Source organism: Lepisma saccharinum, chromosome 14 (assembly GCF_977018435.1).
Source record: "Lepisma saccharinum chromosome 14, izLepSacc3.1, whole genome shotgun sequence".
Taxonomy (NCBI): domain Eukaryota; kingdom Metazoa; phylum Arthropoda; class Insecta; order Zygentoma; family Lepismatidae; genus Lepisma; species Lepisma saccharinum.
Window position 1 is genome coordinate 44,440,599 of NC_139242.1, and position 144,179 is coordinate 44,584,777.

General features: G+C 38.2%; 4 protein-coding genes across 10 annotated transcripts in view; 1 reads left to right on the forward strand and 3 right to left on the reverse strand.

Moving 5' to 3' along the window:
- LOC145998510 (juvenile hormone epoxide hydrolase 1-like) overlaps positions 1 to 5,476 on the reverse strand; it is a 10,000-nt gene extending 4,524 nt beyond the window's left edge. Inside the window, exons 1-2 of one of the 3 annotated variants that reach the window (XM_083134933.1) lie at positions 5,363 to 5,476; positions 482 to 678 (exon numbers count right to left, since the gene is read on the reverse strand). In XM_083134933.1, coding sequence (XP_082991059.1) covers positions 482 to 661 — 180 coding nt within the window. In that variant the 5' untranslated portion in view covers positions 662 to 678; positions 5,363 to 5,476. Of the gene's footprint in view, positions 1 to 481; positions 696 to 3,493; positions 3,618 to 5,362 lie in introns of those variants that run through there. The other 2 variants (XM_083134934.1, XM_083134935.1) reach the window with 2 other exon arrangements.
- Positions 5,477 to 7,545: 2,069 nt separating this feature from the next.
- LOC145998832 (juvenile hormone epoxide hydrolase 1-like) lies at positions 7,546 to 41,121 on the reverse strand. 3 transcript variants are annotated; one of them, XM_083135494.1, is made up of 7 exons: positions 40,957 to 41,121; positions 40,298 to 40,331; positions 39,114 to 39,293; positions 15,235 to 15,785; positions 13,176 to 13,375; positions 11,402 to 11,636; positions 7,546 to 8,025 (listed from the first exon to the last, which is right to left on the reverse strand). In XM_083135494.1, the coding sequence occupies exons 2-7, from the start codon at positions 40,319 to 40,321 to the stop codon at positions 7,671 to 7,673; spliced, it is 1,545 nt and encodes a 514-aa protein (XP_082991620.1). In that variant the 5' UTR covers positions 40,322 to 40,331; positions 40,957 to 41,121; the 3' UTR covers positions 7,546 to 7,670. The 3 variants fall into 3 exon arrangements, with proteins under 3 accessions (XP_082991620.1, XP_082991619.1, XP_082991618.1); XM_083135493.1 differs by having other exon boundaries at positions 40,881 to 41,121; XM_083135492.1 differs by having other exon boundaries at positions 40,877 to 41,121.
- Positions 41,122 to 44,311: 3,190 nt separating this feature from the next.
- Positions 44,312 to 86,549, forward strand: LOC145998831 (structure-specific endonuclease subunit EME1-like). 3 transcript variants are annotated; one of them, XM_083135490.1, is made up of 11 exons: positions 44,312 to 44,374; positions 55,120 to 55,426; positions 56,703 to 56,925; positions 61,421 to 61,585; positions 62,593 to 62,763; positions 66,894 to 67,069; positions 68,081 to 68,194; positions 69,014 to 69,145; positions 74,058 to 74,247; positions 77,359 to 77,415; positions 85,790 to 86,549. In XM_083135490.1, exons 2-11 carry the CDS (start codon positions 55,125 to 55,127, stop codon positions 85,901 to 85,903), a joined length of 1,644 nt encoding a protein of 547 aa, XP_082991616.1. In that variant the 5' UTR covers positions 44,312 to 44,374; positions 55,120 to 55,124; the 3' UTR covers positions 85,904 to 86,549. The 3 variants fall into 3 exon arrangements, with proteins under 3 accessions (XP_082991616.1, XP_082991615.1, XP_082991617.1); XM_083135489.1 differs by lacking the exon at positions 44,312 to 44,374 and adding an exon at positions 44,401 to 44,602; XM_083135491.1 differs by lacking the exon at positions 44,312 to 44,374 and adding an exon at positions 44,597 to 44,619.
- An 18,285-nt stretch (positions 86,550 to 104,834) lies between these two features.
- On the reverse strand, positions 104,835 to 119,145 carry LOC145998348 (acid-sensing ion channel 3-like). Its single transcript, XM_083134755.1, has 4 exons — positions 119,031 to 119,145; positions 108,894 to 109,085; positions 106,188 to 106,336; positions 104,835 to 105,296 (listed from the first exon to the last, which is right to left on the reverse strand). Exons 2-4 carry the CDS (start codon positions 109,009 to 109,011, stop codon positions 104,835 to 104,837), a joined length of 729 nt encoding a protein of 242 aa, XP_082990881.1. The 5' UTR covers positions 109,012 to 109,085; positions 119,031 to 119,145.
- Positions 119,146 to 144,179: the final 25,034 nt, after the last annotated feature.

Below are 144,179 nucleotides of genomic sequence, written 5' to 3' on the forward strand. Positions count from 1 at the left end.
GATATTGGACTCTAAATGAAACTGTAAGAAACAAAGCAAAGTGTGCTGCTTTCTTAAAAGGTGATCAATTTAAAATATTCACATTGGAATCTAATATATGAGCAGGATGTGAAAGAGAACTTCAGCGTCGATGACAAATATAGGAAATTGTTGAATCAATTTTTCGACTATTCACTTAACATCCCTCCATCTTTCCCTCCTCCCTTTCCCCCCCCCCCTCTAAAGAAATAAATCACTTTATGATTTTCAAGTCGGCCGCGGACTGATCACAAATATATATATTATATATTACTTGTCCACAGTTTTGTGACTTAAAGTTGTCGTTCAACCGTTTGATGGTGCTACTCCACATCAACTTGGAGATAGGCCGGGGTTGCTAACTGAAGGATATCATAAGATATCCAAAGACAAGGAAGTGTAAATCCACATATTGCTGAAACAAAATATTTGGCACCCTTATTCTAGCAAAAATTCAGGTTACCTTATTTGGAACGTTAATCTTGAAGGGTCTAATCGACTCGTCCTGTTTCTTAGGCTCTCCTGGTCCCCACCACGTATCCTTCAGATCCGGAACAGGGGGAGTTTGGAGGAATGGGTTTAGCACAATCCATCCCAGAGACGTCACAAAACCAAGGATGAAGATAATCTTAATCAAACCCATGCTGAGACTTCCTCAAACTGCAATATGAAAAAGGCTATATATTCTTATGAGTACTAGTTCAAATGACAAACATTTCACAATCTAAAATGTATGCTCCAAACTTTTAAACATACTAACACCTCAATTAGGAGGGGGTAAAGACTTAACGTTTTTGAAAGACATTCACTCCAAACTCACTTCCTCGTGCAGCCTGGAAATTGTTAAAAGGACCTAAGTTAGTGTCATTATTTGGAAGTAACGAATTAATTATAATGCAGCTAAAAGCAAAAGTTACTTCTTCGCAAGTTTTTGTAACTGTAACTAGTTAATCTTTGAAATGAGTAAGTCAAAGTCAGTTCTTTTTCAGGTAATGAGAACATTTATTCTTGCAATTGCTTTGTTCTGTTTCAACTGCAATGAAAAGAAAACATAATATTCTAAAAATAATTACAAATAGAATTCTAATCTTTACATGTGCACCATATTTGTTACTAGCAAATATCTTGCGTTACATCAATTATTCAAGTTTTCTTTAAAATTTCTAATCTCTGTATTTTCGTATTTAAACATGCAAGGTTTATTATTATTGAAAATTATTGTAAGTTTTACATTGTCCGACAAACAACAACAACCCATTTGCAGTCATGCATGCAACGTGCCTTCAACGAGTTGTGGCTTTTCTAGACTGAAGTAATTGCAATTCCTTTTTTAAATTAGCTGAATTAGAGCGGAGTTATATTTCAAAAAGAGTAAATGTAACCTAGTTACTTGTGAGCTGAGAAACTGTGACTCAGTTACTTTTAAAAAGTAAAGTTTGAAAGAATGGTTACTGTATTGGAAGAAACCTATTCAATATTTTGTTTTTGTAAGTGGTGTGTCTTTATACTATTAGGCAGTGGACGCAAATAGATTCAGACTGCTGACATGTTCATAATTCTGAAAACAATCAATCAACACAATTAGGACAGTATTCTTGAATAAGAGGGATTCCCAATTTGATTTATTGATTGATTTGCTTGTACTTCGCTTTATGTGCCACTTTTGGCTAATTTGCGAAGATGAGTGATGACATGATGAAACTGATGAATGCACACTCACAAATATCCATGCCCAGGCCAGGATTCGAAACCGGGACCCATATCGCGCGATATGCTAACCACTCCACTCCGCCACGGGAGCCGGGGATTCCCAATCTGATTATGCAATAATAATAATAATAATCATTATAATTATCTTTCCCCTCTATAAAAATATAGATTTAGTAAGTCTATTAGATTAAAGTTCCAAGGTATACACGTTTCGCATTACTCAAACGTCAACTATAGAACATAAACGTGATGTACGTACATAGGCGCCGACTCCATGGGGCTTGGGGGGACTCGAGCCCCCCCCCCCCCAATGTTAACGATGTGAGGGCAGAGCCCCCCAAATCATTTGCTTAAGAGGATCTAATGTTTTACTTTGCTTCTCTTGTAAAAATTACTCTGAATTGTGTCACATGAACTTAACTTTAAATACACATTTGAAATGTTCTAGACCATCAACGCTGGGGGGCGGAGACCGCTAAACCATAAACTTTGGGGGGGGGGGTATGACCAGAGACAGCAAAACACACGACTTATTACTATATACTAACGCAAGTCTATAATTATGAGTATTGTTAACATTTTTTTCTAAAGAGTTTCAAAAGACGATGTGCATGAACTAGGGTAGTGGATGGGACGTTCGAGCTACAAATGACTCTCCCATGACATTCAGAACGAGATCGTTGATATATTAGGGAGATCTGTTTTGCGCTCCGTGGTAGCAGATATTAAAAGTCGGGAATGTGAACAATTGACATTCTGCATTCGAACTGTGAATGAAAATGTTGATACTTTTGAGGAATTCATGGGCTTTTACGAGATTCCGAACACTGAGGCCAAAACTTAAAAAAAGGGAGGGAGGGAGTCATTCATTAATTTATTTCAGTGATCAGAGCCCCCCTCCAATAATTTTGACAAGTCGGCGCCCCTGTGTACGTACATCGAGTATATTTGCACTTAGTATATTTGAACAGAATATAAAGGTACTATTGTTCGTAGTTCATTAGTTCTTACGCCCTGCCATCACTTAAAATATATTTGATTGTTTTACGTCATTTTCTACATAGCCTACATATACAATTTCACTTAAAACTATTGGTTAGGGTGACCGTAATATTTTGAATCAAAAATGGAACATCCAAAGAAGGTCAGTTCACCAATCTCTTGAAAAGTCGGTTAGACCTAATTATAAAATTATTGTTATTATTATTTATTAAAGCATGGTTTACATAAATGATACATTATAATGCAATATGATCTCCCTCCCGTTGTCAAAAGCTATTAATTATTATAATCTCGGTATGACTTACATAGTGTTTCTTGTCCTTTCTGATCAACCTTTGAAGCTTGTCCTACGCTGAAGATGAGGAATGCGAGAAGTATTTATCAGAAGAAACACTATTCACCAACTGTTGATAAAATTTCCCCTAAAGCATGCACCCACACCCCATATATGTGACATACAAGGCGACATTTGTCTTTTGAGTTTGTGTGAAGACTCATGTTGCAGGTCCGTACTGAAAGGACATTTATACCTAGGTACGATTCTTCGCCATGCTTATTCACTGCTCTACAAGTAACTGATTTTCAAACAGTTATGTCTCAGATAAACAATGTCACAAATGTTGTAGTTTATAAGTTGACAGGTTGTAATATTTGTATTTTTTATTATGCGTCGCTTTTTTACCACTTTTGGCTAATCGCGAAGATGGATAAATGATGAAATGAAGTTAGTAAAAGATACAGTCACAAACACTAATGTACGCACCACAAAACCTCATAGAGAATTATGCAGGCTTGAGTCCAGGCGCCAGAGCCTCGTTAACTTAAAATGATGCCGTTTTCAGAGAGTGCTACGTGGAAGAGAAGTTGAGTTCTGAGTGTATTTCCAGAAGGTTACACCATTTACATTCCCATATTTATAGGCCAAGCTGTGGGGTTACAAAGAAACGTTGCATATACATATACATGGGGAAATATAGCATTTCTAAGCTAAAAATAATGTAGTAAACTCTTCCCGGCTGTGATTGATGCAGTGCTCAAAATGGCAATTCCTAGCTGGCGGGTTATGTATACTTTATTTTGTTAGTAGTCAACCCCATTTTGTCATACTTTCCTGCCATTGACGTTCTTTTTTTTACGAGAATACTTGGCCAAAGAGGGGTTATGACCCCCAGTAACCCCTTCCTCCCTTGGGCACGCCACTGGGAAGGGAGATAGCTCACGATTTTCCCCACACATTTTCCAGTGTTCAAATGGAACCATTTTATGCATAGCAACGGGCGAAAGAAGATGTATTTATTCATGCATCGTATGACGCTCCGTAATATACTGCTGGACAAAAAAAACCGGACACTTGCATTTTTTGTGATAACGCAATGGGTCGATAAAAGCTCTGGTACAAGGGCTAACTAAATGTTGCAGAAACTGAATTAAGTACGAATGCATAAACAAAGTCCGACCCTATGAATGGTGCATATGGTATACTACATGATCTGCCGAACATTCTGTAATATACCTGCGAGCTGTTATTGCAATTCAAATGTCAAATATTAAAGTGTCCGGTTTTCATTGTCCAGCAGTATATTTTGCACTCCCAAAAATCCCACGCCCTGTATTGTTTAATATGTCAATGATACAAGCGTTAACATAACATTAGGAAAGGAGTGAAGAGAGAGCAGGGAAGATCAGGGATGTATCAAGGTGGCCCCTTTTTCGATTCCTGGCATGACGCATATAGGCTTACCATATTTTTTTGGGTCCAACCCAGGACATATTCGCGATCAACTCGTTACTGCTGAATTTTAGTTTTTTTTTACAAAAATAAATTGAAATTACTTAAAGGCCTTAACATTTTATTGAAACATTAAACTATAAATTGTACAAGAAAAAATATTAACATTATTTTCTAAAATCTCTTATGTTTGTTCTGTTTTCACGTGGTCTTCAATATCACCTCTTCCTTTATGTGCAAGAGATACTCCATTACAGAGTGTACATTGCACACGTTCACTGTCACTGTTGTTACACAGTTTCAAGAATTTGTATTTCTGCTGCAGGCTAACGTTAAATACACAGTTTCATTTGCCCATTGACAAATGCAAAGCCCTTGTAAATAGTTATAATTATCAAAAACGTGTAGACGAGTTACTTCACACGCTTGCAAGACAACCAAGACGCTCACGGAAGTACGGAAACGGAACCGTTCGGAAGTCGATTTCTCGAAGAAAGAAAAGAATCGATCCTTGCCGGTCATAAATTCTGGTCGTCAATATTCAATACCGGTAGCTATTTTCATATTCAGATTCTCAAATCCCGGACATTTTGCAATCCCGGACAGCACTAAAAAACCAGGACTGTCCGGGCTAATCTCGGACGTATGGTAAGCCTACATATAGCACATTAGTTTGGGTCTCACTTTAATCTGTAAGTCTACTATCAACTAGTCTATCTGAACATAAAGTGGACTCATGTGAGTCAGTTTTATATTTGTTAAAAAATGAAATCTGCTTAATTTTTGGCCTGCCTATAACTTAATCATTCCAGCACATTTAAATTGAAGGGTTTCGCTATTGTTACAATAAGACACTACATACCGTACATCCATAAAAGCCTCGTAGGTGTATTATATATTTACCTCGTCTTAAGTCAGCAGTGATGCACCATGTGACGTCTGCCCCCTGTTATCAGCGACCGAAGACTGAGACCAGCTGATAAAATGGAAGAACACTCGGCACCTTGACCTCCAGACGTGACGCTGCCAGTTTCATAACCACACTTAGCCACACGTCCCTCGTCTGCTAAATTTGAATGTCTTATCCCCATTGACTCATCACAGATAAAAGAAAATCGAATTTATAATTACCGGAAACAAGAAACTGCATCTCGTTTCACTTTAATTCCAATTTGATGTTTGGTAGACGGACTTACGTAAGCAAAGTATGAACCAGTAGAAGCTGTGTTTACTGCACCAGGCATTTAACGATAAACTGAATGGGCAGAAGAACGGTTAATGCAATGGAAAACCAATCCAACGGTCTGTCTGTGCAACTCAACTGTCGAGATATGTAGGCGCCTTGTTTTCAAGTGGTACAACGTTCGATTCCTGGAGGAGGCACCTTGCACAGCAGTCCGAGTTTTATATTGAATTGTAGATTCAGTCTCCATTAGCCCTGAGAGTAAAGTGGACTTACATTTTTTTTATATTGCATATACATTATGGTTTACCTGCCTGATGATCACATCGCCAGAGCACTTTATGAACGAGATATTATTAGGTGAGATTTCCAAAATATTTTGTAACCTAGCCAAGGTGCTAAAACGTTCATTAGCCTTATTTGGCTATTTACTATGTATGAATGCGCATGCACCTGTATGCATTGGCGTCGACAATTTTTTTTGTAATGGTCAGGTCATTGATAATACTTGAATATTGGGGGGGGGATAACAATAATTATTATTAGTATCATGGTTATGATTTTTCAAATAATAACTATCTACTGTAATCTAAAAAAATCAACATTATTACAAAATTATTATTGTTATACTTATTATTATTATTACTATTACATTCTCGGGGAGACTTTTCTCCCGATCCACCAAATAAGGGAATATCCAGCACAATTGTTCTTCATTATCTTTTACATTTCATCCAGTTCTGCATAGTTATTCTATTTTGTTATTAACTTTTAGATACCTCGTTCAAGAAAAAGCTTTAAAAGTTAGGGTGATATTTTTGTTTATGTTTGTTATTTTTTTTTTTAATTTTGAAAACGGTGAAACCATTTATTCTTTGGACTAATTGGTAGTATATAAACAACATAACCTGGATCCTGTATTTCACACTCATTTTTTCCCCTTTCTAGCATAATTTATGTTATTCTGCTTTTTTTGTAACTTGAAATGAATAATTCCAATTTCCAGCAGAAGTTGCCGGACAGGTTCAATCTCCCCCAGCTTTTGACGCCCATTCTGTATGAAACAATTTCGTGACACGGTTAATCTATTTTATATTACACACATAAAGATGGTAAATAGGCAAATATTCAGGAGGATTCGCCTGAACGTTGGGAGAAATTCTATATAAATCCAATATTTTTAGTGTACGGTGACATGCACAAGTATTGCTCGGCAAATTGTCCATGACTGTTTTCACTTTCTTTTGCGTCCTATGAGTTTTTAAGAAATAGATTTTTTTAAGTGTGTTGGTGCAAAGGTTATCAGCAGTTCGTCTGATATTTTGCTTCAATTCTTGAAGCTCTCACTACGTAAAACATATAGGGGAAGGAAGGGTAAAGTAACGTGTACATTTCTAAACAACAAGAATTAAAAAAAAATAAAATAGAAATTGGAAGTAAAGTTATTATACTTACTATTGGTCTATGTTTTTATAACTTTGCTGATTAAAAAGGTATGATAAGAATTAATCAAACCTTAGAGTGGCCACTTTACCCTTCCTTCCCCTATAATTAACCAGGCCCTTAACCAGGATTTTATTTCGGGAGGTGGGGGGCTCATTCCTTATCAGCAGTAGCCATCTAAAGCGAAAAAGTTGGGAAGGTAGAAGGCCAGGAGATGAATTTCTCAGTATATTACAACTTATTATACAATATGTTTAATCCTGCTAAGGAAGACAAATTAATTGCCACTATACACTATTTAAATTAGATATTTGTAGAATTGGGGGGGAGCCTTCAGCCCCCTTAGCCCTCCCCCTGGCTATGTGCATGGAATAAACATAGTGATGGACAATTTGCTTAGTAATACTTATGCGTCCCACTGTACACACACATACACAAGAGGAACAAATACTCCAGCTAATGATTTGCTCGTTTACAACAAACAGGCTTTATTTTAAATATCCTGTACAATGACAATCATTCGTGAAACAATTAGGTGTACGCCAAATTAACAAATTCTTCCAAAAAAAAAAAAAAGACAAGAAATCACAAAATCCCAATTTCCTTTCTGGGTTTACAGCGAGGGTGCTTCCTCGTGATGACATCCGATTCCCTTCGCAGGATCTGTATCTTTAAGGTACGCTCACCGCATTCGTACGGCGACAGCTGCTGCGAGCAGTCATCGCATTCTTCCGTACACGTCGCGTTCCTCACGAGGGCCACGAACTCCCAGATGTCCTTGGCCAAAAGCCTCGGTTCCTCGAACGCTGCGAAGTGGCCTCCCCTTGGCATGTTGGAGTACTGAATGAGGTTTATGTAACGTCCGCGTAGATACAGACGCGGCATCTGCAATGCATCGTTGGGAAACACTGCACATGCGGTTGGTACCTTTATTGGGAATCTGCAAGAATATGTGGAAATCACTGAGACAGGCGTTTATTCGGAATTTGCAATCTGATCATGGGAAGGGGAGGTAAGTAAGATTTTTTAGGAGGGTGTAAATGCAGCACCAACATGACACTAGCGAAACAAAACTTAAGCTTATCGCCCACTGAGACGGGGGAAACACGGCAACATAACTTCTGTTGTCTGCTTATATTGAATGTAAATGCTGTAATGTCCACTACAGTTAAACACCCGGAACTGATTGCCATGCCAGAAAACCTATATCTAATCTGTGTCTACAGGTTTCTAGGGTGGAAAATTTTCCATTCGCTGCATCTCCAAATGCCCTCTCGTGTAATTCCGCGTCTCCTCGTTAATCTCCGGCAAGCGTCATGCTCGGGCTCCTCTGTAGCCGAGCATGGAAAATGTTCCGCGCGGCGCCGTGGTTCGGAGCGTGGCGGCGGGGTACATGGGCAGACTACCCTCAAAAAGTCACGTGGAATTTTCCACTCGGAAGTTTGGGTAAGTTTGGGTGGCACGTTTCCGGCGTCTCGGTGGGCGATAAGCTTTAGGGGGTCTTACACAGGGCTTGAAATGGAAATTTTCACGAAACGGAATGCTTTACTTTCGTTAACATGGAGTTATCTTTTATTGTCTAATTAGTGAAGCGATGAGATTAACGACTAACGATTTGATTTCAGTTGGATAAAGGATGCCCAGCCCACTTTAACCAAGAAAAATAAAAATGACGAAAGTATGGACTATAGAGGGGCCATAATGAGAGAGCCCGAATTTGTGTAAATATCTTGTGTAGGAGAATCCCTCCGAATCCGCAAGACATGATAAGTAATAATAATTAAGAAGTAAAGAATTAAAAACGAGAACCACAAGACACAAAAAGATGAAGGTAAAGTAGACGTCATCATACTCTACTAAATCCCCTCGCGGCAACAACACACGTAGCTATATGAATGCTAAAATACGTATTGAAAAGTATTAACAATTTAGCTCACACTGAAAGTGAAACATGTAAAACATTAAACGAACCGGTACGGCCTGTTGCCATTTCTGACTCGTGTCTTCCCGTTTCGCCGAATGGCCCAGAGGCGCATTATATGAGATTTCAAATCTAACTACGTAAAATTTTCGGCGATAGGGGAATTTCCGTTTTGCCGAATCCTCTTTCGCCGAAATATTTTGAATGAAGGAAATTTTCCATCCACAGGGAAGTTTCAGATTTTTTAGGCCAAAGCACACCTGTTTAACTTGTGTAATCGGCATTTACAGCCTCGGATTTTATCAGTGGCGTAGTGACTTTGGTTTCTTATTGTTTTCCACAGGTATTATAATTTTATAGTAAGATATCGAAATTTCACATTCAAATTACACCAGCAACAGAAAATATTTTTCAAATTAATTTAGACTTTGAATTATTTCCAATTACACGAGATGATAACAATTTACGATACAAAAGTAACATGAATTAGCAGAATTACACTTAGGTTACTGTTAATTTTACATGTAACAGTAATTTCATTTGTTAACATTACTCCTAACTAGTTGAGTGGTAAATATATTCAAATAGGATGTTATTTACAATTAAGTTCTGATTATTACTTAACCCTTTGCTTCAGAGCATCAGGAATAGCCTACTTAGCTTTTCATAATCTTCAAATTTATCCAATTGACTGTTTAAAAACATTTTAGTGTTATTATTATTACATTGAAACCTTGGTTAGGGTTTTACCTGGGTTAAGAAATCTAGAGTTCAAGGGGAACCTCGGGTTACCTAATTATTACAAATGATAATGGTGTAATGTAAAATGTAAAACGTTAGGATTTGTTTTTACTCACAGTTAAGATCATCTGCATATGCTAAATTTCTATGTTTAATTTTAATCAGCCACTAGTTTGTCCTTCCTTCCAAAGAGCATATTGTAAGGAGAAATTATAAAGCAAGGGGTGAAATGCATTTTACTGCTTTAATCCATCATTTATTGCAAATATATGTGATATATGCTTAATAGTAAGCATTTATTTTGTGCTTAATTGCCTTCATAAAATTTCAGTAAAATGTAAAATTTATAATTTTCTATTAGAATTTATTTAATTAGGGGGGGCCTCCTGCATGGCGTAGTGGTAACGTCGAGCCTTGTAATCAAGGGGTCCCGGGTTCGATACCCGGGGGAGGCACATGGCACAGTGGTTCGGATCCCACTTTAAACTGTAGGTCAAGTCCCGATTAGCCTACTTGTCCATAAAGTGGACTTAAAACAACAAATCAACCAATCAATATATAATCTAATTAGGATGTCTTCTTTGATTCTGCGCTTTGAAATATAACCATTAAAATGAAATTTGTAAAATTATATATTGGATGCCTCTTGTTTTTAGAAATATATATTATGGTATCTGGTTGATGAGTTCATTGAGAACTCAGGAAATTTCAAGCAATGGGAACAATTTCCGTTTTAATATTTAAATGTCGCTCCACGTTTTTTATTCATAAGTTCCAAGGAAGATGGTAGGTTTTTCTTGGTCGAGGCCTACACCGCTAATTAATTAAATTAGCAGATAGATTCTTTGCTGATATTCTTCTCAGAAAAGAGTAAGAGTTGGAAAGGAAAAAAAGTTATGTTTATGAATTAATTCATCACATGAAATCTAGTGTCGCTACCCTTTAAAAACAATAAAATAAAACATTCTTTGCATTTACAACCAGTTTCTCATATCCGATTATTTAAACCTAGCATGCGTTCACTTTCATCTTCAATACATTTTTGTCTTGCTTGAATTCCCCCCCCCCCCCCTTTCACTTACTGAAATTTTCCAGAAGAGGTAAAATTCTCTCCTCGCCTCAGAATATTCGGCGAAAGGGGATCCGGCAAAACGGGAATTCCCATTTCGCCGAAAACTTTGCTTAGGTGGAATATTTGCCTCGGGGGCATTCGGCGAAACAGGAGGTAATCTTCTGACTAGACGAGACGAGAAGGTTCCAGATATTCACGAACCGGAGTGCCGTTCCAGCCCATTTTGAATCCTGGGTCTTAGGAAAACTTAATGGGGTGTTCGATGAACAAAAAGGTTGAATTATAGAAACAATAGGAATTTGACAGCGACTGAAGACTTTTGAGAAGTGAAATATGGACGAGGAAGTTAAGTATACTCACGCGCGATTGAGAAAATGTGAAGAATCGTTGTGAAAAGTGAAGATTGAGTGATTGGTTGATTGACCGTGAACGACACTGTACATGTCCTTACGTTGTATTCTCTCCTCTCTTCCCCATGTCAGTTTGTCTGTCTGTCTGTCACTGCAATAATCTATCGTAAATGTTATTTTATAAAGACACACACCACACACACACACACATAAATTGCCTGAAAGTACTCACCTGCCAAAGTCGTATTCAAAGTACTTCTTGTTGAAGGTTTCGCTGTAGAGCCTCATAGAGGTAGTGATGGAGGAGGTGACCCAGTAGAACATTATGTTGTCGAGCAGCGAGTCCAAGTTGTACTTGATGGAGAGGCCTCCGTCCGATCGGTTCGTGAAGGTGGGGTCCGTCCATGTGGAGAACTTCTCCAGGATGTAAGCGGCGAGTCCCGCAGGGGAGTCGCTCAGCGCAACACCTGAAAAGGGACGATTGGGCGAGTGGTCAGAATGATGGATACGCATTCGGGAGAGCACGGGTTCAAAGTTTCGAAACTGTCGGTTCTGGCATCAAATTGCGGTTTTCCATTGAATATCTTCACTCAGTCCAAGCAAATGCTGCGATGGCACAATTCCTTGTCGCTTCTTTGGTTCTTCCTGTCACTCTGTCTGCCATTGTTACCCTAATAATATTAGTAATTGTTGTAAAATTAATAACCAAACAGCAGAAGGAGTCGTGCGGTTCTGGTATGATGCCTCCCTTGATAGTGTAGTGGTAATGTCGTAGCCTTGTAATCAAGGGGGCCCGGGTTCGATACCCGGTGAAGTCCCATAGTGGTTCGGTCCCGATTAGCCTATCTGTTTGTATTTTGCATTGTTACTATTTTACGTCGCTTTACTCCACTTAAAGGTGATGATGATGATGATAAACATGCATGGTGATTATATGGGCTTGATGAAGGGTTACACACAAAGAAATATCCGTGCTCAGGCCAGAACTCGAATTCTAAGCCTTCGGTGACGAAGTGGTGAATCGACCAATTTAAAGCACTCTGCCATCGGAGTGGCGATTCTCATCTGCACACAGAACTCGAAGCATGTCAATTGACACACATACGCGTATGTTGACTCCAATTACACATTAACGTGCATAAACTGTAAATGATACACTTTTTGGTGTGTCAAAATACAGACAGAAATGCATAAAGGCAAAGGGGTACTTTTATTAGATTCTGTTCCGTGTGATGCACTAAAATGCATTAATTGGTAAGATCAGACACGATCTTACAAAGATAAGATAAAGATAACAAAATTACACGTGTCAATTGATGCATTAAAAATGCATCCATCTTGATTTGATGCATATTGAGTTCTGACTGTGTTTGGATGGTATAGAGATCAGTCGAGATAGAATAATATCGTCACAGTCTCCTTGGCGGAGCGGTCAGCGTATAGCTGAACGAATCCAGAGGTCCCAAGTTCGAACCCTGGTGTGCCATGGGTATATAATTTTGGTTCTCTCATCTTCATTTTATCCGTTCATTATTCATCATAATCGTCGCGAGTACCCAAAGAGGTAGAAAAGTGACGTAAAGATAGCAAACGGAGAGAAAGAGTGTCGTCTTATTGAAGAAGTCCGTTTTCTTCTCTGCCTCGTCTCAAGTGCGTGTTGTTCTCGGTTTCGTCTCGAATTGTGAGTGCTTGTCTCGATTTCGATCCATTCTCGAAAGAAAAATCTTGATCTCGCCTTAGTCCGTCTCGAAATAGGTACAAAATGTGCAAAAAAATAACTTACTAGTTTGTGCACAATAGGCAACATTATATCCTATATATATATAACCAAGAAATCACCCTTATAGTTTGCGTGAATGGGTCTCGAACAGGACCACACTCTCGGACAGTAGCGGTAGGTCTCGTTCTCGGTATCATCTCGATAAGTATCGAAAGGCCCAGTCTCGTTCTTCGAACTGTACTACTACCCCTACTCATATGAAGATCTCCTCGGTCGAGTTGCTTACCAATGGTGTCGGGTTTCGTTGCTTGAATGTGAAAGTAGCCACTCTCCTCCAGCAGGAAGCCGTAGGTGCGAGAGAGAGGATAGAACGTCCTGAGGTGAAGGTCCGTGAAGAACATGGAAGGCCAAAGGCTTAGGAGCATTCTGGAGAATGTGGAATCAATTGTCGGTGCTGTGCACATGTTGGAGTGGAGTCCACGGACGCTGTTGGGAAACCAAGCAACATATGAATTTGTAAAAGGTTAAATGATCCATCCAGATTTATGATTAAAATGATAGTCAAAGCAGATATGAAATGCGTACATTAAACAACATGCCCCATGTGCATCAAACATGAATAGACAACGACAAGGCCGTTTGTTATCATTTTCCTTAATGGTATGCATTGATTGTTTCGGATATAAACCTAAAAACAATAAAATCACCCCAACCCGTTTGTATGTGTGTGCGTGTGCGTGCGTGTGTGTGTGTGTGTGTGTGTGTGTGTGTGTGTGAGAGAGAGAGAGAGAGAGAGAGAGAGAGAGAGAGAGATGGCCCATGGGCCATCATGTTAAATAATTTTACAATAAAACAGACAACTGTAAAACCATTTAGCCTGATTAAAGCTTCGTAAATGTAGCTGAAACATTGCTATATAAAACCTTTATACTTGTTTCATTGTATGGAAATAGGCCTGTTAGGGATAGAAGCAAGTAATGCTCAACTCAAGAAGAATTATCGAATTCGAATGCTTTTAGGAGGAGGATTTGACGTATTGAAATAAGATAGTTAGTACGAGAAATTTTGAAGCTAGCGTCACTGGATGAAAGGGCCGCGATCAACGAGGCAGAACTGAAGATACATACCATTTTTAAAAAAACTAGCTTTCAGAAGTCTAATGTGTCTTGATCTGGGAACCGAAATAGGTGGTAGATAATTCGGAAATTGAATAAGCTTTAGAGTGCTGCAATGAGCGTTTTTTGCTCGTCCGGCAAATAGTTCGCACCTACGACGCTAGATAGCGTTAGGAACTGACAGCTCTTCGATCACCATGACGTCACGAGCGAATTTCGCTCGAACAGGCAAGACCATCAGTATACGCTCGAAACCCAGCAGTTCACGTGTAACCGTAATTTTTCTGCAGTATTGGCCCTTCAAACATGGATCGTGAAGTGAAAGACGCAGTGAAATTGAAACCGAAGTGAACATAGTCATCATTTTCATGTTAAAATGTAATTTAGTCCATCTTTATAACACATTCACTGTATGAAAATGAATAGATGATTATGGGCTGAAACTACCAGAACGTATTTTTACGCATATATTTGTACGATTATTGTTCCATTAAAAATATATTTGATAATCTATATATTCGAGCGAATTACGCTCGACCGTGGGAGATTCGATCGAGTATTTTTGAGCGAAAGTGGTTCAATGCAGTACTCTATAAAGTGTACTTAAAATCGTCTTAAACAAAGTTCCTGTTTCTTTGTCCACACCCTCGACTACATTTTGCATACTAGCGAGACTCTGATGTTTGGACTTACAGCCAATATAATTCTCTGTGCGGCTCGTATTGTGTCGTCCATATATGTTTGCGACTATCCTTTCGTCCATTCATCCTTATCTTTGAGATTAGCCAAAAGTGATAGAAAAGGGAAGTAAAATAAAGCAAATCATTCATTCATTTCTCCACATTGTGAAGATTAATTCAACCGGTGGATCATAATGCAAATGCATTTAAATTGTCATTGTTTGGAACCTTATTGTTCTTCAGACGTGTGAGGTGTCAACACAGGGCAAAATATACTATCTGGTACTCAAATGACTGTTATTTTTAATTGTTGTTATTCAATGAGATCACGGTCACCAGCGGACACAATAGGTCATTAAACCGACATCCGTGATGATTGTTAAGCTACGTTGCCAGGGGTCCCGCGGGTTTGAATCTAGGACTCAGGTTTCATCAATTTCATCATATCATCACTCGTCCTCACCTTCGCGATTATCCAAAAGTGACAGAAAAATCTAAGTAAAATAAACCAAAATCAAATAGGGCATTAAACAAAAAGGCGCTTACTTACCTATCTGGATACAAGAGCGCCATATAGTCGGCAACGATAGCCCCAAAGCCGCCACCCTGAACGAAGAACTTGTGGAAGCCCAGCCTCCTCATCAGTTGCCTCATCATCACGGCTACCTCGGGAGCCCCGAGCCCCTGCTTGGTGGTGGCGTCGGAAAAGACGAATCCCGGCATAGACGGGCAGATCACCTCAAACACGAACGATTCGTCTCTGCTCCTGGTCAGCAGGGGGAGGATGCTGTAGAACTCCCTCACTGAACCCGGCCACCCGTGCAGCATCAACAGCGGAACGACGTCCGGGGTGCCGTTGGCATTTTTGGTTAGTTGCGGCTTCGCGTGTATGTAGTGGATGCCCAGCCCGGCTATGGACGTCTTGTACTGCGGGTACTTGTTCAGGTACTCCTCCCTCTCGCGCCAGTCGTATCGCGTCAACCAGTACTTCAGGACCATCTTCAGGTGGTCGGTGTTCATGCCGTAATGGAACTTTGCGTTCTGTAGAGGAGGTGGGAATCGAATTGTGCGACTCAGCCTCTCTTGTAGGTCATCAAGAACCTGTAAGAATCATGACCAAAAGTAATTTGTATTATAATTATGGGTGGATTAAGGGCAAGAGAGCCGTAAACTGCTCCTACCTGGAACAGTTCTTTTCCACCACTGTTCATATCTATATTGCATTTCTAATTATTTTCTAATATCATTCAAGAATTCTATCATTTCTTCATATTTCTAGATCTTTCCAGCATTTCTTTGATTTCGCAGCAACTTCTTGCCAATTGCTGTAAGATTCCCCCTCGCAAACCCTAAATCGCCACACATGGCCCATGACGGATTCGCCCCGAGTCTAGCCTCGCATCACAGCCATCTTTACTTCTGAAATCCCTATGTCTTTACACTAAACGTTCTTGCGAATATCTTAAATCTGGCAACTATCGGCTAACCTAGCTCTCTCTTCTATTCATCTTTCCACTAATGGCCCAGAGGCAGCCACTGCTATTGTGAACTGTGTGTCTCTCTCCAGTCATTCTGGCGACACAAGTCATAAAACTCATTGTCTCACAATAACCCCTTTTATACGTCCCGATCATCTGGTCTGCATCCTCCTGTACTGGTTGCAAACTCCAAAGATGTGTCACTAGAATTATAGTAATATAATAATATGGTTGGATACTTTGCTTTGGTGTAGCGGGGATATATTGCCTGAAGGCATAGGAGGTTTGACATCACTGCAAACTGTCCTTTGCTGCTTGTAACTTTTCCCTCCAAATTTCCACCAATAGAATTCAAAACGTCAACTCAATTTCGGCATAACCATAACATTCTAAATTTTGTGGAAACAGTTTTGGCTCGAGTACGGTGAAAGACGGAGGTGTCGAATACCATCGAGATCCGTCGGTGACCACTAAGCAGTACCGAGTGTAAGAGATATTATGGTGGACAGTGTTAAGATACCTAAGTGTGTGAGGTGACAAAAACAAGTTGACGTCCAAGTTGCTATGCTTATTTTCAGTACAAGTTTATTGTGCGGACAGTGTTATAAAATACATAAGTGTGAGCAAGGAACTAAATGCACCAATGGATCGGTTTGACCAATGCAGAACCGGTGTTTTGATAAAACACCACAGGACGCAACAATAGGAGCTTCACCACGGCAGTGTCGTCCAGGAACCCATGGAAGGGGTAAGAAAACGAAATTAGACAACAGTGCGCCAGCCCAAGTGATTCAGTAATCATCCCCTCTCGAAAATGTCAATCACAAACAACTAGAACTTTTGTATCTAAAAACTTTCTTCTTTACTTATCTTAATCAGCATTAAACTCAAGTAAAATTGTTTCCAATCTTTCTTTTTTTGTTTTAAGTAATTATCTTGATTTGCAATGAAAACCTTCAGTGGTGTCCCACCCCTACCGACTAGCTAGCTGGAGGCGGACTGTGGTGATTGTTTCATTGGTATTTGGTTGTGTCTACTGAAGGATTAGTCCTTAATCCTGAAGGTAGCGGCACCCTAATATCCGTGCCTCTTTGGCAGTGACCACTGTCCGCCGATGCAATGAAAGATGCGATGGTACAATTCAACATCCAAGGATGTTGAATTGTACCATCGCATCTTTCATGACGCTCTCAACGTGGGGCTACCATCTCTTTCATTGCATCTCCAGTAACTTTTTCACGGCGCCCAGGCAATTTAGTCACGTTTCAGCAGGGGGTTATCTGGCCATATTAGCACTGTGATGATATCATTTAATTGTAGCATGTTTGTTTGTTTAGTTTTGTGCATGTCTTTGGTATGTTGTTGCAACCATGTTCTAAAGGGGCTATTTAATTTATATTATACTTGTGTTTGCATAATCTTCATTAGCAAATTGTCAAATCGTCAGTTGACAACACTGAACTTCCGTCCGATTTTGAGTGAACACTAGGGAACTTTTCCTTTCGTATCCCGTTATCTATTGACCGTTTTGTTTGGGAAAGCGATTACCATGCCTTTGACGCGGCTACAGAAAAATCTCGTAGAAGAAGCCGGTTTGCATGCCACAAGCTCAGCAGGGAACCTCGAAATGGAAGGCACTGAAAATGAAAACGCCGTGCACCAAATTTCTGTGCTTACAGATGTTGGGTCTCCGTCGGAAAATGTCAGTCTCTCACAGGTCATAAATCTTGAACAGCCGCCGACCACTATTGAGGATATGTTTATACGTTTAACCCAGATAATTCAGATTCAAAATGAGCAAATAAATGCCAATATTAGCAATTTGCGTAAAGAGCATGCTATTAGTATACAAGCGCTCAGGGAAGAAATGGCAACGAACAGGTCAAATTTGGAGGCTAGGATTGATAATGTAAGGGAGGAAAATAATCAAAATGTAGAAGGCTTACGTAAAGAAACCGCTCAAAATATTTCAGCTTTGAGAACCGACATTGAAGACGCTAGAGAAGAAACGGCGCGAGATATTTCGTCAATAACAGAGAGGATTACGCGAGTAGAAACACAAGTCAACGTTCGCGTCACTGATTTTGAGAAAAACATTGCGCAAGATGTATCCACGCGGTATGAACGTTATGAAAATCAGTTCAGTGATCACTCACGATCAGTACAAAAGGACTTATTAGAAATTTCAGGGCAAAATGAAACGCTGCAATGCGAAATTAGGATAAATAATGAATCTATTAATGAAATTAGGCAACAAATGAACAGTTTAGACAATGACTTGCGAGAAATTCAGAATTCGCCTCAGCAATTATCAATTCAAGTTCGTAAGGAATTACAGGAATTAAGTACAAATTTAAACAAGAAAATTCAACAAGAAGTGAGGAATGTAGAAAATAAGGTTAACCGCGACGTGAGAAGTTTGGAGCAGCAGGTTACGGAGTTACGCAGTCAAAATTCTAATGGCACTAATAGTGAACAAACGTTTGATGACAATTTCGGAAATGTAGCTCAGAATGCATTTGATGTCCCAACTAATTCGGAAAGTAATGACCAGATAAGTTGCGCTGTTGCCAAACAACTGTTAGATAGTAAATTGATACAATTACCATATTTTGATGGAGAAAATGCCGAGATTAATGTGCATGCGTATCTAAGAAACTTGGAGGAATACTTGTCAATTATGAACATTCCAAGGAGGCTATATACCAAGGTGTTACGTCAGACGTTAGGCGGGCAGGCGTTAACCTTCTTTGAAGTGTTTGAAGGCACCATTCAGTCTTTTGACGATTTTAAGGCATTATTTCTGAATGAATATCTCTCAGACCACCAATTAACTAACATCAAGCTTACATTGTATACGTCCAAGTACGATTCGAAGAAATCTGAGTCTTACGTCCAGTATGTAGTGAGGATGGCGAAATTGAACACTGTCTTAAATCCACCGTTGCCAGAAGATGAACTTATCAGAACATTAGCCAGACATTTTCATCCTGGTCTGCAAAGAAATATCACTGCTGCGAAGCCGAAGACGTTATCTGAGCTTATATCGATATTGAAGGAATTCAGTATGATTGATGAGGAAAGAAATGTAACAATGAACAGGAACAACAGAAACCAACCTCAGAACAATACTCATGGTAGGCGTGGCCAGATGCATGCCGTAAACGCAGCTCAGGTGATGACTGAACGTCCACGGGAGGATAGAATAAACGTAGGACGTCGCCAAGCACGGAATGAATATATTCCAAGGTATAACCGCCAATACAACGACAACAGGAATGAATATCAGCACTTTTCGAACAACAATGAAGCAAGCGCCAACCAAGAAGGCAGAAACGAGCAACGTCAAGCTAATGTAACACGTGCCAATCAGGGAAACGCCACAGGTTCTCTTCCTCGCAATTAGATGGGGGAGAGAAGGAAATTCACAATAGATTACTAAATGGCAACAATGCAAACATATGGATGGAACAATCAATTTCACAAAAGGAACTTCGTTCACATGTTAATAATAACAATAATGGAATGAAAATGGACGAACCAAGAAAATATGGTGGATCTGGCAACAATGAGCATGGTGAAATAGCCGACGATGATAACAACGTGTCCATGGCCCTCTCAGGAGTTATTGATGTAACAATGAATAAAATGACGACGAATGCCGACAGTGGAGCAACGTCACAAGAAACTTTAGATAGAGCGATAGGAGCTCTCGAAGACGAATTCTGGGAAGATGGAGGAAAAATGTACCCATCTTTAATTACGAAGATTCGTGCTTTGCCTGAGGCCAATTGTACGATTAATAATACCGAAAGCATTTGTTTATTAGACACAGGATCTACGTCATCAGCTATATCACACCTTATGTTACAAAGGATACAAGAAAATGAACCTCAAACATCGGTTATCGGCGTATCTAATCTTATTATTAGGACAGCCACGAAAGAAAAGCCAGTGCGAATTAAACAACAAATTCTTGGTGAAGTTAGACTTGGCAACACTGTTATTATTCATCCATTCTTAGTTGTTCCGCACTTGAGATTTGAAGTTATAATCGGAGCTGATTTCTTTCATGAATATCAAGCCAATATTGATTTCGAAAAGGGACTTTTGAATTTCACGAATCAAGATGAGAAATGTGCAGTTCCATTTCGCAAGAGCGATGTTTCCATTCAGCCACGTATTGTTACATGCATGATTCAAGAACCTCTTTTCCCAATAAATGATGCGGATCATATTAATCATTCATTAGAACCATATTGTGATGACGTCAACCTAAACGCTTGCCAAACAATAAATAAGGAAGCTCTAAAGTTGCCTACGCGCACGGAATATTATTCCGAGGAAGAAATTAAAAACATTGTTTGTAAACAAGAAGATTTAGATAAAACAAAACAAGGTAAACTACTGAAATTGCTGTTGAATTATCAGGACGTGATGTCAGATTTTCCAGGAGACGTGAAGAATTATGAATATAAAATTAAAGTGAAGAATATAAAAGAATTTCAGGCGAAAACAAATTACATTCCTTTGGCTTATAAGGAAATAATAGATAGAGAAATAATTACTATGCTGGAGCAAGGTGTCATTAAACGAGGATATTCCGCCCACACCTCACCCTTATTGATTGTAAAGAAGAATGATAATACACCTAGAGTATGTCTCGACCTCCGCTTAGCGAACCGATTCATTGAACGAGATGCAGAGAGGTGTGAATCAATTGAAGATATATTATATCGACACCAAGGTGCAACTTATTTTGCCACGCTTGATTTGTCACAATGTTTTCTATCTATTCCACTGCACGAGGAGAGTAAGAAATACATGGCTTTCGTTTATAGAGGGAAAACTTTTGTTTTTAACAAGATTCCGTATGGAATGTTAAATTCCTCGAGTGCTTGCGCACGCTGCGTAGAACAGGTTTTGGGGAGCGAAGTTCTCTCATACACATCTGTTTACGTCGATGATTTACTGTGTAGTGCCGACACTTACGATGAACTTTTGTCAAGAATAGAAGCCATTCTGGATAGATTGAAAAGAGGAGGATTTCATGTAAAGCTTAGAAAATGTTCATTTGGAAAGAAGGAGATTGGTTATTTAGGTTTTAATTTAACCGGGTCAGGAATAAAATGTCAACCTGAACGGATAGAAGCCATTCAACAACTACAGCCACCGAAAAACCAGAAAGAGTTAAGAAAATATCTAGGATTCGTTGGATTTTATAGAGCATTCGTGCCTCAGTTGTCATCGTCAGAAGCTCCATTGTGCGCTTTACTGAAGAAGGACACTCGTTGGAAGTGGGGTCCGTTGCAGCAGTCCGCCTTTGAAGAGATAAAGGAAAAATTCCTGAACACAGTTATGCTTTATTATCCTCTGAAAGGCAAGACATTTCATTTGAGTGTAGATTCGTCAGCCTATGGAGTTGGGGCATGTTTATATCAAAATGATGAAGATGGAAATCAACATGTTATTGCTTTTATTTCACGCACTTTAACCGCAACTGAGAAAGTATATGCTGCGACAGAGCGTGAGATGCTCAGCCTAATTTATGCAATCAAGAAATTAAGGGATTTCCTCGAAGGAAAACATTTTATTGTGGAAACAGATTGCAAGGTGTTGACACACTTGTGGAAATGTTCTTTCACTAACAAGAGAATACAAAGATGGTGTTTACAAATACAAGATTTGTGTTTTGACATTAGATATGTGCCAGGGAAGCAACATATTGTGCCAGATTTTTTAAGTAGAAATCCGGTTAATACTGACACTGGAGTGACGGAATGTCACACTGAAACCATTGACACTGAAGAAGTGATCGCAGCAATTGATTATGATATTGATACGAGGGTTGTCCCTGAATTGAAGAATATGACCGAATTGCAGGAAGATGACGAGAAGTTGAGAAATATTATTCACGTTCTAAAGCAAGATGATAACAGAAAACTTAGTCTTAAAGAGAGAAAAATCAAGAATCTTCATAAGATTGAAAATAACATTGTATTTAGAAGAACGAATAATGGTGCAAATGATTGGAGAGTGTGTGTACCCCAATCGATCATTTCGAAATTGATTTGGTATATTCATACCATTCGTGGTCATTTCGGAAGTGCGAAAGTGTTCGCAGAGATGAGAAAATCCTTTTATTGGAAAAATATGGCTCGGCACATAAGAAAAGTTTTAGCCTCGTGTGACACGTGTCATCGTGTGAAGGCGCCAAACAAGAATTTCCAAGGATTACCGATTGCCATTATTCCCAGCCGCGAGGACAACCCCCTGCAAGTACAATATAAAGGGACCCAGTCAAGGTCAAGGAACCAGGGAACCCAAACAAACACACCCACGGACCTGTCCTAAACTTTCCCTTTTTGTCAACCATTTCCCATAGAAAGGAAATGATTATATTTCTTAAATTATACTCAATATATTATTGCATATCTTATTATATTTTCTAATATATACCATTTACTCTTATTTACATTTAGTCTTCGATTTTATATTGTGTTAATGAAGTTATGTTTATATGTATTTGATATAGCTTATCAATTATTAATTATATTTTCAATGTTCACATATTTACTCAAAAACGTGAACTCAGAATCGGACAGATTTTTCCTTCTCTAAGTTCAAAAGGGGCTTTGGAACAGTTCTTTTCCACCACTGTTCATATCTATATTGCATTTCTAATTATTTTCTAATATCATTCAAGAATTCTATCATTTCTTCATATTTCTAGATCTTTCCAGCATTTCTTTGATTTCGCAGCAACTTCTTGCCAATTGCTGTAAGATTCCCCCTCGCAAACCCTAAATCGCCACACATGGCCCATGACGGATTCGCCCCGAGTCTAGCCTCGCATCACAGCCATCTTTACTTCTGAAATCCCTATGTCTTTACACTAAACGTTCTTGCGAATATCTTAAATCTGGCAACTATCGGCTAACCTAGCTCTCTCTTCTATTCATCTTTCCACTAATGGCCCAGAGGCAGCCACTGCTATTGTGAACTGTGTGTCTCTCTCCAGTCATTCTGGCGACACAAGTCATAAAACTCATTGTCTCACAATAACCCCTTTTATACGTCCCGATCATCTGGTCTGCATCCTCCTGTACTGGTTGCAAACTCCAAAGATGTGTCACTAGAATTATAGTAATATAATAATATGGTTGGATACTTTGCTTTGGTGTAGCGGGGATATATTGCCTGAAGGCATAGGAGGTTTGACATCACTGCAAACTGTCCTTTGCTGCTTGTAACTTTTCCCTCCAAATTTCCACCAATAGAATTCAAAACGTCAACTCAATTTCGGCATAACCATAACATTCTAAATTTTGTGGAAACAGTTTTGGCTCGAGTACGGTGAAAGACGGAGGTGTCGAATACCATCGAGATCCGTCGGTGACCACTAAGCAGTACCGAGTGTAAGAGATATTATGGTGGACAGTGTTAAGATACCTAAGTGTGTGAGGTGACAAAAACAAGTTGACGTCCAAGTTGCTATGCTTATTTTCAGTACAAGTTTATTGTGCGGACAGTGTTATAAAATACATAAGTGTGAGCAAGGAACTAAATGCACCAATGGATCGGTTTGACCAATGCAGAACCGGTGTTTTGATAAAACACCACAGGACGCAACAATAGGAGCTTCACCACGGCAGTGTCGTCCAGGAACCCATGGAAGGGGTAAGAAAACGAAATTAGACAACAGTGCGCCAGCCCAAGTGATTCAGTAATCATCCCCTCTCGAAAATGTCAATCACAAACAACTAGAACTTTTGTATCTAAAAACTTTCTTCTTTACTTATCTTAATCAGCATTAAACTCAAGTAAAATTGTTTCCAATCTTTCTTTTTTTGTTTTAAGTAATTATCTTGATTTGCAATGAAAACCTTCAGTGGTGTCCCACCCCTACCGACTAGCTAGCTGGAGGCGGACTGTGGTGATTGTTTCATTGGTATTTGGTTGTGTCTACTGAAGGATTAGTCCTTAATCCTGAAGGTAGCGGCACCCTAATATCCGTGCCTCTTTGGCAGTGACCACTGTCCGCCGATGCAATGGAAGAGACCATTGCATCCAAGGATGTTGAATTGTACCATCGCATACCCCACTGACCTTTCCTCGCGGCGAGCTGGGAAAAGAGGGTGTCGTCCTAATTGCGAACACTTTCTGCCCGAACAGAAATATACCTGAAGGACTATGTCCTAATTGCAAACACATTTTTCTGCCTGGGACCTACAACTTCCTCTCACACTTCCCGAGTGTATTTAACGATCTACTTTTAAAGGGACTCAGTTCCAGACTTGAAGCTGGTCAGTGTTTTGTTGGATCATAGAAAATTGGACATGATTAAAGTAGTCGCCAAAATATAATTTATTAATAGAAGTGTGGCCTATTGTTTATACGTGCTGCACACTTCTTACCTGAAAAGAGCTTCGTTATTCAATAATACAATTATTAACTTTACCAAAGTTTCAAACTCAAATTTCAAAACATATGGCACTGTTCTTAAAAATTTAGGAATACCACCAATCTCCTTATACTTGTTAGTGCTACTAGCCAGAAAACAAAAACACATTTTTTTCTTCCATTTTACATCTTCCAGGCTCATTTCCATCCTAAGAATCATGCCATTAGGCTTTTCTGCCACAGCCTTTAAGCTTTATATAAGGTCTTCCACTATCGGATGTGGACTGTTGATTTTGCTGTTCCATCCCTCCACTACATTATTTAAGGTACCAAGGGGTTTTCGAGTCATGAACACAGGAATGAAAGTCTGATTACGTCGACAGACTGAAAGGATGAAATAACCTTGGAGGGATTTACAAAGCAGAAGACCATGATAAGTCAATCAGGTTGGCAATTGTTGTAAGTCCAACCAGCTGTCGCTCTGCGTCACTACCTTATCTGTTTTTGAAAACAGGTTTTTCAGTTTCATTTGTTCGCAATTAGGACATGAAATTATTTCTCACTTTTATGTGTTCGCAATTAGGACGATTTAGGCGTTGTTCGCAATTAGGACACAACCGGAAAAGAGAGGTATGTCCGCTGGATGGTTGTAGAAGGAGAAAACTTAGCATTACGCTTATGGAAGTATTATTTTACTTGTTCTCTTTGGAATATCGAACTTCCGATGGGGTAGAAAGACATATGATTGGAAGAAGAACAGGCTCAAGCTTTTATTTGCGGTTGGAAAAGTCACAATATCCATTTGATTAGACTTAAGTTGAAGTTGCCTCTCCGTATGGAATACATGGGATCCTGTAAATATTCATTCATCATATCTTTTCACAGATCGTATCTGGCGTAAAAAATAACTTTAGAAACCGCTTCCACTTCCAACATGGGGAGAAATTCATGTTCTTCTTGCCTCTGTCGTCTTTTTTTTCTTTTTGTAATTGCAGTTAACATTTCAACGTTATTGAAATAAATGTCCATCTGTTGCGAAACTGTCCCACGTAGCCTTAAGGGAGAGGATGTTTGCCCCCCCCCCCCCCACCTCGTAACTAGTGTTATATATTCAGAAGATAATCGTCGTGTGAAAACCAGAGGGACGTAACTCCAATTTATCAAATTTACAGGACAGAGGAAATAATGGGCCCGTTCCGAAAGTCGCACGAGTTTAACGCGTTAAACGAGTTATGGCAACTGGCCGTTCCATAAGTGCTTCCGTGCGTTTCGTGAGGTTCATTATGCTGTCCCAAAAGTCGCATTCCGTGCGTCTCGTGGAAGAACGAGATTCACCAAACTCACGAGCCAGGAGGTTGGTTTGTTCAGTGAGAATCGTCTGCTACCTGCAGACAACGCGGGTGCATGATGGCTTCAAACTGCACTAGTTCGGGAATTGTATTATAATTTTAACAGAGAGCGTTATGAAGCAACATGCACAAGATGAGTGTGCCACAACTGTTCTTACAATGTGTTTAAAATGAGTAATCGTATCCGCAGTAGAGTTTATTTCTGTCAGAAGGAAATACCTTCCGCTGGACGCCATGTGGAAAATTTTTATAAACAAAACGCTGCGCCTGCGCTTTCGTCTAGAGCGTCCCATCTTCTTCTTCTTCTTTTCTGGCACTACAGCCCATCACAGGCCTTGGCCTCCTTCAGAATCTTCCGCCATCCATCTCTATCCAGCGCCTTCCTTCTCCAACTCCTAACTCCCAGCATACTTAGGTCCTCTTCTACCGAATCAACCCACCTTAAAGGTGGTCTTCCTACTTTTCTCCTGCCCTCCATATGCATAAACGTTATCTTTTTGCACATCGAATTATCTGGCATTCGGTATATATGTCCTAGCCACCTTAACCGTATTAGTTTAATTTCCTTCACAATATCTATATCTTGGTAGAGTTGATATAGTTCATTATTGTATCTTCTTCTCCAAAATCCGTTTTCACATATAGGACCATAGATCCTGCGCAGGATCTTCCTTTCAAAACTTCCGATCATTGTCTCAGCATTCTTAGTTATAATCCATGATTCACATCCATAGATTAAAATAGGTCTTATTAACGTTTTGTATAGCTTAACTTTTGTTTTCCTTCTGATATACCGGGACTTCATATGTTTTCCAAGTCCAAAGTAACTTCTATTTGCCATACTTATTCTGTGTTGAATCTCTGTCAGAGAATCTCCTTTTTCTGTTATATACACACCAAGATATTTAAATTCCTGTACTCTCTCGAAGGAGAGCCCGTTAACTTCAAGATGTGTAGTACTAGTATGCACCTTGGTTATTTCCATATATTTTGTTTTAGCAGCATTTACTGCAAGCCCCATTTTTTGTGCTGCTGTAAGGAGATTAGCTACAGCTTCACGCAATGCTCTTGTTGTTCTAGCTATTATAACCACATCATCTGCATATGCCATCATTTGCACTGACTTGTTTATTATAGTTCCTCTAGTGTCTATGCCTGATTCTCTGACAGCCTTTTCTAGTGCAATATTGAATAGCATACATGACAGGGCATCTCCTTGACGCAATCCTTGTTTTGTTTCGAATTCTTGAGATAGCTGATTTCTTATTTGTACTCTACATCGCACTTTTTTTAGAGTCTCTTCTACTAGATTTACTAATTTCTGTGGGATGTTGAATTCCTTCATGGCTTCAATCAGCTCGTTCCTTCGTATGGTATCATACGCAGATTTAAAATCTATATAGAGGTGATATGTATTTATTCCAAATTCTTTTGTCTTTGCGCATATCTGTCTAATTGTATGTATGTGGTCTGAGGTCGATTTTCCCTCTCTAAAGCCACATTGGTAGTCACCTATTATTTTGTTTACATACGGGGAGAGCCTTCGGAAAAGTATATTAGAGAGAATTTTGTATCCGGTGTTAAGTTTGCTGATGCCTCTATAGTTTTCTGTTTGTAGGCGATCCCCCTTCTTATATATGGGGTATATTATACCTTCTTCCCATTGTGATGGGATTTCTTCATCCTTCCGTATTTTATCTAGTAGATTTTGAATGCTTCTCAAGAAATCCCTTCCGTGAAGTTTCATCATCTCTGCTGTTATTTTGTCAGATCCTGGCGCTCTATTGTTTTTCAGCTTCTCAATGGCACTCTTAACTTCTTCAAGGCTAGGTCCCTGCATTTACTGTTCATTAAGCTGGGGATTTGTTACATTCTGATCTTCTTCCATATGCTGATTCTGTTCTTACTCCATTCCACTTCCATTCTGGTTTTGTTCATTCAAAAGTTCATTAAAATGTTCCTGCCATCTAATTAAAATATCCTGGTCATTACTTAACAGTCGTCCGTCTTTATCCTTACATATATATGCTCCAGTTTGGAATCCTCGCATTTCATTGACAGTTCTATAGAATCTTCTACTCTCTCGTTTTCCATTAAATGATTCCACTTGTCTCATTTTACTTTCCACACTCTCTTTTTTCTTTCTCTTATGTATTTTCTTTTCCTTCCTTCTCAGTTCTCTATATACTTCTAGCTTTGCTCTTGTAAAATAACTTTGTATCATATTTCTGTATGCTTCATTTTTCTGCTTGGTTATCTCCTTGCACTCCTCGTCAAACCATTCATTACGGTTTTGTTTCTTCATTTCCCCTATTTCCTCATCTGCTACTTTTATTATTACATCTCGTATTTTGCACCACTCTTCATTGGGATTGGTGTTGTTCACGCCATCTTCCAGGTTTTTCAGTCTGTCAGTAATCTTTTGCTGATATGTTTTCTTTCTGTCTCTTTCCTTCAATTTATATATATCATATTTTGTGATTTTACTTTCTTGCCTTTTGTGTATACATGATATTCTGTTCTTGATCTTAGCAATCACCAGGTAGTGATCTGTGTCCACATTTGCTCCCCTAAAACTACGTACATCTAAAATGCTTGATTTGTGTTTACTATCTAAAATTACATGGTCTATCTGGTTACTTGATCTCCCATCTGGAGTTCTCCATGTTGCTTTATGTATATCTTTGTGAGGATAAAAGGTGCCTTCTATGATCATTTGATGCCTATTTGCAAAATAAATCAGTTTTATTCCATTATTGTTACTCTCATGGTGCAGGCTATGAGATCCTATCACAGGTTTAGCCCAGATTTCCCTGCCTACCTTTGCATTAAAATCTCCAAGCATTATTATTTCACCAAACTCACGAGCCAGGAGGTTGGTTTGTTCAGTGAGAATCGTCTGCTACCTGCAGACAACGCGGGTGCATGATGGCTTCAAACTGCACTAGTTCGGGAATTGTATTATAATTTTAACAGAGAGCGTTATGAAGCAACATGCACAAGATGAGTGTGCCACAACTGTTCTTACAATGTGTTTAAAATGAGTAATCGTATCCGCAGTAGAGTTTATTTCTGTCAGAAGGAAATACCTTCCGCTGGACGCCATGCGGAAAATTTTTATAAACAAAACGCTGCGCCTGCGCTTTCGTCTAGAGCGTCCCATAAGTCTGTAAAATAACTGGTTTCACCAGGTTCACGAGCCCAGTTACTTTCGTTCGATTCGTTCGTTTCGTTATGACTTTCGGAACACAGTATTCTTTCTCTTAAAAAGAGTCGGTCACTTGGAGATATGTGACTCCACCTTAATGCTAAGGATTAAAAGTGGAGATATGTTGATCTGACTCCAAATAGAAATCTTCAGAGGAGGTTATTTCAACAAAACTGAAAACAGCATTTTTGGAGTCACGTTCCTCTGGTTCTCATACAACGAAATATCCTAGGAGATATGTTATGTGCGCGGACAATTCGCCATGACAATTCGAATTCAGGCCTTCATCAATTTCATCATATCATCACTCATCCTCAACTTCGCGATTAGCCAAAAGTGGAAGTAAAGTAAAAAAAAATCCATAAATCCTGCACATTGGTAATTTATCACATTTGTACGATAGCATACTTCCCACTACATGGTGTCACAGTCAAATTTATCGTCGACCTGCCTCATTATTATTATTATTCTAATCCTTAGCCGTGAAAAATGTGTTTAATCAAGGTGTTGAGTGTTTTTATTTGTATGTATATATATTTGATCTGCCAAGCCAACGGGAGAAAGGGAGGAAGTCGCGAGTCTGACGGGCGAGCACCAGAAAGGTCACGTTTTGGGTCTGAAACTTAGGAACTTCGACCTTAACGACAGCCATTCAAATATCTCGGGTTCCAGCAGCCGGACTGAAGTGAAACTTTTACCAGCGCAGCAACATGTATGCAAGGACGGATGTGTGGAGATTCGTCGCAATCAAGCAAGAATTACGGATGCCAGATCGAATTGGTTATAATCAATCTGTTTATGGACACAGATTGCAGTTGAGCTGTCGGCGCCAGCCTGACCGCCACTTAATCCGAACGTACCATACTATATTCCTTTCCCGGATTCTCTGGAGTAAGAGAACACGAACGCGTTTTGTGCGCATATTGAAGGGTGTGCGCCTCGTCCAATAAACGCGCGGAGGGGAGTGGCATCCACGGGAGGGGGCTCATTCGCGGTCCAGTAGTTCCGTAGTAAACATGTCAGCTCGCAAGTCTAGGGGAACTCTGCAATTAAGGAGAGCGCCTCATAGTGTTGAATGTGTTCGAGAACAACTTGTTTGAAAAATTTAAAGTGTTTGAAAAATGTTTTTCAGACTTGTTTAAAACACATTTTGATACATGATGTTTCATAGTTTGTGGTTATTTGCATTTTTTTTTAAATGTATGTTTAAATTTGTTTTAATTTTTTTTTTCTGTTCTTCGTAGCATCAAAAGACAAATAAACGTGCAATATTATTTGTTATTTGTGTAAAACAATACACTGGCCATTGTTAAGAATAAAAGAAGAAATTGGCAGCAGAAAGCGTTTTGCTTTACGACCGTTACACCGCTCAGCACTTCGTTGCTTTCATCCAGCACCCTTCCCCACCTAGTCTGGCCCCGCCCACAAGCTTTCCCCTCTGCGCGTCGCTACTCCAGAGAATCCGGAAAAGCAGTATAGAAGCACGCTCTGTCCAGGCTGGGAGACAATGGAGCGAAGAGGAATGACCTCTTGGGAAGCGTACCTTCAACGACCGTCAAGCGTTCTTTTTCGAAATCCGCATAAAACGAAAAGACCTGCCATTTCGACACACAGTTTTACCGCGAGTTCCAAGGAGAACACATCCACGCGCTCCGAACGTTGAGACTAGCATTGTGCCGACTCGTCGTGTGTTGTTATCTTTTTGGTGTGAGGACGAGCGGAAGTGCGCCAGCCTACTGTAGACTTCAGAGTGAGTTTGTGAGAAGTGGCTGTACGCGAGATTTTGTCCTTTTCGTGAAGTCAAACGCACATAAGGATGGCCGGTTGACTGTAGAAGGGGGGGGGGCACCCTCGGTCCGCCCCGATGCCAGACGTGACACCACGACGAATGCCTCCATCATGCTGAAACTCCGAACTACGCCGCCTGATGCCTACCAGCCGCCACAGAGATGGAGAGAGATGTCGAACGCTGCCATATCGACGTCCCGATGCTTGAGATCGTCCGACGGTGATGGAGAAGACGCCGACGACCCATGAACGACCGCCCACCGCCCAGATGCGACGTCCGGATCACGCCTGACCACGAAGATGCTCACCGACCCCGAGAGGAAGAGACGCCGAGACCCTTGATGTCACCCGAGCGACGCCGACGACCCATCGTCACTGATCCGCCGAGGAACCAGATGCATGAACGCTCTTCACCTTCTCGTCGTCGCGATCGAGGAAGAATAGGAAAACCTTTCGTGTGCATACTAGGGATGGCCAAACGGATCCGGATCCGAAAAATCCGGATCCATTCGGATCCGGATCCGGATCCAAAAGTTACGGATCTGGATCCGGATCCGGATCCGAAAGTTTCGGTTCTGGATCCGGATCCGGGTCTGAAAGATTCGGATCTGGATCCGGATCCGAGAGTTTCGTATCTCAATCCCATTATAATATTACCACACCTTAAAAGGTATTATGATCTTCGATTACAAAGAAATTTTTCGTTAGTCCTAGAAGAATTTTTTTCAAGTGTTGTTCCTAAAATACTTTGCTACGCATCGGCTAACACACTCGTGCACAAATGTCAGAGGTGTAAATGCCTTTGAAACGAATATGTATTCATTCGAATGTATTGGAAATGAAAACACACATAAATGTGAGACATTCCATTCCAGGATGAAACCTTTAACATATACTATAACAAGATAGAAATGTTATACAAAAATTATACAATTGTTCTACAGTTACAGTTTTACAAACTAAAATAAAACATTATAATATATGCAGTGTTAAATAATTACAAAGTGTAAGACTAACAAGGGAGGTTATCTAAGTGTCCCCCTCCGATTTCCATGAAATTTGGCAGTATAGTGGGGCCCAAAGGGAGAATTACGTGTTTTTTTGTTTTTTTTTGTTTCAGCTAAAATACGGTTTTAGACGGCAAAATCCCCTCAAATGTCAAGATGAGGACAAATTGAAGTGAGGATCTGACCCCTGTTTCCCCCTCTGATTTCCATGATACTTGGCAGGTGTGTGTATAAACGGGCCCAAATGAAGAAATAGTGTTTTTTTTTGTTTCAGCTAAAAAACGGTTTTATGGGGCAAACCCCCCTCAAATGTCAAGATGAGGACAAATTGAAGTGAGGATCTGACCCCTGTGTCCCTCCGATTTCCATAAAACTTGGCAGGTGTATAGTGGGGCGCAATGGAAGAAATGCGTGTTTTATTTTTTCAGCTAAAAATAAAACTGTTTTAGGGGGCAAAATCACCTCAAATGTCAAGATGAGGACAAATTGAAGTAAGAATCGGACCCCTGTGTCCCCCTCCGATTCCCATGATACTTGGCAGGTGTGTGTATAAACGGGCCCAAATGAAGATACACGTGTATTTTTGTTTCAGCTAAAAAACTGTTTTAGGGGGCAACCCCCCCCCCCAAATGTCAATATGAGGACAAATTTAAGTGTGCATTTGACTTATGTGCCCCCCTCCGATTTCCATGAAACTTGGCAGATGTATAGTGGGGCCCAAATGAAGAAATACGTGTTTCTTTGTTTCGGCAAAAAAATTGTCAAGATGAGGACAAATTGAAGTGGGGATCTGACCCCTGTGTTCCCCCTCCGATTTCCATGAAACGTGGCAGGTGTATAGAGGGGCCCAAAGGAAGAATTACATGTTTTTTTGTTTCAGCTAAAAACTGTTTTAGGGGGCAAAATCCCCTCAAATGTCAAGATGAGGACAAATTGAAGTAAGAATCTGACTCCTGTGTCCTCATCCGATTTTCATGAAATTTGGCAGGTGTATAGAGAGGCCCTATGCCCCCTGTTTCTTCCTATGCCATATTTACGTAGTTTCGGGGTCAGATCCCCACTTCAATTTCTCCTCATCTTGACATTTGAGGGTTGGGGCCTCTATACACCTGCCAAGTTTCATGGAAATCGGAGGGGGAGACTTAAGACCTACCTTGTAAGTGTATTAATTAATTACAAATCGCGCACGCGCGCACACACACACTATATATATATATATATATATATATATATATATATATATATATATATATATGTATATTATATATATATATGTATATTATATATATATATATATATATGTATATTATATATATATATATATATATATATATATATATATATATATATATTAGCAGGTAACAATAGGCCTATGTTATAAGCACATTCTTACTTTCCAAAGAAGCGCATGTGGGATGGCAAAACGGATCCGGATCCGGATCCGAAAGTTCTGGATCCGGATCCGAAAGTACCGGATCCGGATCCGGATATGAAAATTCCGGATCCGAAAAATTTTAGGATCCGGATCCTTAGGATCCGGAACCAACCGGATCCGGATTTCGGATCCGCCAGGATCCGGATCTGGCCATCCAAGTGATTTCAATCGGCCGCGAAGACACCAGGATGCGCCGTGGAACCAGAGAGATGGTAACGTATTCATCTGTATGAATGCCAACACGTTCCGGCTCGATTGATATTTAGAGAATGCCCTAGAAATTCGTGGATGTTTTGAAAACGCCCCCATAACTCGACACTTCATATCAGACTCCCGTTGCGCTTAATATTTGTATTTAATTGTCTCAGGTCAATTTTACTCATTTCTTGTGATTTTTATTGTTCTTAAATTCACTGTTGTTTGTGCTCCTTTTGTATTGATTGAAGTGCGTATTGCTAGAGTAAAGCGCCGCCCGCTTAGTTGTTTAATCAATTTGAGGTTTGTTCAGTTTAATATGTGTCAGCGCTGTGTCGATGCTAGCTACGTCAGGTCGCGTATGTGATTATTGTTAGAGTATTTGCCTGGTAATATTAATTGGTCCGCGCGGCGAAGTATTGCAGTCCCGCCGCTAGAGAGTATATGTTTTCGTCACTCAACGGAGGTTATTGTTATGTTTAGGACCACGTGAGGTCAAGTAAAAGGAAAAACGTCCGCCCACGTGAACGTCCCTATACACGAACTTAACCTGGACCATTAAGCACTTTCACTTGTCCGAGGGGAGATTTGCCGCCTCTATCTAAGTAGTGGTAGTTTTTGTTTTCCCGGGCAAGGGAGGGCGTTTACAATGGGAAGGTAGAAGATAAGATTATACAGAGCAGTTCTCTTAATGAGGTCAGGTGACATTGGACAAATTCATCTCGAGGATTTTTGTTGGGACAATGGGACACTTTAACACAAAATGGGACCCTCCTGTATTTTATGAGACGGCTGGGAACCAAGACATCTAAAACTTTTAATAAATCGTTAATTAATATGTAAAGATAAATAGTCCCCGGGATCTAAAATTATGTTTAACGTCTAAAATTGAACGACTGTCTCTATGACGTCTCAAAGTAAACAACTTCCTCCCCTTTTAGGTCTAAAATTTACGCGATCGCTCCACGAAATGTTTAAAACTAACAATATAGAACCAACAACAAATTGCCACTTAACACAAGAGTTGATATGATCACTCCCCTCTTGACGACTAATATTAAGTGATCACACTAGAGACGGCATTTCAACCTTACAATAAACCTTCGTTGAACCTGGCGAGTGGTTTCATCACGAGAAAAGTCAACTCCCCCCCACCCCCGAGAAATCCAAGCGTGGTTACCCAGCACGCAAAGCAATAAACTGTTTTATAGGCAACAAACAAACTTCGTGAAATCAGGGAAATTATTGAGCTCCTATATGTGTCAGTTAGCTTCATGCTCTCGAACAGGGGTTTATGAGTATATTTGCCCCGCACCGTCGTCGTGCGGTGCGTTTTCGTTTGTGCGACTGTCGCATGCGATGAATGCGTGCAGTCGCTGCACACATACACGTCTAATGGAATTCGCCAGAAGTGGTTTCTTTTGTGCGTCGAACGTTAGAGAACGCATGCGGCCAGGGACGGCGATTGGATTCCAAAACAAAGGACAAGGTGCCAAAACTGGGAGGGGGGGGGGCAAAGACAGTATATTTCCCTTTGTAGATAAAGTTTAGCATAGTGCGGGGGTAAAAGTGGCGAAATGTGTGGGGCAACTGCCATCCTTCGTCACCCCTAATCGCCGCCACTGCATGCGGCTTCTGCAACGACTCCTCTGGGAGCAGTCAGCCTGCAGTTATCGCTTGCGTTCCAGTAGTTCTCGTATTCCTCGATTGCGCAACTTGTGTTTATTTTTTTGAAGAATGAGTTTCAGCAAAGATGATCTTTCGAAACTCATGCAACTGGTTGCCTGCCATTCAACAGGTATAATGCGATCCTTCTCACAAGACTTCAAAGATGTGGTGCTGGGGGATTATATTGGGATAATCTGGAGAATTGGAACAGGTGAATAGAAGCTGCAGGGAAGCAGTTTATGTCCCTGACAGAATTTCCGCAATCTACGAAAAATATTACTTCAACATAGTCACGCATTTTTACATATTTCGGTGATTTATCTACATATTTCGGAAGCTTTAGCTACATAAAAATCCGGGCCTTGGAATGAGTGTTGAGCGACGAGAAGATGAGGTAGACTTATTTCACAAGAGTCTGGCAATGTCAGTGAAACAATTGCCAGGGCTTTACAGTCACAGGCAAAACTTAAATCCCTGCAAATAGTGACGGAACTGGGAAATCAAGCCACTAATGATTTTTTTTTTTATTTTTTGAATTGGTGTTTTAAGTCCACTTTGTGCACATTAAGGCTAATCGGGACTGGACCTACAGTTTAAAGTGGGATCCGAACCACTATGTGCCTCCACCGGGTATCGAACCCGGGACCCCTTGATTACAAGGCGACGTCGCTACCACTGCGCCATCGGGGAGGACTCAAGCCACTAATGAGACGCTGAGTGTGGGAAATATTATGTTTACATCAGAATCCACAAATTCGATTTAAATATTAAGAAAATATTGATAAATGTTATCAATAAAACATTCTTCTCTGTTTGATGATTGTATTCATCCAATTATTATAACCCACTACGATAGCACTAAATATTGATGGTAAACATGGATATTTCTTACTGTTTTTTTTTTAGGTAATTTCTGAATATCTTCGTTAATAACACACAAAATAAAATTAGATTGATTTATTCTTAAACGAAAAAATGTGTGGAACTTCGTTTCATTGTGAGATATTTTGAAATAAAGTTGTAATTATATTCTTCATTTATCCTTTTGTACGTCTCATCTGCTCTCTTCCATTTGCGGTTTTTCTTTCAACATTCTGAAAACAAACTCCTTCATTTATTTTTGTTTTAAAAAGTACAAACACATCACTGCATGCAGCGAATCGCATGCAACCTTCTCACAAACGAAACCGCACCTTAATGCGTCATGCTTTGGGCCCCGACTACGGTACGGGCGCAGGTTGGAGTCTCCTGGGGCAAGCGTTACAATTGTTCTCCTGAGATTTCGGCCTGTGAATGGGACTGGTGGCCACCCACCATCATGAGGAAATTGGGGAGCTACGAATGAGTAGGGTAATCCGGTCATGAAAACATACAACAACGACTGGGGGTTCGTCGTGCTCACCACACGTCAACCCATAACTGGTTTAATGATCTCCCACCTCGGGTGAGTGAGTGAGTGAGTAGAATGAGGTGGGAGTGAGGTCGGCGGTCGGTACATAGGCTTGGGCTCTCAATGGGCTGGTGTGCCACGGGTTATTATTATCGTTATCATTAAGAGTAGTCTACATTTAGAGCCAATTGACCTTAAATTGGGCTTTTGTGGTTGAATGTGAGGGGCTGCAGATAATTCAAATTCTATGTACGGTACGTTACACAAGTTTCACAATATTTAAAAAAGTATACCTTTAGATATTTTGTGAAACTTATTTTGTTTGGAGGTAATGAAATGTTTTATCTATTTTTTCCAAGAACAAATGCAAATTAAAATTGTTACTTGATTCGTTGATTTAGTACTGCACACACACACTCATAACTAAACTTCGGATTTTAGTTTTTAACCTATTTTTTTCCTTTACAGGTAAATAAGAAATAACAAATGATATCAGCGTTTCATTGAAAAACGAAACAACTGACGAAGTTTTATAGTGCCTAAAATAACCTATTTTGCTTGTTAGAACCTATTTTAGGTTTATGTGCCTAAATTAAACCATTTTTTTAGGTTATACATGATTTTTATATCTCAAGGAGGTATTTACTATGTTTGGTGGTGAAAAAATTAAATTACTGGCGTGATTGAAACATGTTTTCTGTCGATTTCCCTCCCTCGCAAGTATATGATGTTTATCAAAGTTTTAAACAAAACAAAAAATGGCTGACGTCACTCTTACCTGCAGACAGTGGCGGCGAAAGGGGACAGTTTTTCCTAAAGTAAACTGTCCTTGCCACCCCCCCCCCTCCTCTCCATTCTCAGTTTTGGCAGCCAATCGTCTCTACACCCTGCACAGTCCCAAGTGGAAACTTCTGATCTGCGTGGTCTTGCTCAATCTCGTGCCAGTTTGGTCCTTTTTGGCATTCACGCCTTGCAACAGCGTTCAAATTTACTTTGATTGATTTGGTGTTTTAAGTCCACTTTATGCACAGAAAGGCTAATCGAGACTGGATCTACAGTTTAAAGTGGGATCCGAACCACTATGTGCCTCCACCGGGTATCGAACCCGGAACCCCTTGATTACAATTGCAGTACTATGTTTCTGTTGAAAGATAATTTTCAGCACAGGAAATGATCTTCACAGACAAAAGGTGGAGTTTGAGTGTGGAGAACGCAAAAGGATTCATGGTGGTCACTAGGACCATGATATAATTCAAGTATAATTCCTGGTTTTCAAAGTGAACTTTCCAAAAATTCAAGGATACAAGCAGATGTTTTCTCTATTCCAACCTTACGTATTATCGACTCTCACCCTCCCTTCCACATACAGAAATATTAACGATGTAAAGGGTTTGTAATTCCAATGTACCAAAAAAATTTACCTAATCAACTTCAAGATATATTATTTTGTAATAATCTTCCGACTGTCAGATAGATTGTTCTGCAAAATACACTAAGTTAACGGATTGAGAAAATTTTGTTTTATTTTCCATGTAGCTTCCTTCTTCATCCTAAAAAAATAAAAATAAAATGAGAGCTAAACTGAGAGAAACTTGCCTCAGGGCATTTATAAACATGTTTAAATTTAATGGGATTTGGATTAATAAAAGTTCCAATTTTCCACGTCTACGGAGAAAAAATTGGAATAGAGAAAACATCCGGTAGTACTTTTTTTCATGTTTTGCCAAAATTCATGAATAATTTCCAGAGCATTCACGCATAATTTCCAGAGCCAATATTTCACGCATAATTTCCAGAGCCAATAATTCACGCATAATTTCCCAAGCCAATAACTCACGTGTAATTCCCACGATTAATTCAAGGAATTCCAAGTGAGTAGCCACCCTGATATTGTGCAGCAAATTATACATACGTAATTAATTTTTCATATTAACAAGTAACTTTTTCTATCAACACAAGTGCAGTATTATAATAATTTGTAGATAATTTTGAAAAAGATATAAAGAAATGAAAATTTGTTTAGAAAATTAATATTTGGTTATTACGGTTCTTGTGAAATTTTGTTTTTAACGATTGTATATAATCAGTATTTTTCAGGAATTTTGTACCAAATTATGTCTTTTTGCAACCTATTACAGGATTTTTCGAGCCCAATTTAAGGTTTTAGAACCTATTTTAGGATTTTAGAACCTATTTTAAGACTTTTAGAGCCTATTTTAGGAACCTAAAAACACATTTTTTAGAACCTAAAAATCCGCGGTCTACTCATAACATAGAGCCGGCCTCTGTGGCGCAATGCGCAACGAGTTCAGGAGTTGTGTGCCACCGCCACGAATGCAGGGTTCTAGATTCGAATGCTAGGTAAGGCAATAAATCCGTCTCATCATCTCATCATTTATCTTCGCCTTCGAGATCAACCAGAGAAGTAGAAAAGACCTACTTGATTCGATTCCTGTGCGATTTAGAATTAAATGTCCGGGCCTTACTCTAAACCGCAGGTTCACTTACCTTATCGGATATTTGTATTCTGAAACGCTGTATGCTTTCCTGCCCCTCCACTCGCTTTCCAGGACCCCACCAGGTGTTTCTCGCTTTAGGAATCGAAGTTGTCTGAGAAAGAATGAAGACCAAATGTACGCCGATTGCAATAGCAGCGTACAAGAAGATCGAGGGAATGTCTACACGAATCTGAAAGGAAAGAAGCATAAGATGTTGCATCAGAAGTCCCATTGTCTATTGCTTTCATCTACTTGTAAATCTCTTGTGAATCGATTCCAGATAGTATTTTTCCAAGGTTAACTTTCTCTGGAGTGTTGTAAGGGGTGTTTCTGTGCCATTGGGAGGATAAGTAACCCAGTCACACGATAAAGTATTCAGACTATAATCCACAGTAGTTATTAAGTCCGTATAGTAAATTTTAAGTCTTAAAATTGAATACGAATAGAAATTCAGAATGTGCACGTGTATATAATAAAACTGATATTATGCCAATTTTCGCACCTTGGGAAGATAGTGTCGGAATTATCCACTTTGTGCATATAAAGGCTAATTGTGACTGGATCGACAGCTTAAAGTGTGATCTTTATTGCACTGTATTACCCGATGGAAGCACTATGGACCGTACTTCCACCGGGTATCGAACCCGGAGTCCTTGATTACAAGGTGACGACGTTACCACTTCGCCATCGGAGACGCCCAGCATTTTATTCCCAGAGATCTTTCTCCGATAAGATAGAAGAGTTAATGTTAGATAGTGTTTTTTTTTTAAAAAAAAAAAAAAAGAACTCTTTCCCTCTTTCCTCACACTCCGACTCTTACAAAACTACAGATTTTTTAATTCAAATATAATTAGTAAGTTTGTTATCAAAGGGAGCGTGGTTTTATGCGTGTAGAGAAATCACATGACTGTGAAGTGCAAACTTTTTAGATTTTGTTCAGATGTATAATATGTCTTATTTTATGTAATATCATAGCTCTGGTTTCTAACGGCATCAATACAGTCAAAACTCGCCGTAGGATAGTTGCTTGCTCCAGCCTCCTTGAGGTTAGCGTAGCGTTGGTGTTTCTTCATGTTTGTTCTCTCATTTGTTTTATTCACTCATCCTCGTCGTCGCGATAAACTTTGAGAAACAGAAAACTAATTCCAAAACATAAATAATATCTTGCTAGGGTAACAGAAAAGTGTTACTTACAGCTGGTTGATCGTCGTGAGCCATGATGTGTTATCTGAAAATAAAGAAGAATATATAAGTTGTTTGCGTAGGTTAGCCTATCTCATTAACAATTTTCGAGCAGCGATTGCTACAATGTACGTCACTTTTCAGTTACTAACACTAGTCTCTAATATCAAGGAACAAAGGAGGTTCCCTCAAAAAGGCTTGATAACTTTTGAATTAAACAAAATACTACTAATAATACCATTCCTAATCTTACCGCTTTCCTCAATTTGTTTGATAATGCCCAGGAACTGTTATCGTCTACTGTTACTACCCATAACAATCCTATTTAATATTTTATAACTTTCATTAAAGTTAAAACATTAATTTACTTTGCAGTGAGTGTCTATTGTTGTTCTTTCTTTTTATGTTATGTTTATGCCATCCAATGTCTATGTAAGTAGTAATCCTTGTAAGCAGGATTCCCCTGTGTTTATATTGTAATCTAGGTTATTTGATAAACTGTTATTTGTATTTAAAGTTCTCTGCTACTTTCGGTACCAACTAAACTACTGCTATTGTGATAAAATCTAACAAAAGCATGAACGCGCTTACAGACATTTGCTTATTTATCAGAGCTGATAACTACTTCAACACTGAGAATAATGGCGAAGACAAGCACACGAAACATTCACTTTTTAACCATATTAGAATTTCCACGTGAAAATATTTTCTTCTTTCACGAAATTCATTTTCACAGCATGAAAGTTATGATCGTATAACACAAAATGTAGAATTAATATCTTTCAGGACAAAAAAAATCCTCAAAGTCTGCTTACAAAAGTTTAAAAATTACAACGTCAAAGTAGGTAGAGTGTAAAGAGAGAAGAGTGTAAATGAGAAGGTTCTAAAAGAACTAGGGGTATATGTATACCCAGTGGCGTGCCCAAGGCGGTGTTGGGGGCTATAACCCTCCCCTTTGGCCCAGTATTCCTAAAAAATAGAACATTGATGCAGGAAAAGATGGCAAAATGAGGGCTGACTACTAAAAAATGTATACCTAACCCCTCCTTTCGTATATAGTATGCGTGATCCCGACTGAGGCCTCGAAATACTACGGGCATGCTACGGGCCTCAATCTCGAACGCCCTGTCCCGATCTCGGAAAACTATCTCCCGATTTTTGTGATCTAGAGCAGTCAAGAACTTTCGAATGGTCGTGCGTATTCGCCGTGTTTAATTCTAGACGTCTACTACACTATAAATGTCCAATATTTGCCTCACCGATGGCGCAATGGTAGTGTCGTCGCCTTGTAATCAAAGGGTCCCGGGTTCGATTCCCGGTGGAGGCGCATAGTGGTTCGGATCCCACTTTAAACTGTAGGTCCAGTCCGGATTAGCCTTACTGTGCATAAAGTGGACTTAAAACAATCAATCAATCCAAATGTCGAATATTTATTTTATATATCACTTTTGATTCGAGAAATGCATTAAGTGTAGAACTCGATATTTTAACAGTAACGGGAAATCCTGAACATATATCATCCCCCAAATTGCACTACTTTGCAGTGGCGTAGCATGGGCATTTCGGGTGGGAACGTCAAGTCCGAAGGAAAGGTCGGCTTTTTTGGTTAATAATTTACTTATGGAATTAGTCGCCACAGGTGTTGTTTATTTGCCTGAAGTCAGCTGGGTTTGCAATAAAGCATCATCATCCATGCAATTTTTAGCTAGAAAATTAGATGCCTCACTATGCAACAAATGTTTTGAACTCTGGTGTTTTATACCTTTCGGCATGACACAAATCATTATAAACCCTACCTGAATCAAAAGCCTCTGCACAACAGTAGACGTCATTGTTGTGAATGATCCAACTAATGATTGATTTGGTTTATTTTACTTCGCTTTTCTGCCACTTTTGGTTAATCGCGAATATGAATATGAGTGATGATGATATTGATGAAGGGACACTCAAAAAGAACACCCGTGCTCACCCCGGGATTCAAATCAGGGGCCTCTGTCGTCTTGGCGAGCTGTGCAAAACACTGACACGGAGGTGGGCGGATGATCCAACTATCGTACACTCTATTAACGTAACAGTGTCGGTTAGTAATTCAGACCACTGTTTATTACGTCTTAAGAATGTTGATAAACATTTTAAAATAATTTTGTCCAGAGACCATTCGATGTTAAGAGTTTTCAAATGAATGCTAAACATTTCCATTGACACAATATTAAGCAGTTACATAATAACGAAAAAATAATAACCCGCAAAACTATTATTATTTTTTATTATTAAGTGGTAGAGCAGCCACAGGCTGAACTTCTACCACGAGGACTTCAGCAACTTATTTGACAAAAACTGTGTTGATCTTTTAGTTTTTAATGGACATCGCTGTTCGTGCGATAAATTATACAATGCAGTGGCCATTAAGAAGTGCTATATTTCAGTTTGGTAAAGTTACGTCAGTCAATATTGCGTATTGTAGCAACACATAGCACGAGTGGCACGAGCGCAAAGAACCGGGTAGGAATTCTACCGCTGTCGTCTGCTTCAGAAGGCAGGAAGGGTCACGTGAACCAATCACGTAGCCCTCTGCTCCATACGCTGGCGTAAGAGAGAGCATTTGGGCGCGTGCTTTAGAGATCCAAGCTTTCCCTCCAGAAAGGCAGCAAGGAATATAGGGTCCTGTACGCCGAACCTGCTCGGCGTCCGGCCAGGAAAGGCATTGAAAAAAAATGCTAGAACGAGTGTTGTTAGTGGAGCGTTGCAAGCGGATCGCGAGAAATAGCTATTATAATGACATGAAGGTCAGACATATATGAAATTAGTCAATATTTACTTTATATTTACAGCATTTACGCATTTTTGAAATTTTAAATCTGGGAACGCCGGGCGTACGGGCGTACTATAACGCTACGCCACTGCTACTTTGTCGGAAAATGATCAACTTTTCGCCTCATTTCATGCCGAGCAAAATTACATGAGACACAATCCTACCGATAGCATAGACATTAAATGAATCGCAGTATTTGAATTGTATGTACAGTGGCGTGCCCAAGGGGGGGTTGGTGGGGGTTATAACCCCCCCGGGCCAGTATTCCTAAAAAAAGAACGTCAAAGTTAGGAAAATATGACAAAATGAGGGCTTCCTGGGCACGCCACTGTGTATGTACATTATGTAGGTTTCAGAAAATAGAAAGGGGCCAATCGTGCGCGTTTCGCAGGTAGAATTTATATAGCATTTTCTTTTTTTTTAGGCGTTAGAAAGAAACTTAATGAGGTTGGAAAGGGTCAGTGGTGTTCTCGGGAGATTCAAATGGGATTTATTATTTTTTTGTTTAGGTAGGCGGTATGGACGTTCGCACGATTTTTTTTACCAGAGTGGCAAGCCAGGTATTTTTCAAGGAAGGGAGGGAGGGGCAAACGAGACATACTTTCCCACATTATTATTGCCCCCTCAAAAACGCTCCTTCGGTTTGAAACAGTGGGGGGAGAACAGTTTACTTTCCCTTGATACAGTTTACTACCCCCTTCGCCCGATCCTAATCTCCGCCACTAGTTTCAAGTTTTCATGTTCCTGCAATATCCTGGTAATAATGAACATAAATTACTGTGACTGAAATTGGTTGATTGATTTCATTTGTTTATTTTACTTCGCCTTTCCTCCACTTTTAGCTAATCGCGAAGATGAGGATGAATTACGATGAAATCGATTAAGAGACACTCACTTTCATCAGATCCGATTTCAAGTAGGTCATGCTTCCACTATGGAGGGAAACCAGCAGCCTCAGCGGTGGTGCCCATTGGTAAAAATAATCCCATTCTCTTTGCCCATTGGCTGCGATTCCGAATCGCACGTCGTTTGGTCGTTAGGAGCTTTCGCTTTACTCGATTTCCTACTCCATTTATTCCTTACATTCTCATCCGTAAGTTATGTGTTATATATAGACGTATTCTCCGAAATCTCATCTTTACATTGATGTAGGATAAGCATCACAATTTTGCTTCATAACTGCTGTCACAATTCTTAAAGCTAACCATTCCGATGGAAAATTCAATGGCTCGGGATAGGTCGGTTGCAGTAGACCACATGCCACATTATAAACACTTGTGAGTTTACAATTTGCCCAACGTTGCAGGAATGATCGTAAAATAATAATTTACACAATTAGATAAGCCTACATCAGATAACAAAAAAAACTATACTGATTGCGATTATGGTTTTATATTAGAGGACTCTGTTAACGTCTAGCACAAGTACTTATATATTTTTGAACAATGAGTGCAACGGGATAATGTGCAAGACCTTGAGTTATGTTTATCAAAAAGAGAGAAGAGGTAAATTTTAACTTGCTGTAGGTTTCTTTAAATAGAATAAGAGTTAAGTTGCACATTATTATTGTTTTTATTTATATAAGCAATATAGTATGAAAAGCCTGACAGTATGTATATACGTTGTCAGCATACGCTCACCGAGTTAATTATCCTAAATAGATTGCAGTGACCATACTGTTACGTCCATCTGGTACTTACAATTTGAAGGGAACATAATATAAACCATTAGTATGTATATATTATGTGATTAGAATATGCCTCATTTTCATACTTGCAAAAGATTTTGTAGAGTCTTTGGTACTACTTTACTATACCTGAGACACCTGGGAATGATCTCTTTCGCACTTTTTGACATTGCTAACGTACTATTATGCATTCCGGAACACTTATTTAGGTGAAATAATGGAATTTGTAACGAAAATAATGTATATTTCTTACATTTACGAGTACTTTTTTACTTACTTACGGGGACGAGGTATGCCTACTAGGTTAGGTTCCATTAGCACTCCTTTCGTTCAATTTAGCATATACGGACAACATCGGCTTGTAGCAGCAGCAATATCGGGTATTGTGCTCTCGTGCAGAAAGCAAATGGCGGCAGCAGCAATAGCGCGTCGGAAATAATTTTTAAAAAATTAAAAACAGGGTAATAATTTACAATACCGGACCCCTCCCCGTTTTTGTAATATTTCGCATACTCACTAATTGAGGCCTCCTAATCACGAATTTGAAGTTAAAATTTGGGGGTCACGTGTAGAAATTACAAAATAAGCGAAATTGAGTGAGGAAATTTTGCAGTTACAGTGCTACGAAACTAACATTTTTATCAGTCTGTGATCGTAATTGGCCCACAAACTATTCACGGATAGCCCCACAAACCATTCTCGGTAAGGTTAGGTTAGGTTAGGCAAACATAGTTAAAGTTTGGGGTCGTAGAACCATGCACGGGTAGCCTCACAAACCATTCACGGTAAGGTTAGGGAAGCATAGTTAAAATTTGGGGTCGTAGTAATATCAGGAATATATACATTTCGGGAACTAGTTTACAATACCGGACCACTCTCCAATTTCAATAAAATTTTGCCTACTCACTAATTGAGACCTAATCACGAATCTGCATGTAATAATTGGCAGTCAAGTATTGGTATGACTTAAGATAACCTCTCCGATTTTCTTCATATTTGACATAATTACTTACTAATTGAGGCCTGCTAATGATGAATCTGAAGTTAAAATTTGTCGGAAACATCTAGAAATTGCAAAATAATTGCAAACCATTGATGCTAGCCCCACGAACCATTGACATGTGGTTAGGTTAGTTTCGGTTAGGTTAGGCAAACATAGTTAAAATTTGGTGTCGTGGTAGTATCAGGATCTAGAAATTGTGAACCATTGATGCTAGCCCCACGAACCATTGACGTGTGGTTAGGTTAGGCAAACATAGTTAAAATTTGGTGTCTTGGAATATATATATATATTTCCTTGTGAAACAAAGAATTTCGTGAAAATCGACTGTTTCCATTCAGAAAAATAACGCCTTATTTTCGCTTATTTTGCAATTTCTAGACATTCCCGACAACTTTTAACTTCAGATTCGTGATTAGGAGGCCTCAATTAGTGAGTATGCCAAATATGAAGAAAATCGGAGAAGGGTCCGGTCATCTTAAGTCGTTCCTGGAAATGTAGAGTAAAACGAAATAAACTATGTTTTCCTAACGTAACGTAACCCTACCGTAAGAACAACAGGTCCACTGAAGACTCCATTTTCCCAATATGAAAAAATCAGCATGCAATACACCGTTGCCAAACTTACATAATCAAACGAGTTCACATTCCTAAATAATAATTTTTCATTGTATTTATACTAATGAAACCTAACGTAACAGGCCTAACCTAACCTCGTAGGCATTCCTCAAACACAAGGTAGGAAAACTGTTGTGCGTGTGTCCCGCCAATCTTCCATGCTGAACACAATGAAACTGAGAACGCAACAGTGTGGCAACGCTGGGGCCAGCGAAATGAATTGGGTCTTCTTATTGCCCAACACTTGACCAACCCTGTGTTCTGACATGAAGGCAGAAAGCTTTACAATTTTAGTGTGTTTAGTACTCTTAGCATAAATAATAATTATTTGTTGTATTTATGCTAATGGAACCTAACCTAACCTTGTAGGCATTCCTTGTCTGACATCTGAATGCAAGGTAGGAAAACTGTTGTGCGACAAGGAGGATTGTAGCGAATTGTGAAAGAAACATGGTTGTCAATTGCATTGTATGGAGAATCATCGTGGTATTTAACAAGGATATTCTACAACTTCTACAAATTATTTTACAATTTCCATGCTTGACCGCCAATTATTAGATGCAGATTCGTGATTAGGATGTCTCAATTAGTGAGTATGCGAAATTTCATAGATATTGGAGAGTGGTCCGGTATTGTGAACTCATGCCAAATTTCGTTCTAAAACGGAAAATACTGCAATAACCAGAGTTAGGATTTTTAGGTGCGCACCTTTTTTCCGTAGAGAAAGTGAGACCTCTGGAAGGACTCGGTGTGTGAAATGTTGCCTCAACGTGAGAATGGAGCTAATTTTCCATCACCTTTTTTCCCCTTTTTTGATAACCTTTCTCCTTCCCTCCCTTTTCTGGGACATTTATCTATTTTCCCCCTTTTTCGTGTTCTTAATCGCTTTTCCTCCCCTTTTTGTGTCCTTTTACTGGTGTTGTTAAATATATTTCCTCAGAAAATCATTGAATTTTTCTTTTTTCGCTATACTTTTCTCTTTAAGATGTTTTCACATTGTTCACTGAAATTGAATGTATTTAAACTGTGCTTGATTGATGCCTATTTGAAATCGACAATGGAAAGACTGCTACTGATATGCATCAGATCGCCGGTATTTTTTTTTTAAGATAGAAGGAAGAAGGAAACCCAGTTTGGTCTTGGAAGCAGTGAAGCAACAATGTATTTCTGAAGTGGTGGGTTTCACGTTTCATGTGTGCGCAGTGGACAGATATTGTTTGTGGATGTAAGTTCCTTACCTGCTTTTTCACTCTGTTAGATGCTGTTAGTGCATGTACTTTACCATGCCGAAAGTGCCCAGATCCCGATTTCTCAGTCTGGCTCAAGAATTTAAGCACGACTTCATAGAAAGTGATGGAACTGTTATTCGATGCACGATTTGTGATACGGGAATCACATTAGATGAAAAACACCAGAGAGATCACATCCAGCAACATATTTCCAGCTCTAAGCATCAAAAGAACAAGAATCTGCAAGGAAGTAAATCTCGGCAGCCTCTCTTACGCAATGCATTTGAGCAGTGTTCTTCCAAGAACCAAAATTTAAAGGAATTTAATGTTGACTTGTTGCATCTTTTACACAGGCTTCTTTCCACTCAACAAGGTGAACCATCCGGCCTTGAAGGGGTTCCTTGAAAAGTACACACGGTTGTCAGTGCCCGATGAGAGTACATTAAGGGAAGACTATATTGAACCTGTGTATGAAGAAACTGTTTGTAAAATTAAGGTGAAAGTGTCAGATTGCGATATAGGTGTCATTCTGGATGAGAGGACAGACTCAATGCAACGATATGTTTTGAACATTTTGGTTTTTCCTCTGACAGGTTAGGAAGTTAAACTCATGTTACTAAACATGTATGAGTTGCAGGAAACCAATGCCAGTACAGTGATGCAGTCATTTATGGATTTCTGTCAAAAACTGTGGGCCGGTGGAATTCAGTTCGAAAAAGTTGTTCTTGTAGTTACTGACCAGGCTCCCTACATGTAACAAATTGAAGCCGTTGTTCCCTAAGTTAAAGCACATAACCTGTTTGGCTCATGCCCTTCACACAGTTTCTGAATCTATTATGAACGAATACAACATTGTAAATGAGTTCATATCTGATCTGAAGAAAATACTCCTTAAGGCCCTGAGTCGCATTCTTGCCTGCAGAGAAACTACCTGCCTGCCCCTGCCACATTTCCCCATCATTACTCGCTGGGGATCATGGATTGAGTGTGCTGCATTTTGGTGTGAAAATTTTGAAAAAATAAGCAGTTTGTGCTTTCCCTCGATTCAACCGACGCAGGTGCAATTTCCAAGGCACAGCAACTTCTCCTCCCAGACAAGATAGATGATTTGCAAAAAGAACTATTTTGTGTACATTCCTACAATTACCTGTCGACAGCCATCAAAAGCTTAGAAGAACAAGGCGTCGAAAATAAAAAAAAACAATGGGATATCTTTACTACTGTGAGGGGGTACTTAGATGGTTTTGCCAGAGACAAACTTGAGGCTAGTCTTGACAAGAATCCGGACGTTGTGGAATTTGCCACTTCCACAGAGTTGCCATTCCGAGTGAATACTAAGTTTGCCCCACTTGTTTCTGTGGATGTAGAGAGAAGCTTCAGCTTATATAAAGATATTTTATCTCCGAAAAGAAACAAACTCACTTTTAAAAATTTAGAAATGCTTAATGTTGTGTTTTTCCCCGACTCTGGTGAATAACTGTAACACAACCTATGTGTGTGATGTGTACACAGCTTCGAGTGAATAGACTAATAGACTAATAGACTAATAAAATAGGAAGGAAAATTTTAATAAGTAGTATAATTATCAGCACCTTTTTTCCCCCCAATCAGCACCTTTTTTGCCCCTTTTTGGGTCTTATTTTAGCACCTTTTCCCTTCCTTTTTCCCAATGAAATTTTCCCCTAAAAATCCTAACTCTGGCAATAACCATTGTTTCGTGGAGAAATCCAGGGTTTCTGTTCCGATCACGGACCACTCAATTTTGCTTATTTTGCAATTTCTACACGTGACCCCCAAATTTTAACTTGAAATTCGTGATTAGGAGGCTTCAATTAGTGAGTATGTGAAATATTACAAAAATCAGGGAGGGATCCGGTATTGTAAATTTGCTCCGTAACCTCTAATTTAGGGCACTTGATCACAATTCTGCGGTTAAAATTTGTCGCTCAAGTGCTACGAAACTGACTTTTTTTGACGGTCCCTGGTCGCAATTAGCCTTACACCCCTCGAACGATGCATGGGTAGCCCCACAAACCATGCAGGTTAGGCTAACATAGTTACTGGTTAGGTTAGGCTAACATAGTTAGAATTTGGTGTTGTAGTAAAATGAGGAATATATATTTCATTTTTTAAGTATTCTAAACACAAAATCTTGTGATAAACATTGGTTTTCTTGAGAAATTGAGGGTGTTGGTTGCGATCACGGACCCGCTTATTTTGCAAGTTCTACACGTGAGCGCCAAATTTTAACTGCAGATTCGTGATTAGGAGCCCTAAATTATTGAGTAGGCTATGCGAAATATGAACGAAATTGGGGAAGTTTCTGGTATTGTAAAATCGCTCTGCTTGAGGTGAAAATTACGTATTACATCCCCAAGACCCCAAATGCTTTCGTGGTTAGGTTAGGCAGGCCAGATTTAGGGCTGTTAAGATTCATAATACACTCATGCTCATAAATTAAGGATAATGCTGAATCTTGTACAAAGAAATATTTGATGTGCACGTTCCAGCTTGAAATGATGTCCGGGTACTGTACCAAAGAACCTGTGTTGACTATGACGTTGATCCAGTGTGTGGTGGTGCTGTAAGCAGACAAATGACTCACAGGAGCGAAACTGCTGACCAAAATACAGTGCCGATAGGAAGTGTGCAGTTGTGTTCGGTTGTGCTATTGGTGAGTGCGTCTGTGAAATGGCTCAACGAACACATATTGATTATGTAATGAGGGGAAGGATACTTGGGCGGCTAGAGGCGGGCCAAAGACAGCAGATCGTGTCACAGGTGCTCCATGTGCCACAAAGTGTCATCTTACGATTATGGCAACGATTACAACGGACTGGAAACGTGTCTCAGCACTACAGCAGTGGACGTCCACAGTGTACAACACCACGAGAAGACAGGTATCTGACCGTAAGTGCCCGGAGACACAGACGGAGTACTGCCAGGGGCCTTGCTCGAGACCTTGCAGCTGCCACTGGAACAGTTGTTTCCAGACATACTGTGTACAGACGACTCAACAGGCACGGTTTATTCGCCCGGAGGACTGCAATTTGCATTCCACTGTCACATGGTTACAGAGTAGCCCGTAACAACTGGCGTAGAGAACACAGGACATGGACAATGGAAGAATGGTCTCAGGTACTCTTCACTGACGAGTCCAGGTATAGTCTCAACACTGATTCTCGTTGTGTAACCATCTGGTGTGAACCAGGAACCAGATACCGACCCGGTAACATCATCGAAAGGGACCAGTATGGAGGTGGTGGTGTCATGGTGTGGGGTGACATTATCCTGGGTTCACCTACACCCTTGCATATCTTCGACAGAGGTACTGTAACAGGTCAGGTGTACTGGGATGTTATTCTGCAAGACTACGTTCGTCTTTTCAGAGGTGCAGTCGGTCCTACGTTTCTCCTGATGGATGACAATGCCAGGCCACACCGAGCTGCTATTGTGGAGGAGTACCTTCAAACAGAAGACATCATACGAATGGAGTGGCCTGCCTATTCCCCCAACCTCAACCCAATCGAACATGCTTGGGATGCTCTAGGCCGACGTGTCGCCGCACGTCTTTCGCCTCCTCGGACTCTTCAGGAGCTCCGACTGGCACTGGTGCAAGAATGAGAGGCCATACCCCAGCAGCTGCTCAACAACCTCCTCCAGAGTATGCCAAGCTGTTGTACTGCATGTGTCAATGTGCATGGGCATCACATTCCATACTGAAACCTGTGCACATGCTCAAAGAACTGTGGAACAACAATTTACAATCTCCCTTGCTTTGTATCATGTGTGTGCTCTTTGGTTTTTCTCACGTTTTCTGCAAAAATACAGGGTTAAACAGGGTATGTGGATGTCTTTCTTGTGTGTTCAACATGTGTCTGTGCTCCCACAACTAGTTTGTTTCAGTGCTGTATTGTGGGGCACCAAAACCTCTATTATCCTTAATTTATGAGCATGAGTGTACATGCTTTAATTGTTAGATTAGATGGGACAGGTAAATTGTTTCTAGCATTAAAATAATGTCGCCTAAATTCTTAGTTGCTTTAGTCATTAATTGTGTGCACAGAGATGTATGTTTTTTTATTATTGAATTAATTTTGTTAATTTACTGATACGATTTACTTATTCAACTGATCCAGTATCAAATAGCAATTGTCCCTTGAAGAAAATGAATGGTTCATTCACCTCCTTAATGACGTATGCAACTAAGTTCATAATTGCAATTACATTTTTCCTTTGAAAATGAACTACATATTTTAGACATTTTATAAAACACATGACATATAATACATATGTTTTTATTCATAAAAATAACAAAATGGTACGGTATTACACTAAATTACAGTATATTTTTAAAATATCAGATTGGTAAGATTATCATTAATATTACTGATGCACTTATATGCCAATACGAATAGAGTGCCCATTAATCTCTCCTATGTTCCATAATAATAAAGAATGTGAGGATAGTATGACTATGAGGGGAAGTGGAGGCCATTTTAAAATAAATGTAAAAGACTAATTTACTGTGTAATGAATGAATGAGTAGTCTGGAAAAAATTGAGGGTTCTGGAAAACTCAGGGAAAATACATTTGGAGTTCATGTGGAAACCCTGAAGAAGGAACTTATACTAGAATCAGTGAAATACATGCATTCAACAATTGTAAATGAATGTGAAGGGGGAAAAACAGAAGTGTTTCATATACAGTGCTTTTCACTGTCGAGTCATATGTGTAGCAGCAGCAGCAAGCACACCAGGCAGTCAGAGCACATCTACTGGCAATCTGGATGCAAAATCCACGTAACTGGAACCGCTATGTACAACTTCAATATTCACACATCTTTCGAAGGATAATAAAACACATTTTTTTCACTAATTACAATCGAAAATATCCTTATTTGTGTTACTAAAAGTTATGTTTGTTTTGCATTTGAGTCGCACTGCCATCTAGTGTACGCTGTAGGAAATATAAGATTTGGTGGTCAGTGCACACACAAATTCAGATTAAACAAAACACTCTGATCTGATGCTTGTGGTGCTCATGGTGGTGATCATCCAAACTGAAGCGTATTCAGTGGAATGTTTTTTGTAACGTTGATGCAACGTTGTTCCCCTACATACAACATTCATCATAAATACAACAAGCATACAACGTTGTGGCAATGTTACCACAACGTTGTTCCCCTACATACAACATTCATACAACGTTGTGGCAACGTTAGTGTGTTGACTGGGTAGTGACTCTGCAATACTTGGTCCAATATGACAAATATGCAATATAGACTTGTCCAACAAATATGTTGAAATTTACAATTTTTTGAAAATTTTCCGATATTGGGTGAACGAACAAACGCACCATATGACACAAAATATGCCATATCTTGGAATATTGTGATGATTTGGGTATTGTTGGAGAGGAGATGGACAGTCGTAACAGAAAATAACTGTGTTATCATTCTTACCTGCTCAGAAAGTAGAAAAATCTTTAAAGAAAGTAATATGTTGTGATGAAAGGAACACTGCACTTCAGGTAATTGTTTGATGGGGAATCCCAGGTTTTACCACAATGAAAATTGTTACACAGCATAATCAATACATTCAACATAATATTAAAAAATCAGGAAGGTAATATTTTTCATAGTAAAAATATCACAGGTTTCAGTATAGGGTGTATGAGCCAATTTTCCACTGGCATACATCTATATTTTTGACAAATGGCCCTAAAATCCCATATTCTTACCTATTGTTAGAAACTTGCTGCTCACCACAAGCCACGGTAGATGTCTCAAATGCTTTGAAATCAAAACCTCACACGGTGTGGTGGTGACAACAGAAGAGACACTGAGGTCCAATAATTTTTCTATGTTAGAAGAGTTCCTTGTCCTTGCGCTTGCAACTGAGAGTGTTGTATTTCCTTAATGTGAAATTGAAGATGGAAACAATATTAACAATTATTTACAAATAACATTTTGTTACTAATCTTGAAGTTAAGCAGTTGTCTATACCCCAAAAAAGAGGATATTTACAAATTTTGATATAAACCCTCCTGGAGCATTTTTAGGACCCAAAAAACTTGATTTGTCCAGATAAAAGAGAACATCTAGTAACCCTAAATGACTTGCATCGCTGCACAGGTTACAGGGAGCTTGCATGTGTTTCTCACTTAGGGTACACTCCCCCAACTCTAGTAGTGGAGTCGCCTGTTGCTACGTCACTTCACTTCCGTCGGGGATCTTCTGAGCGGTCAGCTGTATCTATCAGTAAAAAAAATTGGAAGCAGATCCATGAGTATGAAGCAACTTTTTGTCCTTCAATTGGGTGATTTCCCGTGGAATGACCCTGTAATGAAATAAGCTCATGCAGTCACATTGACAGTTACAGTTCAAATGAGCATGTACCGTATTACAAAAGATGTTTGAAATGTTGTCCTGCTGCATCCACACATTTACGGCATCTTTTTAAGAAATTTTTCTCTTCCAAAATTGCTTGAATTACTCTCCTGATGTTTTCTTTCAATTCTTCTAATGCATGCCTTCAAGCTTTTATACAGCTTGGTAGCTCACCGTGCAGGCATCATGGAAATGTCAATTTCTTGTGCAAGGTGCCAGAGGGAATTTTGAGGAGTATTTTCCAATTGTGTTCCAATATCATCTACTTCTCCTCATTAAGCACACATCATTTCACCCTTCGCTTCTTAAGAAGAGACCCTGTTTTCCTAAATTTGTTCAAGTTTTGGAACACTGTCTCTGTGTGGAACAGGGACATCTGGGAATTCTGCCTGCTGCAAAAAGCCTTCTAACTTCTCTACAAGAATCTGTAATGATGTAAGAGTCATACATAAAAATTTGTTTTAAATTGTATGTATAGCGAGCATTATTAGATTGCAGATAAGCACCAGTGATATGCAAACTAAAACAAAACACTTGTCTATCTAGATACTGAAACACTGGCATGTCCAGTACCAAGGTCAGCATACAGCTGTGGGTATAAACGCCGCCAGACATGCTCTCACTGCCCGACATGCTAGTCGCTGCTCCACGGACGACTTGAACATGAAAAGCACTGTAGAAAGAATGACAAAAACTAACATAACAACCATCACAAGCAAGAGAAACTTGTGATTGATGGATGCTAATTGTCAGTTTGTACATACTGAAGTAACGTAATGTAACAAACGCCGTTCTTAATGATTTTTTTCCATTCTTTGAAATGAGCTGAAAATAAAATGGGGTTTCCATAAAAAAAACCTAAGTTTGTGTTGAAAATCGTACTTCCTTGCGTAGTTGAACGTATTGTGTCCACTAATTTCATGAGCCCCTCTCACCTATATATCTGAAAAAGCAGTTTTTCAATATTTGTTGTTCACGAAATATTTCAGGTTGCAAAGTTAGATGAGACACGTGCATGTGTATATACGTGCATGTGTACACACACACACATACATACATACATAAATATGAATAAATTGATTTTCATATTATTGCAGGCAGGATGGATGATAATGTAGTGGTGATTTCCAGTGATTCAAGTACTCCATCTTCCCCCTGTGCAACTCATGAACAGGAAGCAAATGAAGATTGTGCTACAGACATAGTTGTCCCACAGAATATGGATGTTGTAAGCATTACAAGCAGCCCAGCAAGAGATGAAGAGTTCTCTGCCAAAGAGGTGATTGATGATTACACAGAAAATGTCGATCTTGGCACTGGCTACTCCTCTAAATCTCAAACCTTGGGCAACAAGTATCACCGTCTCTCCCCAAGCGAAGACTCTGATAGTGAAAATGAAATCAGGTGAAATATGCTCGTTATGAATTGGTTGAAGTCATATATGTAATCTATATTAGCAAAGTTTACCATACACAATGAAGTAAAAAGAGAAATGATAATGAAATATAGTATTTTCTTTTCAGAATCCAGATACAGCTAAGTGGTACTTATCTATGTTACATGTATGACACCTCACACTGTTGTTATTGGGCTATGTGACGCTTGTGTGCTCTTTGTATGTTGCGATTAGTAATTTCCAAATTATAGCAGTTTACCTTGGATAGATGGTTAAATTTGATAACCTTATCCAGTGTTTTCACTGACCTGAACAACCTGGAATAGTCAGGAATTTCAAACTTACAAGTGGAAATGTCTGGAAATTTTGGCAAAAGTTCAAAAACCTGGAAAAGTTATGGAAATTAATATTGTTTTATACTTGTTCAATGTGGACCAAGAAATGTAAATGTTAAATCAGCATTCCACTGTACAATGTTTCTATTTCAGTTATTTTATGTTGCTTTTCTACCTCTTGGGTTAATTGTGATTGTGAAAATTAATTATGAACTGATGAAATATTTGATATTCTCATTCCCTATCTAGGGTTCGAATATGGGACCTCTGGGTTTGTAGTACATTACACTGGCTTCTCCCCTATGGAGACCAGCTCACTGTATAATTGTTCTCTACTAAGTAGCTATTGCGAGAATTGTTCAAGAAATTGTAATTTTGTTAGGAAATGAAGATGGAACATTAGTTGGTACTGTTTTGTTATTAACTGTATAGTCATATTGATTTGACTTTGCTTATGACAATGCAGAGTCCCAATCCTCAGCAGCCTCTAGGTCACAAGAAACTTTGTCAGATAGCCCGGAGAGCGAAGAGGAAAGACTTCCAACTAAGCGTCAGAGAAACCACAAGAGTACCGAAGAGCAAAATTTTAATTTTGTTAGGAAATGAAGATGGAACATTAATTGGTACTGTTTTGTTATTAACTGTATAGTCATATTGGGTCTTCTTTAAAATTGTTGATAATTTTACCTATTTTATATTCATATACTTAACCTGTAGTTTTGTGCAATATTTTTCATACGAATTAAGTGTAATTTGTGCACACTGATAACTGTTCAAACACACCGTTCTTTTTCTAAAGCAAAACCTGTTATATACGTATTTACATATTTATAATGCTACTTTATTGGTGACAGCAAAATACCAGGTTATCGTTATTAAAAAGTAACCTTGATTTTCATGAAAATTACATGTAAAATATTAGGTGTAATTTATGTCTGTTTCCTTTAAGAGATCCTTTACGATACATATCAAGAGATGAGACTCAACATTCAGATGAAGATCTCCCACCATTATCAGCATTGGGATTTGACTTCGCTTATGACAATGCAGAGTCCCAATCGTCAGCAGCCTCTAGGTCACAAGAAACTTTGTCAGATAGCCCGGAGAGTGAAGAGGAAAGTCTTCCAACTAAGCGTCAGAGAGACCTCAAGAGCACCGATGAGCTTAATCAGGTATTAACTTAATCCTGAGTTAATGGTTCTGATCTTTTACCATAGAAATTAGGGTTGCAGTTAATATATAAAATCTTGTACTTCTGGTCAAATTTTATTATTAGGGCTGACCAGGTATCTTTCCAGCATTCTGGTCTTTCATGGGGTCCAGTAAATGCCATGCTACACTTCCACAGAGTCAAATAATCATTAATTGTGGTTTATTTATTTTCCCTCCAGCAATTTGTGTGAAGCCTACTTTGAGGTCCACTTGCGGGCCACTATAATCACTTTAATCTTGGATTTTAGTAACAATATACAAAAAATATAATTGATATGCAAAACACAATAGTATTTTCAGATGCTGACCATCTACTGTATCGTGCAAGCCCGACTCTGAAAGGATGTGGATGACTTACCCAGAAAAGCCTTGAAGTAAAATTAAAGGAAACTACATTAGCACTTAATGTTTTTTCCCCCTTGATTTGATTTGATTTCATTTGATTTAGTTTATTTTACTTCGCGTTTTGTGCCTCTTGGCTAATTTGCGAAGATGGGGATGATTGATGAAATGATGAAATTGATGAATGGACATTCACAAACAACCAAGCTCGACCAGGATTCGAACCCGGGACCCTTGGCATCGCAGCGCGATGTGCCAACCACTCGGCCACAGGGTCGGGCTGTTTTTTCCCCCTTTGCTTCAGTAGTTTAAAACACCAAACAACGGGTTTTGTTTATTCAACTACTCTGTTGAAATTTATGAAAATCAAGCTTTCATTTTAAGCGAAAATCATTGTTACCATTTTTACATCATTTTCTAATAATTTTAAGGTCATTTTTTAAGATTTTTTAGGTCATCAACTTCCGAGCCCTACTAATCACAATAGTGAGGATGATGAATGACGATTAGATGGAATTGATGAAGGCACACACACAAACACAATTCAGTCCTGGACTTGAACATGGGTCTTAGAGTCTTATCATCAAGGCAGCTAGGTATCTTGTGTCATCATGTATTGTGCTGAAATGAAGAAAAGAAGAATCACAACTCTAGGGTGTTCAGGAAAAAGCACATGAGTCACAAACTGTGATAATCTATTGCCTTAAGTCACAGTGAATCAATTAAAGAAAATAATACAAGTATAATTTTATATTGGGGATGTATAAAGGTTTTAAATAGTGAAGATGCAACATGTATATCATGTCTTTAATATTTGCTATTAAAAGAATAAACATAAATAAGTGTCTGCTGTAGAATTGCGTTCTTTGATTTACATGCTTTTTCCCCCCCGAACACCCTACAATTATCATGCCATGATTTGAACTGAGAATCACTGGTTTTGAATATGCTGTAGTAACCAGAAAACCTTGGTGGCTTGTTCAAACCAGCTCATGATGGTTCAGACAATATATTTCAAACAAAATTTAATAAGAGACGTGCTAATTATACATACATTAAAATGGAATATTTGTATTCAGTTTGTACAAAATATGTCACCTGGAATGTTCTGAGCCTTTACCGGCCTGGGGCATATCAGTGTACAGTTAATGAGATACTTAAGTATAAATTAGATGTAGTAGCTGTCCAGGAAGTTAGGTGGCCAGGAGAAGGGAATTGTAAAACTAAAAATTATACTTTTTTCTATGGTGGTACTGAAAATCATAATTTTGGAACAGGCTTTTTCATAAATAATAGAATTATCTCGGCTCTTAAAACAGTAGAATTTATTAATGATAGGATATCATATGCAGTTTTACAGGGTAGGTGGTGTAAAATTATTTTAATAAACATACATGCACCAACGGAAGATAAAGATGATAATACTAAAGATGATTTTTATACAGAGTTAGAACAGGTCTTTGATACATTTTCTCAGTATGATATGAAAATTCTGTTAGGTGACTGTAATGCACAGATTGGCAAAGAAGGGACATTTAAACCCACAATTGGTAAAGAAAGTCTTCATGAATTAAGTAATGATAATGGTATAAGATTGATTACTTTTGCAACCTCAAAGAATTTAATTGTGAAAAGTACCACTTTTAAACATAAAGATATCCATAAATATACCTGGTCTTCTCCAGATGGTAAAACTCATAATCAGATAGATCATATTCTCATTGATAAGAGAAGGCATACTAGTATAATTGACGTTCGTACACATAGAGGTGCTGACTGTGCCAGTGACCATTATTTATTAATTGCTAAATTAAGAGAAAGACTCTCAGTGATAAATCATAAGCAACAAAATCTAAAAGTTCTAAAATTTGATACAGGAAAGTTTACTGATGGAAGAATTAAGAAAGATTACCAAATTAAACTGACAAATAGATTTGAAGTTTTGCAGGATTTAAATGATGATGAAAATATAAATGAAACAGACGTAAATAAGAATTGGGAGCACATACGTAATGCAATAGAATCAGCAGCTAAAGAAAGTATAGGATACCATAAACCGAGAAAAAGTAAGCCATGGTTTGATAATGAATGTCATAATCTAATAGAAATAAGAAATCAGGCTAGACTTAGGTGGTTAAATAACTCTGATGATACAAATCTAAACAATTATAATAGAATAAAGCGAGAAGTTAACCGCACGTTTAGAAGTAAAAAACGAAATTACTTGAAAAGCAAAATTAACGAAATTGAAACAAACAGCAAAAATAAAAATATCAGAGATTTATATAAAGGTGTAAATGAGTTTAGAAACGGGTGGCAACCTAAAGTAAACTTGATAAAAGATAAAGACGGTGATTTTCTAGCTGACCCAAGCGATATTCTAAATAGATGGAAGAACTACTTTAATGACCTTTTAAATGTCCATGTAGGAGATAAATCCGAAGTAAATGAAGTCCACACAGCAGAACCTTTAGTTCCAGAACCTAACTTGACTGAAGTTAAAGATGCTATTAAAAGGCTAAAGAATAACAAAGCACCTGGCATTGATTTAATACCAGCTGAGTTAATTAAATATGGTGGAAATTCATTAATATGTCAAATTCATAAATTAATTTGTTTAATATGGAATAAAGAAGAAATCCCTCAACAGTGGAAAGAATCCATAATTGTTCCTGTGTTTAAAAAAGGTGATAAAATGAACTGCAATAATTACCGTGGAATTTCTCTACTCTCAACAACATATAAAATATTATCTAACATTCTTTTAACAAGAATAACCCCATATGCTAATGAAATTATAGGTGATTATCAATGTGGATTTAAACGCAACAGATCAACTACAGATCAAATTTTTCACATCAGACAGACACTTGAAAAAAAGTGGGAATATAATCAAAATGTCCATCAGCTATTCGTTGATTTCAAAAAAGCATATGATTCGTCAAAAGAGATAAATTATATAATATATTAGTAGAGTTTGGAATACCTAAGAAGCTTGTTAGTATGATAAAAGTATGCACCAGTGAAACAGAAAGTAAAATTCGTTTGGGTATTAATATGTCTGACAAATTTACAATTCATGATGGGTTAAAACAAGGAGATGCATTATCTCCATTGCTCTTTAATTTTGCCTTAGAATATGCTGTTAGGAAGGTAAACGAAACTAAAGAAGGACTAAAATTAAATGGTGTGACTCAGTTGTTAGCATATGCAGATGATGTAGACTTACTGGGGGATGATGTGAATACAATTAAGAATAATGCTAAAATATTTTTCAAAACTGCTAAAGAGATAGGTTTGGAAGTTAACAAAGAGAAAACTAAATATATGCTTACAGGCCGAAACCAAGTGTTAGGTAATAATCAAAATCTAATTATTGATAACAACTCGTTTGAACCAGTTTCCAAATTCAAATACTTAGGAGTAATATTAACAAATGAAAATTATATTAAAGAGGAAATAAAAAGTAGGCTTAATTCAGGAAATGCATGTTACTTCTCTCTTCATAAACTTTTGTCTTCTCGTTTAATATCTAAGAAACTAAAAGTTAAAATATACAAAACAGTAATTTTGCCTGTAGTATTATATGGATGTGAAAGTTGGTCCCTTACATTGAAAGAGGAACATAAATTGAGAGTATTTGAAAATAGGATCCTTAGGAAAATATTTGGACCTAAAAGGGATGAAGAGACAGGTGAGTGGAGAAGGTTACATAATTTAGAACTACATAATTTGTATTCATGTCCAGACATTATTAGAATAATTAAATCAAGAAGACTTAGGTGGGCAGGCCATGTGGCACGAATGGGAGAGGAAAGAGGAGTTTACAGGATTCTTGTTGGGAAACCTGATGGTAAGAGACCAGTAGGAAGGCCAAGACGAAGATGGAGGGACAACGTCGAGATGGACCTAAAGGAAATCGGTAGGGATGGAAAAGAGTATATAGATCTTGCACAAGATAGGGACAGATGGAAGGCCTGTGTTGCTGCAGCCATGAACCTTCGGGTTTAAGAAGGCTAGAGAGTTAGTTAGTTAGTTAGTTGTACAAAATATGTACTGTATTAAATGTATATTGTATTTCCTCATGTGAATCCTTCCTTATATTTGAAATAGAAAACGAAGAGAAAAGAAAGAATTTCAGCAGAAGAGAAAGAGAAGAGAAAACTTGAAAGATTGAGGCTGAGAGAAGAGAAAATGAAAGAAAAAGCTAGGAATAAAGCAATAAAAGCTGCCATGGCTACAGATAAAAATAGTAAGAAGCCTGGGGAGTGCTTGAAGGTAAGGATTTAAATTTCTGTTCAATGAATATCTCAAGTATCAGGCTTTTTTTTTTTTTCCAAATGTGATATATCTCAGTACATTTACTTACCATGAAATTTTCGAAGTGCATGTGTGTGCAAGTTTACATCAGTTTTAATGGAAGCAATTAAATTTATCATAATGAAAGTGCATTTTGTATTGTATTACTGTGTGCAATCATGCTGTTTTCAATTGCACTTGAGTATGTTTTGTTTTGTTGTAGGCATTTTTCACTTAACACTTGTACTGAAGTGCCTCCCTGATAGTGTAGTGGTAATGTTGTCACCTTGTAATAAAATCAAGGCATCTCAGGTTCGATACCAGGTGAAGTTGTATAGTTGTTCAGATCCCACTTTAAAACTGTAGGCCCAGTTCTGATTAGCCTATCTGTGCATAAAGTGGACTTAAAACAAATCTGTGAATCAGTCAAGACATGTAGTGGAGCAACTCTATTATTCCCTACAATCTGTTCAAGTTGTTTAAAGTAAAGTAATTATTGATTAAATAGTGACACTAGAACGTTGAGAAAATATAGCATCAGTTTTAGTGGAAAGTACTACACTGAAATTTTGCATGTATTTTTTAAAAATCAAAATCAAAAATATAACATTGAAAAATTGAAAATGTTTTCTTACATTTTACATATTGAACTTTATTTGATAATGTAAATCCATTACACAAACTGTTTATGTTTTCTTTATGTGTAACCGAAAAATTAAAGTTGAGAAAAGACAAACTGATGCAGATCTTTGTACACATTAGCCACTTATAATTAAATATTATTGATACATGATTCATTACCTTCAGCATATTTGTTATGTTTTTCTGCTATTTAGTGCTGTTTTGGTTTTTATTTGTAGTGCTGTATTGCATTCTATATAAATTTTTACCAAATTTAGTGGCTGTGAAACACTGTTCTGGAATTAAAATAACTTGCCTGAGATATTTATTTTCTCCAAATATGCCTCTCTTGTTTCTTCTTTCAGTACATAACAACTATACTAGATCCTCAACTGTTGACATTAGAGTTTGGAGGAGACTTGCTGATTGCTTTACAGACATGTGGAGTGATGTACACAATTCAGTCACAGATGATTGAAAACATAATTTCTTGGAGTAGAGATATTCCAGAGTATAAAGTTGGAAATGATACAGAGGTGGGTAATAGATAAGGTACAGTATTGACAATTTCGAGTACTGTTATCCATTTGTTTTCATACTATAGGATATGATTGCATGCTGTAATGTTCATTTTCTAATGTTTTTGAAAATTGAAAAGTGTAAGATTCATTTTGTCATGAAATGGTGAAAGATCAAGTACAAAATGTGAAATAAACTCTTAAATATGAACTTTAGAGTTTATTTACAGACAAAACACTTTCCACAGTCTGAATTGTACTGAGAGTTATGCAAAATCCTGGAATTATGATTATTCCCACTGCAAACTTTGGGATGAAGTAATGGACTTCTTTACACAAGAATAAACATAATAGTACTCTGATAACTACATAAGTGTGCTATGGGAGTAGAAGTTTTTATTTTGCATGAGTGTAGTTTTTACGTCACTTTGGGAGTTTCAACATCAAAATGCCTTTTTATATGCATTCATGTATCTTAACACATACCGTACCTCAAGGACAGATCGTGAATGAGCAGTAATTAATTTTTGGAACATAACCTGCAACTTGCATTGCAAAAGAAGAGCGACACTTTCTGCTGAATCCTCCCATCATTTTGCAGGACATTGCTCAGGTGCATTTAGGGCAACCTGTGGCTGATTTGTTAGCTCGATGGGACTGGCAGGTGTTTTGCCATCCCCATACTCTCAGGACTTAAGCCCCTGTGACTTTTATTTCATCCCTAAGGTGCAGGGCATCCGCTTCCGAACTGTTCCAGAGATTCTTCAGGCAATAGACTGCTCCATTTGAACCATCAACAGAACAGGTGCTGCTACAGGTATACTACGATTTCCACATCGCTGGCAACAGTTGTACACATTGCTGGTGACTACATCGAATGGCTGTAAGAGTTTCTTTTCTATCATTTGTAAATAAATAGTTGCCACTGTTAAATCTCCAACCCACGCACATGGGCTACATATCTACCGCACATGGTAACCTTGTCAGTTCAAGGAAGTATCCCAGCACATCACTAGATTGTGGATACCCTGAAAAAAGAACGTCTATGGTTGGCTGCCAAACTAGTCTTCAACAGCTTCTTGGACTACAGCATCATTACTGAATCGGAGGCCCTTTAGTTCCGACCAGTCTCCCTGCAACTTAGAGCTTTTGTGGTAGTCGCAGGGAGACTGATTGCGGCTGTAGTGATGGTGGTCCAGCAGAAACACTGCAGCAAATCTTAGCACACTGTTGCCACTAACACTGTACATCATGGCTGACACTCATTCCCCTACACATGTTTCATATGCCGGCCTCCGTGGCAGAGTGGTTAGCACATCGTGTTACAATGCCATGGTTCCCGGGTTCAAATCCCAGCCTGGGCATGAATGTTTGTGAGAGTCCATTTCATCATATCATCACTCATCTCCATCTTTGCAAATTAGCCAAAAGTGGCACAAAAAGTGAAGTAAAATAAATCAAATCAAATCAATCAATCAATCAAACATCTTTCACACGACACTAAGGTTAGGCTCCACTAACATCTTCTGCCATCAAAAATTCAATAACTGCTTGCTGGGCCTGTTTGGACAAATCCATGTCACAACCTTACGTAGTCAACTTGTTTCAGCAGGTGCACCCAGCACACTAACATTTTCAGATGATAACTGCTTGCATCCTGACATCCAATGTCATCTGCTGGTGCAAAGGAAAAGATGTGTATTTAAACAACAACACTTATACAATAGTCTCATTTTCATTTGGGTTACCCTTATAACTTCATTGCTACTTGACCTTATTATTAGACTCTTCTACTACTGCTGCTTCAGTGGCTGAGTATGATTCAAGATCTCACAACCAAAGATTCCAGGTTTGAGTTTCATTCTCGCATGAGTGGAACCCTGATTTTACATTTCCAAATTTTACATTTTTCGCATTAGACATTCAGTCTTGATGTTCCCAACATAGGAAAATGTTATAAAATTTTCCTTCATTTTACATTTTCCTGTAACATTTCCTGTCGGTAACGTGTCTGACTACCATGCTAAAGGTCCCAGGTTCGATCCCTGACCGGTTCTAATCCGGGAACTTTTCTAACGTTGGAAGCGGCCCCGGCACCCACCCAGCATCGAATGACATGGGTACTTGCGGAAAAGCCTGGGGGGTAATGGTGGTCAGGGGCGTGATGCTGATCACATCACCCCCACTCACGACGGGATCAAGAAAGTGTGGGGTGTTACCCCCACACCCCGAATACGCCTTCATGGCATGGTGCTAAGCACAGGGGAGCACTTTACTTTTTTTTTCCTGCATTTTAAGTTTTTTCATCTTGGTCCCCTGAGAAACTTAAAATCCAGGTTCCTCTTTATTTATCTCTACACCATTATTTTATCCTCATTGCAGTGGCATCGCCTAAATTAAGAGAACTCCTCCCCCCCCCTTTCCTTCCCAGAACGAGGTGAGCTACAAACACATAGAAAATCAATTGTTGATCACAATCACAGAGAATAAAACATTCAATGTGAGTGACACTGATTAATTGAGCATTCAAAAAGGTTAACAAATTGTAGAACACAAAGAAAAAATAATAAAATAAAACAAGAAATATGAATATAAAAATGCATGTTTTATGAAGAATTTGAGCCTGAGACCTTGTATTGTGCTTGCCACTCTGCCAGAGTGCCCAGCAAAAATCCATTCACAAAACACAGTTTAATTTTCATTTATTTCAATTTATCGTTTTCGCTTAACACCCCCCTCGCCTGTCAATACCCTCAAAAACAAGGAAAAATTACTAAAACGATGCATTTTTTCCAGTTTTGAATTACAGAAATGCCTTACTTCTCTTCTTATTTAGTGTTGGAAATTATTTTAACTGTTCCTAATAATTAATCCTGCCACTATTTCCACTAACCATGATACCGATGAATTATTATTATTATTTTTTTTAATTTCAATAGCTATTTGTAATTTCACAGCAGCTTTCCTATATTTCATTGATAAGTGTCTGTCAATGCTCAATCTTCATGATGTGAATTGCAATTCACGAAACTTTAAATTATTGTTTTAAAGTTTACCTGTAGGAGTTTATAACAATTATAATTTCTTTTCAATAGAAATATAATGGATATTTATCCATACTCGTTTACAACGTGTAGCAAGATCAATATTATTTTCTGCTAGCAGTGTCTTCATCATCTTTCTTTTTAACTCGTCTACATTATCTTAAGGTTTAAGCAAAACATTTTAAATGTCGATGTAAGTATAAATCTGCTCATTTTAGTCATATAGTGTGTGAAAACATAAAACCTTCGCCATGCAAGGTTTTGGGTGCGTGACAACTATTTGCAATGAAGTTGTTGGGAAGTTTGCGGCCTTAATGTTTAGCGAAATGAATTGGAAAGGAAAGATAGGCTAAAACATTGAAGATCTTAGGAATAACTATAACAATGCGAACAGTGCTTGCATTATATCTTAAGTACCACTTACTTTTCTCCAATACAAATCTAAACAAAACAAAAAATAAAATACTTGGGAATAGCAAAAAGAATCGTGCCTCCACTGCTATCCGCACATTCCCCTAACATTTAACAGTTGCTGCCATCTTTTGACTTCTTTCAGAAGGTGCATGTGCTCTGATTTCCAGTTTTACCCTCTTGGTTTCTCTTGGTTTCTTCGGTAGAGCTAGAGCACAGGAAAAATACAGCAGAGGGAGTTCACAGTAAAAAAACAAATTGAAGATATTCCGTTTCCAGTTGGGGGTTCGTGTGCTCCATGAACCCCCTTCAGGCGATGCCTGTGCCGCATTGTCATTATTAGTCAAAAGAGGCAGAAGAACGCCAGAAAAATACAGAACTATTCATGTGTATTAAATCTAACTGGAAAATATGCTGGCCTCCATAGTGGAGTGGTTAGCACACTGTGCTACGACATGAAAGGTCCCAGTTTCAAATCCTGGCCTGGGCATGGATGTTCTTCATGTGTCTCTACATCAATTTCATCATATCATCACTCATCCTCATATTTGCAATTATTCAGAAGTGGCAGAAATGTGAAGTAAAATAAACCAAATCAATCAATCTAGCTGAAAAAAAACTAAAGCAATAAAAGAACAATCTTGAGGAGGATGAAGACTATGAAAATGAGCTCAAATAAACTATTTATTTCAGGTGCAGAAAGTAAGCAAGCTGGAAGAAGCTGATGAAGTCCTACTTGTTCTCCCTTGTAGCAAATTTGTGAGCCTTGTTCATGATGGAGAACTTTCTGTTCATATAGAATCCATACAAACTGCACTGCCTGGAAAGAAGTTGACATTAATTATATTTGGACTTGAACAGTATTTCAGGTAACTTAACATTTTATTTTTGGTTAATTCTGTAGACCATTGTTTTCTTAAAGAAAACTTGAATCCTCTGTGGTGCAGTATGAAATATCAGCATTCACAGCAATACAGAAACACCCTCTTCTTGTGTGAGGCCATATTTGCACAAAAGTTGCATTTTTGTTGACATCAATTAGAACAATTCCAGTGTATCAGATTTGATACATGATGGAGTTGCTGTCTTCACTACATTTTCAAAAAGAAAAAAATATTTCTTTACATATCATAGATTATTAAAAGCAGAACGTGAGAAGAATCCCTGCCCCTTTAGTTGTTTTAAACCAGTTTTATGCTATCTCCATCATTCATCGTACCGACCTCTGTGGCAGAGTGGGTAGTGCAGTGTGCTACGGTGCTAGGGGTCCCGGATTTGACTCCTGGCCTGGGCATGGGTGTTCTTTGTTAGTGTTCTTTCATAATTTTCATCACGTCCTCATCTTTGTGATTAGCCAAAAATGGCAGAAATGTGAAGTAAAATAATCCAAATCAATGAAAACCACCATTCTTCTTTTAGTTTTCATTCAGCTCCCCTCGTTTCAATGTCTTCTTATAGTTTATTCACCCACCTCTTCTGTAGTCTTGCTTTCTACTTTTTGTTGTGTATTATCTTGTCTTTCATTCTTCATATGTACCCATACAATTTAATTCTGATCTTTTCTAAACATACTTTTTTGTTTAAGTTCATCAGTGGATTTCATCTATTTGCTTTTCAATTGTTTTGATTCTCCTGCTGCCTGGTAATGTGCAATGTAATATTTATAATCTGTCATTTACTGTGCCACTAATCAGCTGAAAACTAAGGTATGTTCGTTTGTAAAACATTTTGTGAATCCAACTTTCTGTTCATGTAAATTATTATAGCTTTCTTTTTAATTAAACCACACATTATACACTGTTATTCTACTTTCCAAGTACATTTTCAAAATTGTGGCATTTCTAAAGGTGATTATACTTATGATTGTCTAATATTTTCAGGTTTCAGAAAGTGAAGAAGAGCAGAGAAATAAAATCTCAAATTGCTCCAGGTGAAGCTTCATCAAAATCGAGGAAGAAAAACGACATGCACTCACCTTTGCCAAAGATCTCAAGGTATTTATTTTTATTTATGTGTGAATAGAACTTTGATATTGTGTTGCTATATACCAGGCAGCCACAATTAAAGTTGTCCTACTCGAGACCTCTGGAGCCTGTTCGAAACAATGAATTGTGCTGCAACTTGGTAAAGGTGCTATGAAGACCATGGTGAAGTGAATGCTGATGTAAAAAATGTTAGTTCCAATTTTCGCCACCAGGTTGAAATGTGTCGCTGGAATCTGGTGCACAGTGATCATCATTCCTAGAAATGCTTTGTGCAACCATTGATCACGTTGTCTTACTCTTCCCAAGTATCATTCATGTTGATGGGCCATATTGAACACTGCTGTACCGACATAAACTAAAGTGCCATATTTGTACTTAGTGGTGAAAATTTGGGCTATTTTTTTCTTCGGAGTTATTATCCTGGAGGCTATACAAAATTCAAAGTTTCCATTTTTATTTTGCACCAAGATTGTGTTAAAATCTATTTTGTGATTTCATAACATGTATTTTAATATTTTGATGTACCGTATTTACCGCCATATTTGTTCTCCTGAAACGTCACAACGAAAAACTGTGTTTTTATGCTTGTAATAGCCATAGACTACAAGAGAAATAATTCTACAATGCAAGCAATGGGTACATAAAAATTCTTGTATTATATATTTATGCCTGTAGTTTCATGGATGTATTCTATTTGTACATGTACAATGTGACAATTCCAAACTTTTGTAAAAGTTGAATGGATGCTAATAAATGCATCAATAAATAAATAACTAAATAAATACAGTTTAAGCAATTTGAATTCACATAATTTCCATTCTGTTTTAGAGGTGATGCTGAGAGAAGCCTGGTTGAACTACAGCTGCTGCGAAATTGTAGTCATAGAGTTCTGGAGTCTTCGCAGGAATTAGCTGAACTTGTTGCTCACTTCACAAAGGCTGTGGCTGAGAAACCGTTCAAGTAAGTGTCTCGGTGGTTAGAAAAATCGACTGCGTATTTAGAAAGTTATTTTACATAATTATTGCATATTAATTATGTGCTTATAGACAGTGGCACCAATTTATATTGGCCTGTGGGGTTCGAGCCCACCCAATAATTTACTTGCTGTTATATTTTATTTTAGAAATAAAGAAATTATGAAAATATTTTAAACTTAAAGAATTCTCACAACTTAATTTCATAATAATTTGTTACATCTCCAATATGGTAAACCCTACTTTTCAGTCCTATGTAATTGTCACTATCTGTGGTGAACTGGGATTAATTAATGTCATTAATTGGAAATTATGGGAGGATAAGGGTTTAGGCATTAAAAACTCAAAATATGTAGGCAAAAAGCACCAAAGAATTCAAAATAGGCACTAAAGTTGGTGACAATCGACAGATTTTTAATCTTCCTGGATTAGGCACCCAAAAAAGCAGGTACACTTCTGTTCACAGAAAGTGGCACACTCGTTTGAGTTGAAGTCTAAACATAAACACTTCTTGCTTTGGATTTCCATTATTTTTCCCATCGCATATTCAGTGCCGACTTTGCGATTATGTTTGCCAAAGTGGATGGGGAAGGAATTTATATATTCTTCAAGCCTTCTCCCGGGCTAGGATAACACTTTTTCCAAAAGAAAAAATAAGTTGTTTTTTTGCTTCATTTTCAGGAATTACAACAGCACTATTTCCGCCTTGCTTATTCAAATTGTGTTTTCTTTTCGTTACTTAGTGTTGCTTTTCTTCCATTTTCAGCTACTCGCAACGATGAAGAGAGACTCGAAAAGAACACCGATGCTCAGGGGAAATTTGAACCTGGGCCCCTCGCATTCTAACGCATTGTGATAACCACTTCTTCACAAATGTCAAAAAGGTGTTTTTTTTTTTAAATATATTTTTCCCGATTTTTTTTTTCGCATTTACATTACTTTCAATGTAGACGTGGACAGTCCAGTTAATTAATATTTACGCTGCAATCTTTCCATTAGCCCTTTTCTTTCGGTCTGAGAGACACAATATTCCCTGCATGTGGTTAACATGTTTGATAGTAAGCAACACTGCTGCTTTCCGAACACTTACTTCGGCTGTACTGCCAGACCCGAAGCTGGACTTCAACTTTCTGTGAACAGAAGTGTACCTTCAAAACAGGCACTTATGACTAAAAACAGCTGGGTCATTCTTAAAAATAAAAAAAGGACGATTTCACAAAAAATTAAAATTATTGAAAATTTGTAAAAATAATGATATATTCTGTCCTTAAAGAACCTAATCGAATACTAACCTTGGCCAAGATCATTTTCTCCTAGTTAATTAGAAAATTAAAATTTGTAAATTTGGCTTGTTCACTGAGTGGGCATAATTGTCCACGGACTCCATGGAGTTGATTTTGAGTCAGTGGAATGAATTTCTGTTATTTCCCTTTTTAGCAACGAAACTTTTTTTTTGTCATAACCTTTTCCTTGGTGAAAAGTAGACTTGGACTTTATTTCAGACTAGAGAAACAAATTGTCCAATGACTTTTCATGTTAGGTTGCTTGTTAATTGAAAGTTCAGAGGGAGAAAAACAGGTAAGTCAATGCTCGTCAAATTCCAGAAAAATTAAATTTTGATTGCAAAATGGTACTGGACATGTAAATGAAATGGTACAAAAAAAAACATATGTTTTGATGAATTGAAGTGTGAATTGTATAAAACGGAAGAGGGCATGTTCAGCGTAGCTTCCACATGGCAGGAAATTACACCACTTCCTGGCTCACAACAGAAAATTGGCTTACATGTTTTTTCCCCGTACCATTCAATTTATTTGAGTTTCTTACTCAGAATTAAGAAAATTTAAGAGAGTACCCAGTTTCAGAAATATTATTGAAATATTTTAAACTACCCTAAATTTTGCAGGTTACATATTAAAAAAAAAATATATCCCTATCAATGACACAGCTTTTCATTTGTTAAACAAGAAAATATATAAATGTTTTCAAATCTGCAAGAACTCACTTTAAAAGGATAACTGGGTCTAATATTACAAATAGTTTTTATTGATTCGGATTGACAAAATGATAAAAACATGAAATTGTCCCCTCCGTGAGCATGTATGTCAACGGAGTTGACAAAATGTTTTCTTTTATTGTATTACTCCATGGAAACTTAAATTTTCAGGTGAATTCTGTACATAATGTTTATCACTCAAATCATAATAATTAATGATTATTTCCAAAATTTCTCACCAAGTGATCTCAACAAAGTCCGGATATCAGAACTCAATCCCAAAAATCTCATACAAAAGCAAGACAAGCACCTCCAACTGTCCCTTCCATTCCCTCCAAATTCCTGATGTGGGGTGGACAGTGTGCACACTGGATTTTTATAGGAACTTTTACCATTGTTCACGGAATGGACAGTTCCTCCTGGAACATTATATTTTGATATTTTTATCAACTAAGATTTTAAGATTTTCATAAAAATATTTTTTGATGTCCATTGGGGGTTCTAAGGCGATTACTTCATTAGTCATAACTATACCTTGGATTTTTAGGTTCTAAAAAGTGTGCTTTTAGGTTCCTAAAATAGGTTTGAAAAACCTTAAAATAGGATCTAAAAATCCTTAAATAGGCCCTAAATATATTAAGTTAGGCTCGAAAAATCATGAAGTAGGTTCCAAAAAACTTAAAATAGTTCAAAATTCCTGAAAAATGCTGATTAGGTATAGTCACCAGCAATGAAAATGGGACACCTATATACTGAAATACGTACTATCTTGCATAACGTTATGTGTGTTGCCTAACCCTACGGCAATGGCAGAACTTACCATTGGAAATTTGCTATTAAAATCCATTCTTCGCCGTATATTTAGGCAAAAATCTTTTTTCATATTATACACAGTCAAACTCTGCAATTTTGTCTGTGAAGATCATCTTATATGCTGAAAATAATATTTCAACAAAAACATAGTCAGTGGTGCAAACTTCAATGCTGAAATGTTAGTTAGCAAGGCGTGAATTCTACAAAGCACCAAAGTGACACAAAAGTGAGCAAGACCACACACATAAGACCACTTTGGATTGTATAAGTAACAGTGGCACCAGACATTGTATTTTGTTTAGAGCTTTGAAAAATCACCATGTATTGGAGAAGGGGAAATTGACAGAGTGTACGTTTCAAACACGTTTGTCATTGAATGTTTTCGTGACCAAACATAGGAAATGCCTGTGTGTGACATAAAAATCCTATAAAACTTTAAAAATATATAAAAACCTAGAAAAAGGCTTGATTTAGGTGCAGAAACCTAAAATAGGTTCTAACAAGCAAAATAGGTTTTTAGGCACTATAAAACTTCATCAGTTGTTGCATTTCATTTTTTTAACGAGACGCTGACATAACTTCATATTTCTTACATACCTGTAAAGGAAAAAAATAAGTTAAAAACCTAAAATCCGACGTCTAGTCATAACATATTAAAACTTAACTTGCCTAAAGGAAAATATATTAAAATCTACATCCATAAATTTTGAAGGCGGACAGTCCACGGAGTTGAAAATCTACATGTTCTGTGTAAAATTCTGAAAAGATGAAAAATTATTTGTGAAAGAAATAAAGCTGATGAATCTTGAAACTAATTACTAAATTAACTCATACTGAAAAAAAATGTAAAAATTTTTAAAACATTTTTTTGACTGCTGGACAAGGTTTTTTTTTTTAAAAAAAATTACCCACTTAGTGAGATTCAGATATGTCCAGGCCTAAAATGGACTGGTTTTTAAACGTAAAAGCGTACATTTTCTAAGTAAAATCCTCAGCCTACTTACGTCATATATTATTGCATAAAATTATACAACAAATCCCCAAGTTCAGCCCACCCAATGTTTTTCAAAAGTTGGCACCACTGCTTATGGACAAAAGAATAACAACAAAATGGTGGAATTTGCACTAAATTAGGGCTATTGGTAGATATATCAGATCTGTAAAATTATCCAGCACACCTGGATGCCTATATCTGCCAATATCAATAGTCACATTCCTAAATATTTTGCAATCATCTTGTATTTGATATGGGAAATGCCATCACTGTAGAAGATTCTCAGACATCTTTAACCCTTAGATGACTAAGCGTGTTTTGCCAGTAAACTCGCCAACGACGGAGGCATTTTCAGTGCAAATTTTAAACTTCCGCATGTTTTTAAATAAAATTGTATATCTCTGGAACTAAGAATGCTAGAGTTACAAATTATACCTCATTTTGTTCAGTACACATTGGGCTATAAGGCTATGCTATAAAAACCAAATTTTCCGTTATCGAGTAGAAGAAGAAGAAAGAAAGAAGAAAAACTTTTTTTTTTTTTTTACGAAATTTGAAATTCATCAGACCCCCACGCTAGCAACGCTGGAATAAAAAGGTACAAAACGGTACCTACATATTGTCTGATATGTTTTTCATTATCGTGGAAAAATTTGTGCACGTATTGCAGATACTTTCCGAAAAAAGAAAAAAAAATCAAATGTAAAGAAACATCGAACGTGATTTTCAAGGGCTACCCTCCCTCCCAAATATAACAAAAATGAAATTAATTAAACCTTACTAATTGCTAATTACATACCTCAAGACTCATGCAGCTCTCAAAACATATATATCCAAACATTATCTGAGGCACAGTATGCCCAAAGAGTCACATACTACGAGAAAAAGCTCCTTGTGACAATATGTCACAAGCCGGCATTGGCGCAAATACCTGCTGTGACAGTATGTCACATCCCGGCATTTAAGGGTTAAAGGGCATGGGGTACAGAAGCATCATGTAAGGATTTTTTTTTCTATCTTGTTGATTAGAGTTGCAATATTTAAAATAGCATTAGATGTATCACCATCATGGTTATTGTGTAACTTATTTTCCAGGCAGGCTAGACAGCAGCATGGCTTTGAATGGTATGCCCCTGGCGACTCCAAAAATTGTGTTAAAATAGATAAGAATGGAAACGGCCTCTCACGTTTGTGGCAGAGGCAGATTCAGCAGTTCAAAAGCATTGGTTTAGAGGTGGCACAGTCTGTTGCAAATGTTTATCCATCACCACAGGCTCTTCTGAAGGTACTTATTTATAATGTATATAGGTAAATTTAGGTTTATATGTAAATGCAAAATCAGGTGAATATGGCAAGTGTGGTAAAATATATTTTAGTCTTTGGGCAATAACACCCCTTTGGACAACATCCCATATGTTTCCTCTTTGATGGCATCTCTGAATAGTACTATTCTTTACAAAATAATACAATAAACTTTTTTTTTTATTCTTGGTAAAAATAAGATTTATTCTGTTATTTTGTAATATACTGCAGGTGTTTTAATAACATTGATAGTATGATGGCATTGATGGTCACACCCTTTTTCAAATAACCAGATAAATATTACCCTGTTAATTCCAAACAACAAAAAGCAAAACATTTTCGGAAGACTGCTGCACCACAACCTTCTTTTCTGTTACGGATGAAGGGAAGTTGCCACTGTTTAGCTTTTATCTTGGTTTCAATGTCAATCCCTGGTGGCATTGTGGTAATGCCTTGTAATCAAGGGGTCCCGGGTTTGATACTTGGTGGAGGCATATGGCACAGTGGTCATATCCTACTTTAAACTGTAGGTTCAGTGCCAAATAGCTTTTCTGTGCATAAAGTGGACTTAAAACAACTACAATTCAATCCATTGCTTAGTTTACCCAAGACTTATCCATGGTGACTAGACTTTAAAATGCCTTTAATATCATCATCATCCATTTGAGAAAACGGAACTTCATCACAGAATGGAGCTCAACTTTCTTCACAACATAATAGGTCAAGCTCAAAAAGACAGAAAAAAATGTCAAAACTACAGTTCTAATCTTTGGAATGTAAATAGGTAGGGATCATATTCTGTAAGAGATGTATTGAAAAATATAGTGAGCAATGAAACATAATGAAAGAAAAACTTTTTTGACACCGTTTGTAGGTTGTCACACAAAAACTTGTGTCAACTGAAGAAAGTTAATACTTCACAAGTAATAAATAGAATTGACAGAAGTTACCACTTCTTGTAATCATGCAAATCTATGGCCTTTTCTGAATAGTGTAGTGGCTAACGCTGTCACCTTGTATTTGTAAACCATTGCACAATGGTTTAAATTCCACTTTAAATTGTAGGTCCAGTCTCGATTAGCCTATCTGAAGATAAAGTGAACTTTGGAATAAACTTTTCTTGCAGTCTGAAAGTAACCTGAACTGAATTGTGCTCCTCTGCATGTGTTCAATTGGAACCATGCGAACCATGAGCCACTGCAGTTGTGACAATAGTGACAAATGTAAATTCATTAAAATTCTTCGCTAAATATTTACTGATTTGTGTTTATTTTTTCAGTATTGTATTTTCTATTGCAGTTCTTACAATGTTCTGCACTGCTGCAATCTTTTTTTGTGTAAGGTAGATTTACGACAAAAGCAACACACGACACATGTTGCTTGGGAAAGAGTCAATCATCAGCAACATTTCACACCGTAGTGGCATGACAGGCTGCACAAGCCTGCGTTTGATTGGTGAAATCCTTCAGCAATACATATCACATGTCACTTGTCGTTTCAGTGTGAAAATTCCATAATAAAAATTATCTTTGTCTGTGTAGTGTGTGTGTGTTTATGTGTTATATGAAGTACATGCCAAAAAAAGGGCCGATAATTTTTTACTTTGGACTGGCAACACTGACGAAGCTGCGTGTGCATGGAAGCATGCTTTAGTATTCTGTGCCTGCAACAGAGGTATATTTCTCAGTGTGGAGGTGCGTACGTGCGAGTAGCAGGAAGTTGAAATGGCTGCTGTAATAGAAAATCCTGCCAAATGCGAGATCAGGTCTGTGATTAGATTTCTCAACGGAAAAGGACTGAGTGCAGCTGATATTCATCGGGATTTTGTTTGCCATTTACGGATCAACAGTAATGAGTGAAGGAAAGGTAAGACAATAGTGCCGTGCTTTTCGGGAAGGATGTTCAAATGTTCATGATGATGAGCGGAGCGGCAGGCCTAGTGTTCAGACGGATGACCTTGTGCAACGTGTTGATGAGAAAGTGCGATCCAATCGCCGTTTCACCATTATTGATGTAGGCAAGGAGTTTCCTGAAATGTCTGATAAAACATTGCACCGAATTGTAACAGACAATCTGGGTTATCACAAACTGTGTGCGAGGTGGGTGCCAAAAATGTTGACAAACACTCACAAAGATAAAAGAATGAAATCAGCATGTGATTTTTTTGGCTCGCTGGGAGAAGGATGGGGAAGACCTGTTTTCTCACATAGTGACTGGAGACGAAACCTGGATATTGTACGTCACTGGTGAGTCGAAGCAGCAATCCATGCAAAGGTGTCAGTTTGGTTCACCGAAACCGAAGAAATTCAAGCAAACACCATCACAACGCAAAATCATGGCAACCGTCTTTTGGGACCAAAAAGGCGTAATCCTCGTGGAATTCCTGGAACTGGGACGAACCATCACAGCAGATATGTATTGCCAAACACTGTCTAATCTGCGACGTGCCATCCAAAACCAGCGAAGAGGAATTTTATAGTCTGGAATTCTGCTTATTCATGACAACGCCTGTTTCAATGATAGTGAAGTTCTCAAGACATCAGTTCTCAACTGGCTGAGATCCCAGGCGGCAGATTTCTACGCAGAGGGTCTACGTAAATTTGTTCCACGGTACCAAATATGCTTGGAGCGTCATGGTGACTATGTAGAAAAATAGCCAGGGTATGCATTTGTATAGCATCAAAATAAATATTTTCTCACTTGATTTTATTCTCTGTAATAACCAATCGGCCCTTTTTTTTTTTACATGCCCCTCGTGTAATAATATTTTCCCCTTTTTTGGGCAAAAATGATATGTATTCACATCATTTAAATAGTCACCTAATACTGAGTTGAAGTTAACTTTGCTACCCAGAATCCATCTGAATGCAAAAAGAAACTTTGCTCTTTATTTACACATCCTTTAAGAATCAGATAGAATTTTGTCAAATTACAAAGAAAGTTTGAAATAACATGATAAAGTAACCTATAATTTGAGGGGAGAATAAGACAAAAAATTGTCCTTGTTACCAAATAAGACTTGCTGTTGGTGTTATTTATTTGAATATTTTTGAAAATGTTTGTGTACTTTTCATGTTCTTCTTCTCCATTCTAGGCCTATGCACAATGTTCATCTGTTAGAGAAGCTGAACGACTGTTGAAGGACATCCCGGTAAGTAAACTCAAGATTTTATTTAACGTTGTCATGACTAGAATTAGTCTGTATGCATGTAAAATGCCTTCGTTACCCTTCTCAAACTGTTTATCAAATTCAAGACTCTTACTTATGTTGATTGATTGATTGATTTTGTGTTTTAAGTCCATTTTATGCACATTAAGGCTAATTGGGACTGGACCTACAGTTTAAAGTGGGATCCAAACCACCATGTGCCTCCATCGGGTATCGAACCTGAGACCCCTTGATTACCAGGCAACGACGCTACCACTGTGCAATTGGACAGGTCTCTTACTTATGTGCAGCTACATTCCTCCTCCATTTTTTTGTGCCCTAACTGCATGTGATATACCAGTTACTGACACCAAGAAAGATTATAAACCTCATCCTTTTTTTATTCTGAGCTTATTTTTTGCCCCCTGGTAAGATACATCAGTGCACATTGCACAGTGATTCAGATCCAGCTTTAAACCGAAGGCCCAGTCTACAGTGCGATAGTGAAGGATGCTCTGAAGGAAGATCTAGAGAGCATTGACTGGAATCCTTTGATGCACTACGAAAACATTGACGACAAGGTGCGTTTCTCTACGGAGAAATTGATTAAAGTGTTTGGTAAACGCGCCCCCCTGAAAACAGTTCGTGCAACAAAACAAAAAGTACCCTGGATTACAGATAATGTTAAATTAATTATGAGGTTACGCGACAACATGCTGTTAAAATTTAAACGAACAAATAATCCTGACCATTGGAATGAATATAAGAGATTGTATAACTTCGCTACTTCAGTCGTAAGACAAGAAAAAAAGGCATATTTTGAATACATCATTAATTCATCCAATGATTCGAAACACATTTGGCAACACCTGCGAAGCTTGGGATATGACAGGAAAAACAAAACGGAGAGCCTTCCACCCACACTAAATGACGCAAACAAACTGAACTACCATTTTGTAAACGTATGCTCCAAAATGTAAATTAATCAAGAGCTAGTCTCGCAGCAATGTGAGAAATGTTACGCCAGCAGTTTCGACCACAGTGCAGAGGCTTCAGTTTCTGCGAGGTGGATGGTTCTCGCGTCAGGAAAGCGATATACGAAATCCAATCAAATTCATCTGGATCCGATGACATATCAATAAAAATGTTAAAGCTCTGTATTCATCATATCCTCCCACCGCTCACGCACATAATCAACTACTCACTCTCCACGGGCAGTTTCCCTGATTCTTGGAAGGAGGTAACGGTAATTCCCATCCCTAAAAAACAGAACCCGGTTTCTGTGAATGACCTGCGGCCCATCAGCATTCTGCCGGTGCTTTCAAAAATCATCGAAAAAATTGCAAACGATCAAATTGGAAAGCATATTGACAAACTTCATATCCTTCCCCGGCAGCAATCCTGTTTTCGCCCTCACCATAGCACACAAACGGCGCTCTTAAAAGTAACCAACGACATTTTTAACTCGATGGATCAATCTAACGTAACGCTACTGGTGTTTGCTCGACATTAGCAAGGCCTTTGACACTATACCGCATAAGCTCCTTCTGGCCAAGCTTCATTATTACAAATTCTCGCCGACTGCACTTAAATGGTTCGAATCTTATCTTAGCGGAAGAAAACAGCGGGTTAAGACAGGGGAGCTATCTTTTCCACTTCACGTACGAGGTGGGGTGCCTCAGGGCTCGATCCTTGGTCCGCTGCTATTCACGCTCTCTGCCGCTGATTTAGTCAAGTCTGTGAAAATTTGCAACGTTCACTGTTATGCTGACGACACTCAAATGTATATATCCACACGTATATCAAAATTGCAGGACGCGGTCGCACTTTTAAACCAAGATTTGAAGAACATAAGCGATTGGTGCGCTTCAAATGAGTTAGTAATAAATTCAAACAAATCAATATTTACAATTATCGGAACAGGCAGTCTCTTGAAACATATTGACATCAATGAATGGGAAATAATTCTTCACACACAGCGTATTAAATTTTCTGAAAGAGTAAAAAACCTAGGACTGATCATGAACCAGCGGCTCGATTGGTCTGAGCACGTGATACAACAATGTGGCAAGGCGTATTCGATATTAAAAAGCCTCTATCTTCTGGTAGATTTCCCCTCTCCTAAGATAAAATTAAACCTAGTGCAGTCTCGTATCTTTCCCCTATTTGACTATTGTGATGTCGTTTATGGGCTAAGAATAACAAAAAAGCTTGCAATAAACAGAAAGTTCAAAATGCATGCATTAGATATGTATATAGAACAAAAAAGTGTGAACATATTCTCCCTGTGCTTAATGAGCACGGAATCCTCTCCATGGCACGACGGAGAAAACTGCACTTGTTTTGTACACTGCACAACATAATTAATAGCAAAAACCCAAACTACCTCTTTTCGAAATTAAACTTCAGAAGCAAAATTCATTCGCATTCAACCAGAAATGCTACCAGTTTCAGCTTACCTCGTTGTAGAACTTCAGCTTATCAGGCCTCTTTCAGCTACGCAGCACCGAAAGCCTGGAATGCATTACCAAATCTAACCAAAAACCAAAATTTCAGACGTTTTCGCGATATGATCCGTGAATCACTGATAAACGATCAGAAGTAGGGTAAATCAACTTATGAATAATGATAAATACTGTGAGTTGCCAGAATTTTTTTTTCTTACTATCAACTTTCTCGACTTCAGTTACTTTATTATCTAATTCACTGCTAATATTGTTCCAATGTATATGATTTTATTCCTATTGTATTTTATTGTACTTTCTTATCAATTTCTTTGTAATCTGAATTTCATTTTAATTTTTATTTTTTATCTGTTCTATTGTATGAGATTTTATTCCATTTGTATTTTATTGTACTTTCTTGTTCATTTTCTTTGTAATCTTGAATTTTACTTTATTTTAATTTTAATCTACTTTTTGGGGTTAGGTGGTAGACCAGCAACAGCTGAACCTCGCCCAGCAATAAAGTCAATTCAATTCAATTCAATTAGCCTATCTGTGCATAAAGTGGACTGAAAACAGCAACTTAAAAACAAGCTTTTTTTTCCCCACTCAAGGAATAACTGTTGTCATCCTGCTGTTGGAACACATTTATTTTTTAAAATTACAATTTAATATATATATATATATATATATATATATATATATATATATATATATATGAAACAGGAATACGATCAGAAAAGGTGCCAGAAGGGTGGATAAATACAACGCAGGTGATGGGAAGGGCCTATACAGGGTGTTTCTAAAGGTCGTTTACAATGCTTGGGAGGTGATTCCTCACACGAAAACAAGCAAAAAGTGTGAGTTCCATTTTTACGACTGAGGCCTCGTTTCCGAGATAGGAGCCTCGCAAAAGGTGACAAAGTGAACGTCACACCTAACTGGGACGAATACTATCACAGATAGAGAGGCGGTTCCAAGGGAATCATAAAGGAATCGTATGTGCTCAGTCCGGAAGTCACTATGAAAAGTTCACTGCACGCATGCGCAATGGAGTCCTCAAAGGAATTGGGGATTTCCAGCAAGAACAATGCATGAAAAGGGTATGTAACGCAGCAAGAAGGACCGTGACAATGAGAAATGCGTTAAAGACAACACATCCCGACCTCAAACATCAAAACATGAGCACGGAACACAAAATCCGAAAAGTTGAGCACGGTTGCATACCCCAGTTACACGCGAGGAATGAACGAATCATGTCATGTGGCATACGAGACACATATTACTCCACCAGGAGGGAAAGAAAAACTCAATATCAGATGATTGCGACAACGTGTATTTTTACACGCAACAACTACGTAATATCCCCCCCCCCCACACACACACACAACAAACAACAAAAGCTACAATGTCTTACGCTCAGACAGTGCGTGTCACTGTACACCAACTGAAGATGTCACTTTCACCACACAAAGGGATTGGGGAGCAATACCAAGAGTGTTTTCACTAGGATTTGCTGAGGGCAATAATCACAGACGGTTTTCAAAATGTCTGCCGTTCACTTCTACGCAGAGATGACAGCGACGAATCAAGAATTGTCGAGTACGAGCAAACAAGCCAGGTGTATCTGCTACCGTCGCGTCGGCGACGTTGATGCGAGCTGATGTGACAGGTGTGTCGTATACGAGTGTTTTCATTTCTCCCAAGAAGAAAAAAAACGAGAGGGTTGGGGTCTGGCGACCTCGGTGGCCAAGTCACAGGCTCATCCCTATGAATGAACCTATTGCGAAACACGTCATGCAGGAAATGTCGTACATTACGATCGAAATGAGCTGGTGCCCCATTGTGTTGGTACCACATTTCTTGCTGCAGTGCCAAAGGTACAGTCTCCAACAGTTCAGGCAGAACCTCACTAAGAAATGCATGATACGTGCGACCATTCAGGCGAGCAGGGAGAATGTATGGTCCAATTAAATAATCATGTACTATCCCGCACCACACATTCACTGAAAACCTGTGCTGGTGATGGGCCACAAAAGTGCATGTGGGTTGTCAAAGTCCCAGACATGACTGTTTCTACTATTGAGGATATCCTGGTGAAAATGGCTTCATCTGTCCACAATACCTTTGCCCCGAAGTGAGGGTTTGTGTTCAGCTGATGCAACAACCATTGGCAAAACTCCATACGAGGGCGACAGTCACGAGGTAACAGTTCTTGTACTTAAAAGGTTGAATTCCTTCCTCTGACAACACTCGCCAAACATTCCCATGAGACGTGTTTCGTGCCCGAGCGAGCACGCGCGTACTGGTGCCAGGACGTTCTGCGACCGCTGTTAACACATCTTCTGCAAACTGATGTGTGCGTACACTTCGGGGTCTTCCAACTTCTTGCCGTGGTGGTAACACTGACCCTGTTTCACGCAGTCGACTGTCCACTACCTGAAGGAAGGCGTGAGACGGTAAACGTCTATGTGGAAAGCGTTCTCCATAAAGACGCCTTGCCTCACGGCTATTACCACGTGCCTCCCCATACATGAGATGCATGTCTGCTAGCTGCTGGGTCGTATACGCAGCCATCTGTGTAATAGGGAGCTGGAACTGCAAAGTATCGTTTTTGTTTAACACTGGCACACTGCACAAATTGGCCGTATCACCCGTACGAACACCACAGACCAATTGTTGCGATACTTGACTTGCCCACTCCACCACGTCAACTTCTTTCAATACAACATACTAGTACTCTTCAATCCGTATGACAACCTAGAGCGAACTGCTGGTCATATCCCAGGACCTGCAACACGACTGGGACGACTGCTGGAGAGAACCAACCCTTCGAGCTCCTCTCGCGGGTACAGCAGTCATGAAGGTCAAACGTAGACTACGAGAGCCAGACTTGCCTGCGCAGCGCTTCCAAAACTGGTCTCTTTTACGTCACAGTAATCCTTTTCGAACACTCTTGGTATTGCTCCCCACCCCCTTTGTGTGGTGAAAGTGACATCTTCAGTTGGTGTACAGTAACACGCACTGTCTGAGCGTAAGACATTGTAGCTTTTGTTGTTTGTTGTGTGTGTGTGGGGGGGGGGGATATTACGTAGTTGTCGCGTGTAAAAATACACGTTGTCGCAATCATCTGATATTGTGTTTTTCTTTCCCTCCTCCTGGTGGAGTAATATGTGTCTCGTATGCCACATGACATGATTCGTTCATTCCTCGCGTGTAACTGGGGTATGCAACCGTGCTCAACTTTTCGGATTTTGTGTTCCGTGCTCATGTTTTGATGTTTGAGGTCGGGATGTGTTGTCTTTAACGCATTTCTCATTGTCACGGTCCTTCTTGCTGCGTTACATACCCTTTTCATGCATTGTTCTTGCTGGAAATCCCCAATTCCTTTGAGGACTCCATTGCGCATGCGTGCAGTGAACTTTTCATAGTGACTTCCGGACTGAGCACATACGATTCCTTTATGATTCCCTTGGAACCGCCTCTCTATCTGTGATAGTATTCGTCCCAGTTAGGTGTGACGTTCACTTTGTCACCTTTTGCGAGGCTCCTATCTCGGAAACGAGGCCTCAGTCGTAAAAATGGAACTCACACTTTTTGCTTGTTTTCGTGTGAGGAATCACCTCCCAAGCGTTGTAAACGACCTTTAGAAACACCCTGTATAGCAGGCATGCACGCCACTATACTTCCCCGGACTCAACCTAGCCAACCAGTAAACCTTTCCTCTCCTCCCCAAAACTACCCACCCATCTTACAGTAAACACTGGTTAAAGTACTTTTTGTTATTTGTCAACTGTTTCTGGAAACACTGATCGCTATGTCAGTATTCTGTGGCTCTACTCCATGTGACGCCAATCTTTCTTTCTTCTACCTTGAAAATGCGACAGATCGTGAAATATAGAATTATTTCTCTACGTGTGGTAAGTGTTTACTGTCTCCTTCATCATTGGTGTGTGTATATATATATATATATATATATATATATATATATATATATATATGGCATTAATGAATTAAATGATATTTTGGAGTAATTGCTGAGAGCAGGTAACTGTACATAAGCATTTAAGGATGCAAGTAGAATATAATATGCCACATACATAATTTGATTTCATTTGATTTATTTTACTTTGCTTTTTCTGCCACTTTTGGCTATTTTGCGAAGATGGGGATAAGTGATGATATGATGAAATTGATGAATAGACACTCACAAACATCCATACCCAGGCCAGGATTCGAACCCAGGACCCCTGGCCACATACATGAAAATTAGGTCATACTAGTTGAGTCATCCTCATGTGTTGAACCTTTCATTTATCCTGTATCCATAACTGCCACACATACTGAAAAGTCCATACAGCCAGAAAGTGTTTACTAGCACTGAATTGTCCTATTTTGTCTGCACCCACATAGATTAAATTATATGTTAGTCTATTAAACTTCCCACAACTATGTTTGAAGTAATTAAAGCAGTATTGCATAACAAACATGGGAAAGTATAATGTCACTGTCAGAAATTACAAAATGTTATCTGCAATTTTATCCAAGGATTTTATCATGTTGGTACATTAACAGTTGGGCTGAAAAGTTCGTAGGCTTACATAGTAAAAAATATTTTTTTGACAACATTCGATTTTATTATTCAATATAGTTGCCTTTGAGGGCGATACAACGATTATAGCGGTCATACAATTTTTCGATGCCATTTTTATAGTACGATTTCTCTTTAGCCTCAAAATAGGCCTCAGTTTCAGCGATTACCTCTTCATCAGTGCTAAATTTCTTTCCAGCGAGCATTCTTTTAAGGTCTGCAAACAGGAAAAAGTCACTGGGGGCCAGATCTGGAGAATATGGTGGATGGGGAAGCAATTCGTAGTCTAATTCATATAATTTTGCCATCGTTTTCATTGATTTGTGACACGGTGCATTGTCTTGATGAAACAGCACTTTTTTCTTCTTCAAATGGGGCCGTTTTTTCGTGATTTCATCCTTTAAACGCTCCAACAACGCTATGTAATAATCTCAGCTATCTCGATCAACTTCACTTTATGATCATTTAAAATTATTTTGTGGACTTTTTTGATGTTTTCGTCCATAACAGCCTCTTTGGGGCATCCACTGCGTGCATCGTCTTCGATGCTCATTTCGCCTCGTTTAAATTTAGCAAACCACTTCTCAACGGTTGATTTTCCTGGTGCAGAGTCCGAATAATGTTTATCAAGCCAAGCCTTGGCTTCAACAGTATTTTTTTTCGCCAAAAAGCAATGCTTTATTAACACACGAAATTCTTTTTTATCCATTTTTTCACAATAACAAAAGCTGCTTCACTCACAATGCTATATCTCACGAACTAATTATCCGGCAGCTGTGAAATTTATACACGTATCTTTTGAAGGTTAGTACTAAGTAAAAATCACATGGATTTAATTCTAGTAACGCCATCTATGAGTCAGCCTACGAACTTTTCAGCCCAACTGTTAGGTATTCCCGGAAATATCAGCCTGTTGGATTAATGCAAGTTTAGAAACAAAAATGACAACTTGTTTTCAAATGCTTATTCAAAGCTTTGCAATGCTGAGAGAATCCTTACTTGAGGCAATCGTGCCAGAATGTTCAAACATCTGGGATGCCAGGAACTTGTGTGAAACAGATTTTATTCTCGGAATTGCAACCCCCTTCTGTCCTTTTTTCAGTGTTGTTCCTGGTTCAAACTGCAAATTTCCTTTGTGACCTTTAAATTCCCTGTGTTGTTGGAAAGTATGTTTTAATCCCTCCCTTAACAAGAGTTCTAACCTAGGACCCCTCTGGCTTCATAATTAGAGCCTCATCCTTGGGTTTATTCCTTTCTGTTAATACAAATCCTGCATGTGGAAAGAATACCTGAACCAACAAGCCCTTGGTCATGCTTAGTAATTTTGACCTATATTTGGCAGGTAAGGAGAGCAGCCGGTCCACTTACAACAAATCGAAGAGTAGGACCAGAACTTAGTAAGAAGCTATATATCTTCTTCACAAGCTGTGATGGAAACACACCATTGTATCACTGAAAGGTACAGAACTGCATAAAGAGAATTGAACGGTATCCGTTCATAGTGTACATACTAATGTATGAACTTTATATTTTGCCTTTTGACCCCAAAGGTTGAGTTTTGAACTTATTCTTAATTTTTGAAGGCACTTTGCAAACAGATTAAGGACCGTAAAGTATTTATGGTATGTGCCATGTTCCAGTTTTCTGCAAACACTTGAATACATAATTGAAATAGATTCTACAGTATTTCAACTTTCTATGAACAAAATAAAGAAGCATAGTTCATTTTTGCAACTAGAGCAAGCCAGAGTAGATTTTCAACTTATACTGATTGTTTTGTTACTAATGTATTAATTATTGACTGACGACCAATTATAAAGTATTGTCTACCTCTATGGCTCTAAACACTATACAATTATTTTCAAGTTCACACTATTGTTGTTTTGCAAATATCTTAACATAATAGGAAGGTTGATATGTGTTAGTCACTTCTGAACAGATCTATATCAATGATTTTTAATAGCTTAAAGCTGTTTTTGTAAGAACTATATATATTCTCTGCTCTTAACAGATTTATTCTTAAACATAAAAATGTCATAAATCAATATTTGTTCCAATAAAATGTAGTCAAGAGTTTTTTTCAGTTTGTATGAATCACTATTACAGGTTGTCCTTGAATAAGTTTTTTTAAATGACAAAAAAATAATGTGACAATAAATTTTATATTAGTACAATTGTTTTTTCTTCATGCACCTATTCCCCCATGAACTTCCAAACATTGATTTATCATGTTCTTTTAATAAAAAAATATGCTATGTTAAAGTTCTGTAATACATACAAACCACATTGTAAATTCTTATATGTATGTTGTGTGTGCATCAGATACTAGATTCTTGTTTTGATTAAAAGTGTGCCAAATTGGGTACTAAGAATTTTGCCACTGAAGGTTCCAGGCAGGGTTGTTGAAGGTGCAGGAACTTATAAATTCTAATGGGTTCTGCAACAGGATCAAAACCTTTTTTCTCACACAATTTAAATTTGGTCCAAGTTGCATAGTGTTTCATTTCAATATGGGACTTGAACCGGATTTAAATTGATTTGGAATAAAGGTTCCTGGACCTTATTTAAATTGATCCAGAAAAAAATGTTCCTCGACGGTATTTAAATTCATTCCGAAAAAAGGTTCCTGGTCCAAATTGAAATACTTAAAGCATGAATAGGTTCTCTACAGTCTAGAACCCATTTATACTTGCCAATTTTCTCTCTAGGACGGGAATTGAATTTATAAAAATTCCTGGACCTTTAACAACCTTGGGATTGTTACAAGTCCAGGAATCCATACATTCTAATGGGTTCTGTAACAGGACCAGAACATTTTTTTCTCGAACAATTTAAATTTGGTCCAAGTTGTGTATTGTTTCATTTCAATACGGAACTTGGACTCTATTTAAACTAATCGGTGAAAAGGTTCCTGGACCATATTTAAATTGATCTGGAAAAATGTTCCTGGACCGTATTTAAATTCATCCAGAAAAATAGGTTCCTGGACTGTTTTTAAATTGATCCAGAAAAAAGGTTCCTGGACTGATTCGAAATTCTTTACAGTTAAGAAGGTTCTTTACGGTCTAGAACACATTTACGCTCACTGATTTTCTCTCCTGAACCAGAATTGAATTTATTTAAAATTCCTGGACTTTTAACAACCCTGGTTCCAGATTTGAGTCCTCATCTGTGTTTTTGTGTTAATTCGTGAATGCCCCTTTATGAATTTAATCTAATCATCATTCATTCTGACAATCGCGATTAGCCAAGAGTGACAGAAAAGCAACATAAAATTAAAAAAGTACAATGCAAAATACAAGTGGATTTTGTGCTTTTCAGACAGTAATTATAAAACAAAAACATTTCATGGTAAATACTGTCAAAAAAGGACAGTAAGTTCTTATGGTTAAGACTCATCAAGATTCAGTATCTTTTGCGAATCAGTTCTGTATTCGTATTTTTGTCATGTAGAATCACTATTCTACCACTTTCTGGCCAATTGAGTCAGTGAGGATGAGGGATCATTAAATGAAATTGATGAAGGGCCACTTACAAGGAATTTCATGCCAGGGCTCAAATCTGTCAATCACTCAACATGCTCTGCCACAAAGCTGGGGACTCGTTATGGGTCATGCCTTCTTGGGACAATTGAATTACAGAGTTCCATTCCGAGATCCCACAATAGGTAAAAAGAAAGGTAAAGCTATCCCCTGTGCATTGTGCTGTGCCATGCAGGCAAATAGGAGGTTTCAAGGGCAGAGCCCCACACATTCTCGATCTTGGCCATTTTGGAGATGAAGTTATCAGCACCATGCTCCAGCTGCATTTACCCCCCAGGTACTGATTGGTTTGAGGCTGGCTGAGCCCAGGAGTCGCTTTATATACGGGGAGAAAAATTCCGACCTTAAATCACCCACCCACCCAGACCAGGAATCAAACCTGGGTCTCCCATGTCAGATGCCATACCGACTAGACCACCATGACTCTAGGACCATCCAGGTGTTGTTTTGTAATTTTTTAATATGCTGTAAGAAGTGAAAGGCCATTTAACTTCTATTTGGAGAAAGTAGACAACTTTATGTACCTAGGCACAATGATGATAATTATAAATAAAAAGTATATAAACACAAATTCTATACAGTGGATATTTTCACTACAACATGAAATATGTTTTAAATCCATTCATTATATTCATAATGATAAAGAAATGAGATGTGCAAAATATCTCAGTGATATTTGTTTTCGTTCTTGAGAAAATGCCTTCAAACCTCTGAAGTGGGATCATCCTCTGATTGGCCTGACATTATCTATTATTAGGGAGACAAATTTATGGTAAATAAAAACTGAGGAGAGTGGCAAATAAAATGTTAGATCAGCGGTATATACCACTGGTGAAAAAAAAATTGGCACACACTTTTTCATCATGAGAGGAAACAACATACAAAAGAGCTATAAATTGATAACTACTTCATTTTTATATACTGTACACATACACAAGTATTTAGCTGTCCAACCAAAAAGAAAACATCAAAACAAAATCACTTCATTTCTAAATTGCATATCTCAAGTGATTTATTCATTGTATGTATTTAAAGGATATCCTTGCTGTCCAACAAATAAAATAATCACTACTGCACATACACAAACACATGTTGAAAATCACATGATGATAAACAAAATTCATTCATGACTGAACACAAGTGGCACTATTGTTTCCCTTGATGTGCGGGAACAGACTAATCTTATCGCTGCTACAGCTAGCAAGTTCAATGAAACTGGAAGTTCATTAGACATTCGGAGGAAGAAAGGAATGCAGCTTGACAGGGAGCGAAGTTTTCGAACTGAGATTATGTGCATGGGAAATCCCAATTTGCAGCGTCTTCCTGATGTGATCGAAGATAAAACGTTCTTCAGCTGCAAGTGGTAGGAAACTTTAGCCAAACGTTTCATTACAAATCGACAGTTTGCACCCACAACCTCGATTGCCGGTTGCTCGAGGTGCTCGAGATGGGCTTATAATAATTGAGACATGAATGAGAACAGACCCTACGAGAGAGACCTCTGGAAAATCGAAGAGAGACTGAGACTTAGCGTCCAAGATTGTCGATCTCGTTCAAGACCTTGGTACAAATTGAAAAAATTATGTAAACCGAATTTACTTTACTCTGCAACTTCCTCAGATAAGTCATTAATTTTGTGTATAATAACTCCACTGCCAGACCATTCATGGTAATTGTGAACCTGCTGCTTGGTTTGCATATGTAACCAGGATAATATCCAGTTTTCGAGGGCTCATAGTGTCAAAACGAGGTGTCAACTGCACAGATGACAAGATCACATAATTTCACATCTCTCGCTTCATGGTAGGCAACCCATATTGCTGGAGGGCAAAGTCTTCAGTCGCCTGATGTCATGTGTGCTGCTTCCAATGTCCTCTGTTTACACAGCGCATGTGGTTCCAACATGATGGCGTACCAGCACACGTTTTCCATGCCGACAACATCTCAATCAAACATACGGAGACAGGTGGATAGGTCGCAGTGGACCAACTCCTTGGCCACTACGTTCTCCGGATCTAACTCCTCTTGACTTTTTCATATGGGGCCTCATGAAGAGTCTTGTTTATGAGACTCCTGTAGTGTCAGAGGAAGACCTGGTTGTACGAGTTGTGGCTGCAGCAGACACGATTCAGCACACACCAGGTATTTTTGAACGTGTGCATGCGAACATCCTTCGGAGGTACACTGTTTGCAATGAACTTCAGGGTCGCCACATCGAGCAGCTCTTGTAGTGACGCAGGTAAAGCGGGAGATGTGAAATTATGTGATCTTGTCATCTGTGTAGTACCAAAACGGTACATTTCCGGACATGGGTTCCTTATCAAAATTTGATCTACTAAGTCCCCTCTACAACCCCTAGAAGTGTGTAATAGGAATTCTGAATCACTCTGTATATTTTGAGACGAGACTGTCTATGAGACATGAGACCAAGAATGAGGGAGGCATTTATGACTTGAAATAAGAGTGAGGCTGCCATGTCTCGTTCGTCTTGATACATCCCTAGTGGTGAGGTTGTGAACTGTTCAATCTGCATTCAGGTAATAAGATGATGCGGCTATTTCACAGTACAAAATTGAAAATATATCTTACCATTTCAGTATGCAATATAGTGTTATACATATTATTTCCTTGTAATCATTATGCATAAACTAAGTATTAAAATTTACTTATCTGCACAAAATATTTGATTAGAATTTATAATGACTGTACACACAAAGAAAACACAAAGTGAAATTGCCTTATGGAAAAGAAAGTAAAAGAGATTTTATAAATAAAGTGAAAAATATGAAAACCAGAATACTGTACTTTTATCTCATGTTATCTACATGTTATGGTAAATTTAGATACATATAAGTTTAAAATTTATTTTTTAAAATTTTTGTCAGTAACCACTTTTAGAAGCAATATTTTTCATATGACTTTATGAGAACACACACATGCATGTAGCAGGGATATTGAATACAAGAATGATCATTACAAAGAATAGTTTCTGCCACTGTTGCTCCTTCCATTATTGCATTATTTAAATCTGAACAGGTTGTAAAACTGCTGCACACATTGTCTCTCCATAGGCTACACAGTAAACTATACACTTGAAGAACAGACGACAAACCAGCTACTACCAGATAGATGACATATCAGCATGGCAGGTTGTGTTTTGAGCTTAACACTGGCCTTGCAACTTTGGAAGTCTCGTTTCTGCCTTAAATTGAATGCAGAGAAATGCCAGAACTTGCAATGGTTATTTTTCTAAATTGTTCTAAGTAAAATTTAATGGAAATGTCCCATTGCCCATGCTAATTCCACACTCGTTTTTTTTGTGTAAATTCACTTACAACAAATAATAATGAAAGGTTGTAATCAAGAAATAAAACCTTCTTTAGTTTATGTGTGTGTGATTTATACAATGCCTGCGATAAAAAAAGAAAACTTCAACTACTAGCCATGTGTCGTTTTGTTTTGACTAACTGTGGAGAACCATGCATTTATCCATAAGGCTTGGATCTTTATGGATGTTTAGCGAGAGAACACTAGATTAAGATTTAACAATGTTTGTAAAAACACAATGCAGTAACTAATAACACATTACATTTTGCTGCTGTAAATACAATGCACATAAACACATCTCATATGGTACAGGTTACGCCATTGTCCAGCTCGAGAGTATGCGAGTCATGGAATCCACAAAACTGAATAGTCCTGCCATCTGTTGGGCAACAAATTAACTTAAACATGAGACTATACATATTCCCCTCTCTTGGTCAAACTAAGTTTGACCAACTAAAATTCACTTTTCTCCATTCTTATTGCACTGAGGGAGGGGAGCTAGTTCCTGAATTGACCTCTTATAGGTTCCTGAACAGGTATGCACTGTGACCTCTCGCACCAAGGTGTGTCTTCCTGGTTGAACGTTGATGACTATTCCCAGTCTCCATGACAGAGGAGGTTAATGATCGTCTTTGATGACGACTATCAAACCTGGTTTAAATTTTTCTTGTAATTTGTCCACTTGGAACATTGCTGAAGACATTTAAATACTCCTTGCACCATCACTGCCATCTGAAAAGTTGAATTCCTGGAAGGTCAGTGAGTTCTGGCTCGGGAAAGAAAGTTACATTTGAACCAATGAGAAAATTTCCAGGTGTGAGATCACTTAAGTCATCTGGGTTGTCTGAGAGAACAGTCAAAGGCCTTGAATGTGTGCTTGCTTCGATTTGAGTGAGTTTAATTTCCTACCACCATCACTAGATGATGTTTCAGCTTCATGGAGTGAATTTGACTTTCCCAAATTCCTCCAAAATGTGGTTGGTTAGGTAGAATGAAATGCCACTGGAAGGATTCAGCATTCGCATAGTCATGAATATTCTGTATGAATTCTTGTAAGGAAAATAAGCTATGTAGCTCTTTCAGTTTGTTCCTTGCCTGATGCAATTTTTGCCATTGTTACTGTAGGGATTAGTGAACTTGCCTCTAGAAGCTGTAAAGCATGAATGTTGACAAAGTCCAGGGCCTTTAGGACATAAAAAAAGGGGGTGGCCCCCGGAAGATGCCTGCATCCACCTGCATACATTTGAGGGTATGTAGTTATGTTCTGGTACCTAAAAAGACCAGAACGTCTTTTCCATGGAATATCGGTTCCCCTGTTTTCATTTCCTCGTGACTTTATTTGGTTCAAAGAATACATATAGATCCAGTCCTACAGGTTACAATGCAATCCACAGGATCTGGTACTGGGGTTGTTCAGTAACCCTGAACAACCCCAGTTTACAAAGTTTGTTAATATGATGCTTGTTTTGTGGTTATTTTCTTGGGTATGTAGTGTGTGTTTCAGTAAGTATGTTTGACTGAGATAGTGTTAGGAGTTGAGTGGGTAAATGTGACCTTGTGTGTACGTGTTCTCATGTTGTATTGTTGTTTGGTGTGTTTATGTGTGTGTAGTTTTGTTTATGTGCAATTCTGTGAAGGGAGAATGAAGATTATTTGATTAATGGTAATGAAAGCAAGGAGAAGAAGTTAATCAAGTGAGAGGGTTAAGAGTTTGGATTTTGGCTTAAGTATGAAGTGTGATAATAGTGACAGATATAGGGGGAATATATGTTGTGTGAGTTTCATGAGGTAGCAGGGATGGCATATTGAGAGAGCGTCAATACTGACTATTCTTGAAACTCCAGGGGAGGTTTATCCTGGGATTCGTCAGGATAGCAAGGTTATGAGAGAAGAAGGTGATAGAAGAATAGTATTTAATAGAAGTGAGTAAGTTAAGAGTTCTAGATGTGTGTGTGTAATTCTGTCTTGGTTTTTGTGAGATTCATTTGGCATGTTTCTTTTCCTTACTGGGTTCAAATCCTAATTGTCTCAGGTTCGAATCATTTGGATGTAATATTTAGGTGATTCTCTCAGAAGCCTTGGTGGTCTGATGCATCTTCTCGCAGCTTCCTCCTGGCGTCCATTTGAGATGGTATGAGAACCTCCTCCAGAAGCTCCCAGCGGTTGCTCCGGATCTTTCGCTTGAGGTCGTTCTTCTCTTTACACTGGGTCATCTTCGTGAGGACTGGGAGCACGGATTTGCAGATATGACACTCTTCCTCGGCTTACTGAATGACACGGTCATATATTTTTTTAAAAAGGAATAATGAAAATGGTTTTAAGTCTTTACATCATAAGTTACGAGAAATTCAAGTTTAAAATTTTATATGTTGTAAAATTACTGGCACAATAATTTGTTCACTTTTGAAAATATAAGGAAAATTACCAAAATCAAGTGTTAACGAACGATGTATTTAAACAAATTAAACAACTGAGTTTTCAAGTTCATACATAAATTCAGTACACATTCATATATATACTGCTGGACAAAAAAAACCGGACACCTTAATATTTGACATCTGAATTGCAATTACTTATGAATTACGCTCTCAGTTAAGTACTGAACAATTGAACATTCATTATTGAACATTTTCCACAGTTTTCCGTTTATTATTTATCTATTTATTTATTTATTTACTCGTATTTACTTATTTGGAACACTTATTAGGCTCAAAATTAATTTCATGCAATTTTGTTTTAATTTATTGATTTTCAATTCCTGTTGATGTTATTTTGTTTAATGTCTAGAGAGGCATGAATTTTGGTTCATAGTAACCATAGTAACATATATTATTGACATTGTCATTGCTGGTATTTTTCTTGCAAGTGTATTGTAAGTTTGCTGCTAGCTTGAAAATGAGACGTGAAGAGGTAGTAAAAGCAGTAGCTCTTCGCGATGATGGTCGTAGTGTACACTATATTGCTAGGGTGCTAAATATAGCACGAAGTACTATCCATGAAGGTCTCAGACGGTATGACGCAACCGGTTCCTATGGTAGAAGACCGGGTTCTGGTCAGAAACGATGCACAACAGCACGGGAAGATCGTTTAATGCATATCATAGTCTTAAGAGACCGTCGTACGACTTCAAATATTGTGGCACAGCATTTGAGAAATGTTCATAGAACTGTGGTTTCTTCACGAACAGTTCGTAGAAGACTGAATGAAAGTGGTTTATCATCTCGGAGGCCGGCTGCAGGTCCCAGGTTGTTAGCACGTCACCGGAAGCGAAGACTGGAATTTTCTACAAAACACTTACGTTGGAATGTGGAGCAGTGGGAAAAGGTTTTATTCTCTGATGAGTCAGAATTCAACCTACGTTCATCAGACGGGCTTGAACATGTGTATAGAAGACCTAATGAGCGTTATGCACAATGTTGTTTCGTTGAAATAACACCCTTTGGAGGTGGTGGTGTCATTGTCTGGGGAGGTATCTCTTTACAAGGACGTACAGAGTTGGTTCTTGTAGATAATGAGGCAATGGCAGCTTGCAGGTATATTACAGAATGTGTGGCAGATCATGTAGTACCATATGCACCATTCATAGGCCCGGACTTTGTTTTTATGCATGACAATGTGCGTCCTCACGTTGCGAATATTGTCACGGAATACTTGGACGAAGTTGCGATTACGCGATTAGAATGGCCACCACAAAGTCCGGACCTAAATCCGATAGAGCACGTCTGGGATCAACTGAAACGACATATCAGAAACCGCGCAATAGTTCCAGAAACAATTGAAGAGCTAAGACGTGCTATTCAAGAAGAATGGGAGCAATTGGACCAAGAAGTGATTGCCAACCTTATTCGAAGTATGCCACGGCGGTTACAAGCTGTAATTGATGGCAGGGGAGGTAACACCCGCTATTAGACCCCACCAGTATCAGTTAACAATATTAAAAAAAATATATTGCTAAGATTTTTTTTGGTAGTTTTCTGTAACTTTCGTTTATGTTCTAATTTAACTTATTAACAATAAATTTTAATTTGCTTTCTGTTGAATATATTCAGGATTTCTTATTTCCAATAATTTCTGCAACATTTACTTAGCCTTCGAATCAGAATTTATGCGTTATCACAAAAAATGCAAGTGTCCGTTTTTTTTTGTCCAGCAGTATATATATAATGAAGCATAAATATTGCATTACGTTAACTTTTTCACATATTACACGTTTGTCTTCACATTTATCGCTTCAAGTCAATTTAATACCATGTATAATTGCTTCCGATCTTGCGTAGATTTTAACGAGAAAATCGGCACAAAACGCTCGATTATGAACAGTAGAATCCAAGACGAATTATGTGTATTTATACGTTCAACAGACTTTCCACATTCAGAGTGCTCACTTTATGTATATTAACAAACTAGGCCTTTCATTTATGTAGCTACATATATATTCACAATACTTATCTGTTGGCTCGTTATGAAGATAAGATGGCTGCCATTTTAACGTCCTATGGACCGGTCACTTTTTAATGTCCTATTCACTTTTTAGGTTCTTCACGGCCTTTCTGAAGATCGAAAAACCGTTACTGCTCTTTTTGTGACATTTTTGTCACCTTTCCTGGACAAATCTTGTTGTTTTACATAAAATATTTCCTATTTAGGTCTCCGAAATATTTGGTGACTCCATTCTAGTCGTCCGTGATCTTATAGATGAAGAAGTGTCTCCAAACTCACACTGTTACAACTTTAAGCACAGAATACAAACTTGCGAATACTTTTCAAATGACAATTATGAATTGTAGAGATATTATGCATGAAAACGCTTGTAAAATAAATTAGATACAATAAAATATATATTACAATATTCTATCACATGTTTACGTATTTTCTTTTTACCTTTTTCAGTTATTTTAAGTTTTACAATTTTGGTGGGAAAAAGGTTATTTTCGCACAAGTCAGATGTTTCCCTTTATGTGAGTTGGCTATGTTTCACAATTTTATGACTTTAGGATTACTTCACAGCTTTAGGATTACTCTTCAAGGCGCTCATTTTAACAAATCGTAACTTTATCGTCGAAATTCTGCCAAAACTTATCTTAAATGGTTTGTACATGCTAGTAATACATACTAAATACATGTTCGTATCCATATACTTATGAATGAGCACGTAAAACCGGTTGAAACCAAACATATGTGCGATTTTGCATAAATTGGCAATTTACGGTAAGCACTTTCTTGATACGTCACAAACCAAATTACATCGCTGAGATATATAAAATATTTTAAATATGTGCAGTTTACATACGTACTTCAATTAAAACAAAGCCAAAGTGATGTAAATTAAATTTATACAAATATAAACTACCAAATACGAACTCAAATCGTAAATTTCAAGTAATAAAATTATTTTATTTTTCACATTATGATGGTAGTCATTATGATACCGTCATACAGATGTCTTAGCCTTTCGGATCGCTGTAACTGTAGCTGTGGTTGTGGCTGCAGAGTATGTCTATTTTGCACTTGAACCAGAGGAGAATTATGAGATTGGAGTTTGAGTAGTCCCCTCCTACTCAATTGTGGGCAGTGCCATTAAAGAGAAGAAATGTTCCTGTTCAGACAAACCTCTGCCTTACATGCCTTTTCATTCATAATAGCTACTAATGGGTTTACCTGTTTTTGCCAAACTTCCCCCCCAATTTTTTTTTTTACAGGTACCTCTCATAGAGCACTCTTCATTCTGTAAATATCATTATTTTATTAGCCCCCCACCCCGAGATATTAGGGCCCAGATTTTGAAAAAAATAAAAAAACTATTATTTTTCAAAGAGCTATAACTCAAAGAGAAAACCAATATTCAGAGCTCAAATGAACAGTGGAAAACCGTTGTGTGGAGTGATGAATCACAGTACACAATGTGACGATCCAATGGTAGGGTGTGGGTGTGGCAAATGCCTGGTGAACAACATATACCATCCTGTATAGTGCCGACAGTGAAATTCGGGGGTGGCGGGGTTACAGTGTGGTCATGTTCCTCCTGGAGGGGGTCTGGCCCCCTTGTTGCTTTACGTGGCAATGACACGGCACAAGTGTACGTTAACGTTTTAATCGCTTTCATGCTGCCTACTATCGAAGACCAGTTCGGGAATGACCATTGTGTCTTTCAACACAACCGAGCACCGGCCCATACTGCAGGGCTTGTAGGGGAGTGATTTGATGACAACAATGTTGCGCTAATGGACTGGCCTGCACAGAGTACTGATTTGAATCCCACAGAACATCTCAGGGATGTTTTGGAACGCCGACTTTGTGCTAGACCACAAAGACCCACATCGATACCTCTTCTCATTTTTGCGCTCCACGAGGAATGGGCTGCCATTCCCCAGGGAACCTTGCGCCACCTGATTGATAGTATGTCTGCGAGAGTGAAGGCTGTCATCAAGGTTAAGGGTGGGCCAACACCGTATTGACTGCCAGTGTTCCCGATAGAGAATGGCCCAAACTTGTACTTCATTTTCGGGTGGGTGTCCAAATACTTCTGATCACATGGAGTATATATGTAGCTCTCTGATGTTACATTACTACCCTGCTAAAGAAAATCCTAAACTTTGATTTTTCTTCAAAATTGAACATCAGTTTTGGCCGTAAATTTCAGCCATTTTCATTAGTGATAATGAAGACAGGTGCAGAATATAAAAATTTAGCTTAAAATGTACTGAAAACAATGTTTTTTACCCCAATTTTCTATAATTTTTCTTAGCTGAGTTATAAATATTGTAACTGTCTGCAAAGGCCAGAAATGTCCCAAGAATGCCGTAAGTCATGAAACAAAAATGGTCGTCATTTTCAAACAAAGTCACAAGTTTTAGAAAAATTATGCCTGTTTTGAACTATCCTTGCATAGGAGTTACAAGAAGAAAATAATGGACATTTTAGAAAATGATCGAGAAACCAATTATTGTTTTTTTGGACCATTTGGTATGGATTGACCCTTATGTATTTTATATATTGTCAATACAAATTGAGTCATTTATTTAATGTGTCACATGGAATATAATAAAAATGCTGAAATATATATGAAAATAAAACTTGAGTAAATAATAATGCTAATGGATGAAGCCAACCTTCTTATTTCACTGAAGCATTTCTTGTTTTAGGATTTTCAGTAGTCATTTGTATTCATGTTTCATTTCTAGCAGTAATATCTTTCCCTTTTTTTTCAGAAACAAAATCATAGATTGATCTCGTATGTTTGGCAGGATCTGAACCAAGATACTACAGGTCTCCCAAGAGCTTCCAATTCAAAGAAAGTGGAATGTAAAGTTCTTGACCTTGCATCTAATCTTGAAATCAACACAACAAAGCCCATATTCCATACAGATCATTCTCATCACTATATTGAAAGGTAAGGGAAATTTCTAGTACCTCTGTTTAAGTGCTTCATGTGTAATTAGTTACATTACATTTCAGTGTGTGTGTGTGTATATACAGGGTGTCTACACTGAAATGCCCTATTTTTTGAGGCAGTTTAAAAATAGTAAATCTTTCTCGTTTCAGGTCTGACTTGTCCGTTGTGTGCAGAAGGTCTTAAAGTTGCTGCCTAAATTTTTTCAACGTGTGGCGCGCATTGGTGTTGGTGTAGTTGTCCATCGAAACCAAAATGGCGTCAGTGCAGGAGAAGGCACAAACTGTGCTTTGGTACGCGGAGTTTAAATCCATTGTGATGGTGCAAATGCAGTTTCGTTGTGTTTACAAGAAAGCAGCACCAGACGCCAAGAAGATAAAATCATGGCACAGACAGTTTCTGGACACTGGCAACATTCTGAAGCGGATGGAGGGGGTCGGCGTGTCTCCGAATAAGAAGTTGAGAATGTTCGCCAAGCGTTCCAGCGAAGTCCACGCAAATCAATTCGTCACGCTTCACGGGAACTTAAGATGCCACGTGCAACTGTTCATAAGGTCCTCAGAAAGCGGTTGCATCTGTATGCATAAAAGGTGCAGATTCTGCAGGCCATGAAGCCTGATGACAAGCAACGACGATATGACTTTGCATGTGACATGCTTAACCGAATCGACCGGAATCCTGCCTTCTTGTCAAGTGTAATGTTTTCTGATGAGGCCACATTCCATGTCTCTGGTACTGTGAATAAGCATAACGTTAGAATTTGGGGGTCAGAGAATCCACACAGTGTCAGGGAAATGGCGCGAGATAGCCAGAAAGTGAACGTTTGGTGTAGCCTCATCTGCGACAAGATCATTTGACCGTTCTTCTTTGCTGAGGAGACTGTCACAGGAACGACGTACCTAGACATGCTGGAGTTGTTTTGTTTTCCCCAGGTTGAAGACCTGCAACCAAACCTTTGGTTTCAGCAAGATGGTGCTCCACCTCACTGGTCGCTGGATGTTCGGAAAACTCTGAATGAAACATTTCCAGGATGCTGGATTGGACGAGATGAACCCGTGCATTGGCCTCCACGTTCTCCGGACATCACACCATTAGATTATTTTCTCTGGGGTTACGTGAAGGACAGGGTGTTTGCCACTGCAGTGCGGGACCTTGAAGATCTCCGTAATCGGATTGTGGAAGTGATTGGTATCATCCCTCCGGACATGCTGCAGCGGACCTGGATGGAAGTTGAATATAGACTAGACATTCTTCGTGTCACCGCAGGGGCTCACGTGGGAGTGTTTTGATTTGTTGCTGCAATTTTTTTTAAAAACTTAACTTGACACACAACTTATTTTTGTGAAAAAATTAATTCATTTCATTTCATTTTGTATATGGAGCAAATTGAAAATAGGGCATTTCGGTGTAGACACCCTGTATATGAGTTTTGTTCAAAAAGTATCCGACCTTAATTTTTTGTGGCATAAACAAATGTAGTTAGGGAGGCGTGGTTTGATGCACGTATGTAGGCGATCCTAATGCGCATTTTTTTTCGAGCCTGCAGAAGCAGTCACTTGCCGGCAGACTGCCGATGAGTGAGGAGATGTAAGTGATCATGGTCAGAATTTCGTTTTTGAAAATATTTGTGTGAAAATCTTGAACAATGCTACTGCATTACATTTTGTGTCAAGCTTGGAGAATCCCAAGTGGTAACAATCCGCAAGATTCGACAGGCCTCCTGGGACGAAGCAATGGTCACCACACAGATAAAGGAGTGGTACAACCACTTCAAAGATGGCCGCATGTCACTGGAGAGTGAAGCACGTTCTCGTAGGCCCTCAACATCTAGAAATGAGATCGTCATTGACCAAGTGAGGACCCTGGTGATGCAGCATCGTCGAATCACGATCAGAGAACTTTCAGACGAGGTGGGCATCAGCATTGGATCCGTTCACTCGAGTTTGACTAATGATTTGGGCCTCAGGAGAATCTCAGCGAAGTTCATGGCGAAGCTGCTAACGATCGAGCAGAAGAAACTCCGCTTGGAGATGCAGACTTTCCTGGCCAAACACAGCACACCTGTGCTTTGTCAGGCTCCCTACTCTCCCAACATGGCTCCATGTGATTTCTGGCTTTTCCCCAAGCTGAAAATGCCCCTGAAAGGACCAGATTTCAGTCCAGAGAAGACATCATGCAAAATGCGACAGACCAATTGCGCGCAATCTCAAAAGAGGCATTCCAGCACTGCTTCCAACAGTGGGAGAACCATTGCAAGAAGTGTATGGCAGCCCAAGGGGACTACTTTGAAGGATATTAATGTAAGATTGTGATATCTGAATACACAATTTTTTTTATTAATAAAAGTCGGATACTTTTTGAACAAACCTCGTATATGTAGGGATGGATAAAAGGAAGGAGGGCCACAAGGGCTTTACTATAAATATATAATAAGAAGAGAAACTATCACTAAGCCATCACCTTCTGCTATGCTTTACGCCTTCCCATTCCGTTACTGTCCATGTTCTCGTGAACAGGAGGTACTGCTATTATTGTCTGCTATGGCACCCACAGCGTGTCATTCCACAAAACTCCATTTACACAATTTTGCATGGTGATGTAAGCAAGGGGAGACTACAGTTCATCCGGAAAGTTGGAGAAAATCAAAATTTTCAAATGAACGAGCCCGTAAAGAACTCGGGAAGAACCAAAGTGGTAATTGCAACCCCCCCTCAAAATGACCCCCTACCATTGCTTGTATTTGAACAACTTCTTGAAGGAAGGTTATAAATGGTAATGATGGCATATTTTATAGTGTACCCTTTCTCCCTAGAAAGCAGTTATGTAATATCCTATACTAATATCCAGTGATTACCAATAAGGTAATTACCAATACACTGGCCTATATCAGCCAATACCCATAGGGTTCTGATTAACCTGTCCCCATCTTAATAATAATAATAATAAAGAAGGTGAAGCTGGTATTCCTATGAGGGGAAATAGAAGAGACCATTTTTAAAATAGTATTGTACTGTGTACTGAGTACTCTGGAAAAATTGAGGAATCTGCAAATAACTTTTATTTACAAAAATATTTATTTTCTATATTTTCTGAATCTTCAATGTACAACCACATTATTAATGTATATACACAAACCAAATCAAGGTCTATCAACAATTTACAAACATGATATTGTTTCGCTCTCAAAATACTGTACATTATTGCATTTTTGTGCAACTACAGTAAAAAAATCACACATTGAACTTGCATTTTACATCTGAACTTGCTATCCTGTTAATGCATATTTTTAGTATTCATTCCAGTGTGCCATCACAATATTGTTAAACATTGTTATACTGCAAAGTTGCAGAAAAGTGGAACCCAGATTTCACATTTTTGTGCATTTCAACTTTGTTTTGCATTTGATCCACTGAAAACTTAAAACAGGTGTTCCACTGTACTCTTTTTTTATTCAATCACTAACTGGTGAATTCTAGACACACATATGTCACCACTACCAGTAAGATAATATCAAGCAGTAAAAATATTTAACATTCTTATTTCCTCAATAATTTTATAATATATTTTCACTCATCTTTTTCCTAAGTAATATTTCTGATCTCCCACTAATACTGTGCAGCTGTTCGTGATTAAAATTACCAGCTGAGGACTAGTGTCACTCCAATATGACTGCTGCATGTACGATACATCCCTTGTTTACATTCAGTTAGTAGTAGGTAATAGTAGCACATGGTCATGGCTGATATCACTGTGCTCTTATGGAAGATACATTGAACATGGTATTTTTAAATATTGTGGATGCGATGTGAATTCCAGGAACTATAAGAAGGTGAATTCCAGGAACTATAACAAAGGTGAATCTGTGTTGAAAGCAAAGCATTTAATTATGATTGGCAAAAAGAACACAGAAAATGCACATGAAACTAATATTTACACACTGGTTCTTCAAAACAATGCCGTATCATTTGCACCTCATGGTGTAACTGGGTCTCTCAGAGATTATTTGGAAATAAAGCAATTCACCTGTACCTGCAAAGCTGGGCCAGGAGAAAAAATGCAAACATATCATTGCAGTTCTTCCTCCAAAAAGGCAGGCTGGTTTAATAATAATAATCACAATTTCATGACCAAGCTATCTATATGGAAAGAGGATATCATACAAATGAAATATCAATATTAAAGTGCCTTGCTTCTTTTTATGGTTACATTTAAGACATTAATTCATTCTCAAACTGTTTCCATCTTTGCACTTAATCAACTTGCATTTTTTCCAAATATCATACATAATACATTGTTTATCCAGTTGCAATGGTCAAGACGTTTCATGACTTTTCGAAAAAAAAATGTATAAATAACAATTTAAAACTTTACTTGCATGGCAATACATAATCTTCTTTCAAAAAATGATGTGACTAGACTAGTGCATTCTTCTTAATTTTTTGACACATTTCATTTTAGTGTCATCCCAGTCTTCTGTCTTATTTACAAATTTTAATGTGTTGATTCCTTGGGATGAAAACACGTTAGGGTACTGCATGAGACCACTTTCGCTCGATCATTTTCGTTCAAGTCTCTCACGCTCGAGCATGATATGCTCGAATGTATAGGATCAAATATCATCTCAATGTGACAATAATCTTAGAAATATATGTGTAAAAATCCGCCCTGGTAGTTTCAGCCCATAATCATCTATTCATTTTCATATATCGCTATGTATTGGTAAGATAGACTAAACTACATTGTAACATGTAGATGATGACCATGTTCACTTAAGTTTCAAGTTCACTGTGTCTTTCACTTCACAATCCATATTTGAAGGCCACTACCACAGAAAAATTACAGTTATAAGTGAACTACTGGACTTCGAGCATATACCAATTGTTTTGTCTGTTCGAGCATTATTCACTTGAGCGAAGAAGCTGTCAATTTTGTATGCTATCTAGCATCATCTGTGTGAACTATTTGCCACTTGAGTGAAAATCACTCATTGCAGCACTCTAAAACACATGAAAACATTTCACATGTTCTGACCCATAAAACGATTTACAGCCAAAAACTGAACAGTAGACATTATTCTTTCACACCTTCCCCATGCTTTGAACAACTTCAGCACAGCATAGTGTCCTACATACAGTAGTTCCAACAAATCTCACCAGATGGCATATCGGATAATTTGAATTGTGAATACCTAGCATTCATAAAGGGAGACAAAATAGATTTATCATGATCACAATAAGATATTGTGGCATGTTACCTTATATTATTGCAGTAAAGTTACTTTCATAACATATTAAAATTCATAAAAAGTAACAATAAATTGTCATGTCATAATGATATGTTATGAAACATCTTAATGAAAGATCTTGTATCATAATATGGAAAAACATAGTGTAGTGTACTTCTAATGCCAGTACATTACTGATACTTCTGGTATACAAAAGCATACTTCTGTCTTAACCTCATTGTGAATGTTACATGATAATTACAAATGTGAAATTCGAATTCACTTCTGTAAGTAATAAATCATGTAATTTATAGTATCAGAATCTGTTAAAATAATTTTAAATGCAAATCAAACTTTGGTGGTTTAGCAGCAAGTTAGGAGTGTTTATGGTTGATTTCCCAAAAATGGCACCTCACAATACAATAAAATTAAAGGCTTGCATACTAGGTAACCAGCTGCTGCAAAAGAGCAACAATAAATTCACATAAAGTTTTGCATAATTGTCACTGTTATTGCACTTATCATATTAAATATCCACAAAGATTGTGTACTTCTATTGCCATCTTTTCAAAGCTATAATTTAATATTAACGTTTGCATTATAGATACATAATGTTCATTAATACTTAATGTCAAGAATTTGAGCACTTTAATTTTATACTTAGAACTCCTGTCTTGCCGATGTATGCTAAATCATAGTCAGCTTGACCATGGACTATTAATTACAGGCATTCTCCTACCTTCTTACCATTCTTCTCCTCCACCTGCCCAGGGTAGACACAAATCTGGTAAACATTGCCTTTCAGATGGTCACAAAACTTCAGATTTGTTCTTTGCATGAATGCTTCACAGCGCAGCAGAACTACTTGGTGCAACCTTGTACCTTAAGGTTTGTTTTCATAGTTTTAAGTAGTCCCTGTATTTTGCCTCCTGGTTCTTCTAATGTACCGAGTTCCAGAATGGTCCAGGAACCACTCAACGATTTGTTCTAGCAAGTGGAGAAGACTTAGTACAGACACACCTAGCAAAAACCCTAAGGAACCCCCAACGTCAGCCAAGAATTGTGAACTGTCATATGCCCACCCTTCCACAAGCTGCTGAACCAGTCCAGATCCGTAATACACTCTCAATTGGCTGTAAGAGTGCGGGAGCTTGACCCTTTCTATCATGTAGGTGGTGTACTGGTTCGTGAAGCATGGCTTGTGGCACTGGCAATGTTTGGTGTAATTTCCAAACTGGAGGTAGCGTACCAGCAGCCTCTTCATAGTGTCGTAGCTTGTGCAATGTTTGAGATCAAGATCTGGCATCCAAGGTCCTTTGCAATGGAGGTCTTGTGTGAGCTTTTGCCATCTGCAGGTTTCTTCACACTGAAATGATTGTTTCTATAAATAATCAAAGTAATAAATTTGTTGTCATTAAATCATGAACTGGTTTTCTTCTTTATCAATACCACTGTTATCAACTGAAACCAATACATGTCAGCTCGAATGTACGTAAACATATCAAAAATATAAATCTCTGATTAAAAATGCACCAGGTACAAATGCCACAATTTTATTTTTTTAAGAAGTACATATAAATATATAAAATATTGAAATAGGAAACTAGATGATAAATTTAATTGATATTCAGGAATTTTTGCCACATTATTACTTTCTGCTATGTGTGTAATGCTGTTGCACTGTTGTACCTAAGAATATGTGTTCATGTGCAAAAATCTATGAAACATGTTCAGACAAAATAATCATTAGTTGCTATTAGATAGTGTAGATATAATCTTTTACAACATTTACCCTAATATTTTATTTACATGCTATATATGTAAGCATATTATTTTAATTAATTCGATAGAAAGGAAATGGCACTGTTTTGTTTTTAAATGATAAATAAAATGTATCCGATGCCACATGTTGTCAAGTACATGTTCCTACTTTTTAAAACTTAACCTTGAAACTCTGGCCTACATGGGCAGTATGGAAGGAGACCCAAAGGGATATAGTGAGGGCCATAAACCCCCCTTTTTTTTGTCCAATATTCCTTAAAAAAAGAACATCAAAGGCAGGAAAATGGCAAAATATATGTACTAAAAAAAGTTTGCGTAACTGCCCCCATTTGAAAATCCTAGGCATGCTCATTTGGGTTTGCTCTTTAACTATGTTTGGGTAATAATATGTACTGCTTAAGGATAAATTAGTAAAGTGTATGTCCACCTTGACTTTTTGCATTTTTGTAATTAGTGCTAACAGATTGCTTCTTACCTTTGATTGACTATAGTTAGGATCATTAATGCATGGTTCATGTGGATGGCTGACAATCCCAAACTGAGTGACGCTCACTTTCACTTTTAGAGATTCTCCCAAAGCAAGGAAAATCTTGTCTTGGCGGCTGGAGGACTGGAGGGGGTTTTCTGAAACATTAATATTGAAAAATATGAAATCTGAAGACAACGTGTGATTGCAATAAAGAAAAACTTATTTCTTTATGATATATTATTATATGTCATATTTTAGAAATCAACCTGATAATACAAAATATTTAAGTAAATTGATGTTTTTTCTCGGAATGTTCAACAGGCTTTACTTAAAACCAAATAGGTCACAGTGTACACAGCATCCAACAGAGTGATCCATTGAAGTGTAGATCGCTACCTCAGGATTTGTGCTATCGACAAGCGAGGTGCTCACGGCCGTATGTCGGCACTGTAGATTGTCTAGTAATCAAGTGTGAAAGTTTCCATAACTAGTTTAAAGAGTGATTTATTTACTTACCAATTTATGAAAGAAGGTGCTGAAACCGGCCGCCTTCATTGTCCACACATTTGTGACACCTCTTGATGAAGTTACCCATAACTCACTGCAGTTCCCGTTCGTTAATGTTGGTAATTTCTTGGCAGATGTTATGTTCCAGGGTGTGTGGATTTGACTTTTACACAGCATTTTTAATCTAATCCAGAGATAAAAACAGTATGAAACTTTTACACCCGGGAATATTGTTTCAAATCGCCTTTGAACTTCACATGCTGATTGAGTTAACACATATGAACCATAAATAAATACACGCTGTGCAGTAGAAAACTGTTTCTGAGCCATAACACACTTTGTGGTTGAATACACTACAAGAACCACAATACGTAACAAGCACCCTATCACTTCACAGTCGCCAGACTAATAAACAGGCCACAAAATACAAAACAAGGACCCTTATCACTTCACAGACTCATGTCTACTTTCAGGTCCTCCGTAAAAACTGGTTTCTAGGCCCCCCTCACCAGCTTATGTTAATAGGTGTCTTAATAAAGATGTATGTATTTACATCGAAGGTGACTAGTTTGAACACCTTCTTTTATATATCTGGTAAGTAAATCACTTTTTAAAATTATGGAAACTGTTGTGCACTTGCTTCATCGACACTCTTCGATGCCAACAAGTGGTCACTAGTGTCTCGCTTGCCGATACCGCAAACACCAATGCGTCAGTCTACACTTCAATGGATTGCAGGCACCTAGCCAGGGTGAGGGCTAAGGGGGCTGAAGCCCCCCCCTCCTCCGAAATTCTACAAATATCTAATTTTAAATTTTATTTTTATTGTTAATAACAGAAATAAAGTCATAACCACAGTAAAAACTGCATGACAGCAAAAAAATGTTTAGTGTATAATAGAGGTTATATAAACCAGGTTATATTTTTATATTCTACCATTTAATCCAAAGAATATGAACTTTATGAGCCTTTCTTTGAACGATTGTGTAAAAGTTGATAACAAAATAAGTAGGAACTATGATTTTCAGTACACGAACTGCACAAAATATAAGAAAAATATGGACAACAATTGTGTTAGATATTCACTGATACGGTGGATCGAGTAGCAAAGTCTCTTCATTTATGTAATAGTAACAATAAATTTTGATTGAAATTGGTATATTTTTAATAACTTATAATAGTTATCATTGTAAAATAACAATAATTATTATTATCATTATTATTTGTACTAATCAAGTTTCATCTATGGCCTGAGCCCCTCTACAAAGATTTCTGGCGATGCCCATTTTGATAAGGGATGAGGCCCTCCCCCCATAAAATTCTGCCTGCGGGCCTGATGGATCGTATTGTACTTTCTGTATTACACACATTTTTGGATCATAGATTATCGATCATAGATGTATCATTCGTAAATGCATGATTAAGCTATTGATATCAGTATAGTCATGAGTAGGAGGGAAGGTCAAACAAATCAGTCAAACCCCCTGGAAATTTAACAATTAATTTGCTGAATAAATAACATAAGAGATTAGTGTTGTCCTAATTTTATTATTAGGTCTGGCCCATATTTGTTTCTTTTTAAAACCCAAAATTTCCATTATTTCAAACAGTCTTCTTCAGGTAAGATAACAGGGTTAATGGATTTGATGCTTGATGTCAGCTTCTCTTTCATGTAGTACACAATGGACACTATTCTTGCAGGCTAATGAGGCTCTGGTGGATGAACCCACATCCTGTATAATACTTTCTAGGGTTTTGTGTTCTTGTTTGTTTTTTATTATCCTTCATCATCTTCTGAATTATCATTCATCCTCATTATCATGATTAACTAAAAGTAACAGAAAAATGACAAGAAATATATTTATGATAGTTCATCAAAGAAATAAGTTAATTACTATTCCAGAAGAATTAATGAATGAAGAATACATTTCCTCGAAAAAGTAGAATGTTTTGAATTATTATTATTATATTGTTAATAGTATTGTTACTTAACCACTTTTAAGCCAACCTTCATGGCAGAGTGGATAGCACAGTGCACTACATTGCCAGGGGTCCTAGGTTCGATTGCTGTCCTTGGCATGGGTGTTTGTTGCAAGTGTCACTTCATAAATTCAAATTAAAAAATTTTTACCTATTAAAAATTATATTAACAACCAACATTCCTGGTGATGCTCATGGATATCAGTGTTCATTTTAAGAACTTACCTGACCAAACATCATTAGCTTCATGTATGTAAATATCCCATCCCCTCAGAGGGTAGCTTTTATTATTGAGTAGTTGAGCAGTCAGAAGAAGAAAATACCCATAATCCTCTCCTAACATTGTAGGTCCACCCACTGGTAGGAAAGTAAAGCATTGCCCATGGAGGTAGTAGTATTGCTTTCTTACTTGTAAGTCTGTCAGAAAGAAATAAGGCAAGCACTTATTGCATTGCAATTCAAGATGGCATACAAACTTGAAAGTTTCAAAGATGTGATTTTCCCATGAACCTTTTCTGTGTTCCCTGATCCCCATGCTATATGCAAAATGGTAACATTTCAGCGCATTCCTTTTTCATTCTATTCTACACATTTTAAATCTCAAAATAATCATTTACATCATATTCTTTTGTTTGGTAAGATGTTAGAGATGGTTATCCAACTAGTGTGGAAAATACAGGTGCTTCAGGTACATCTGGAAGAAGGAAAACGTTTTGTGTTCAAAATACCCAAGTGCCACCTCTTGCATAAATTGCATGTGTCACTGCTAAAGGATGAAGAAAGTTTGGCTTTTATATTATGTAACTCACTATGCCACAATGAAATATGTGTGTGGAGCCAGTTATATTATCACTTTAAGGCACATTCTGGTCAAAAATTTGTCACACGTTTTTTTCTCATGAAATTTTAACCCTCCATTAGGTACATGGGATACAGGTGTCCCCCATCGATATTCATTGCAAGATTGCAACACTGTGAACTATACTGCACATATTCCATCCCCTCAGAGGATACCTTTTATTATTGAGTAGTTGAGCAGTCAGAAGGAGAAAATACCCTAACGTTGTAGGTAGGACCTGTCGGTGCTTTTATGCAACTAACGTTCTTTCTTTATCTTTGTTCTAAGCTCAGCTGTGTTGTTCTGTTGCACTTCTGAGCCATATAATATTTAAATGTTATCATCGGTCACATGCTTTGGGGACTAAATGCGTAACAAGAATAATATCAAAGCTTGAAAAACAGAGCACACAGCAGATTCAGATATTACATGGAACTGGGTTAGAGAGGAAGGGGAAGACACGGGGGTGTGTGTTAGTAGTGAATGTAAACATGAAAGTAACAAAGTGACCGAAAGTGATTATGACACTTCTTTGGTACGTATTTAGGCACGTGGAGACAGTTGTCTCCCAAGCATGTGACTGACATTTACTTGCAATATTATGCCATTTAGAAAGTGCAGCAGAAAATTTTGCAGCTAAACTTAGATGACAGACAAAGGAAGAACGTTCAGCATGCATAAGCAGGGTAATTCACACTGTATTTCATACCTTACAGACAGTTAAAGGATTTGGGGACAGGGGTGTACCCCACGTGTCTATGCATATTTCAGAAAATGACTCACCTAACACAGGATTAAACATGACAGCTAGAGATAGTGACAGATGGTAAAAGCAGTTGTTTAGGTAAACCAGTTACATTAAACTTCCAAACTATGTATATTCGTGTCTATCGTGTTTCATGCACACATATATCACTAGCAGCAGGGACAGTGCTATGGGGGGGGGGGGGGCTGAAGCCCCCAAAACCAGCCTAAGCCCCTCCCCCCTTTAATTGCTCCCCAAGATTTTTGTAGTATGGTAGACGAATTTTGACCGAAAACTTAAAAAGTTTAAGTTCACATTTTCCATTATTAAAATTCCATTGAGGCAAGTACAATGTTCAAGTACATTTTCTAGTTGAGTTAGATCACAAAGTTACTTTTAATACGATGTGTTCTAAAATCAAGGGGAGGGGGAATATGCAGATATGCTTGGATAGCAGTGGTTACAATTAGAATGGGCCAATCATGAGTGCCAGCCAAACTTGCCACGAAATCTCTGTTACCTCCGTCGTAGGTGGACGACGTATTCAGTGGCTGTGAGATTGTTCTTTAATTGTTGGCATATGCAGCTAAACGTGTACATTATTAGGCTCCATAAATCATATCGCTATATTTCTGAATAAATCTAACAGATGTGTAAAATGTTTTTTGTTTTTTTGTTTTTTTTAAGTAGGACAACGTTCAACTTCTAAAGAGCCGTCAATGTTATTTTCTGTTTGTTACTTCCTCATTCGAGTACCGACAATAATATGAGTGTTATCAATGTTCTCTCATTGTTTTCACTGTTATATCTATCCTTATCATTGCAAATATTCAAGAGGAAGAAATAGGATGTTAAGAAATCAAAGAGTACACAAAGTAACTAAATCTTAAATGTTAATTGGAAATATTAAAATTGGACCTTCCCACCCTGGTTATCTAGCAGCAACACTGCTGCCTTGAAATTAAGGGGTCCCAGGTTCGATCTCCGGTGGAGGCACATATCATTAAGTGGCTCGGATTCCACTATAAGCTGTAGGTCTCGTCCCAATTAGCTTCTTTGTATACAAACCCAATCAAGTAAACATTTTTGCATTTTTGCTTGGGCAAATTTCATTCTTCGCAGGCCTAGGCCTACATGCTAATAGTTTTTCTTGTATGTACGCATTGCTTGCATTATAGAATTATTTTCCTGTAGTTTACGGTTATTACAAGCATAAGAAAACAGTTTTTCTTTGTGACGTTTCAGGAGAACACACGCTCCTTTCATCAGACATTTATTTTCATTTTGACTAAAGATACAGCAGAGAGAGGTACGTACATTCCAGCAATATCAAATCAAGATTCAAACAACACTTCAGAGAATCAGATTTTTGAGAAGATGCAAGTTAAACAATATAGTGCCAAATTTTTTGAAGTGGAAAGTTCGAACTCGTAATACCTACACCAGTGAATTTAAAGGAAAGCTACAAATGTTAATGATAGGACGACTAATCAGGGACTCGTACTCAGAATTGGACAGCCTTTCTCGAAAGACATATGATCTCCACATAACATTGTCAAATTCCTTGCATCCACTCATATGGGATAAAGTAAACAGAGCTACACAACAAGTTGTACAACACTACATCAAACTTTCGGAAAGGAGACTTGATAGGAAATTCTACCAGCTAATTCAAGAAGAACAAGTTATATACAACAACAATGAAAGAAGGGAAGCAGTTAATGTCACTGGTAAAATAAAAACTAAGAACATTGACAACAGATTATTTATAAATCTTACGGATATTGAGGTACCTGATGAGTATATAGAAATTTTTCAATTCGGAATGAAATTTTCAGTTGGTAGTGCTTATATACACAAGGAAGATTTTGTGATTTCAATAGAGAAAGCACTGAATTTCTTAGATGATGAGGAGGAAAAGAGAAAATTACGAAGACTCACACATGATGCTCTTGACGAACGGTTAAGTTTTGAATACAACAGAAGAAATAACAGAGGTCCAAAATACACGGAACGGGAGAAAGAGCATATAAGGTTGGGGAAAAAAGTTCATAGTTTCAAGATCGGGTTGAAAGAAAACGACATTTTCTTAATAAAATCGGACAAGGAAAATAAACCTGTCCTTATCCGAATTAAGGACTATAAAGAAAAAATGGAAGAATGTTTCAAAGTAAACAATTTCACAGAAACCTCTCGAAACCCTATAACTAAAATAATAAATGAGGTAAAGAAAGTAATTGAAAGCAGTATCACGATACCAAGAGAAATGAAGAAAAAACTAATTGTCAAGAATTCAACCCTGCCGATTGCCTTTGGACTACCAAAAACTCACAAACCGGGAACTCCAATACGACCCATCATTGCAACTTTCACACATCCTGCATACAAACTATCCAAATATTTAGTTGAAAGACTTGCTATAATTAAACAACAAACACCATTCAGTGTTAAAAATGCATTTGAAGTGAAACAGAAACTAAAAAATATTGTTTGGAATAATGAGTATCGTATTGCAAGTTTTGATGTTGAAAATTTATATCCTAGTGTCCCAATAGAAGGTGCCACAGATGCATTACACAGATGGCTTATTGAGATGAAGGTTAACCCAGTAGAATCATGGGAAATGGTTCGATGGTTTACTGTATGTGCAAATTACAATTACTTTCTATTTGATGGCAAAATATATCAGCAAAGTAATGGTCTATCAATGGGAAACCCAGTATCCGGAATCATCTCCAGCATTTTCCTTCATTACATAGAATCTCCAATTGTTAATGCGATAGGTGCGGATATCAAACTCTACATCAGATATGTAGATGATGTGCTAATTATCGCTAAAAATGAGAACACCATCATGGACGTATTTAAATTATTAAATGAATCACATCGTCGCATAAAATTCACTTGCGAACCCATGAATAACAATGTAATTTCTTTCCTTGATCTGCAAATTAAGACAACTGACTCAACAATTCAAACATCAGTCCATAGGAAAAAATTAGCGGGGGAAAAATATATCCATGCCAAATCAGAACATTCGCGTATAACAATGGATAACATATTTTTAAATTTTTTCCTGAAATCACAAAGACTATGTTCTAATGATGAGGATATCAAAAATGAAGAAGAAAGGCTCTTTAATATAGCAAAAGAAAATGGTTTTCACACTAACAGAATAAACCAAATCAAAAAACAAGTTGCAAGAAAACTAAAGGAAAAGAGAAATACAGACAAAGATGAAAAATCTGTTGAAAAGAAATTTGTGTGCATTCCATTCCACAAGGGATTCTCACATAAAATTGCAAAAATTTTTAGAAGTTTTAATTTCAAAATTGTTTTTAAATCACCAAGAAGTTTGGAATGTACATTTAATGAATTCAAAATGAGAAACTCTCTACCAGATGTGGAAACCACAGGAATATATAATATAAGTTGTTCATGTTCAAAAGATTATGTGGGACAAACAGCAAGGAAAATGGCAATAAGATGGCACGAACACGATTTGGACATTATAAATCTAAACCCAAGAACAGGTTTGTCAACTCATATCATCGAAGAGAAGCATTTGATTAAAAAGAGAAGGGTTTTAAAAAGATTAACGGGAAACACAGAGTTGAATGTCTGGGAAGCTTCGTTCATTGCAGAAGAACACTGGAATAAATTAAATAATGAAAATGGTAACATAGATCCAGTATGGAGTTTTCTTTTTCACAAATGGAGTAAGCCACCATCTTTAAAATTTAATGTAACAGAAAACATCAAGAGACTTTGTGAAAACAATGATGAATTTGAATTGCCTGATGATATTTTGGATTCATAATTTAAATAAAAATAAAACAGACTGTTTTTTCACAGTTAAGTTGCTATATTACAACAATGTAACATTGACAACATCCATTATATAACAGATTCTTTTTGTTTAAAAATTACTAACCATTGTTATAACTGTATCTTTAGTCAAAATGAAAATAAATGTCTGATGAAAGGAGCGTGTGTTCTCCTGAAACGTCACAAAGAAAAACTGTTTTCTTATGCTTGTAATAACCGTAAACTACAGGAAAATAATTCTATAATGCAAGCAATGCGTACATACAAGAAAAACTATTATTCATCTATTACGGGGAGAGAGGTACGTACATTCCAGCAATATCAAATCAAGATTCAAACAACACTTCAGAGAATCAGATTTTTGAGAAGATGCAAGTTAAACAATATAGTGCCAAATTTTTTGAAGTGGAAAGTTCGAACTCGTAATACCTACACCAGTGAATTTAAAGGAAAGCTACAAATGTTAATGATAGGACGACTAATCAGGGACTCGTACTCAGAATTGGACAGCCTTTCTCGAAAGACATATGATCTCCACATAACATTGTCAAATTCCTTGCATCCACTCATATGGGATAAAGTAAACAGAGCTACACAACAAGTTGTACAACACTACATCAAACTTTCGGAAAGGAGACTTGATAGGAAATTCTACCAGCTAATTCAAGAAGAACAAGTTATATACAACAACAATGAAAGAAGGGAAGCAGTTAATGTCACTGGTAAAATAAAAACTAAGAACATTGACAACAGATTATTTATAAATCTTACGGATATTGAGGTACCTGATGAGTATATAGAAATTTTTCAATTCGGAATGAAATTTTCAGTTGGTAGTGCTTATATACACAAGGAAGATTTTGTGATTTCAATAGAGAAAGCACTGAATTTCTTAGATGATGAGGAGGAAAAGAGAAAATTACGAAGTCTCACACATGATGCTCTTGACGAACGGTTAAGTTTTGAATACAACAGAAGAAATAACAGAGGTCCAAAATACACGGAACGGGAGAAAGAGCATATAAGATTGGGGAAAAAAGTTCATAGTTTCAAGATCTGGTTGAAAGAAAACGACATTTTCTTAATAAAATCGGACAAGGAAAATAAACCTGTCCTTATCCGAATTAAGGACTATAAAGAAAAAATGGAAGAATGTTTCAAAGTAAACAATTTCACAGAAACCTCTCGAAACCCTATAACTAAAATAATAAATGAGGTAAAGAAAGTAATTGAAAGCAGTATCACGATACCAAGAGAAATGAAGAAAAAACTAATTGTCAAGAATTCAACCCTGCCGATTGCCTTTGGACTACCAAAAACTCACAAACCGGGAACTCCAATACGACCCATCATTGCAACTTTCACACATCCTGCATACAAACTATCCAAATATTTAGTTGAAAGACTTGCTATAATTAAACAACAAACACCATTCAGTGTTAAAAATGCATTTGAAGTGAAACAGAAACTAAAAAATATTGTTTGGAATAATGAGTATCGTATTGCAAGTTTTGATGTTGAAAATTTATATCCTAGTGTCCCAATAGAAGGTGCCACAGATGCATTACACAGATGGCTTATTGAGATGAAGGTTAACCCAGTAGAATCATGGGAAATGGTTCGATGGTTTACTGTATGTGCAAATTACAATTACTTTCTATTTGATGGCAAAATATATCAGCAAAGTAATGGTCTATCAATGGGAAACCCAGTATCCGGAATCATCTCCAGCATTTTCCTTCATTACATAGAATCTCCAATTGTTAATGCGATAGGTGCGGATATCAAACTCTACATCAGATATGTAGATGATGTGCTAATTATCGCTAAAAATGAGAACACCATCATGGACGTATTTAAATTATTAAATGAATCACATCGTCGCATAAAATTCACTTGCGAACCCATGAATAACAATGTAATTTCTTTCCTTGATCTGCAAATTAAGACAACTGACTCAACAATTCAAACATCAGTCCATAGGAAAAAATTAGCGGGGGAAAAATATATCCATGCCAAATCAGAACATTCGCGTATAACAATGGATAACATATTTTTAAATTTTTTCCTGAGATCACAAAGACTATGTTCTAATGATGAGGATATCAAAAATGAAGAAGAAAGGCTCTTTAATATAGCAAAAGAAAATGGTTTTCACACTAACAGAATAAACCAAATCAAAAAACAAGTTGCAAGAAAACTAAAGGAAAAGAGAAATACAGACAAAGATGAAAAATCTGTTGAAAAGAAATTTGTGTGCATTCCATTCCACAAGGGATTCTCACATAAAATTGCAAAAATTTTTAGAAGTTTTAATTTCAAAATTGTTTTTAAATCACCAAGAAGTTTGGAATGTACATTTAATGAATTCAAAATGAGAAACTCTCTACCAGATGTGGAAACCACAGGAATATATAATATAAGTTGTTCATGTTCAAAAGATTATGTGGGACAAACAGCAAGGAAAATGGCAATAAGATGGCACGAACACGATTTGGACATTATAAATCTAAACCCAAGAACAGGTTTGTCAACTCATATCATCGAAGAGAAGCATTTGATTAAAAAGAGAAGGGTTTTAAAAAGATTAACGGGAAACACAGAGTTGAATGTCTGGGAAGCTTCGTTCATTGCAGAAGAACACTGGAATAAATTAAATAATGAAAATGGTAACATAGATCCAGTATGGAGTTTTCTTTTTCACAAATGGAGTAAGCCACCATCTTTAAAATTTAATGTAACAGAAAACATCAAGAGACTTTGTGAAAACAATGATGAATTTGAATTGCCTGATGATATTTTGGATTCATAATTTAAATAAAAATAAAACAGACTGTTTTTTCACAGTTAAGTTGCTATATTACAACAATGTAACATTGACAACATCCATTATATAACAGATTCTTTTTGTTTAAAAATTACTAACCATTGTTATAACTGTATCTTTAGTCAAAATGAAAATAAATGTCTGATGAAAGGAGCGTGTGTTCTCCTGAAACGTCACAAAGAAAAACTGTTTTCTTATGCTTGTAATAACCGTAAACTACAGGAAAATAATTCTACATGCTAATTAATTATTATTTGCTATGTTACAAAATAATTTCTGCAGTACCATCAAAGTGGCCAAATTTGATTCCATGTAGAAGAATCAATCTTTGAAGCACATCTCATAAAACTATTGATCCAATTCTGATTAATATTCAGAGCATAATATATTTGAAATAAAATTATAATCTTCAGCAATCACTTCTCTAACCCAAATGCCCTATGCAAGAGTTGCAACTACATAATATTCATTGATTTTAAGTCAATATATTTGTCTAGTAGTGAAAATATATTTGTTCCTTGAGAGTGACACATCCTAAGTGGAGATATTTCTCACATCCTCCCCATTTTTAGCCCTAAGTTCTGAATTCCAGTCGTTGAACAAGAAAAGTAAGATATTTCATCATGGAAGAGAAAATAGTATCATTAATACAGCTTCTATTCAAGGGTGTTTTCGCTTATTTGATGCCTACTTTATTAAGGTAGTGCCACTTTTCGGAAACATGAAAAGCTACAATCTTTATACGCTGCCTACTGTTGTGATTTGGACAGTTTAGAGTCATGGCACACTATGAGGCAGAATGGAAGCCAAAATAAAGACCTTCAGCAGCTGCTTGCAATGATTGAAACATTCAAAATTTCCTTTTATGAACTTTATAAGCTTTGTGTTATTGAAATGTTCATATCCCTATCAACGCTTGCTTGCAACAAACCTTCGAAATCTAATTAGTGACGAGAGGTTAAGTGCTCTATCTGTTCTGTCCTTTGAAGACCTTGCAAAATCTTTGAATTTAAAAAAGGTTGAGGCTGCTTATCGGAGTTTCTTGCTGTGGCTCATTTTCTCATTGTAGCAACAAGTTAGTCACACTGTTTACATAGAAATAGTGTTACGTGTAGTATTTATACGAATATCCAGCGAGTTCATAATGTAATGAGTGTAGTTTCTATGGTGTATTTTGTACTCTTCACATGAATAGTAAGACTCTGATATTATTCCACTCAATAATGGCTTAAGAAAAGAAACAATATGATTATTACATTTTATTTGACATAAAAGATTCGTGCCTAAAAGTATGCAACATCTTATTGATTTACTTTAGTAGTTCTGATTGTAAAATATGCAAGCGGTAAAATTATACCCTAAAAGTATGAAGTAAGTACATTTTAGTCGGTATTAGTTAGTCCCCCAAGAATTTTACTCTGAAATCTGTAGCCCCTTACCTTATTTCAGGCTGGTGCTGTCACTGACTAGCAGATGAGTTTTACAGAATTAGCCTGCTTCCCTGTCTATGTGTTCACAGATTGTAAGGTTTAGAACCTTGAAATGAAATCACATTTTCATGAGAGATTTCAAATCGTTTTGAACTTGCTGACTACTCGTATTATAATTACTATCATAGCTGTTAGGTTATGTGTGAAAGTTATGGAAAGAACCTTTGCGTTTAGCAAGCAATTTAATGTACAAAATAAGGTTCATGTAATTTCAGGGCTGAGAAGTTGATGAAAATTATCTTCCACTCAGGACATTAAAATCAATGCCAAATATTTGTTTCGCTTCATTTAGTAACATCAATCATTGTTTTATTTTTCATTTTTTTTTGGTTTATTGGTCATTTTCTGTTTTTTATTACATGTTTATCATTTTTTGAGGTTTCTCATTCAATCATTTCATATATTTCACTAGTATTAGCCTCTCCCAACTTCATCTCTACATTGATTCTAGACACACTCATCACAGATAGTAACAGAAATAGGAAAGAGTTGAAGACTTAATGTTAAAAGTTTCATGTTGTTCACATGACTGAGCAACAATACACAATCATCATGCACTAATAATTTCATGTGCATAAACTTTTATCAGCAAAACAACTTACATCTAAGTTCAAACATTGCGTAAAATACTTACTCTCTTCCCTCTGCCCCAATCCATATAACGCCAAGGTTTCATTCAGTTTGTATGTGGCAAGCTTCCAAACATCAGATAATGAGTCATTATTCCATCTAAAATCCCTCCAAATAGAGGTCAGCTTCATATTTACTTGCTTCAGGTTGAATTCCTGCAATGTTATAACAATAGTAAGTACAAATTCTGTAAGGTAAAAGTTTCAAATTGTTTTACAAATGAAATTACAATAATATTAAGCATTTTATTTTACCCATGTAGTTTCATATTCAATTTGAGAATAGATTCATTCACATCAGACTTAGTAAGAAGTTCAAAGCTTCAATTCATCCTGCAAATCTTTCTTCCAAATTTTTCTGTGGTTTCTGCTCAGTCATTCCAGGCAAATTATGGTATAGAACCTTTAACAATACATAGGCTTACCATACGTCTGGGATTAGCCCGGACAGTCCTGTTTTTTTAGTGTTGTCCGGGGTGATGTCCGGGATTGCAAAATGTCCAGAGTTTTGAGAATCTGAACATGAAAATAGCTACCGGTATTGAATATTCACGACCCGAATTTATGACCGTCAAGGATCGATTATACATTTTCTTTCTTTGAGATATCTAATTTCGAGCGGTTCCGTTTCTGTACTTCCGTGAGCGTCTTGGTGGTCTTACAAGCATGTGAAGTAACTTGTCTACACGTTTTTGATAATTATAAGTATTTACAAGGGCTTTGCATTTGGCGATGGGCAAAAGAAAGTGTGTATTTAACGTTAACAAAAAAGTGTTATCCCATAGCAGCACAAGTTTCCTTAGTGTTTTGCCTGCAATAGAAAGAATTCTTGCCATTTTTGATGGGCTAAAATCATACTTCCTGTCTTGTGACAAATGCCCAAAATTATTATTTGATTTTTGTGAAGATCCAGAAAGTGAATTGTATTTGAAATTTCTACATGGTTCTCTACAGTTATTTAATAATGTAGTTTTGAAATTGGAAGCTAATTCTATCACAGCAACAGAAGCATTTCAGACATATTCTCAATTAATTTGTCAACTTCAGGAAAGAAAAACCCATAAATTTATACCATTTTCTGCCAAAGAATTGCTATGCACTCTAAAAGAAAATAATGAGGTTCAGGAACAAAATTCTTTCGTAATTCTAGTATCCAATAATAATAATAATAATAATAAATTTCTTTATTTCCGTAGACCAATATCCATGGGTGTGGAAAACGTCATATAATACTAAATATTACAAATGGAGTAAGATTATAATAAAAAGAACAAAATGCAAACACAAAAATACAAATAAATCATATGGGTTAAACATAAACAGTTATAAGTGTTACATACTAAACTTGTAAAACAGATAATCCAAATATAGGAGACATACAATATCAAAAGAATTTAAATGCTTCAATTTACTAATCCAGTTTAACTATTGAAATTCATTGAGATTATATAGAGGTATATCTGTTAAATACTGTTTAATTGATTTCAGTTTCTTGTGAGTTTCTGTAATTTCTTTGATGTATGTGGGAAGTTTGTTATGGTATTTTATTCCTGCAACATGAGGTGATTTGTCTGAGAGAACAAGTCTGTGTGCTTGCATGTGGAAGTTCTCTTTTTGACGTGTGTTGTGCTGATGGACGGTCGAATTCTTATCTAATTTACGGTGTTTAAGTACATATTCAATTACTTTGTAAATATATAAGGAATATATGGTCATAATTTTATTTTCTCTAAATAATTCTCTACATGAGTTTCTAATTGGTATTTTGAACATATACCTTATTGCTCTTTTCTGTAGAGTAAGCAATCTTTGAGTGTATTCCTGTGCAGCTCCTCCCCATGCTATTATGCAATATTCTAGGTATGGATATACAAGTCCATAGTATAGATTTGTGTTTATTTCAGACACATTATATTGTGTTAGGAGTTTTAGTAGATATAAGTTTTTCCCTACTTTTTTGCATACATGATCAATATGATATGACCATCTTAATTTGTCATCAATAACTAAACCTAAAAATGTAACTGGATTTTCATAATTGATTTGATTACAATCTATTTGTAAGTTTATATTATCAAAATTGGGTTTATTTCCAGGATTGAAAGCCATATACATTGTTTTTTGATAGTTTACATTCAAGTTATATGAATTTAAGTGCTGAGTTATTATATTTACTGATATGTAGGTTTGTATTTCTAATTGTTCTTGTGTATTTGCACTGCATGTTATGGTTGTGTCATCTGCGTATGTTAAAATATTTGTATTGTCTGGAGCAGGTAATACTTAGAGTTGTGGAAAAACAATAATAATAATTAATAACATTAATAATGTTCCAATAAAATGTTAAGGGTTTTAAGTAATTTCAATTTATTTTTGTAAAAAAACTGAAATTCAGCAGTAATGAGTTGATCGCGAATATGTCCTGGGTTGGACCCGAAAAAATATGGTAAGCCTAACAATACAATGCATATGTTCCCTTGTATTACCATTACATCATGGTTCTCATGGACAAATTTTTCTTGAATATTTTGATATCAGTAGCAACATTGTAATTACTAGGGCTAGGATTTTGATGCAAATGCATCTTTTTTTTTTTGTAAGGCAGAAACATTGCATAAGTAGATAGAAATGTGTTTTACACGTAAGTAAATTAATTGGGTTGCCTATTTAGGGCATTTTTTGTATTTTTTGACCCTTTTTGGAGTAAAGGTCATTTTTTAAACTTTTTAAACCGTTTAAGTCTTTTTTTGGCCTTTTAAAAGTCATTTTATGCATTTTTCTACATTTTGGTGAAAGAAGGAGCATTTAACATGCAAATGTAACCCTTTGAAGAAGTCCCGACCCAGTGATTTATCCACACACCCCTAACACCCCCCCAACACCCTCCCAAATTTTGGTGAACACCCCCCCAAGTAGAAAAGTGGAACACCCTCCCAATAGGGGGGTGTAAATATGGATGTTTATATCAACAATAGAATGACAATACTTCAACATTAACAGAAAGGAATCATTTCTAGCTGAAGAAGTGTAGTCCAATGGACCTTTCGATCAACTAAAACCAAAGTGTCAAGGAAGGAGGGTGGAATGTGCAGCATGGCCATTTCCTGGAAACAGCAGCTCCCTTGACAAGGCTTCAGTCAGCTCTAGGGAAGGGACACTGCCATCTGGAAAATATCAAACTGACCTCCCGCCCTCCTTCCAGGGAGCACATTCCGCGCACAGTGTTGACAGTTCAGCGTTTGAATACCTTAATTTCTTAAGTACATTACAGATTCGTAAATTTTATTATTCGATCCCTGAGTCAATGAAATTTACATTTTGTTGCATTTTCCTTTCGATTCTTTCATGTGAAAAATGTACGATAAAAGTAAGGGAATAGGTAAATTGAAAGATACAGTTTTAACTCCTTGTAGTGAATTCTGTTACTATGATTAGCAACACTGTTTTCTGTAACTTTGGCGAGATGAATGATTTTGGAGTGGTAGAGAAAAGAACAGTCAAATGCCTTTGGCCTTAGGTCAGTCTCAGTGTAGCATCTCCGTTCGTGTGTTGTCGTTCTGTTTAGTGTATAACAATGTCTGAAACTTTACTGCAAAACTGTCTGAAGAAGATAGAGAAAATGAAAAACCAGACAGAAAGAAACCGAAAGTGGTGAGTAGAAAATCAGTGACACTATATGTAGGTATAATTTCTTCCAACCGATATTCATAAAGTACCAATATAAAATGTACTGACCGAGTATTCGATATAAAATGGCAAGTATTTTATTTCATGAAGAACCTAAGTGATTCATTCATGTCTATAGTTGATGACCATTTTTGTGGCTCCCAGAGTTCTTACCTTGGTAAAAAGAAATTATATACTATTAGAAAGAGAGTTGTAAAAGGGGGAGGGTCCACGTGGGATGGTTGCCTGGGCGCTAAGTACAAATGGGGTGCTGAACAAGCAAAACAGATAAAAATATAAAAGTGTTAACGTCGTAGTGCCCTGTGAAATTACTGGCACCCTATTAAATTAAAGTTATTGTCAGTTTGCAAAGATATAGCTTTAGTAAAAATTGTCTTTCTCTTTGTATCTAGTCGGTTCCCTGACATAATGACATGCTTAATTTTATTCAACTTTTCAGAGGAAGCAAAGGAAGTGTAAGCAGGCCCGTAGCTTGGGGGGGGGGCAGAGGGCAACTGCCCCCTCTGTGAAAAATACAGAACACCTGGAATTCTCACTAATCTAGCAACATAACAAAGACACTTATTGATTTTGTGATTTATGAAGGTGTGTGGAATTCAGTACAATGTCGTATCAGGATTGGGGGGGGGGAATTCCCTTTTTGGTAATAGTGATTCATGTGCTAGAGAGAGGGAGTGGATATTTGATTTTTGTTACTTAGCGTTGCTTTTCTGCCACTTATAGCTAATCGCAACAATGAATGATGATGTGAAATTGATGAAGAGACACTCATAAACAGTGCCGCAACCACAGGGCGGCAGGGGGCTCTGTGTCCCCGCAGGACAATTGGATACTCATGATGGAATTAGTTTTTACGAGTTCCTTGCATTTTTCTTTGAGATGGCCAAGGGCACTTGCAAGGAGCAATTGCACCCCTTTCGATTTCAAATTTTATACAAATAAAAATACATTTCGTAAAATTTTCTTGCTCGCTTCGCTCGCAATGTCTTCTATTCTTATAGTCCAAGTTCAGAGCCATAGCTATGGGGCGGTAGGAGTCGGCCCTGGTAGCCAAACGATCTATATGGAAAAAGAAATGTTAAAAAGAATGCCATGGCGCCCCGTAAAATTATTTGCGCCCTATTAAAACAATTTCTTTCTATGAAACTTAATATGAAATATTAATGATGACACTGTAATCCAAGAAAGTCATTGATCAATGAAGGGATTCGTATTTGTTTGTCAGGTGTCAAAACATGTGTTTCAACTATAATATAATACAATTCACACAATATTTTGTGAAATGGTTAACGTAACTAGTAGGCAAACATTGTCTGTAGTGATGCAAGAGTCTCCCCTTTGAAGGAAATAGAGTCCGTGGTGGACTAAGGGACCCATGTTTTAGACGTACAAAAAAAATGTATTACAAATTTTTACACAATTCATCAAAGTGTAGATAATATTTAACCATTATTGTTTCATTAATTATATTTTTCTTGCATAACACAACACAATTGTGTTGTTGGATTCTTGTTAGATTCCTTTGTGCGGAAAAATCTTGCATACTGGAAACTAGAGGGAATGATTATGAAGCATGATTTATAAAAGGCTCCCTTAATCAGTTCTGCAGAGAGGCCCATTAATCGTCTATTAACATTATCAACCTGTAAATATCAAGTAGATACAATCCCTATTAGTCTATTTATGTTAAACTTTATATTCTTTGGCAATCTGGAAAGGTCATTATCGAAAAAATGCCATTTGATGTTGTTCAAAGTTTTTTTATTGTCCGTTGCAGTTTCAAGATATCATCCCTTTTCTGTTACTTATCTCTTTTGGGGGAGGTGTCAAGTGCCTGTGTGTACCCTGCTATATCTGCCAATGTGACACAATATATTAAAAATTTGCCACCTCTAGGATTGACTTTGCCCCCCCCCCCCCTCCCCACACACACACAAAGAATTCCTGGCTACGGGCCTCAGTGTAAGGAATTAAACATAAAAGAAATTTAATTTACATTAAGTCCCAAATTTATATCTGACCATAGGTGCACCAGTGAGGGCACGATGGTGCTTGCCACTGCCTGCTGGAAAAAGTGGAGAGAGAAAATTTGTTTGGTTCATTGTGCTCTTTGTGTTGGATAGTGAAATAAATGCTATTCCATTTTTAAATAATTGAAAGTAATGCATTGCCTCAATTTAGAAGTGAAAGATAAACTCTCAAAAGCACCAAGCATATTTTCCAAAGTTTTGAAAGGGTATAATGCATATGCATATTATTAATTAAACATAGCGACAGTATCCCATGATGTTTACTCTTTACAATCTTGCTTTGCTTGTTCGGCATCCTCTTTACCTCACCACATGCCCCCTGCCCCCTGCTGTTCTAACAGCTAGAAGATATGCATGTATAATTTTAATAGTTCTATGTAGCGAGTAAGTTCCAAATTCTGCTGGTGTTTTCAAATCTCTGTTTAAACGATGATTCACAAACTGAAATAAAGTAATGAAACTCGATATATTTAGAGCATGGCCATGAAGACATTAAAATATAGTGGGAAGTTGGGATGCATGTTTGATAGATACCTGATATTGCTTTTGCACTAAATCGGTCAAGGAATTTCATATTGAAGTCTTCAACAAACGAGCAAAGAAAGATTATAAAGAGTAAACATCATGGGATACTGTCGTTATGTTTAACTAATAATATGCATAATCAGTTTGCAAAGAAATAGTTCTTAAAATTTTCTTGCTCGCTTTGCTGGCGATTTCATAATTTATTTAAGTCATATTATATCTGTATTTATTACTACTACTTCAGACAGGCAAGTGCACGCACACCCATGCAATGCATTCTCACTGATATTTCAATTGGGCACCCCCAAGTTGATCTCCGACTTACACCTACAGCAAGAACGATACAAATACAGTTAAAATATTGTGCAAGTGTTCCTAATTTTTTTATAACTAGCTTAAGAATTGCATGAAATGATTCCTGGTAATAATATGTTAATTTTTTTTTTTAATGTCATTCCTTGTGTTTTGTCTAACGATTGATTAAATCAAGTACTGAATATTATCGGAAGGAAAGCAATACTCGAAACGTTAAACTGAAATGTTAACATTAATCTATTTTCCATCTTTTCCTGTATTTGACATCTTTTTTCTTCTGAAATGTTACGTGAAGGGAAGGGAAGGGAGGGGAGGGAGGGGTTAATCCATGAACAAATTGAATTAGGGCGAACATTTTTAAAACTGTCCAAAATATGCACTAACTTCCCCAAACTTACACCCCCCCCAAAATTTTCCAACACCCTCCCAAGGAAAAAATCCTGGATAAACCCCTGTCCCGACCCGACTCTCATCTCATTGCCTTCAGCACAGTTCTGAATGACCGTGTTTGAAGAAACAAAGAAATTCTGTGTAGTATTTTTGACACAAGCTGTTCTGTAACAATTCAGCTCAAACAATGTGATTTCCCCCTCTATCAGTAAATATATTGTCCCCAGACAGATTATTGTTAAAAATCAAGGGGTAGAAAGTTTTGTGCTCTGTATCGAACATTTTGTCAGGGAAGCAATTTACACTCTATGGAATTGAAAGTGACTTAACAGCAAGTGCTATTGTTCATTTCAAGTATGCTTCTCTTATGTCGGGGGAAGTTGAGAAAAAAATTTTCGTGTACAAGGCTCTCTTGTCCGAAAACCAACCATCATTCACTTTTGAAAATTTTCATATTATTTTCGTTGTGTTACTGCAACTTGGTACTTAAAGTGTAAAAGATGACAACAAGTGAACTTTCTTACTAGTACTACCATACACAATTAACATGTGATAGACACTGTAACGTTAATTTGTAATTTGAATTTCTCTTGGTAGTTTATAAATTTGTTTTACAAATCTTTCAGAATTTATAGGTCATTTTTCTAAGTTTATAGGGCATTTTCTTGCATGTATTAGGTCATAAATGCATTTTTTAAAGGTCATTGTTTGTCAATTTTAAGGTCATCAAAATCCTAGCCCTAGTAATCACTTATTTTTGTCTTTCTTTCTCTTTTTTTCCTTACCCCCATCATTTTTATTGTTAAGAGGTCTTACTTAACTTAGGATTATTAGTGAATATAGAGTTTGGAAAAATACAAATACACTGTACATACAATATATTTTTATTCTATCAAGATTTCATTAATAAGAATATATTTTCCTTCCATATATTTTGTATTTTATTATAGAGTTTTACCTGACATACTTTGTATTTTAACATAATAATAATAATAATAATAATCCGTGGTGCGACAGCCCTTGAAGTCTCCTGCCAGTCTCCCTCCACAATCCTACTTAAGAGGTGTGGAGTTCTTTAACCGGTAATGGGGTGATGTGGGGTCAGCACGTCGAACCCCCAGCCATTATAGGAGATTTTCAAGACTGGATTACACTACTCACTTGTGGCTCCCCAATTTCCTCACGATGGTGGGTTGCCACTGGCCCTATACACAGGCCTAAAATTTCTGGAGACTGAACCCGGGATCGAACCCATGCTGTCCCGCAGCCGCAGTCCAAAGCAAGGTACCTTAGACCGCACGGGCACGGAGGAGGACTTGACATGTTTTACAAAAATAAAGTGTCTCTCTCCATTGTCCAGGTAAATTTATATTACTACAAAAACTACGGTCTTAATTTTTCACAACAATTATATCAAAGCAACAATGAAAAAATAACCAGAACATATTTGCGTAACTGGTGACAATGTCCAATGCTGCCAACTGGGATTTTAGCATCCCTGCATACTAATTGAGAATACTGAGTGTCAGTTAGATTCAGTCCGACAAACAAGCATTAAAGAGACATTCCTTGCTATGTCAGATGATGTCCGATTTACGAGAGTGAAACAGCAAAATATCAATGTCAGACTAGGCCCGACTAATGAGTAGAAATGGTTAAGAGCACAGTGTTGTCCAGAACACGTATCTAACTCTATATAGAAAGTTAATTAGGTCAGTGTTGACCTCTGCTGCAGAAACATCAAGTTGCTTTTAAGGAAAGTAGAACAGTTAGTGGAGAGTTTTGAAAGAATGATGTGCAGGATCAGTGTGTGTGAGAACAGTCAATTGAGGAAATCTTAAATCTTGCGAGGTTACTACACTGCACATGGGTGCTTTTGTGTAGCTGAATGTTCTAAGCTCAGCTGTGTTGTTCTGTTGCACTTCTAAGCCATGTAATATTATAAAGTTAACGTCAGTCGCATGCTTGGGGGACTAAATACGTAACAAGAAAAGTATCAAAACAAGAAAGACAGAGCACACAGGAAATTCAGATGTTATGCGGAAGTGGGTTAGTGAATAAGAGGAGGACACATATGCATGTGTTACTGAAGAAAGTGACCATATGACCGAAAGTGAACATGACATTTCTTGATGCACCTAATGCAGGGTTAAGATGGAGAATTGTATTGGAAGACTATGTATGAAAGCTGCAATGCAGAAAGCAGCAGCCCAGAGTAGAGATGAATTCCAATAGATCACGAAGAAGGCCAAGGTTCATCAGCAAACTGCAAACACATGGCAAAGTGAAGTAAATAGGTAATAGAAACTTTAGCTAAACATCGTTATATTTATCTACATTATATTGTCATTTGGTGCACAGAAGAATATTATGTTTTTTCACCATGGTGATGTTTTTGTAACGTTGTTACAGTTATATCAAGAAAAGAAAGACTGCGATCAATGCACACACTAAAGCAGGCAGTAATTTATTTGCTCCTCTTGCAGTCACTGCAGACAAATAAAATGTTCTCTATCTCCTATGCCTTAGTGGCCCCATGTTACCATATGCATAACTTCCCTCCTTTGCTTTGTTGTCAAGAAATTCAATAGTTGACACGTTCTTTGGTCAAAAGAACATGATTTAACTACCAGAGCAAATAATAAGTTCACATGAAAGACTCGAAAGCGTACACGTGATGCCTCTCAGGGTATGGGGTAATATCACTCTCAGGCGCGGAGCGTCCATGTAAGCCGTGTAAGCTGGGCTTACACTTCATTAGTTCTAGTAAAATGAATGTAATTATCTGGCAAAAATTCGTAAACAACTTCAAAGTTCAAATCGGGTCGACACCAGTTTTCGAGATCCTGTTTGTTAGATTGCAACACTTCAGCGGCACATGCGATCTCCCGCCTTCTGTTTGTGGAAAGCTGTAAGCCTTCTGAATTTTGCCTTACAAATTTTTGACCGCGAACGAGCAGTGCCTACCCTATCTGCTATATTCCTTGCCCTATCTGGGTGGAGAAGACCGGGCCAAAACCCTACGTGTGTAAACCTACGGCCAGAGGCTTACAGCAGCGTTGCAAACCTCATGTTTAGAAAAAGTGTTGTTCATGAATAATTTTCCAGGGGTGGGAGTAAACTAGGTATATTTCCCCCATAATAAAGTTGCCTCCTCAAAATATACAAATTCAATTTGAAGTTAACATTTTTCTGCAACGCCCTTACAATAATTAACATAATCTGATGTGACTGAAATGAAATTATATGTGTGAAATATATTATTTTATGGTTGACATTCACTTTCCAGGAAGGGCTTCCTCCCCATGCCCCTTCTGGACATCCATGCTGTCGTTTAAACTCTGTAATTATGCTACATACTACTAAATTGTTCTGCGATCTACATATTATTAATATTAATTTGTAACAAAACATAAATATAAATTCGAATGGTTCAACCAACGGGATGAGTTTGACGTCATACGGGAAAAGTTTGAGAAAATTCAACTACCACGAACAGCGGCCCTTTTGTTTTATTTATATCCTCAACTTCCAAACGACTTTTTAAACTTGTGCGAGATTTAGCACCATTATGCTTGGGTTGGCTTCACTGGTTAACCGTGAATACGCGCCAGAGGAGGGTTCTCCAGCGTTGTCGGGTATGAATGAATTGTTGGCTGGAAAGGAAATTTGAGCCAGTAGTGTTTCCAGGAGTTTTTTTTTCCAGGAACAGAAAATTCTGAAGCAAAAAACTAACAGGAAGGGGAAAATGGAGAAACATAAGCGACATGTTTAGACATGAGCGAAAACCGGGAAAATTAGATATACATTAATGTGCTAAACGCTTGTTTCTGTTTTTCGCTTGTAGGAGAGCATAAACATTGAAAATATTACGATCTCTGTTTTTCGTTTATATTTGAACTCAGCTGGTAGTAATTGAGTTAAAAAGTGCAATAACTTTTTCAAAAATTAAAATGTTTAATTAAAACTTAATATTGAACCAGTTTTACAAATCTCATGTCAAAAGTGAACAAAATGTTATTAATTACATTTAATTACATAGTCCGTGGTTTAAACACTTTTCGAACAACGTACGAAAAGGCTGTTTACGGTCTTTCAGGTGCTAGATTTTCTTTTACACTACCCTAAGAAAGCACTTACATCTACTTTCACAGAAATTTCTGGATAAATCCTTAGAATTAGCGAGCTTTAGTTTTATATTTTATTTTGTCGTTCTTTTTTTACGAAATATAAGGGAATTTTAAGGCAAGAGAGGGAATTTATTTTTGTCCGATAGAGATATTCCCCTCTGAGTCCGAAACATCACTGCTTTGAGCAGTGACCGCTTTTAGCCCAGTCAATGAAGGCCAAAAAAAGGCCAATGTCGGGAATAATTCCGTAAAAGCTGAATTTTGGTTAGTTGTTAGAACACTACTAGTAGTGCAAAATCCCAATAGTCCCCGCCCCTCCTCGCGGCGCTTCCCCCCCAGCGCCTCCCCAAACATCAATTTCGCAGACTCTCTGTTATTGACCTATATCTTCGTTACCAAATATAAATATACACCGTTCCCGAGATATATCAAATCAAAAATATCCAATATGTCGGACTCTTTTCAAGATGGCGGCCATCAGCACGTAGATGGCGATTGGCTACTCGACTGAACATGTCTTAAGTGGTATAACAATTGGTTCTACCAAGTCTCATGCTTTTATCGAAAAGTTAATGATTCCGGACTTAACCGCTGGACTGTGATAAAGAGACACATTTTTGGTGCTGTCCTCCATTAGGAGACACATTTTATGGCGCATCTTTCATTAAAATATATTAAAACTGATATCGTTTTAAAGCTTATAAATTACGCTACAACTTTTATTCGAAACATTATTTTGTCATTTTATTTGTTCAAAAGTTACAAGCCAAAAACTTCAGAAAGTATTAGAAAAAATTTACTTTTTGAAGATTATTATTTAAATTACGGCGAAACCACCAACATTATCGAAAAATTAAACAGAATCTTTTTTGTAGCCCATCTAATGAGGATTACGACTAAAACAGAATACCTGCTTACAACCATTGGTTACGGAGATATAGGTGATTCATGGTACGAGCTTATACTTGGTTATGCGGTTGTAAAAAGTATTCAGCACTTTTCTGTTTATTTCTGTTTTTGTTTCTTTATTATCATTATTCTTGATTTTATTTAACTTTGCATTTTTTTTATGGTTACCTTACTCATTGTGATAGGAACTAAACTGACGTAATTATCAGTTGAAATGTAGGAGATATATAGCCTATCAAAGAAAGCACCAGGCTCAGGGATTTATACAGAATATTTAATCTGATGTAGTGTAACTTCGTTTTTAAGAGGTGTAAGGTTAAATTTAGTGCCTTAATTAGGGTTTTGTGAAAAATTTCAGGGAAGTGTTCTGAAAAATGAGGGAGAGGTCGATGTATCACTGACCCAGCCCAAAAATAAGCACAATGGGAAGTAGCCTTCATCATGCTAGGCTTACAATGTTGGAAATGTCACGCTCCGCCACTGATCACTCTGTTAGTTTGTCAAATGAAAATCAAAGTTAAGTTTGCACTAAGAAAAAGGAAGTCTATTTTACTTCTTGGCCAACTAAATACTTATATGCCTAACATATAATCCATGTCACTCAAAGAAATTAAACTTCTTATAATTCAACTTGATCACTATATTCAAAAACCGAGCCCGAACTCCTAAGTCAAGACAAAAGACACTCGTAATTGCCATGGTAACAGCCCTTACAAGATAAGTATATACAGGTTAGTCACTATCCTGACATTATCAGTGATAGGTAAATTACAGAAATTAATATTAAAGAACAATAAACATTTGCACAAGAGAAAAGATAATTAATAACAATAAATATTTGTGCAATGGGAAAGGACATGTCAATTGCCCCCTCCAAAGAAAAATCAAAATCGACGACGAACTGGAAAACTTTCAACAGTCTAGGAGATTTTGGTTTCAATCTCTGGAAAACAGTTTACAATTCTTCATGTATTTAGTTCACAAGTTCTGAGATAAAACTGGACGCTTGAAGAAAGATTCATTTTTTGTACAGCATGGGACTTCTGATACATTTTATATAGACAATGGCATTTTATGCAAATAAGAAAACCAGATCATGTAAACCAGGGGTTTCCAACTGGCGGCCCGCGATGCCTTTTTTTGCAGCCCGGGAAGCCAGTTTGCAAAATACATTAATTTTATGTATTTTTATTAAAATACGTTCTATTTTTAGTGAAGGAACAGTTTCAGAGTATGGACTTCCTTAAACAACTGGCATATATAACAGATATCACAGGTCATCTGAACGAACTGAACTTGAAACTGCAGGGAAGAAATCAGCTGGTGTCAGATTTAATGGGAAACATAAATGGGTTTCGTAATAAACTGAAGATTTTCAACGTTACTTTGGAGAGTATTAACCTGGTTCATTTTCCAAGCTGTCGGCGGCTAGCAGAAGATGAAGAAACACTGGACTTTTCTGAATTCAGTGTAAATATTAAAGTAATAATAGATGCGAGTAGACACAAAAGGAGAGTTCTAAATAATCTTTTGAGGCTCGAATCATCATTTGAGGCTCGTCGTAGCCTTTTATGATGTATATTTTGAGGGCACAGAGTTGGCAACACTGTGGGCCCTTACTGTAGCTTTTTATGAGGGGGCCCATTGCCCCCTGTTTACATCTGGCAACACTGCCGTAGATCCCTTGACAGTGTTGTTAACCTACTGGGTTTTTCACTGTAAATTTTCATCAAAGGGCCTGAGGGGTCCATGTACTTTTTATGTCTGGCAACACTGTTGGGGGCCTAGTGTTGGCGACCTGTGGGCCCTTACTGTAGCCTTTTATGAGGGGGACCTATTGTCCCCTTTTTATATTTGGCAACTCTATTGGATGTTCCTCCTTTGAGGCTTGGGTTTTGCCAACCCATCCGAAGAAAATTCCACTATATGATCTTTCACTGGCTAAGCTAACCTACAAATAGAAATTGGCAACACCGACGAGGCTCGAATTATCATTTGAGGCTCGAATCATCATTTGAGGCTCGAATCATCATTTGAGGCTCGAAATCATCATTTGATGCTCGTCGGTGTTGCCAACCCACTCTACAAAAATTCCACTATATGATATTTTGAAGCCTTTCACGGTGTATGTTAACCTCACAAGCAGTGTTGCCAACTCGGGGCGAGGCGTAGGTTTTTATGGTGTATGTTAACCCCACCAGCAGTGTTTCCAACTCGTCGTAGCTTTTCACGGTGTATAATTTTTAGCTTTTTTTTTGTGCGTGTGTGTGTGTGTGTGTGTGTGTACATGTGCCCGGGCGAGGCGTAGCCTTTCACGGTGTATGTTAACCTCACTAGCAGTGTTTCCTACTAGCAGTGTTTCCAACTTGTTGTAGCCTTTCACGGTGTATAATTTTTTTGGCTTTTTGTGTGTGTGTGAGTGTACGTGTGCCCGAACAAAACGTAGCTTTTCACGATGTGCTTTTGATAATGTATGTTAACCTCACTGGCAGTGTTGCCAACTCGCTCTACAAAACACTAAACTCGCTGAAATTGGCTTGCTCTAAACGAATCGCTAAATATAAAATAAAATAACAATGCCTATGAACCTGTTTGGCTTCAGGAAGCAGGCTATGGAGGCATCCGCCCAAAGCGCACCGTCGCCACCTACAAGCTGGGACCTGTTACCCTCCCTATTATCTAAACTCAACGGTTTGTTGATTATACACTTGAATAGCATCCTGACCCAGTACGACGAGGATGTGGGTAAGACTTTCTACATATTCAACAACAACTTGAATTATTACCAATTCCCCATCTCCGGCAAACTGCAGTTTGACATGAATCCCGAGAATAAAGGAGAGGCCAAAATTTCCTCCGGCAAGAACATCTATCGCATCAAACACGATAGGATGAACAGTACCACCACGTACGATGTATCTGCTGGCGATCGCCTGTACATAGAGCTCTTGGACGACTACGACAAACTCATCCCTCTTTTCATAGAAATGAAAATTAGCTATCCTATAATAAATAACAATAATGCCTAACGATATTTTTGGCCATACAAAACGCGACGACCATGGCGACGAGCTTCTCATGCTCGACGTCAGGGTCAAGAAGCTGCGAAGCGATCTGCAGGCCCTCCAGTCCACGCTCAACTCCAGCCTCCAGTCCGAGATAGCCAGCTTGCAGTCTCAGTGCTTGGACCCTGTACTCAAGATTGATGCAGAGCTAAAATCGCTGCTGCAAAAATACACCGACCTCGCGTCGATAGACAATCTCGACAAGCTGGCACTGAGTGTGGGCAATCTGCAGAACGAACTTCTGAAGCTGCAACAAACGCAAACCTCAGACGTTGAACAGCTGAAACAACGCTTGCAGGATCAAACAAGCAACATCCAGACCGAACTGCAAACTATCATCCAAAGCATTAAAACACAAGGCGACTACGATCGCGTGAACGCTAGTATTGCTAAATTGCGCGAACAGTTTCAATCTTTCGAAATCCCTACGTTGGAAAGCATCAAGGCTGAGCTTCAAACGGATGCTTTGCATGCGGCCATCAACGAAGTAAAAACTAAACTCCAAACGCTGGAGGATTTTATCAACAATCTACCGTCGTCCAGCGAACTGAACGCCATTGCCCGTAGCGTGGCCAACATCAAACTCCAACTTGAGACCTACGAGGATTTCGGGAAGCTGCAAGGCACCATAACCCATATTGAGGATGCTCTTGCTGCCATTAGAAATGATCTGGCGAACGTTCACGATGAGCTGGAAACCAAACTGCCGGGCATCAGGGATACACTGGCCAACGTCCAACAGCAAATCGCCAAACTGGAAAATCTGAATGCAGAATCCGAGTTGTCTCATTTCCATCACTTGATCGACGACATACAGACTAAGTTGGAAACCCTGCAACAATCTACCCCCACCCAGGATGACATAACGCAACTGCAAGAAGGCATACGTGCTGCTGCCGATGCCTCCGAGTTGGACGCGGTGAAAAAAGCTTTGGAATCGCTCCAAAACACGGTGGCCACCCTGCCTACCTCTCAGGAACTGAAAAGCGTGAAGAGAACTCTCAACCGAATACTCAAATCCGACGACATCAAAAACATCCAATCCGAAATTGAATCGATACGGGGGTCTGTCGCGACTTTACCTACCAACCAGAACATCACCGAGCTGCATGAATTGTTTGCGGAAATTAGAACCCAGGTCCACGACCTTGTAATACAGAGCTCCAAGTTGACGCTTGTAGAAAGCCTGCAGCAGATTATTGCCAGCGTGAAAGAGCAAATTGGGAGTATCGAGGCAAGTCAGGAATCGACTATAGCTAATTTCAGCACCCAACTACATGACTTAAATGAAAAATTCAAGAGCCTTATTGTCGATGTAAAGATCAAACCAAACTACGACACTGTTGTTCATGCTATCGAGGAACACCTGGAATCGGTGAATGGCAGATTGGAGGATGTGGAGACTGAGGTTCGAACCAACGTAAACACTCTAAATGCCAGCATCGACAATCTCAAGTCTACGATTGTCATCGAACTGTACAGCATACCAAACAGAGAGTTCTCCTCCCCTTTCAATCCAGGTTACAAACTCTACATGTTGACTCCTGCAAAAGCCTATCATCAATTTTTCCTCGCTGGCACACTTCAGTTCGTCAAGGTTTCCTACTGGTCTTTGCCTCACGCAACCCACTACCCAACCATGACCGTGACGAACATTGGCGATGAGCCTAAAATAAGAGGAGTTGAGCTGGTCGATTTCACACACCCCGAAAGTCGCGAGACTGCCTATGCCGAAGATGCCACTCAAATTATCGACATAGAAATAGGTGACAAGCTGTACATAGAAAACCCAGCATTGTCTGCAGCCAGAAATCCCATCCAGGCTATATTCTTATTTTCGCGCCATGTCTAGGCAGGGTATCGTGAACGAGCTTCATAAACCTGCACGACGAAACTACAAACGACTGGCGGTGGTGACCAAAGGCGTGGATGACCTTTGGCAGGCTGACCTTGTGGAAATGAGTAGCGGCAACCTAAAAAATTTACATAAAATCAATAAAGGATACAAGTATCTTCTTACTGTTATAGATACATTTTCAAAATTTGCGTGGGTTTTGCCCCTCAAGGCTAAAACAGGTGTGTGCGTAATGGAAGCATTCAAAACTATTTTCAATGAAAGTGGCAGGCGACCTCGATTTCTTCAAACGGATAACGGAAAAGAATTTTACAACTCGATATTTCAACAGTTTGTTCAGAAGCAAAATATTCAACATTACTCGACTTTCAGTCACATCAAAGCCAGCGTAGTAGAACGTTTTAACCGTACTCTCAAAACACGCATGTGGAAACGATTTACGCTTCAAGGTAACCACAAGTGGGTAGACGTACTTCCGGAACTCGTAAACGACTATAATCACAGTTTGCATAGCACGATACGCATGAAGCCTGCCGATGTCAGCAAGTCTGATGAGGCACGACTGATCTCTACTGTTTATTGCCCCAAGTACCGGCCCACTAACAAAAAACCGAAATTCAAAATTGGAGACCAAGTAAGAATTAGTAAATTTAAGCGCATGTTTGAAAAAGGCTTTACCAAAAATTGGAGTACAGAACTTTTCACCGTTGCTCGATTGTTACCCGGTAACCGTCACACGTATATAATAAAAGATAATCGCGACGAAATTTTGAAAGGGCGATTCTACGAGGAGGAACTCTCCAAAACAAAATACCCCAATACGTATCTTATCGAAAAAGTATTACGTAGAAAAGGTGACAAACTGTTGGTGAAATGGTTGGGACTCGAGGAAAAAAGTTGGATCGACGCAAACGAAGTGATTGTGTAACAGGTGCTTGGGATGTGGTGAGACGACTGCCAGATTTTCCCTCGGAGTGTCAGGCTAGGAAAAACGGCGAATTGTTGCCGGACAACATTCGCAGCCTTATTGTCGGACCTTCAGGGTTGTGGAAAACAACTTTACTTATTGATAATTTTTTGCTTGCTCCCGACTGGTTAGATTGGAAGAACACGCACTTGTATGTTTTTTCCAAAAGTTTGGAGCAAGCAAAATATCAACAGCTGACAAAACTGTACGAAGGGCTGAGCATAGCTACCTTTGCCTCCAAAGTAATGCCACTAGACTGCTGCCATGAAAATTCGGTGGTGGTCTTCGACGATGTGATTTTGGAGAACCAGAACGAGATTCGCAATTTTTTTACTCAGGGGCGGCACAGAGGCATAGACTGCTTCTATCTTGCTCAGACCTTCTCCAAAATTCCCAAGCAGCTTCTCCGAGACAATGCTAATTTTATTTGCTTGTTTCGTCAAGACCACACCAATTTAAAACACGCCTACGATGATTATGTAGGCGGGGACATGAACTTCAATCAGTTTTCTAAATTTTGCTCTTCATGCTGGAACCAAGATGATTTCGGATTTGCCACGATAGACATGACGAGGAAACCTAATGACGGAAAGTACAGAAACAAAATTAACAATTTTCTAAACGTTGCGACGTTACAAGAAACGTCTTGACGTATTATAAATAACAAATGATGAAACGCAAACTCGCAGACGACAACCTGAAGCTGCGCGACTACCTGGCCAAACGCTTCAGGGGTTGGAAATCAGAGAATCGCGGAATTTACGAAGAGAAAAAGCGACAGGACCAACCTATCATCGATGCTATAAGTGGACTAGGTAAAGACATCAAAGATGTTACCGAGCAAAACAAAGATTTAATCAACGAGCTCGTGCCACTTGCTGCTCGAAATTATGCTGTGCCTACACCGATATCCAGTATTCACACTACCCCGTTCGAACTTGGAGCTGCACCTCTGAGACGTCAGGTTCTAGGCAGTACCTCTTCGGACAAGGTAGTTGAATTAGGTCCGTTGGCGAGAGATTACCTGAGCACCGGGAAATTTGAAAAGGACGAGGTGTTTGGATTGTACCCCTCTGTGGAACCTAACGAGGGTATGGTTTGGAAAATTGGGAAATCGAAAGTCACGTTCGAAGGTGACGACGTGAAAATTAATTTGGGCGAGAAGAACAGCTGGACTAGGTGTCCTGGCACTGTGGGCCTGTGGGAACTTATCACCAAAAAGCAACCTAAAAATTATACAGACGAGGATTACCAAAGTTACACAGAAATTTTAATCATGTCGGATGTCCTGTACCAAAACAACGATGCAACACAGAATCGCGTAAAATCAAGCAGTGGAGAAAAATACAGGAACCTCATCAAGCCAATATGGAACCAAATTAAAACTGGCAGCGGTGTCAAACTCTACAATACCCTACCTAAAGAGTTTGTTTGGGTAGACGACGTAAGAAAGCTTGTAGATCGATTGCTGGTTATCGCAGATGAAGAGAATGCAGGTAATCGCAACTTTCACAACGAGAAGGTGGGCATCATGGACATGATTAGCACCAAGCTTAGCAACTTCATTGTCAACGACAACAAAGGTATAGGTTACCTTATCAAAATCATCAACACCCTGCCTCCCAAATTCTGGAATGTGGCCGAGGGTCGAGGTCTCGTGAACGACATCATCAACAAGCTACCCTTCGAGATGCACCTGCCAGGTTACCAGTACTGCGGACCGGGTACCAAACTCGAACGACGACTGGAGAGAGGAGACAAGGGAGTGAACCCATTGGACGCAGCATGCAAGGATCACGACATTGCTTACAATACTCACACTGATCTCGACGCGCGTCACGATGCAGACAGAATGTTGGAGCATGCCGCGTTTGGGAGACTTGTTAGCAGAGACGCCTCGCTGGGTGAACGGGTTGCAGCATTGGGTACGACTATTGCCATGAACACAAAACGAAAATTGGGGTGGGGGCTGTAATTAAATAACACACGGATTACAGAGAGAAAAATTTAGCAAAAAAAATGTCTACGCATATAACAGACTTACCAACTGAAGTGTTATGCAAAATATTTATATTTACCTTCGACGATAGTCACGAGGATGTTAAAAAGCTTATTGATTTAGTTAAAATAACACCACAATTTCGCTTGCCCTGTGAAATGCTACTTCTGGATCATCTGAGAAAAATAAGCGGTGTGAAATCTTCTTCTTCTCCCTATGCTCTTTTTCGGGCTGCTGATGAAAAATTGGCTGATAAGATGGACGAACTTCACGAGTGGAGACAGGGGAGGAGACGATATACAGACGACTGGTACGCTTCAAATGCAGAAACCAGTAGGATCATCGATCACCTCATCGCATTAGGCAATGCCGAAACTTTTTTCTATAAATAACACAGTGTAAAAAAATCTACGAGACCAAAAAAAATATTTCTTCGATATGAGTGAAAAAATTAGTGACGTCCAGGCATTAAAACAAATGCTAAATTTGTCAGTCGAATATATAAAAATTCAGGAATTGGAAGTGGACAAACCTTACGCAATAACTTCCGGTTCAATTGTTGCAACCCAGTATGGTCCCAAAGTACGTCTGTTGCTCAACGGACAATACAGTCTATTTTTACCAGATCGATACGCTAGCATGTTATCCGACGAGAAGCTATCTATTTTAATCGAGAGTAAAACTCGAATCGTGTACAAGGGGACAAAAGAACTTCTTGGTAAGAAAACAAAGCACATAATAGAATTTGTTTAACGGTTGCGTAGTATATATAAATAATATGCCGTAAAAAAATTATACGAGAGGGAAACAAAAAATCTCGGAACATATATAAAATAACATATCGTAAAAAAAAAAATACATCATGAAGCCCAAGGGCGTCGTGTACCAGATACCATATTCGAATCTGAAAACGCTGGGTGCCCTCGATGGGTTACTCACCAAAAAACAACTCGAGAAGAAACGTTCATGCTTGCCCAAAGGACACGGAATGAAATTGCTGCTCAGCACTCCACAATTGAAAAAGTTGCAGCATTCGCGGAAGCAGCAGAAGATTGGAGGTTTCATATTCAGCATTCCGGCCATCTTGGCAGCTTTGGGTGCAGTGGGCAGCTTGGCTGGAGGCAGTGCCGCTATCGCCAAAACCGTCATCGATGCAAAGAAGAACAAGGCCGAGCTGGAAGAACAGAAACGTCACAACCTGGCTATGGAGAAGAAGGGGAAAGGTGTGACCAAAAAGCAAAAAAGCAACCTCGATGCTTTGAAGAAATATAAAAAAAAGAAAAAGCCCTGTCCAACTTCGATATTGAATCTCTGATCGAACCGTTGGGAATAAGGAACTTCAGGGGTGTTTTCATGTCCGATTCTCTACCTTCTGCTGTGAAGAAAAAGGAGTATGGCGTGGTCAACCTGGACAGTTACAAAAATCCTGGTACACATTGGATATGCTACCTCAAAATTAACGATAACAATGCATTTGTTTTCGATTCGTTCGGTGGCACACCGCCTGCCAGGTTGGTGAAGTATCTCAGTGTTGCCAACCTCTACTACAATGACAAACGCATCCAGGGTTTCACCGATGTTAACTGCGGCCACCTATGCCTTTCCGTTCTCGCATACATGTCTAAAATAAATAACCCGTCGGTGGAACATTTTCAGAAAGCATTGTGGTACCTAAAACACCATGGGAGTGTTCCATCTCACCAGCGAGACTTCGGTCTTGAAACTCGCGTTGCATGACGACATCATCTATCCTAAATCTATTGCTCTTCGTGCATTCTACAGCATGTACCTAATACCCAATGTCACGGAGCACAATAACAAAATTACTGTTGGAAATGAAAAAATAGTTATCACGCCAGGACAGTACAATCTGTCTACCTTGCAAGCCCAATTGCCAAGAAATGTACTGCTATCTCAAAATTCTGTAACTCACAGAGTTGAAATTGTGTCTGCTACGGAAACAGTAGACCTAGGCACTGTTGGAGAGCTTCTAGGATTCGAGAACAACACAAAGCTCGAACCTGGCATCAAGCACATCGGTGCCAACATTCCTAAATTTCTAGCCATCGAGACTCTGAACATACATTGCAATGTGGCAGAAGGCATGATCACCAAATCCTCGGATGGTATCCCAGGCAGCCACAAGCAAACAGGTATCATCGCTACGTTCAAACCAAACTCTGAATTCATGGAACCGATTATCTACACACCCTCACCACCGATATACTTCCCTATATCTCGTAATCGCATAGACAACATAGAATTGGCAGTGACAAACGAAAAAAATGAGGTGGTGAATTTTGCCGGAGCTACTACCACCGCCGTCGTGGAGATTAACGTATAATAAATAACAATCATGGAGCAAATCGAAAGTTACGAGTTGCAATCTTTCCCACCCAATCGCCGCACGTTCGCCAATTTGAACGAGCCGAACAGGGAGATCGAATACGATGTGGACGTTGGGGATGGGTTCATTCACCCTCACAGAGCTGATTTGTATATCAAGTTTAATGTGGTGAAGAGAGACAACGGCGAAGCATTCCACGCCAATGCAAATTTAAGACTTGTGGACAATTTTGTGCCGCATCTGTTCTCGCAAGTGGAAGTTAGAAAGCATGGCACCGTCATCGATAGGGTTGACTACCCTGGGATTACTTCTACAGCTGTGGGAACACTGAAACTCTCCAAGACCGATGCAGCATACTACCAGGCAGGGGGATTCGAAGCAGATACAAAAATCAAAACTCGAAGCCACACAGTACTGTTTCCCATGCGCTTGCTTCCAGGCTTCTTCTCCGACTACACGGAGATTATGTGGAAGGGTGGCTTGCGCGTCACTTTTCGCAGAAGCGCCAACGACAACGATGTGCTGATGCGTTACAGCACCTTGGGTGCAGACGGTGCAGCACTTGCCAACACACTACCCGACGCAGCCAAGTGCGTCATCCAGTTCATGGAGCTGCGCATGCCTGTGGTGGAATACGAATCTAACTACGGTCTCAAGTACAAAGCCGACATTTTGAAGAACCCCCAAGTACCCATCCAATTTTACGGTTACCAGTGTGTGTGCAGAAACCTGCTTCCGGCAGCCATTTTGAATTTGATGTTACTACGCAGTTCAACAGCATCCGGTACGATATGCCTGAGTTTGCGGTCGTGCTCTTCCAGACGGGGAAAGATAATAACCAAGAGAAAGATTCTAGCCAGTTTGATAATTGCAAAATTAAGAATGTTTACCTCAAAAATGGAAGGAATGAAGTTTTTCCACGCGAGAATTATAACTTAAACATTACGAACAACGATTACCTGAAACTTTACGAGGCGTACACAGCTTACAAGAGAGTGACCTCCGGCAATATGGACGTGTACTACAACCCCAACGAGTTCATAGCTCGCAGACCCATGTTTGTCATCAACACATCTAAAAGAAAACAGGTGGTTGTTAACGATCGTACCAACATCAAGATTGTATGCGAGTTCCACGACGCCTTGCCTGCAGATACTCTGTGCAGTGTCATTCTTATTGCAGAGAAAACATTTGTGTATGACGTCAAGAATGAAAGAGTGACTGAACAGTTTTAAATAAATAAAAAAAAAAATAGCACACAATAAGAAATGTGGAATTTTATATATATAAGTACAAATTGCAATTAGCAGTTTCCAGAAGTTTAATTTTGCTGTGCCATGCATGCATGTAATCGAGGAAGTGGAAGTAAATTAAAATTGTTTTTTTTTTTTCGCATTGCCTATTACTTTTTGTTACACTCTGGGCAGGCCTTACTAGTTTGGAGGCGATAGTGGCCCCACGGAAGTGTATGGACCCCACATTCAAGAATACACCTCTTGTCGTCGTGTGCATCCAGAGCAACTTTCCTGACAATATTAGTTGTAAGCACATGATCGACGCTTTGGATACGATGCTCTTTTTGTAGAATGGGCGATTTTGTTCTGAGGCACTCGAGGTAATCCTCAAACTTGAGGTGCTCCCGAACCACTTGCCTGCTTACACCCTTTGCCTTTTTTGTTACAGAACCCTCAGCCCGGATCGCATAGGCTTTGGCACGAAGTCCAGCAAACTCCACAATCACATCCCCGTCTTTCTCGTCCTTGAGTTTGCCGGGTATTTTTTCGTTCTGGGGCAGAATTCCATACCGGTTTAGCTGGGAATAGCCCGATGTGTCGAAGAGCTTGACAAGAGCTGGAACTTTCGCTATATCACCATACGCATGCGAACATGGTACACCAAGCTGTCTGTGTCTGTGTAGAGGAGCGAGATATTGTGGTTGTAGTGTGCACGTAGTATGTCGTAATATGTCTCGAACATGCACAACTTGCTCAGATCCAAAACTGCAGCTCCCACATAGATGGGCTTGTTGAGTAGCACCTCGCCCCGGTTTATGTGAATCAGAGACATCTGTTCGTTGTAAATTGTTCGAGACCTGAACAGCGGGCTTGCAACAAGTCGACGACACTGTGTTTTCTTCGTCACCAACCTCACATCAACGCGATTTCGCACATTCTCCATGGTCTTCCCAAATACCGCATTGTTCATTAATTTGAAAAAATCGCGATCAAGTTCCGAAGTGGCAGCAGTGCGATGTTTGGTGTTCAGTTTGATGTACGGCTTCAACCATGGAGACTGCCTGAACAAGAGCACGTGGTAAACTGCTTTGACCGAGACCCCTTGCTGCATTAACCACTGGAGGTTCCGGTAGTGTAGCACATAACGCTTTTTGGGCTCCAAGTCCATGACGAGCTTCGGTTGATCCGAGCCAGGTGGACACTTGAATTCCGGAGCAGGCGAAAGGTCACAGAATGTATCCTGCAGCTTCTCGGGGAAGTCAAGGTCCACCTCGGCAAAAAACCCAAACTCGTCGCACTCTTTTTCGATGTCGTGGTATAAAGGATCAACCCACTCAAACTGTCCTGTTGGGAGTGGCTGCATCATGGAGTGCCCATAAAGATTATTGACATCAGTGTACATGATGTAGCTTGATGGTTGGGAGGGGTCGTAACCAGTGGCCATGTGGTGATTGTTGGCGTGTGCGAAGCGTTGCGACACTTGGACCATGCCGCCCCGGATAGCTCTCTCGATGAAAAGCATGATATCAATATCGGAGATAAGTGAAAGTTTAATTTTAGTCAGCAGGAGCATGGCCGACCATGCCAGTCCAGGAAGGCTGTAAAAATATACAGGGTCCAGGTTGTAAATGTTTATCGCAGTCGCCCGAAACGCCTGGAACACATCGGCAAGAAGCGTCACATCAAGCTTCAGGTATGCA

Excerpts from the sequence above, each read along its gene's own strand:
- LOC145998832 (XM_083135494.1), bottom strand. The coding sequence starts at position 40,321 with ATGGCTCACGACGATCAACCAGCT. Across the intron at positions 13,376-15,234 it reads GCGCTCTTGTATCCAGATAG|CGTCCGTGGACTCCACTCCA; the intron begins GTAAGTAAGCGC and ends GTTTCCCAACAG. Across the intron at positions 8,026-11,401 it reads TTTGAATACGACTTTGGCAG|ATTCCCAATAAAGGTACCAA; the intron begins GTGAGTACTTTC and ends ATATTCTTGCAG.
- LOC145998831 (XM_083135489.1), top strand. The coding sequence starts at position 44,560 with ATGTGCAAGACCTTGAGTTATGTTTATCAAAAAGAGAGAAGAG. Across the intron at positions 56,926-61,420 it reads GCACCGATGAGCTTAATCAG|AAAACGAAGAGAAAAGAAAG; the intron begins GTATTAACTTAA and ends TATTTGAAATAG. Across the intron at positions 77,416-85,789 it reads GACTGTTGAAGGACATCCCG|GTAAGGAGAGCAGCCGGTCC; the intron begins GTAAGTAAACTC and ends TATATTTGGCAG.
- LOC145998348 (XM_083134755.1), bottom strand. The coding sequence starts at position 109,011 with ATGTTAGGAGAGGATTATGGGTATTTTCTTCTTCTGACTGCTCAACTA. Across the intron at positions 106,337-108,893 it reads AGCTAATGATGTTTGGTCAG|AAAACCCCCTCCAGTCCTCC; the intron begins GTAAGTTCTTAA and ends TTAATGTTTCAG. Across the intron at positions 105,297-106,187 it reads CTAACTATAGTCAATCAAAG|TGTGAAGAAACCTGCAGATG; the intron begins GTAAGAAGCAAT and ends CAATCATTTCAG.